The sequence below is a fragment of the Numenius arquata genome, chromosome 12, assembly GCF_964106895.1.
Source record: "Numenius arquata chromosome 12, bNumArq3.hap1.1, whole genome shotgun sequence".
In the NCBI taxonomy this organism is placed as follows: domain Eukaryota; kingdom Metazoa; phylum Chordata; class Aves; order Charadriiformes; family Scolopacidae; genus Numenius; species Numenius arquata.
Window position 1 is genome coordinate 41,677,631 of NC_133587.1, and position 144,179 is coordinate 41,821,809.

At 42.8% G+C, this 144,179-nt stretch overlaps 1 protein-coding gene across 1 annotated transcript; it reads left to right on the forward strand.

Moving 5' to 3' along the window:
• Positions 1-27,237: 27,237 nt before the first annotated feature.
• On the forward strand, positions 27,238-103,801 carry LOC141470754 (vasoactive intestinal polypeptide receptor). Its single transcript, XM_074156983.1, has 12 exons — positions 27,238-29,328; positions 48,752-48,859; positions 63,450-63,553; positions 68,638-68,738; positions 70,672-70,804; positions 86,638-86,791; positions 88,853-88,913; positions 91,629-91,698; positions 94,694-94,785; positions 99,655-99,784; positions 101,189-101,230; positions 102,746-103,801. The coding sequence occupies exons 1-12, from the start codon at positions 29,262-29,264 to the stop codon at positions 102,935-102,937; spliced, it is 1,254 nt and encodes a 417-aa protein (XP_074013084.1). The 5' UTR covers positions 27,238-29,261; the 3' UTR covers positions 102,938-103,801.
• Positions 103,802-144,179: the final 40,378 nt, after the last annotated feature.

Here is a 144,179-nt window from a genome sequence, read left to right on the forward strand (position 1 = left end):
TGGGGGGGGCAATGACATTAAACACGACTGCAGAGCTGTGTGGGTCTCAGCTATGCTGTACACTTAATTCCAGTGCTGCAATGATTCTTTTCAAAGAATTTTCCTGCCCCTTCTGCTTTTCTCTGACTCTTATACAGTTTTCTTTTCGCACAGTTTCTCTGTGCAAAGCTTTTTTTTGCCTTCTGGAGCCGGCACTTTGCAGCTGGGGCATGGGCTGTGCTTTTGGGCGCAGGAATTCATGCTCTTTTATCCTCTCCACCAAATTTCTTTTGCAGCACCGTTTTTGGCAAAATGAACCTTTGTTCCTCCTTGCCCTGCTCTCTCCTCCCTCCCCTGGGAAAGTCATACACGTTTCAGCAAACAGTGTGTTAAGGGTTTGTCTTCAGGCTGTTTGTGTACAACGCAGATGAGGCAAGGTTTGTCAAGAGAAATAACAACTTATATTGGAACAACTGAAATATATATATGTAAAATATAAAACACAAATACTTTTAGGCATGTTAGTGCTTCCTGAGGCCTGAAGGAGAAACAAAACTGAGTAGTAATTGCTCTGGATTTATCCTGAAGATGTTTATGAGGGGGACAACATGAAAGGGAAAGGGTGCTGGTTGGAGAGAGTGGCTTATTGCAAAACCATCGTTATCATCCTTCTGTGTGATAGACCTACAGCATATCTCCGAAAACCAAGACCACAAATTAACCTCCAAGGTTCTGCTGGGCATTAAAAAACTCAGTGGAGACAGTATTTTTATGACATGCTGCAGTTTTCTTCATGTCTCACCACCTGCTAATTTCTTGGTGTCACAGAGGTGATAACTCTTGCCCACCCCTGCAGTCTTATGAGGGTTGATGGTCCTACCAGCTCCTCCCTGGCTAAGTGATTCATCTGCTCTGCAGGTGCTAATTACTTTTTTTTTTTCCCTGTAATTAATTAACTTGACTAAACTCAGAACAGTTATTTCAGACCTATGTGTATCCTGAAGTTTCCTGAGTGTGTTTCAGAGTTAAAGAGCTTCAAAAGCTCTTTTTTTTTTTTCTCTAGTTGTACTAGACAGTCTAATAAAAAAATATTATGTCCCATATATCAGTACTCAATCATGGCTGTAATTGCACTTAATAAAACTGTGGTGTGAGGTGCTACTTTTAGAGATCCATTTGTCTTGGTACTTAGGTCTTTTGGAGACACCAGGTTCAATGTCAGTGGCTGAATTTGTGCTGGAAGTGCTTGTTCTACGCTATAATTAAATTTACACACCATAAGAAAGAGACTTCTAATATTGGTGTGTGTATTTGTGCCTTCCACCTTGGTTGTTGCTTTCATTTGGATCTTATAAACTTGGGAATATAAGGCAGGAACAACCTTTCTGTCTCCTTGAGGTCTCTGCCAACATAGGGCTCCTGTTGTATTCATAGAGTTATTTACCTTCCACTTCTTAAAGTTAACTTTTTTTTGTTGTGCTCCTTTGACTGGGAAGCTGTTCCCAGAGCCAGACAGCTCTGGTAGTTAAACTGTGTTAGCCAAACCCTGACGGGTTTGTAGATGGAAAGGAAATTAAAAATTGGAGCTTGCTGCCTTGGGTCTACTTGACCCGAGCCTCAGAAATGTCTTAAGGGACCAATAAGCATCTGGAAATATTTTTAAACCTAGCTATAAAGCTGAAGCTTTGGTTGTCTGTTCAATTTTTTTTTTTTTTTTTTTCCCTACATATTGTTGTTACAGGGAGATAAAACAAACCCAGGATTTATTGAAGGGGCATCTTCCAGAAACAAAAAATTCAGTTGTGGAAGAATAGCTAAGTAAAGGGCTGAGGTTTTCTGAAAGAAAGGCACCTAATGTTCAACACCACTGTATTTACTCTTTGGAAAAAGAGATGCAGAAGGAAAAAGAGTCCAAGTCGTTGTTACAAGCTGTGATGGAGGCCTCAGAGACTGGCTGGTATCTGTGATCCCAGCCTGTTGTTTGCCTGGGAATATGGTGAGGACCGGGATGAAGGAGAGGAGGAGGCTGTAGCGCTGTGTGGAGCGGCAGATGGGAGCAACGGGCAAGAGAAACATGAAGGAATCAGCTATGAACTCCAGCTGCAAAGAGGTTAGGAGCTTCAGCCTTTAGGTAGATCTGTTGTGGAACAATCCCACATTTGAGCTGAACCTCTTGTGCAGGTTGATCACCAGATCTGCTGATCCCACTTGGATCGCTGCTGTCTAGAAGCATCCCAGAGCCGTAGAACTCCCAGGCACAGCCCATGATGGGAATGCTGAGCAGCCTAAGTGCATTTGTCTCTCCTCTACTGCCTTTTCCCAGTACAGTTTTTCTCTGCATATTGCTCTAATAGTGTATTTCTCCGCCTGTTCCTCTCTCCTGCAGATCTGACAGGGTTTGTTATTGCACAGTTGAAATCATCATCATAATAAAACAGCAACTGTGCCTTTGATTCGGGCTCACTTTCTTCCCCACTACGGGACTGCTGAAAAGTCAAGTCTCTGTTTCTAGAAGGGGTATTAAAATGCTTGGCAGGTTGATGCCCCTCTACTTCATAATTCTTTCTTCTCTGCCAGCTCGCCACTCAAGCTTCCTGGGCTGTCAGCTGTGGAAACAAGTATTAAATATATATTGCAGCCCTGGGAGGAGAGCCCAACCAGTCAGAGTAGAATGCACCTAAAAATAAATGCTTATTTCCCTTGCAGAGTAGCCTGGGGAGAAGTACAGGCAAGGAACAGCATCCACTGGGGCAGCCATGAGTAGAAGGAGATGAACCAATAAATTCAGCTGCAGCTGGAAGGAGGCAACGATTCAGGCACAGGATGCAGCAGAGAAGCTCTTAGGTCAGTTCCAGGCTCCGTACGCGGACGTTCTGCTGGCGGTGGTCTGAATGAGTAAAATCGAATCTGGGAATGAGAAAAATAGACTTTTTTTACTTGCCCTTCACTTATTTCTTTTCACTGTTGTCTGCCTACACCACAAAGACTTCATAGCTAGTGTTTGGCTAGATTTGCCTTGCAAGTCAATGTCACGAGCACAATGTGGTGACCCCCTACGTGTGCACTCGTGATAATGTCAGGGAATGGAAGGGCTAGTGCTGGCGCAGGAGCGTTTGTATCCTCAATGGGATTGAATCATGCTGGGCGTGGGAAGGTTTGTAGCAGTGAGGGGAGTGAGGTGCGAGAACAGCCTGCCAAGAGCATCACTGAGAGCCAGAAAGCCAAGGTTGGAAGAGACCCTTGGGATCATCGAGTCCAACCATCTACCCTACACTACAAAGTTCTTCCCTATATCATATCCCCCAACACCACATCTAAACGTCTTTTAAACACATTCAGGGATGGTGACTCAACCACCTCCCTGGGCACAACTTCTTTTGTGATGGAGGTTGGCCCGTTTCTGAAAGGGATGTGTTGTCTGTCACAGCGACTGCCTTAAAGAAGCCTGCCTATACGACGTGTACGTTACTCAGCTGCTATGCAGGGAGAGCGATTGATGTGATACTGTTCACAATGCAGCGCTTGCCCTCCTGCTTAAGGGAAAACTCAGCAAGGCAAAAGCCCCTTTAGCAGGAGCAAGGCATTATCACAGTATGGATCTAGCCATCAGTGCAGGAATGGGAGGCTGGCCGGGCTTGGAGACACATCCCTGTTTGGCTTTGAGACTGGTGAGTAGAGGAGATGGAAACGGATCATCTTGGAGAGCTACTGGTTTGTTGAGAGATGGGCAGGATCTCTCTAGGGTTTCATATAGTCCCCCCAATATTGCAGCTTTGCCAGTTCTCCAGTGGGAAGGTCCCACCAATGATGTCTCTCTTGGCAATCTTACCTTTGGTCTCTTGTTTCTTGAAGGTATGTGTGAGTGCCTTTGGGCATGTTCCTGTTGCAGGAAACTCAAAGCCAGCCAGAGGGCTTTGCTCTGTGTGTGACAGGTCATTGTTCTCTCCCACTCTTACCCCTTGTTTTGAGGGATCCATCCACAGTGGACTCTGGCCTTCCTGTGCCGGCCAACAGTGTCATGATTGACGCTGTCATGGGCGTCACGGCTGTGAAGGGAAATAAGTGTTTTGTTAGGGAGCAGAGACAGGGAAAGATTTTCTTCAGGATGACCCTGACCATATGCTCAGGGGTTGGGTTGACAGTCCCAGCATGGTGTTCCACAGAGCAGACACTATCTGTTTCTTGTAAATCTTTTGTTTCAGAGGCGAGCGAAAGTGGGGTTAATATTTTTGATGGCTCTCACATGAACAATGGTGAGTTTCAAGATCCTTCACACGATACTAAATTAACAAGAAGTTTAAAAAGTTTAAACCAGAAAAGATGTGGTCAACCATCTCCAACTGCACATGCATGGGGACATGAGCAGGGGGTGAGCAGTTGGGTGAAAGGAAGAGAAGATTAAAATCGGTATTACATACTGACAGTGAGGTCTACAGTGGAGAAACCATTATGCACAGCTCACCCAGTGCCTGCAGCTGACCTCCGAGTGTGGGGTGCATGGTTACTGTGAAATGAGATTTCATTAATCATAAGGTCATGATATAAAAAACTTGACTGATGTCTTCACATTAGACCTTGCTGACTGTTTATCTTCCAAATGTATTTTCTTTAACAAAAACCCTAACTTTCTACTTGAATATTTTCAAGAAGGTGGGATTTTTTTTTGCTTGTAAAATTGCAAGGCATGAGGGAGATATTTATCCTTGAGGATTTTAATTTTTGATTGATGGGGACTGTTTATGGATTGTTTTTAAACTTTCTTTTTCAGGCCGGAAAACGGCCAGAATGTGCCACACCTTTAAACAATGGCACAGACATTTCTGGAAATGAGGGGAATAGCACTTTCCTGATTTGCAGGTTGGAAGGCTGACACACTCGGAGAAGGGATAATGACCTGTATTTTAGATCATAGATCAGATAATGAAAGAGTTTCAGTTTTGAAAGCTGCTTGATCACAACTATTAGTTTGAAGCATATTGAATCTCGGAGTCTGTGGGTTTCTAACTTCAACAGCAGAAGATTTAACTGGGGAGGAAAATTTTCAGGCCTGGAAATAGAACATTGGACTAAGTCTCGAGTTTAAAGGTATTTAACAATCTAAGAAAGTCCTGACCAATGAGATCAGGGTTTTTATTTCTCCTGTGGAGTATAACAGAGGTACCCCCAGGTTATGTTTTCCTGCAAAAGGATGACATTTAAATGGTGTGACTGAAAGCAGCACATCTGGGTGTCAGGAGGGGGAGGGCAGGAGGAGCTGCAGGAGTAAAATTGCATTTTCTTCATTATGTAGGAGACATTTGGAGAACAATGTGTTTGTTCTTGGGTTTGTCTGGGAGATGGTTACTTCAGCCTCTGGAATCCAGCACCTTGTGGCTGCAATGGGCTTACTGGAGCTAAAAACAGAGTAACTTTCCCAATTTAAGTAGTATCTGATCTCCTTTCTGTCTGTAAGGAAAATGCAGCTGAGTTCCTGTGACAGTGCTATTCTGATGGAAGGTCCCATAGGATCGTTGCAAACAGCATGGGTTCAAGACCTCAGCTCTTGCATCTGCCTCAACCTCCCTTTCCCTTGCAGGAGCTGGCACTGAAAACAGAAAGATGAAAGCATGCAGGCACTCGGTCACATATTCATTCAGCCCTAGGAATTTAACTAATAGTTGTGCTTGGGAAAATCCTACCCTGCAGTTACCATCCTCAGCCAGAATAAATCAGCTTAGCTTCGCTGACGTTAACGTTGCTGTGCCGTGCAGTCTGAGGATCTGACTGTGAGTTTAATGCTCGTGAAAATTGCCACGCAAGCAACCCTGGAAGGTTGAAACCCACACGTAGAACAGGCAGCAGCAGTCCTCCCCGTAGCCCCGAGCCTGTGGTATATGAGATGTTCCTCAGGGAACTCCTCAAGGTGGGTGGGTGGCATAGCTTGTGTGACCCAGCCTTGCCCATATCATGACCCATGAATTTTGTTGTCACCATATGAAGAGGCCTCCAGCAAAATAACCTGATTCTGGCAACAAGCCTGGATGGTCGTGCTTGTGGAAAAAAGAGATTCTTAACCATTGGAGTGGGATTCTGGGGTATATCTGCTAGGAATGGGTGAGGTGTGTGGCTTCAGCCTTTGGCCTGAGGGCACTTTCGAGACAGTGTGAAACCTTTTAGTTGTCTGTGAAGTTAAATAACAGCACATCCGAAGAGTTGAAATTAAAAGCGTAGAGATTCTTTGCTTCCACAGGGTAGTGCCAGGAGTCAGCAAATTAAAACAAGAGTGAACTCCAGTAGGTTCCACTAGAGAGGGAGAGCTTTTGTAGATACCTTTTTATAGAGACTCTATATGTCCTATATGAATTTTTCTGGTCCATAAATGGGGTGAGGAGAGCTCATGCGGGGCAGTCTCCAAAGGGTTACAGGTGGTTTAGCAGTGTGAGTTTGCTGCGCAGCCTGGCTGGAGAACGGGGGGACAGGATGCCAGAGTTTTCCACGTTTCTTTTGTAATCAGTTAAGGGTTCTCACTCTGATAAGCAAAGTATGATTTTAATTAAAAAGCCATTCCAGCTGGATTTAATTTTTATGCCATTGAAGAGGCAAATTACTGTGAATATAAAGAGGAAAAAAAATATGATCGTCTTCTTGTTCCAAAGAGTTTTAATCCACAGTGGCTTGGATCCCAGGTCAGGGGTAATTTCCCTACTCTTCAGAAGTGTTGGCATTTTTTTTTCCTCATGTGTCCTTGGCAGAAGAATCAGTAAGATATCCCGGCTTTGACTCCACATTTTAAGGAGTTAATTGTACCATCCCAGGGGGCTGTTGCACTCAGGGAGCCAACCTTGATTTTTGTCGCCTTTTAAACAATGGCTTTTCAGAGAATAGCTGTACGTTTTGATGTACTCTGATACTGAGGAAAGCACTTCCCTCTATTTTCTGTCCGTTTCGTATGCTGCATTTAATTTTGTGGAGTAAAGCCTGGAGCTGGTGCTGGGCTAAATCTAGGGGACACTTAGCCATGTTTATAGAAAATGGGTGTACACTTTGAAGAAAAAAAAGATGTTCTTCTGTTCACTTACATTGTTTGGTCTTATCTGGTCATGCTGTTTAGCTGTGGCATGAGATGCTGCTGTCAAATAACTCTAGTAACAGCCGTCTGATAGCAACTTGCATCACCAAGGATATGAATGACACATATCTTTCCCAAAGACTGATGTACAAAAAGAGCAGCTGGACTAGAAATGCAACAAGGTGAGAAACACCATCCAGAACTCTCAAGGGCCCTGCAGATTTATTTAAGGGTTTTGTTTTTATTATTTCATTTGTTCACCCACAAGAGTATTTCCAGACCATATAATCACAATTACAGTCTGGAGTGTGGCTGTAAATAGATGGGGCAGGATCGTTGAGTTTCATTTTCCTAAAGCACTTTGCAAGGCTTGGTTTTGGCTGGGTAGCTGGACAGGAGTGCTGGGAGCGCACAGCAGTGGATGGCTCCTTGCCCAGGTTGGGAAAGCTGTGGAGGAAGAGTGCTCCCTCCTCGCCTGCGGTCTTGTGAGCATGTAAAGCACATCAGTTACAACTTGACAGTAAATGCAGCTATGATTATTGAAATAATAGGCTTTATATTAAAATACATTACTCGTAATAAGGTACTGAGATTTGATTTAAGGCTTTGTTGCTGCTTCCCTTTCCTCACCCTGTGCCACTGTTGTGTCTTCTAAGTGATTCCCTTGATCCCGAGCGTGGGAACTTAGGAATGAAATGGAAACGCGGCTTTGTCTCTTCATACTTAGGGAAGCCACTTTCTCTCAGAAATACTCATAGCTTGATAAGCCTATGAGGGTTGCAGAAGGCACAGCCGTATCCCGGTGCCAGTTTCGTTGTGATTTAAAAGCATTCCAGCCTCATTGTATGTCAAAGTGCCATAAATTCTCATCTACAAATAGCAGTCCTTGGTAACGTGTACAGGGCTGGGAATGAGATGTTCTGGGCAGGAAGCAACCCCTTGAGGCAGGAAACCCAGTTAAGGGAAGTTAATGGCAAGAACCAGATGACGGTAAACACAATTTTTCATTGCGGTGGGCAGGAACAGGCTGCTGAACAGAATATCCTCATTTTTCACTCGCCTAGTTGGTAGGCTGCGGAGGTGGGAAGAGTTTCTTAAGGACTCCTGTCCTCAAACATAATGCCTGTTGGCAATACCCTGTACTACCTTGTCTGGAAGATCTTCCCTAACTGGAACAACCTCTGCCACGGCAGTATGAGCTTGTGCCACTGAGATGCATTTTCAGCCCTGAGCATAGATGAGCCTCAGGGAAAAGGTCAAACTCTTCACAAGAAGACTAAAGTAATTGGGTTGTCAAATCCCAGCACTGCAGATGTGTTTTGGGTCCGTGTTCCCAGATTAACACCCAGATGAGTCTGATAAGCCACGTACAGTGCAACCTTCCTTTATACGGATGGGGCACCGTAGCAAGTGAGTTGAAACATTGTCCCACGGCACATCTGCAGTCACAGGAATTGCTCAATCCATTTGTTTTCGTTAGGTGAAGTACATCCAAATAGTTTGTAATTGGCAGATGCAGCCAGAGTTCACTGTGCCCCCGGCTCAGTACTGCAAGCCTGGGCTTGTAGGGTCCAGCAAACACACAAGTGATGACATGGATGTTCTTGCTTTGAGGACCAGAAGATAGCAAAGAAAAGTAAGAATGATGTCTCTTCCCTGGAACAGCAGGACAGTTCATTCGTTCAGGATGGATTTCTTTTTCCTATACACTGGAACAGAGGACGATGTTATGCAAAGGACAGATAGACTCCCAGCATCCTTCATTCTTTCTATCCTATCTTTCTTTTCTGTGCAATCAAGATGACCAGAAGCCTGCTGCTACTGCTTGTCCGTTCACTGGTATACGCTAACCGTGCCAGGACAAAGGGAAAATATTTGCAAGTTTCCTGATGAAACTTGGGGATTGACAGCACCCAATGGCTCCAGCAATATCAATATGACTTTGCTTTGCCTCTTCTTGCTTCATGATGTGTATATTCAGACCTTGATCAGGCTTTTTCTACCAAAAAAACGTTAAACACAAGCGCCCCTAAAGTGGAGTTTGTAAGGACTTCTGTGCAGCATTTCCTCCTCTTGAAGTTCAGAACTTTACTGAAATTTCATTATTTGAATGTGTTTTTTTTTCCAAACATTCAGAAGCAAGAGTGAGTAGGCTTCCATGATGAGAGGCCAGGAGCTATTTGAGAAAATCCAAGTGGAATGTAACATCTCAGTGCCTGGGCCAAGATCTGTCATCAGAAACCCAGGAAGTCTGTGCAGTTGTAGCTATATTAAGATTAGAGTAATCCCTGATGAGAATGGTAGATTATTTTATTTGGATAGTTGTTGAAAGCAACTAATTTTCACCAGTTACCTCCAGTAAATTGGGTCCGAAAACCTGTTTCTGATAAAGTATAACTTGCATTTTGTTGAACTCTTATTTTCAGGAGCTGAGATGAACAACTCAGCACATCTATTTCCCCTTGCCCTAGCTATTAATGGGGATACTCTGGAGACAGTTATGAATTTGCATAGGCTTCCACTTTGCGTCCCATGGTGCCTTTGTCTGCTAGATTGACTAGCTTTGCAGTAGAGTACCTCTGAAGACATTCAACACCTGATGGAGTTGCCTAAACGTAAATGCCCGGTGTCTACTGAGATAATGTTATAATAAGGGCATCCAGGTCTTGTTCCAGAAGGATGCAGACCTCCTTTAGTTGCTTTTATGTTTCCTTTCTACACCCTCCCTTGGTCTTTATTGCCCTTTCGAAATGCCTGATGTTAGTGTCACAGCACAGGTCTTCCCAATACCTTAGAGAAAAGGGGTATTCTCTTCTTGCTCTTCCTTGCTGTTCAGTTTATACAGCAAACAGTTGTGTTAGCCTTTTCTCAGCAGCACACACTGTGAGTTCACACTGAATTATTTACCGGTTTTAATCCTCAAATCCTCCACCACATTACCTCTTTTCCAGAATTCAGGCTGCCATACTGGAGGTCTGTGCTGAATCTGTTCTTTCTTGAGTGCAGGTTTTGCACTTGGCTGTATTCAAACAGACCTTCTCAGCCAGCTATTATAAGTGCTCTTAGGTGCAAGTTATCCAGGCCTGCTGATTTTAAATGTTTATCTCTCGTAGATGTTGTTTAACATCTGCCTTTGTTACTAATGGACTGGAAAAAGCTGCTTCATCATCATCATCAGAGGCACGCAGGTTGCCCTGCTGCTTTCCAAATACAGATCAAAATCACACATTGAACTTTCCTCTATTGGACTGTACCATCTGTAAGATTTTGGGTTTTGTAATGCTTTTGTTTTTAAAAAAACAACAACAAAAAATAAAAAACCACCAAAAAAAATCAACCAAAAGACCCAAAAACCCCAACAAAACAAAAGCCCAAACCAACCAACCAAACGAAAAAAAACCTGAAAATAATAACTTCTCATTAATCTCTTATTCTTACCATTTGCAGATTCTTCCTCTTGTCTTGAGGTCCCCATGTAATGCCTCTAAGCTTCATGAGATATCATTCATCTGTATTTCTCTTCTGGTTAGTAAATATTGCTGGGTTTGGGCTGTTGGTTTACTTATTTATTTTCACTTCCGATTCTCCCTTTTAATTCATAGTGGAACTAAGATTAGGTTTTACTCAGAGTTAATAATTTGGAGTGGGAAACCATGCTTGGCTTAGTTTGTTATCTTTTTGGCCACCTTGTCCATCTTTCCAGAAGACCTGTGACCTGTCTCGCAGCACTGTGTGCAAATAGGGCATTCAGGGACAGGTGGTGAAGGAGGTACCTCATCACCAGGCTGGTGCATGGCCATCACAAGGAGACTGTTACGTGTCAAGTAGGACACACAGATCACAAGAAGAGTGAAAACAGCTTTTATCACAGAAGCATAATTTAGGGGACGGTGCAGATATATTAATAGGGTGCCACAATGTACTGGAGTTGCTTTCTGGAAGATGTAGATGAGAAGCTGGAGGTGGGAAAAAGATAACAGTATCTTAATGACATCATTCTGAAAGTGTAGGCATACATTCCCTGAAGAGGTATGAAGGATCAACAGAGAAGAGCACGTAAGTGCAGCGATCAATTTGTTACAACAATTGTTTACTCAAAAATCAACTGTTAGTAAACATTGTAATCAGTGCAGTGAAATTTCCCCCAGTTGACAGAGAGGGTCTGAGAGGGGAACTTCATTCATTTCATTTCACAGGGAGATAGTTTTACATTGTTATGAACAATTTAAGTGCTGTTTCATTAACAATTTTATAGTTAGTACAATTAATAATACCAGAGAAGAACAAGAACCGTGCAAATGGGGATCTCCTGTTTGGTATTATTGTTTCTAGAGATATATCTGTGTTTATAGAATATATTCCTATTCACGTGACTTGGATGGCAAGCTGAAAAACTTGGCTGGGTTTTGTCAGTTAATGTTTTTAGGAAATTCTTGGAATACGTTTGTTGTGTGTCCATGCTTGAATTGTTACTGTGGTGAATGGCTCTGCAGGAAACCTGTGACTTCCAGGAGTTTGTAATGTGACCAAGAAACCTCTGCTCAAGATAAAACTCTGGAGGGAAGAGACCTGTATTTTTTTATTTTTTTTTAATTTTTATTTTCATTTTTTTTAATGATGCACCGTAATTGCTTTAAGATGCCTTGGGTTTTGTGGTCATTTCCCCTAAGGCATTTTGTGCTTAGAAACTTTGACGACAGCTTGAGCTATTGCAGAGGGATTTTTAACAGGGTTTTAAATCTGCTTGTGGTTTTATCTCCACATACATCCAGAGTTTCTTGAAGCCATGAGATTTATCCTCCTTGGATGGATACACTTGGCTGGACCTGTTATTAGAGAAATAAAAAGTGCATATAGATGGCTTAGCAGGTGACATTTCCAGTTGCATTCTGAATTAATACCCTAATGAGACAGTGGTGTTGGCTGGGGTTGCAGGCAAAGGTCTTACACTGGTTGCTGTTAAACTACCAAGCAAGACATCGCTAACATGGGAAGTTGTCGCAGGAAAAAATGTGAAGGAAGAAATTAGGAAGAATTAGGAAGAAATTCTTTCCTGTGAGGGTGGTGAGATACCGGCACAAGTTACCCAGGGAAGTTGTGGATGCCCCATCCCTGGAAGTGTCCAAGGCCAGGCTTTGAGCAACCTGGTCTAGTAGAAGTGTCCCTGGCCTTGGCAATGGGGTTGGAACTTGGTGATCTTTAAGGTCCCTTCCAAACCATTCTATGGTACTTGGTGAGCGTGTATCTTTGAACGAGGAGTGCAATGTCTTGGGGCTGTAGGTGGACCATGGCTGCTCCAAGGAGATCTTGCACAGCTTTGTCTTTCAATGTTCGTTTGAGTTTCCTGATGTTTGAAGGCAATTCAATCCTTATTTATAATAAGGAAAGTTCCAGGTATGCTGTGAAGCCCACCTGCCTGGGGAGCTCTCAGGGAGGTTCATGATTGGAGCTGCTGGGCTTTATAAACGGAGATGAACTAAAATGAGGAAATACTGTGTTCTTTAAGAAACTTTTAAAATCAATTACTGTTTACAGGGTAAAACTGTATTTTTACCTTTCTGCTTCACAGTGAAAGTATATGTCCAGGAGATAGTGGAACCTGTTGTGGCACTTAGGAAGCTTGAAAGTTTCAAGGGGGACACCCTTTTCAGATAGCTTTTCTGCTTCTCCTCCGGGACGATGTTATCGCCTGCAGTTTATTTGACCTGTTCGGCTGTAATTGACTCTGCAACACAAAGTTCATTGGAGTGTGGCATTCACCTGCTGCACTGATATTCCCGGAATTTGCTGAAAGGTGATTTTTTTCCTGAGACTTAGATAAGGGATCTGGAATAGATGCTGTTGGTTCCTGCTCCTGAAGAAACCGCTTGTCCTCCCGTCTTTGTGAGCTTCCCTTCTCTGCCTGCAAAATCAGAATTTCTCAGTCTTTTTTGCCTCTTTTGGGTGGGTTTTTTTCATGTTGAGGGTTCAGAGGAGGGGCTGAACCCACGGGCAACCCCTCTTACCTTTGGCTGCTGATTATGTCAGGCTGCAAGTAACATAAACAATAAACTAGAATGAAATTTTTGTTTGGGTTAAAGGAAGAGAGGCAAGTGATGCCCAATAGACTTTTAACTGGAGCAGATGTGTCTATTTTGGGGTAAAAGCCCTTGAAGAAGCTGGAGAGAGTCCAGGCAGGACCAGAAGAAGGATGAAAGGTCTGAAAAATGCTGTTGAGGAAAAAATTGAAAGAACTAGGGATGTTTATTCTGAAAAAAAAGACCAAAACCAAACCAAAACAAAACCCAAAACACAGAAGGGAGAAATCACAACTTGTATTTAAGTATGTGAAAAGACTACTATAAGTAAGAAGTGGGGGGGGGGAGAAAAACTCTGTTCTCCATAACCAGTCTGCGTAGAACTAGAAATTTGCGCCTTTAAATTTAGTGTTTCACGAAACAGACCGAATCTTTCTGATGGTCAGCAGAGAGAAGCCTATGGATTGATTAGGGACAGTAAATACACTGTGGAGTCTCTGTCACTGGGGACACTTGTGAAAGAATGGGACAAAAACATGTCAGTAACCATTAATGGGACTTCTTACATATCACACAGGGGGAGAATAGTTGGTCCTTTATGGACCTTCCTAATCTTTGTTGGTTTTTCTTTGCCCTCGATCTGTGAATGTGATAGCTAAATTGTTAAAAGAAGAATCCCAGGAAATGCACCTGCTCCCTTTTCTCTTGGCCAGCTTGAAATCATTTTCACACAGAATCACAGGCTGGGTGAGGATGGAAGGGACCTCAAGAGGTTATCTGTTGGTCTGTGTGAAATTTAGTCTGACCACCTGCATAGCCCCAAACATTAGTTTCTGCTTTGGACTGGAATGATTTGAAGAGACTCTTCTGATAAGTCATGTCAGTCAGTGTTAAACCGTTCCCAAGCAGCGCTTAACTTCTAATCCACGTTTCTCTCATTAGAGAATTCAGTCACAGGAATTTGTTAAGCCTTTTTTTTCCCATTATATAGCTATCTTTGGTAGGAAATCTTCTTATGGTTTAGGCACTTGCTAGTCGTGATTGATTAGACTTTTTCTTTTTTTCCCCCCTCTCTCTCTCTCTAAGTTTAGCTGGGATGTTTTATTTTGGCACTAGCAGGTTTTCCAGACCTTTAATCATTCTTTTAATGCCATTCTCAATGTTTGCTGAATCGGTTAGCCAGGGTGTATATTGTGCCAGCTACCTGGAAACTAGGTGAAATCCTGGCTGTTTCCAAGTCAATAGAAATCTCTTTGACTGAAGTTTGTGTCTTACAACTTACTCTGCAAAAAAACTACTGCCTCCTGAGGCAAACTTACTGGTTATTATTTTTAAAGGTGAAAAAGTGGACACCTAACTGTGTAGATGAGCTTTCGCTGTATAAGAGGTGCTGGTATGGCTGTTCTTTGAGCTCAAGTTGCGTTGTCCCCAAGGTTGTATTCAAAAGGTACTTGAAGAGCACTCACAAATAACACAGGTTCTACGAGGGTCTGTGCAGCAACAAAACGGTCACCCAGGATGCTTGGGTAGTGTCCATGCTTGGAGGTTTTTAAGTCTTGGCTAGAGAAATTTGTGGATGAGCGAGAGTAGTGTTGGATTCAAACTGAAGGCTGGACCAGTGTGCTCCAGAGGTCCCTTCCAGCCAACATTTATGTACTTCAGTGGTGTTACACTAGGCACTACCCGATCTCCTGTAGTCACCAGGACACCTCCGCTGCATCCTTGCGTTGAGCAATACTCGCATGTTCCTTTAGCCAAATTTACTACTGAACAAGCTGTTAAAACAATTATAAAAGATAACTCACACCTATGTTACTTTGCTATAATGTTGGATGAACTTCCATCAGTTTACGAGTGGAGAGAATTAGTTAATCAGGCCATGATTATGTTATTAGCTGGAGGCATAATACCAGTGTCACTAATACAGCACTGAGCTTTTTCTGGGACTCAGGCTCTTACATTCAGCTTGCCAGAGCATCTGACTATCTCAAATTTGTTCTGTCAAAACCAGAAATCATTTCTTAGTGCCACTGAGAGAGTAGATTCCCAGGCTATATTAGCAAAAATGACCCCTCTTGTTATTGGCTTTGTGCAGAGCTGTGTTTCCTTATGCGTGCACTGAAGAGCTGAACATCAGTCTGAAATCACCCCACTTCATAAGGTCATTTGAGAACTGAAATCCCAGTGAAATCCAAGGGGCACCTGAAAGCCTCCTCTTCTGTTATCCCATATTGTATTCAGTGTTTGAAAGTCATACAAGACAAGGGAGGAATAACCAACAGGTAGGATTGATTTCTTGACAGTAATTTTCCTTTTCTTTCCCTCCCCTCTTTCACCCCGCTGGAAGTGGATGCAGCAGAAGTAGATGTTCCCTGTGATCCTCACTGACACTCTTGCTGCTCAGCATGCTACTGCTTGTCTCTCAACTAATTCAGTTTACATACTTGAAGGAGTTTTGGGGAGTCAGCAAAATGTTTTTTTGCCTTGGTTTTGTACTTTCTTCCCCAGAACCAAAGTTGGGTTTAGTTGCTATCTTTGTTTTTCTCTCTCTCTCTTTTTTTTTTTTCTTTTCTTTTTTTCCTTCCTCCTGGGTTTCCAGCATTAATGTAGCTAATATACAAGACTATAGTTTCTGGGGCAGCCGTTTGGTATCATTGCTGTCTTTTGATTTGATGTGACCAAGCATTCAGTGTCAAGGGATGCTGGAGAGGAGCCAAGAAAGATCAGGTTCTGGATGAGAAGTTGCAGCTCAGGTGGGGGCTGCTAAGGTATGGAGGAGGTGGCTGTGAAGGGCTAATTAATCTTGATTAATCCAGAGACACCATCATCCTCCTTTAAATTATCCCTTTCTGTCCCTTTTTTAAGGGCCTGTGCCTCCATCTCTAATTGTAGGCGGGTCTGCATTGGCCCATTTGCAGGCATGTGAGAAGACGAGTGCACCCCCCTGCTCACCAAGGAGCATTGCCCTCTATGGGGATGTTCAGAAAATGCCCCAAGAGGGGTTTGCTGGAGACAGAGACCGTGGGGAGAAGAGTATGTTGCCTATAACGTTTTAGTTGGTCGGCTTTGTATGTGGTCCCTCAGTTTCAATCAGCTAACAGGTCCTTCTGCTCTGCCATTTCCAGCAGAGGTTTTAGATTCTCATGGGCCTTTTTGTTGGTAGTTCCCCCTTTCCTCATCTCTTTCTATTACTACCTTTCATTCCATCTTTTATACTATAAAGCCAATAGATCCTTAACTAATATCACTGCAGACCTGCCTGTGGCTCTGTGTTTCTGCTTTCATCCCAGCCGCAGTCTTCACACTTACCCACTTCCTTAGTTTCCTTCCATTTGTGTTAATCTAAGTATCTATCGTTAAGGCAGTCATTTCCTTCTGACCTGCCATCAGACTATTTACTGAAGTTAGGAAAGATTAGATCCTCTGATTTTCCTCTCTCAAAAAAAATACCCAGGAATCTTATCAAAAAAAGCTATCAGTCACATTGACATGATTTACTTCTGATAAACCACATTTTGTATTTTATCCAAATCTCCATTTGCTGCCATGTTTTCAATTACTCTTTCCTTCAAGTGGTGTTAAAAAGTCTTGTGTACTTTTGTGCTCAGATTAACTTGCTGATAGCTGTCTGGATCTTTTTTTCCCCCTCTCCTTGCTACATATAAAAAAGCATTAAATTTGTTGACTTTCAGCCAGATGGTACCACTCCCACCGTCCAATCTGAGCATGTTGTTCTCTTTTGAGTAGCTTTCACCTCATATACAACAGTTTCCTTACCCTTGTTTGCCTTCAGTCAGCCCTGTTCTCAATTATTCAAACTATGCCATTCTCACCATGTGTAACTATTTCACTTTGTATTACTAAAATTATATTTTTACCTCCGATTCCCTGGAGAAGCCAGTGAACAGAAGTGGGGGGGTGGGGCTGCATGTGACTTCTCCTTTTTTGGGGCTATGTTTAGTTTCATCTTGAATTTCAGCACTTTGCATAGCAATCTCACTGTTGGTGGTTTTTCTCCTTTTGTTGTTCTCCTTTTATTCATATCACTGAGAGACTTTTTCTGCCTAGCTCAGTTGGTCTTGACAGTGAAGGCAAGACTTCTAGCAGTGCTCAGAGGTTTGCTGCTCCTCATGCTGCTCTAATCATCATTTTCTTCCCAGAGCCAGTAGCCACTCTGCCCAGGTGTTCTGATCACTCCTAATGTCCAGCTCAGGTTTTATCTTCCTAATTATCTAATTAATTATTTTAGTCATATTGAATATTCCTCAAGTGAGATTTGAAGTCTATCTCTTGTTCCCATGGCCCAAGGGCTGACTCCTTTCCCACTCTTGTTTCCATCTAAATTCTCTGTTTCTCTGTTGCCTCTTTGCTGTCTGACAGCATATTTTGAGGAGAACATTTAAATATTTCATACCAAGGCGGACATCTGTGACAGAGGTGGACATCAGCATACACTGGCATATGGGAAGGTCTCTTAGAGATGTGCAAATGCTGGTAACACACAGTGTGAAGTATGTAGGGGGTTTTGTGTCTGCTTTTGTTTATCTTTGTATAAGGAAGGAGTTTTGGGAGAAAGCCAGACCAACCTGACGTTTTTGTTGTGGGTTTTTTTTTTTTTTTTGTGGGTTGGGGTTTTTTTGGTGGTGTTTTTTGTTTCTTTTTTTTTTTTTCTTTTTAGCTGCTGGTTTGCTGGATAATCTCTATCTTTCTGCCTTGGTTTTTTCATCTGTCAAAAGAGGGTGGAGATATTACCTTCGTAAAACACCTTGAGATCTACAGCCAATGGTAATACTATACCACTAAGACGTGGCTTTGCCATCTCAGCACCTCCATCATTTTCTGTGTCATTTGTGCACTTGTGTATTTTGCCTTTTAAGGACAACATTTGCCCTCTGAGCTTCTTCCCCCATCCATGTTGTTAGCAGGTAAGGAATGACAAAAGAAAATGCTCAGTGCAATAAAGTAGACTTAATTATCTGCTTGTGTAGCTTGTTCATCACAATCTAGTTGCACAGTCAAAAGCACCTGCAAGTTGACTTTGCTTCAGGGACCACTGGGAAGCAAAACCACAGCTAACAGCCAAGCTGGGATGGTGAGGCCATGCAGGAAGCGAGGGTGAGATCCTTGATTGCTTAAAGCCATTGGTAAACTCTTTCCTGGCCAAGCCTTGCCATGTTCAACCCATGAAAATTGCCACTGGGTTGCTTTGATTTGTAATGCAGCTATTTCTAGCATCTGACACTTCGCTTTGTTCACCTGTTTCGCTTGACACTCAGCTGTGTACCGTCACTCAGCAGGAGTGATGGTAGTTGAGGTGCAGCCCTGTCACAGCATCCTTGCATTCTGGGATCTTGAGACTATTCTGAGCGTTATTAAGAGGAAGGTGGTTGGGCCTGCTGTCAGAAATACTAGATGTGACCCTCGGGCTCCCGGGAAAACATCAATGCTCTCTTCAGGTGGAAGTGTTGCATGCATTCTTGGTTTAGACAGCATGTGTGAGTGTGTGTCATGTTGTATTTGTTAAATTTCCGTGTGTGTCTAAGGCTCTTAGGCTCATGTTACAACCTGTTTAACCTGTAGCTTTCAGTCCTCCTTTTCAGCCAGGAAGAGAGGAACCATGTTTTGAATTATTCCCATGTTTTCCTACTGATCCTTCACGCTGACCACTCAAATGCTGCAGGGTGAATGCTGACAGTTCCAACTCTTGTTTACTGTCTCCTCCAGGAATGTAAGTCCCTCCTAAAATCTCCATCTGTAGTTAGCCCACCAAGTCCTGATGAAAGTATGTTCTTCTTTATCGGTTGCTCAAATTATCAATTTACCTGGTTTAGTGGAAGTTGTCCCTTATGGCAGGGGACTTGGAACTAGATGATCTTTAAGGTCCCTTCCATCCTAAACCATTCTATGATTCTACGCTCAGATATGCTATGTTCTACATGTAGACTAGCCAGTGGGCATAGTGAAGGTTATTAAAAACAACATCTGAATCCAAAGCTCCCAAACATAAATGTAATTAGCAGCTTTCCTCTAGGAGAGCTCTGGACAACCAGACAGTAATCTCCAGCATGTTCTGTTCTCAATCAAGGTTGTGTCTGCTTGTGTGTCCATCCTGGGTGCTCTTAGGAAAGGATCTCGTTCTGTTGCTCTCTGCATGGTTTTCTCCATTCTTGCGAATCTTTGTTCTTTATGGCAGCAGTGTTCCCTTGCTGTCTGTCGCACCTTTTAGCAAATGACTTGCCCTTTTGCTTCCTTCCATCCTCAGCCAAAGAAGGGAAGAATGGCCCTGCCCTGATTTTGTTGAAGGTGGCTGCTTTTGTGCTTGGAGTGGCTCCAAATCACTGCAGTAGCCTTGACTCCCTCATTATTAAGAACAATGACTCGATCCTTTGTTCTGAAACACAGCCTAGGATGGGAGCTCATCCCAGGAGGCTCTTCTTCCTAGGAGACATGCCTGGGTGCTTCATACTGTCCATGAAGAATCTTTCTATAGAGAGCTTTGATGCTTTACAAAGGATACTTTGTAAATCCATAAGTAACATCCTCCAACAGAGCCTTGTTGACTGAATCACTTCTGCTTCATTTAAAAGAGGGAAGACTCATTTCTTCCTGGTCTCTGAATGAACAAAACTCATCTCTTGCCAACACCCTTGTATTTTTTGTACGCTGCCTTGTAGGTAATCAATCTTTTGAAGTGAACTCTTTGAAATGAGATGCACTTATAGATTGTTCCAGGCATATACCTGGATTTCAATAGAAAGCTTTGAATAGTGGCACAAACAAGCCCCGTTAGGAGCACTTTTTCAGGATGGGAAGTGATGAATGAATAGTAAAATCATCCTGGAGTTGGTCCTAATTTGATGGAATAAAAGATGTGGAAAGTATTGATAGCCAAGATGGTTAAAACCTTATCACCAACTGTATTATAGAAAGGCATTGTGGTGACTGCTGGAAGACTTACACTGTAGAAAGGATTATAATTTGCATGTCTTGTTTCTTGTACCTTCTATGTTTCTTGTTCCTTTATCTCCTCCTAGTTGCTCTTGGGGAAGTGGTATTGACCTTGACAAACCTGTGCTCTGACCCAGTTTCTTTTTTCTTATGGTTGCTGTGCCACAAGATTGGAAGATCCATGTCCTACAGTCATTTACTGTTTAGGGAGCTCAAGCTCAAAGTTTCAAGCACTGAGTGCTCCAAATGCTGAATGTGTCCAGTTTTTACTGCTCAGCAGGAGACATTAAGGCTGCTATGCTTAAGCAACGAGAAGCCACCCAGTAAATGCCAAACCCCCTATTTTGTCCATGTTGCTATCTGCCACTGAGCTTCAGAATGCCTGCTCTGCCTAGGAAAAGCCATGCCTGGGAAACTGGCTGCTATAACATTGCCACTTTGCTGTTCAGTCCTTCCCTGAGTGTACGAAAAGAAAAAAACGACCACAAAACCCTGAGGTTGCAATGAGAAGCTGGGCACAGGAAACGCTTCCTTTCCAGGGAGCACTAGAGCTCCAGGTGAAGTTGCTGCTTATTGCAGCTGTGAGGGTTTCCAGCATGAATGGTGGGCAAGCTCGTGTCCAGGCTTGTCCGTAACTCCAACCCTTGCTTTACCGATGGTGCAGTAATGCTGGATTAATGCTGTGTTTCTAGACATTCTCAGTTCCCCTAAAAGTTAGAAGGAGCTGCCCACGCCGCTAACCAAAACTATTGTTCCTCAAACCAGACCACTGCAGTGTTTCTGAGAACTAGAGACCATCCAGCTTGCTTTATCCAGCTACCTGGTCATAAATTCTATCCAACAGCCAGCCTTGCAGGAGGATGTTTGGGTCCTCTTTGCCAAAGGTTTTGTGTACACAATGCGTGTATGCAGCATCCCAGGTCTAGGGGATGACTGAGAATGTGAAGTGCAGGGAAGAAACCACAAGGACTTCACTGTGATTTGGGTCTTATTTTGTCACAGCCTCCTGTGACACTGAACTGGCCACTTACGTGCTTTTGGATTCCCCCAGGGCATTGCTAAAACCTCCAGTCTCCGTTGCTCTGGATTTGGGAACCCCTTCTGCTCTACACCCTATTCAAAGCCTTACAACTTTCTGAGAACATCTGAGCAGATCTGAGTTCATCCAAATCTTCTTCAGTGTTGTGGCAGGTGGACCTGGTGGGTAGTAAGATCTGGGTTGGTTTCTGGAGGAAAATAAGACTCTGCTGCCACAGTTGGAGTGAACTGAAGCAACAGGAGAAGCAGTACAGAGTGGGAGGACTGGGTGGGGGCCCCTGTGGTTGTCCAGGACAAGAATCAGAGACGGACGAATGGAGGCTTTGTCACCAGTTAGAATCCTGAAGATGGGATTGAGCACAAACAAGTCGCAGATTTTGCTGAGACATCAACTCAGGGCTTTCTAGTCCCTTCTGAGCCTGCAATTGAATTAGGGATCATTTCTTCTGTGCACAGCAGTCTAGAGGTGGCTACTCAGATGACTCAGTGCTGGATAAGCGGAAATTCAGGACAGTACTAACAGGTTTTCTGCACATTCTCCTAAAGCCAAGTACCTTTTTTGAGCAGCGGCATTTCAAAGTTGATATATCCTGAAAACAACACAACCTGTAAAAAGAATTAGAACACTTGCTAGTCTTTCACTCAACTTCTCTACAGGGCTCCTGCCAGTTACCATCTCACATCTGCTCTTGGAGTATGCTGGGGAAGGATGGGGCTGTCTGTAAGGGAATCGTTCAGTTTAGACACAAGCCTGGGTCTGTGTGGTTTATCTCATTTAACTTTAGATATTTGCAGTGTAGACACCCACCCCTCAGCCAGTTGCTTAAGGTTCCCTGGATGGAGCAGTATAGGGTAAGTTTCTTCTAACCTATTATAGACAGTTCCTTTAGTTTGAAGTGACTCGTGCCCTAAAAGTGCCTACTTCTCTCTTCAGGTGAGGAAGAATGATCAATGTGAAGTAGACAGATGTAGACGTTTACATTATCACATACTTTTTGCCCATGGATCCCCAAATCGTGTTTCTGAGTCCTGGGGTCAAACAGTTCTGGATCTGCATTTCCTTTGTATTTCTGCTGTTCTTGTAATTGGATGAGCAGAAGCTTTGGAGCTGAATTTCCTCCAGAATATTTGAGCAGTTTGGTAGTTCAGATTCTAAAAAAACTTTAAGAAAAGGAACAGAATTTTCTGCAAACCAGCTCTGCTCCTTAGACCCAAAGGTAAAAGGAAATTAAAAGCAGTCAACGACTAACAGTTCAGGGAAAACTGCATGTTACTTTGCTGCCCTTCAACTTCGACAGAAGTCAGGTAATAGAGTCCACTTTCCTTCCTTTGCTGCCCCTGTGTACTCTTGGGATAATCACTATTGTTCCTTGCTTATTTTTACTCAATCATAACAGAGATATTATATCGCTTTGCTCTGAATTGTAGATCTAACCACCACTGATCTCAGTGATGCAGTATTCCTCTATTTCTGCAGTGGCCTGAATTAGAATCATAGAATCATAGAATCATCCAGGTTGGAAGAGACCCTTGGGATCATCGAGTCCAACCATCTACCCTACACTACAAAGTTCTCCCCTATATCATATCCCCCAACACCACATCTAAACGTCTCTTAAACACATCCAGGGATGGTGACTCAACCACCTCCCTGGGCAGCCTATTCCAATGCCCGACCACTCTTTCTGTGAAAAATTCTTTCCTAATGTTCAGTCTAAACCTACCCTGTTGGAGCTTGAAGCCATTCCCTCTTGTTCTGTCAAACTGAAATTTGAATTTCTGTCAAATTGAAATCCTTCATCTGAGCTTCCTGGAAAGGAAATTCATACTTACATACTCCAAGTGATAATTTAAAGTAAGGAGCTAAATGTGCTTACCCAGCCATCAGAGCTCCTATTCAGTGGTGGGAATTTACTTAAGTGCCACCTCTCTTTTAATTGCTATGTGCCAGGGTGACACTTCTTCCTTAAGACCCTAATTCAGCTCTGCTTTCCAAGAGAGGCATACAGAAGCTTGTCACTAAGGAGTTAAGCAACACAGCTGCTTAGCTTCCATTTCCTTCTGCTTCTCCAGGCTCTTTGCAAAACACTCTGCACATGTTTCCTTGATCTTCCAAACCCTCACGCAGAAAGGGGACAATCAGTCTAAATGAAGGCTCCGTGCCTCCAAGCTGCTGGATTGATTTGGCCAAGTTGCCTTTGTTTAGCAGAGCCTGCTTAGATGAGTCGGTAAAAAACATCTGCTTTCCCTGTCAAATGATAGATCTGTTATTGGCATGATTATATTTGGCAGGAGCATAAAATGGAGTAGTTTGAACAGCAAATTGAGAGTCAGGATACTTGGGTATTTGCCTGGACCTCTTTTATTTGGAAAAGTCTCCTAGGGACACATGCTGCTTCCCGTGCTCTGAGAGTCCCTTACACTAGTCTGTCATCAGCTGTCAGTATTTACAACATGTGTAGAGGTCATAGCAGAATATAGCTTTCCTCTGTTTAAAAACATTGGTTTTGCAAATCCTTCTTTATTGATCCTACAAAGGCCACACAGGGTGTTTGGAATGTTTTGAACTAGGTCTTATCTCTCAGTTTACGTCTGTATTACTGGTATCTAACATTTACTTCCCTGTGCTGTCATGACATATTTGTAACGTGGTTTTGGATTCTTAGACAAAGGTTTTTTAGAAGAGCAAATAATTATGATATTCCACAAATACTTTTTTCCCTCCTCAAGACCACCAGAGTTTTTGCAGCTTTTAGGTTTGACAGTGTTATTGTTGGAAATTGTGTTACCCATCAGTACAGATAAAAATCCTGTGTCGGTGTCTTCCTTTGGTCCACTGTCCTTGCTCATTCTTGCACTTGTACACAGTAATTTTAGGAATAGGGTTTTTAGTTTTTTTAGGAATAAGCCTGTATTTTCCTGAGAAAGTTCAAAAGGAAGAAACTAAAAAGAAACTGAAAATCTGGTTTTAAGACCGAAGTCAATGAAGTTAGGAAAGAAATCAAAGCCAAAGTTGTTGCATAAGAATTTCCTTCAGTTGTGTGTTCCTGCAAATAATGAACATAAATGAAAAGCCCCTGGACTGAAATTAATGGTGAACTCTTCTGGCAACTATCCATAAGTATCTCCCTTGGGATGGCTACTGAGTCTTGAAATAAGAGCTACCTGCTAAAATCTTTAATTTCCTTTGTTGTCCACATGAAAAAGAGTTGGGAAAACTTATCTGCACCTACAGCAGTGACTGAAGTTATGTTACAGAAACTGTTGGGAGGCAACTGATGCTCTTATCTTATACTATGACTACCTCCACAGAAGCTATGGGAAGATAGTAATGGTATAAGAGATCTTTGTTCAGATAACTCAGTGTACCCCTGTGTCACTGTTGCGTAGGCTGTGGGAGCTGAACAGAAATGGGTGAGGGATGTGATTTCATCATCTGTAGGCTTTTCAATTCTACACCTTCCTTGTTTGACTCCAAATCCCTCTATCACTGTGGTTACCCTAGTCCCTATCTCCTCTGGAGTCTCCATATGGTGAGCTTCAGGTGAGCCTGGGAACACTCTGGGATCAGGAGAAAGGGAGGTGCTGAGCTTCTTGTGGGCTCATACGCCTGCTTTATTTGTAGCTGTGGCTTCGCTGTGAATCCCACCTACCTTTGAGGAGTTGCCATGTGAGCAAAGGAGCTGGCCCATGGTTAGCCAACAGCATAGATGAGACTAAACCTTTCTGCAGCTCCTTCAGTCTGTGACAATCCCTTGAATTGTATTTAATTAAAGAATGTACACAATGGCTTTCTTTGCAGTAGCAGACTGTGCAGTAATCCTCTAACAATTGTTGGGATCCGGAGGGAAGGAAAACTCTCATTAATAAAGACTTTGGGGATAAATCCACATGAGAGTAGCTGCAGAATTCAGAGCTGCAGAAAGTCACATCCAGAAAAACATTCCTGTCATCTTTCGGCTCAGGGCTTCAGAGTGTGTGCAGGAAAAATGACCTCTGACAAATACACCGCAGTTTGTACATGGTATCTTGGGCATGCCAGGAGGGCTTAGCGAAGCAGAGTTTACCAAATTTCAGCTTCACCCACAATGGATATGCCCAGGAAACTGGATTACTGTTCACTAGCTGATGTTAATGTGAGCCAACCAAAGCTGGTCATGCTTTTCCTTTATCTACATTTTTTGGATGGGAAATGTGAATTAGTGTAGTCCTCAGCCACACGTCTGCCTGTCCAGTTGCCAGCTGCAGTGAAAGACACCAAAGCCCAAAATCTCTGTATTTTCCACAGGAAAAAAGCCAATGAAACAAAGCAAAACAACACGGGGCGGGGGGGGAGAGAACAAACCAAAAAAACCCCCAAAAAACCAGAGCTGGTGAAGAAGTAAAGTGAGTTTGTACCAAGCTGCCTATAAAGTCTACTTCAAGCTTTTCTAGGAGGAAAACAACAAGGAAGGAAAATTATTTAGCCTCTCATCCTAGGGAAGATGTCCCTTGGCAGGCAGGGCTCGCAGCTCTTAAGTGATCTCTTCAGCCACGAGCCTTTTCTCAACTGGGAAGTAAATTAAAGCAGCTGAAACCGTTGCCCTGTTCACCATCATGCCAGCTGACCCGATGACCTATCAACAAAAAAAGACTTTTCTGTCAAAATCACACTCTTCTGTTTCCTAATGATGCCCCAAACTGTGATTTTTTAATTTTTTACTTTTATTCCAGCTGCCGTTGTTAGTCTATAGCAATGACAACTGTGATATGTGAGGGTTATTAGTGTTATCACTAAGGAGGTAGAAGGAGGGTTGCTCTGATTCTTTGGGTTATTTATTTACTTGTTTAGTTAATGTGGAAAATGAGCCATAAACTGGAAGGCCTCCAATGTAAGACTGTTTGTTGACCTTGATGATTCAGTTAAAGGTCTTTAAACATTAAATCACACATCACTGACCTTCTCCAGCTGAATAGTAGGTATTTTAGTATGAACTGGTCCAACTACAGTCAGTGAAGTGGGATGAAAGCCTTCAGGGCTGTTGATCGCTAGGTCTCTGTGGACTAGAAGGAATGGTAAAAGTCAGTTCAGACTAAATATATAGCTTTTACACAGTTAAAACGAACGAAGATGTGTCCCACTGAGAGAGCAGGTGATTTACAACCCACTCTTTGTTTTTTTGTTTGTTTGTTTATAGAATAATAGAATCATTTATGTCAGAAAAGAGCTTTAAGATCGAGTCCAACTGTTAACCTAGCTCCGCCAAAACCACCACTAAACCATGTCCCTCAGCACCACATCTACACATCTTTTAAATACCTCCAGGGATGGTGACTCCACCAATTCCCTGGGAAGCCTGTTCCAATGCTTGACAACTCTTTCATTGTAGGAATTTTTCCTAATATCAATCCTAAACCTCCCTTGGCTCAACTTGAGGCTATTTCCTCTTGTCCTATCCCTTGTCACTTGGGAGTTGACCAACACCCCTGGTCCTTTTCCTCCAGGCAGCTTTCCAACCACTCTTCCCCACGCCTGTAGTGTTGCATAGGTTTGTTGTGACCAAAGCACAGGACCCAGCACTTAGCCTTGTTAAATCTCACACCATTGGCCTTGGCCCATCGATCCAGCCTGTCCGGATCCCTCTATAGAGCCTTCCTGCCCTCAAGTAAATCAACACTCCTGCCCAACTTGGTGTCATCTGCAAACTTACTGTTTGTTTGAAGTATCTAGTACTGTTTTAGAGAGTTTAGTATACATGAGGTTGCTGTTTTGGGGTTGGCCAGTCCAACATACAATTTACACAGGCCCATGCCCCCTGGAGTCAAAGCTGTTGGCCAAGAGGGATACCCCAGGACATCTCAACTGAAGCTAGATAGCTCTATTTGGGAGACTAAATCTGACCTCAGCATCTGACCCTGCTTGAAATCGGTGGGGATCTGGCACATAAATGCTCCTTTAGGCAATGGAGCCACACACCTTGCTTAAAATCTCACCGCAAGTCAGCACCAGCACTACAAAAACCAAGATCACCTGTATTTTGGTGTTTTAGCTATTGGACGCTCTTTTTCCACTAACACAGATGTCTTTCTTCTTGGACTGGATGAAAAAAAATACAAGATTTTTTAAATTACATATATAATCAAGTTTACCTGAATCTATCACGAGCCCACTTTTCAGAATACTAATGATGAATCAGCCTCTTTTCTTTTTTTTTTTTTTTTGAAAGGTGATAAAACATTTACACAAAAGTAAATATTGGGCCATTGAGCTAAATATGCCATCAACCAATTTAGGCATGCATTTTTAGTGAAGGGAAGATGAGGTAGTGAAGTACTTGCTAATGGGCTTGGTAGAAAATTTACTGCATAAAAAAAAAAAATAATTAAAACTTGTTGTAGAAGTACACAGGGCTTTGCCAGCCCTGATCAAAGTCAGAGCTGTATGAATTAATTTATAAAGTGAAAACTTGAGTTATTTATAGATGTGAGATGAATTTGGCAATAATTTAAGTCCAGAGAGTTAAAACTTTCCTTTGAAAAAATCAGAATGTTTTGAAAACATTTCAATCCTTACTTTTACAGCAAGTGCTCTGCAAATTTCTCATGCTTCCCCTCATGCTTTTTTGAGGTTAAAATAAAAACACAAGAAGTACTGTAAATCAAAACAAAAAGAATCTATCGTATTTTAGATGAGCCAAAATAAAATTTCCTGAGATTTGTTTCCCTTTGGGAAAAAGAAACATTTGAGCACCAAGACAACTACAAATAATTCCCCCCCTTTCTCATATTTGGGTTTTTTTTATTTTTAATTTGACTATAAAACCACATAATTAATTGTTTATACACTACTAATCAAGGCCAATTCCCAACGTAAAGGAAATTACCGTCTGAACGAGACATGTGGTGAAACAGGGAAGAGAGCAGGTTGGGTTAATTAGAAATGGTGAGAATAAATTTAATGTGCTAAATTATAAAACAATTTTAATCCAAAGAGCAATTTACATCAAACAATTGTTCCTTCAAAGGATTTCTGGTCCTTCTGTCTTACAGGCTTGTCTAGCAAATATATGGACAGAGAAATAGCTCACACATTTTGAAATGAAACATGAAAAGATTTTTTTTTCCCTTTCTTTCCCTATTTCTGATGAAAATATATGCTTTTTCCAAAATCCATCAAGAGTGAACACTGAATCAGTGACCTCTTACAGGCAGAGGCTCATCCTCTGTCCTCAAAATCTGACCCTGAAGCTCACGCATCTCATGGTTTTTCCTGCATCACTTTTTACAGTGATGGTATGAAGTCAAGCCAAGACTTCCGCTTTCTTCACATCATTCCCCTCTCGCCATCTCTTTGCAGCTGAGTTTCTCCCTGCTGAATGCCATTTCCACTCTCTTCGAAAGAGATGGGGTTTCCTGCAGAGCCATGCGTAATGGGACCTCAATTTATATTTGCGTTTGCCAGATCGTGAAGCAAAGTGTTCCCTCCAAGCTGAGAGCATGTTGTTGACGAGAGGACGCTGTGTTACGTGACCCATTGTCCAGCTCCCAGTTCTTTTTTTGGAGTGAAAATTGTTACTTGCATATTTTATGATTGAAGCAGTTTATGAATTACATGTCGTAAGGAGTCCACGATTAATTACCTGAACATTTATAGCCACTGTTGTGTTGTTACAAACACAATATAATTAGGTCTGACTGAGGAGAAACCACCTGGGGGAAAAGGTCTTGTCATTGGGAATTTCCTGCTTTTTAGCTCCTTGATCTCCTAATCTGCATCAGAGATTTCGTTCTTATTTGATTTGGGGTTTGTTTTGCTTTGAATTAGCATGAGCCAGGAGGCAGGCCATGTGAGAAAGGAGGGAATAAACCATGTAAGCACAGATCCCACTGCTCTTGGCATGAATATTAAAACTGCCATCTTCCTGCCCTAGATAGCTGTTGGTGTTAGGTTAGTCAGGCAGGGTTCCCAGAGCACAAAGAAGCAGAATTGCTCCTGATCATCAGAAAAAAATAGGTTGTTTTGCTGTTTTTTTTTTTAAGGAAGGCATGGAGGAAAATGCTGGGTTTTCAGGCTCTCTGTTACGCTCCCTTCTCTCAAGCAAACATAAAATAAAACTACATGCATATCCCCATTGTGCAGTGGTCCAGGAGCACTTAGGTGGCCATGAATCCCCAGGACAGATGGGGTTTGCTCACTCTCTTCTTCTCTACCCTTTCTGCAGGCATCCAGCACACGTCCAGAGTGCAGCATCATGCAGGAGATTGAAGAGGAGCGCAGCCAGTGCTTGGCAGAACTTGTTGGGGATAACCAGACTTCAGGTATGGGACTGCTCTCTTCCCTCCCTGGCCTGCAAGCCAACATCACCCAGCCTCACACCTGCCTTGCCTGTGCTATCTCTCATCCCTTCTGCTGCAGGACAGTCACGTCAGATGATGTTGAGCTCTTACATTAGGAGGGAGAGAAACATGTACTTCCAAAGTATGATTCAGTCAACCAAGAGTTTGAATAGCTCGCTGGGGATCACTTGCTGCCTCCCAGCTGGGTAAGCATAGCTTAGGTGTCTCGATGTGTTTAATCACAGTCAATCATCCATCTCTGAACTGGAAGTGCCTTAACCAGTTTTTCCCTGGGATCTGAAAGCTTGAAGTTCTCATAAGCCTTGGTTTGCTTCAAAGGAGGTCATGGTGACCTTCTCCTTCTGTTGAACTGACCTCCCATCCCCATGCCAAAATTGCTCCTGTCCTGGTGGCGAAGCAGAGGAAGGAAGGGTGTGCTCCAAGGCTGCAAAGTATCTACGAAGTTGGGCCAGGCAGCTGAGATCCTCTCTTTGTTCATGTGACATGGTTTTTGTCAGTGTTAGGTTGATGGTTGAACTCGATGATCTGAAAGGTCCCTTTCAACCTAGACAATTCTATGATTTTATGATATGGAGCACACACCACGTCAGGCAAGGCTCTCCAGTTCCCTTAACCCACTCCCTGCTTCAGTGAGCAGGAGAAGAGGGACAGGTCAATGATGCTACCTTTGCTCTCCAGCCTCCCCAGGTTTCTCCATTCTCTTCAAGCAACATTCTGATGTAAAACCACACTCAGTCATGTTGCAAATCCTTAATGCCCAAGCTCTAGCAAGTATATAAAAATCCTTTGGAGTTTGTTTTTTATAATGGAATGCTGAAATATTGGGCTGGGATAATGCTGCATTTCCACCAGTCACTACTCATAGTCATTAAATGATTCAGAAATTGCAGGTTTGAGCACTATAAAATGTGTTTTGTCCATGGACCTGCTACTCCTGAGTTAATGTCAGATGTCATTTGTATATCTGCCTGTCCTGTGTAGAAATGGTGATTGATGTCATCAGCGTGGAACAAGTGTGTGTAGGGACACAGCATGCGTACAACCAAATTTTACAGTGCAAACTGTGTGGAAAGCAGTATTTAAGAGCTCAATACCTGACTCTGATCTAGACACTCACGGCTGCCCTTGCAGTCAACAGAAAGAAATAAGTATCTCTAAAGCACTGGCTCTCAAATGGGTGACTGTGGGTGAATCATCTTATGGAGAAGTATGCTTTGAAACTGGTGTGGACAGGTAACTTCAGAGTGCCTAAATGGGATGTGTTTCCCCCTTGGAGTGTTCAGGGTAGAGTGTGTGAGCACAAGTAGGTCGAAAAAGACGTTTTTTGATGTTTTTCTGGAGTCGGGCTCCATAACTCGATACATGTAGCTGAACATAGCTGCAAAATAGAACTTTGAACTTTGACGGTTGGCAGTAAGGGGAGGTTTGTTGGGAAAAAATCTTATGAAAGTGATGATAAGAGATCATATGAAAGTGATGACTGCTTAATCTGAGTGTTGCTGGAAAGGAAAAAAGCCTAGTAAAACTCCCAGGAAAAATGTAATTCTAACACAGTTCAGTCCCCCAGAGGAGAATGGAAAACAGTTGAGATTCCCTGCCATCTAAATGTAATACCTTGATTTGTGACCAGGTAGGCGTGTTGCCTTCTGCACATTCCACACCATTTCAGCAAAAAGAAAATCACTTGAGGTTTAACAACCAATTTTTTATCCTTTCTAATTAAATGAGTGGAAATAAGGAAACACACCATTTCAGTACAGTCTGGAAATAAAGCTTTGTTTAGAAGCCATTATCAATTTTATTGATCGGAGGGGCTTAATTACGGGTGTAATTTGATGTGTCATATAGATTAGTCACTTATTAAGAACACCTGATGGTAGTGCTGAGATTGATCACTGGCTCAGGATAAGCAGGTAGATTTCCACTGATAACAATAACGTCTGTCGTAATGCTATTTTATCTTCGAACACCCATTCCTTATAGTGGGTGTATATGCATGGGTGAGACCGATGTTTCTTTTCAAATGAAACCTCTGTGTTTTCAGTGCAGGTAGTAGGTGCCAATTGCTGTTCCTGGTGTCGGCAATCCTGGGCCACAGGACTGCTGTTTATTATTGGCAGGATGGGAGTCTCTCTATTCCCTATTAGGAGTGTGATTCGGTATCCGTGAAGTTACCCACATTTGGGAAGACTTTAGCAGAGACATAGAAGAGACACAAGGGTCATAATAGCGTGACCACCTCTGATGAGAAGATGTTAACTTTTCAGCACAGGAAGAGCAGCAGAAGATGCACCTGGGAAGAAAACAGCAGGGAAGACAAGTTTTGGCTGGCAGTGTGTACACAGGAGAATAAAACGTCTCTGAGATCAAAGTCTGGACTTTAAAGGAAGTTTGTAACCATCAGAGGATACTGAACAGCCTTTCTGGAGGTCTGCAGGAAGGAGTGTTTTATTGACTTCATGGCAGAGCTTGCCCGGTTTATGAAAGGGTGTGTAGGATGCAGTTGGGTATTGCAGCACAGGATTGATTTCATGAGCAGGGCTACCCTTGCAGTCCTCTGCCCTCTTATCCTTTTACTTCCATGCTGAAATATCTAGTACAGATATAAAGTGACAGTTGTGATTCAATACAGAAGTGGATTATTCACCATTAAAATCAAGACTAAGTAGACTGAGAGCAGTTTGTTTCACACAGGCAAATAGCCACTGTGTGGGACTGGCTTTTGGTGACGGATTTCTTTCACTTGATTTTAGGTAGCTCTAGTGTTTTCTGCCCAAGTGTAGGCATCTCTTTTAGGATGTGATGAATCATGTTCAGATTGTCTTGCTTGTTGATAAGATCTTTGTTTACTATGAGGGGATACGTAGTGAGCAGCTCAGCTGTGTTGGAAATAACCACACTTTGCAGATGATTCCTGTCTTGGTGCTCACTGGCTTAGAGGGGATTTGGCCAAATGAGGTGAAGTCCCAATTCCATCATTAGGAGTGATGAATCTGTTCATTCACATACAGAATTGCATTTCAGGAAGCTAAACTTTCACTTGGGTATTTGCTAGCTGATCTTTCTAGCCCTTTGGCCCCCAAAGAGTGCTCACAATATAATTTGAGGCATTATTAAAAAAACCTTTTCAAAAACCTGTTACTGTGCAAGTGGCAGGATTCTTCCTTGCTCAAGGCAGGAGATGATGTACAAAATGCCTCGTCTCGATCTCAGTGCAGACTCTGTTCCTAAAGGACCTAAAACTCAGTTCAGTGAGATTGGCTGCACCATTTCTCTGAAGTGATACAGCAAACCTTTTTTGCTGGGTTTGGACGTGTTGGAAAAGGAGTTTTGGTTATTCCTCCCCTTATCACACAGCTAAGGAGAAAGTGCTGCTGGACTGCATCAAACACAGACATACCTGGGTATTGGACTAGTGAAATTTATGGTTCTGTGTGAGGTGTCTGGCTTTCCTTGCCAGAAATGGGCCATTCTCACAGCAGGTGCAGCTGGGACACACTACATAAAATACCATGAATGACACAGATGATGTCTGCTTGTAATGACATCACGCAAATGCGAAGCATTAGCTGTGGATGCCTTATTTTCCCACCCTAAACGTGTTTTAATCCCACTCCATGCCAGTCTCACAGTTGGTCTCTCTGCAAACTTTGCCTTACTTGATATCCATAGATTATTGCAACTACAGCAGCACTGTTGCTGCGCTTAAGGTGACTCCTGGGCCTCTTGGCCAGGAGTTTTCCTCCTTTAAAATAGAAATATTAGTATCTTCCTATCTATCAGAGGTTAGGTAAGAACAAAGATATTGAAAAGTGTCCAGCTATTTTACGACTAGGACTTATAAAGGTGCTGTGAGAGAGAGGAATAGAAAATGCAGTATTTTGGCAGCACCCCCAATTTAAATTCACAGGTAGCTACTACGTGTCTGGGGAGAAATAACACCCCAAAAGAGAAAATTTATGTCATCTAGGTTAGATTGCCTCTTCTCTTTCTCCACCTCTCTTCTCCCAAATAAATCTGTACATAGTATCGTACATCAATCTGCGGGTGCAGGGTGTATGCCTGGAGAATCATGGCATAGACAAGTGTACCTTGTTCAATATCTTCATTGATGATCTAGATAAGGGGATTGAGTGCACCCTCAGTAAGTTTGCGGATGACACCAAACTAGGTGGGAGTGTTGATCTGCTTGAGGGTCGGCAGGCTCTACAGAGGGACCTGGACAGGTTGGACCAATGGGCCAAGGCCAATGGGATGAGGTTTAATAAGGCCAAGTGCCGGGTTCTGCATTTCGGCCACAACAACCCCAAGCAACGCTACAGGCTTGGGGAAGAGTGGCTGGAAAGCTGCCCGGCAGAAAAGGACCTGGGAGTGTTAGTGGACAGCCGGCTTAACATGAGCCAGCAGTGTGCCCAGGCAGCCAAGAAGGCCAACGGCATCCTGGCCTGTATCAGGAATAGCGTGGCCAGCAGGAGCAGAGAAGTCATCGTGCCTCTGTACTCGGCACTGGTGAGGCCTCACCTCGAGTACTGTGTTCAGTTTTGGGCCCCTCACTACAGGAAAGACATTGAAGTGCTGGAGCGTGTCCAGAGGAGAGCCACCAAGCTGGTGAGGGGTCTGGAGCACAAGTCCTATGAGGAGAGGCTGAGGGAACTGGGCATGTTTAGTTTGGAGAAGAGGAGGCTGAGGGGAGACCTCATTGCCCTCTACAACTACCTGAAAGGAAACTGTAGAGAGGCGGGGGTTGGCCTCTTCTCCCAAGGGAATAACGACAGGACCAGAGGAAATGGTCTGAAGTTGCGGCAGGGGAGGTTTAGATTAGATATTAGGAAGAATTACTTTACTGAGAGAGTGGTCAAGCACTGGAACAGCCTGCCCAGGGAGGTGGTGGAGTCACCATCCCTGGAGGTATTTAAGAAACGTGTAGACGTGGCTCTTCAGGGCATGCTCTAGTGCCCGGGATTGTTGGTTTGTGGTGGGGTGTTGTGTGTGGGGTTTAGTTGATGGATGCTGCTTTTTTTTTTTTTTTTTTGGGGGGGGGGTGTGTTGTTGTTTGTTTGGTTTTGTGTTGTGTTTTTTTGTTTGTTTGTGTGGTTTTGTTTTTTTTGTTTTTGTTTTTTTTTTTTATTGTGGTTGGACTCGATGATCTCAAAGGTCCCTTCCAACCACTAAGATTCTGTGATTCTGTGATTCTGTTTTTGTGGATGATGTTTTCTCAGCAGCTGCTTAGGGAGTTCCTTGGGAATGCTCAGGTTATATCTAAGATATACAAAGACATATTGCCCTATATGCCCGTGTCAAGAAATGCAGTGCTGTAATGGGTATGCGGAGGCAGGACCTAACGCCCTGACAAGTTGCTCCAGTGTCCAGAAGAGCTGGAACATTTAGCTCAGCAGCATCTTGGTGCAGTTACACCACCAGTGACCCTGCAGTGCTGCTTTCTGCAAGTCCAGTGTGCTGTAAGGTCAGGTCTGGGGGTTGAGTTGCATCGTTCAAAAGGTTCCCAGTTCATCCCAAATTTTCAGCAGCCAGTGGCTGTAGGAGTCTTGCCTGGACAACAGTTTAGCCAAGTCAGTCCCAAGATTTGAATGCCTTCAGTGAGAGCTCTCTCTGCTGCCCTGCTGGGCAAGTGTGATGTGAAGTTCTTGAGAATTGGTTGCGGAAAAGAGTTTACATTCCACCAGCAGCTGCAGCAATACCAGCAGCCTGGGCTGTCTTCTTTCTCTTTCTCTTTGCTCTCTGAGTATACATGGCTGCTTCTCTGGTGGCATGTCCCACCAATGCAATGTAAAAAAAACAAACAAACAAAAAAAAAAAAAAAACAAAAAACCAAGCGTTCAGTTTTGGGCCCCTCACTACAAGAAGGACATTCAGGTACTGGAGTGTGTCCAGACAAGGGCAACAAAGCTGGTTTAGGATGGATATTAGGAAACCTTCTTCACCAAAAGGTTTATCAAACATTGGAACAGGCTGCCCAAGGAAGCAGTTAAGTCGCCATACCTGGAGGTATTTAAAAGACATGTAGATGTGGTGCTGAGCATCATGGTTTGGGGGTGGACTTGGCAGTGCTAGGTTAAGATGATCTTAAAGGTCTCTTCCAACGAAAACAATTCTATGATTCTAATGCACTTCCACAACCTGCGGTTCTCCAAGTAGTTTTAGGAGCTTCTAATAAATAGAGTTCTTCAGTCGTCTGCATTACATTGACAATGCTTACAAACATATTTCAAAAGTGAGGAATGCCATCCCAGCCCCACTGAAAACCAGGCTTTTACTGCAGATACTTTTTCAGCTAGGACATCTGTATACAATACAGTAAATGCTTAGCTGATAATACAGTCAGCAGCAGCAGGGAAGCTCTCCCAAGGGTTAGGAGGAGAGGATGGCTGAAGGGCGTTTTGCTTTCCAGGCGCACAGTTGGTGGCAAGTCTCTCTCCATGTGAAGTGTGGTTGAGCCCCTAAAAGTTTACCGCAAGGCAGGTTTCACCACTGCACTGCTTCTTGCTGACTTTCCCTTGCTTTTTTTTGGTGTGTAATAATCCCTGAGCAAAGAGGGTTCGTTTCTTTTTCCCCTTTCCATGGCTGCAGTTTATAAACCATTCAACTTAACTTGAAGCACTCAAATAAAACTAAAAAAAAAAGTAACCCTCTCTTTTTTGTTGAAAAGCCAAGGAAAGTGATCAGGTCTAGGTCGGTCAGCTCAGCTCATTATCTGTTTACCCCATTATTGCTAAACAATTCCCTCTGCAGTCAGATATTCTTTCGGAAGCAGAGAGTCATTTAGGAATGGCAGTTGAACAAGGTACTGTGACTCACGTTTGGGTGGGATGAGCAGCTCTGGAGCCCATGCCGCTGTGCAGGAAGCATGGCATTGTATGGTAAGTGGAAAGCACTTTGTGGAAAAGCAGTGGGAATATCAGGCAGCACTTGAGCACAGGAATCCTGGCCCAGATTTGGTGATAACTTTAATGGCATGGAAGCTTGGTATGAGGGAAAATATTTAAGAACATACAGGAGGCTTTTAAGCCACAGAAGACTCCCAACACCAGAGCCTGATGACCTGAGCAGATGGGATGTGGTTTTCTGCATTAACATCGTTCCTTGGCTTATTATCATGAAATCACTAAGGTTGGCAGGGACCTCCTGATACCATCTAGTCCAAACCCCCGACTAAAACACAGCCAACCAAATCAGGTTGCTCAGGGACATGTCTAGTCGGGTTTTGAATATCTCCAGGGGTAGAGACTCCACAACCTCTCTAGACAACCTATTCCAGTGTTTAAGTATGTTAATGAGTGAAAAAAATCTTCTGTTTAAATGAAATTTCCTGGGTTTTGGTTTATGTCCATTGTCTTTCTGTTTTCTTTGCTTTCCTCTGATTTCCTTCAGATATTTATACACATTGATAAGATCCCACCTGAGCTTACTCTCCTCTAGACCAAACAGTTCCAGCTCTCTTAGCCTTTCCTCATATGTGAGATGCTCAAGTCCCTTAATCTTCCTTGCAGCCCTTTGCTGGACTCTCTCCAGTATGTCCATGTCTCTTGTGTACTGGGTAGCCCAGACCTGGACCCAGCACCCTAGATGAGTCTCAGCAGCGCTGAGCAGAGGGTAAGGATCACCTCCCTTGACCTACTGGCAACAGTCCTCCTCCTAATTCAGCACAGGATACCATTCGCCTTCTTTGTGGCAAGGTCACGCTGCTGGCTCATGTTCAACTTGGTGTCCACCAGGACAGCCAGGTCCTTCTCTGAAAGCTACTCTCCAGCATGTATGTATGCAGGACATTATTACTTCCCATGTGTAGGACCTTGTATTTCCCTTTGTTGAACTTCTGGCACTATGGTTTTTCAGGACTTTTTTTTTTTTTTTTTCTCCAAAAGGGAAGAATTTTGGCTTGATTTGGATCCTGAATTCTTGCAGAAGTTAAGTGTAAGTGAAACAAGATCAGAACTTCACAGCTGGAGGCTGTCAGCATCTCACAGATTCAGACTAGCATTTAGTCTGTCTCTTCCCCACAGTTCAGTAGCGTGGAGAGAGCTGAGATGATTTTCTAAGCATGAGTGAAAATTGCCAGTAGCCATCAAGGAGCTGCTACAGTTGAGCTGCTTCTGATACCTAAATTACTTCAGCACCGCACTTTATATTTGCAATCTAGACCTGTCTGTCTTGCAAGCAGGATTTGAAAACTGATCAAAAAGTCAGAAAAGTGGAAAACATGAACTGGCACTGGGAGGGGGATTTGCACTATAATTTTTTTTATATCTGCTTAACTTGTACATACATCACATTTCTTGTGGGCAACAGAGCTGTCCTGCAAGCTCATCACCAACATTGTCACATGCAAAGAAATCCAGGTAGGAAATGGCCCATGGTGTTTATTCCCTGTAAACTGCTTTTGCTGTTCCACAGACCTAGAGCGGAGGCTGGCTTGAAAAGCCAAATTTGGAGCTTGGGGTTCTTTGTCAGTCTCCCTTGAAGAAATAAAGGAGTGTTTGATGGGAGAAGAAGCAGTGAACATATGGAAATTAAAAGTCAAGCTGGAAAAACGTTAATGAAGTTTAAATTAGGAGTCTGTTTATTCATCACCATCTGTTTATAGTGCAGTAAGAAAAGAAATAATTAATAGTTCCTTGTTTGCAAAAGTTCAAGTGAATTTTCATCTTCCAGTTGCATAAGACCTCCTGGGACAGACAGATTATGTGTCGGTCAGATTTGTGTTATCAACATCTCTCCAGGTGCTCCATCACTAGAGCAGGCACTATGTGGCTGGTGTGTTTAAGTGCTCAAGGTAGTGCACGCAGCAGGGCGGAGAAGGGGGTGGATTGACCTCTTACCCCAGACTGGGGAGATGCTGTGTTTTCTGGCTGCGTCAGGGTGGTGGTACATCCCTGAGATCTGCCCAAGTGCCCATGTGGGTGTTCCTTGCACCTTCACATACGTGAGGATGGATGGTTTTGTTAGCAAAAAGCTGCTGTTTCAAACTCGGTAGTGGAGGGAGGAGTCAGATGAGACACTGGCAGACATGAAGGGTGGTAGCTTCCAGGGGAAATATACATCTTGGGAGATGTCTGAGGGGGACTCCGGGTAATCATGTAAGGCAGCACTGGTGCTACCAGTTAGGAGAGACCTAACCCTAGGCTGAGAAGGTCAGCAGAGGGCCTTTGCTTGCAGGGGAAGCAGGCAGTTTGTGCCCATGGTTCAAAGCAGTCAAAGAAAAAAGTCAAGAAAAATAGGCAGACCCTTGGGCAGAAGTTGACTCTTGTGAGCCCTTCCTAACAGGTGTTCTTGAATAATCAGTGTGTCCACAAGTTGTTATTTCAAAGTTGTGTAGGGCTCTCATAATTCTTATACCATATTCACCAGCTCCTCCAAAAACCTCATGTATCGTGGGATGTCAGGAATAGTATTAAATGACTACTGCTGGTCAGCTAAATCAATCCTTGAGGATCTAGTCAACATATTTAATGTAGCCTGGAGAACAATTTAGTTCAGTCTGAAACAGATACCTTCACTTTATCTTAATGATCTTTTTAAAGGCAAAGGGACCTGCAGGACTTCTTTCCATTTTGTCTTTCCTTAGTTTTTTGTTTACTGTACTTTATTATTCTGGTCTAGGTGATACAAAGGGTCACAGTCAAGGTGCTTTTTATTTAGCAGAAATATTTCTTCCAGTTATTGGACAGTGGCCATGATACACAGTTAGGACAGGCCACTGCATGGTATCTCCAAATGGTCTTCCTTCATTAACGCTTTCCTCATCTGCTCTGGGACTTTTCCCAGCCACCGACACTTTGTGCTGCAGCTCTTACAGAGGTGGAGCCTGCTCTCTGGAAATTCAAAAGAAAGAAATCTGCCCTGTATTTTTCAGAGGATAATCTTCCCTTGGCTGCACTAGGAACACTGACATCTGAAACGTGAGAAGGAAACCATTTGGAAACCAAAGGAAACGTGTTGCCATAGTGGTAAAACCAGCTTCAACCCTTAGATGTGAGCCCAGATCTCCCTTAGATGAGAGCGCTTCAACCCTTAGATGTGAGCCCACAAAACCCCAGACTTTTGTGTTAGTTGCTCCTATCCACTCTGAAGTTGATGGCCATTCTTCCAGGCCATGAGCGTCTTTCTGTGGAAATAGTACTCAAAGGTGTTTTCCCTACAAAGCTGTTATCTGACTGTCCATCCTTGCTTGGTAATCCACTGCTCAAGGAGGGTGCACCTCTCCACTGAGAACTGCTCATTCCCAGTTGAATAGTGGCACCTCCTCAGTTGCTCGTCGCTGTCTGAGCTCACCCTGTCACCTGAAGTCCAGGCACCTACCAGGCACCTACAGCATGAAATTCAAACACAGACCTACGCAGCACCTCATCGTTCTTCCCTGTAGAGCTAAGGAACTGATTTTTACCTTGACCTCACCTTTCTACAGACACAATCATGAGATAAGATGTTACAACATCTGTTTTCTGCCTTAATATGCTCTAAGGGTGGAGGCTTTGCTTTTGTTTTTCCTGCTGCTGACATGTCCTGGCTGCAAGCTTTCTAACAAACAGCAGTGTCTATTTGACATGGGAACAGCTGTCTTGTGGCTTGTTGGGATTAACCTAAGTCTTGAACTGAAAAAGGCATTTTCGTTTGGTGGATATGTACCATTTTAAAATGCTATCAGATTTTTGGTTACTTTATTTTAGCATAAGAGAATATATAAATGCACACTGCCTTAGTCATGCAAAGGTTATAAAAATAAGGAGAATATGCTATTGCTACAGATCAATGGAAAGCAAATTCAAAGCATTTTCAAAGCTCTGGATAACTACTCAGATGAAATCCATCTATGCAGAGCTTTTGTTTCTGACAACTGCTTATATTTGTCTCCCTCACATCCCATCAGATTTCTGGTTAAGAAATCTCTCCTTCCTCATCTTTTTTATTTTTCTTTTCCCGCTGACTGTATCAGAGCACTTTCATGATCGTGTCCACCCCTTTTTACATAGGATAAGTACACTGGAAAACGTTGCATATGCCATAAATTATGTTGAACTCCCATTATAATATATGGCTGAGATCCAAAACCTGCTGCAGCTGCTGGAGATTTTTCCACGGATTTTACTATGTATCAGACTTTCTGTAACCTAGGTGCCTTTATTTCTTGATACCCAGACCTTTTAACATGGAAAAGTGAAATTATGGAGAACGTGAGAAGCTGAGGTCAGAGGTACCACGCTTTACAATCACCAGGCCTGAGTAGGGTTTCTGTTATGGAAAGCTTTTAAATTATCGGTGTCTCACAAATTTAGCTTTTCTATTTTCTTGCCTTCTAACCATTACATATGCCTCCATGTGAAACCAAAGCTTTCTGGTTCCTCCTGTCCCTTCCTACAGAGCTAAGGTACAGGACTTCTACACAACCTCTCCTGCTTGTGTAGATGTTCCTTTATATTTATGGGTGAGAACCACATTTCTAGCACAAATTCCAGCACATTTAATAAGCAAGAGCCAGATCATGAAGATTTGACATGGTGAAGCTCTCTCCAGCTTTGTGTAAGGGCTGCATTATTGTTCTAGTAGCAGGACAGGCAGTCTTTGACCTAGAGTTTGTAGAGGAAGCTTCCATTTTACCCTTCTTTTTTTCAGTGGGGTGTTATATCTTAGCCTAATACTTACCATGAAGAAGAGCAACACAGTGTTGGCTGAAAATCTTCTCCATTGCAAAGCACAGCATTTGGTCTTGAAGGTACAGGATGATCCTTTAAAGTGGCAAGAGGGTAGGATTCCTCTTAATCATGCTGTAAATGCTCTCCTCTCCACAGCTTATTCCAGATTGGTAAATTGTGAGCTCATTGCCAAAAGGGGCTGTCACTTGCCTCTTTGCCTTCAATGAGCAAGTCAAAGTGAGTTGGTCAATGAGAGGGTTTACACTTAATTAGAATGGCCAGGTCTCCTGAGCTCTCATCTTGATGCTACCATTCAAGTTGCCGTATACATTTAAGCCAGTCAAAGAATTGATGTAGATTGAACTAAATGTTGGGAAGTTGAGGAAAAGACTCCTGACTCTCACAGCTGCCGCACTCGTGTCCTGTCCTTGCTTGGCCTGTTTTATCAGGAAGACCCACAAAATCTCTAATGCTTTCCTCCTTGCAGCAGCCCTGTCTCCTTCTGGTAGGCAAGACAGTGAGGTACGGAGAAGCTACAGCCTGGGTGACCATTTTAGAACTTGTGCTGTCAGGGTAGTCAGTCTTGCCTCCCCAATAGTCAGAAAAGCGTTATTAGAGGTTGAGCCTAGTCATCTTGACCATGAATTGCTGTTTGGAGGTGTGAACATGGGAAAAGCCCTATAGGAAGAGTAAGTACCTAAATTAAAAGTCTGGTTCTTTATAAATCTAGTCGTCTACAACTTCTGGAAGAGCAGGGGAATTTGAGCGAGGAATGAAGAAGCCCTGGAATAATCCTCTAAGCATGCTCCATGCCAGAGCACTAGAGATCTATCTCTTGTTTAGATACTAGTGAGGAGATAAATTATGGTTTTGGCAACCCACTTTGTAAATCTTTGTCATAAATCTTGGATCTTTTGTTTCAGTTTACATGTTCTAGAATTAGGCAGAAGGGCTCAGCTCACAAAATTGATTTGTAAAAAGAGTGATCCAGAGGGATGAAAAAAGTTAAGTATTTAGTTTGTTAGCTAAAGAAAGATTAGAAACTTTTTTTTTTTTTTTTAACTTGTTTCCTAGTAGATGTTGATGATGGAAAAACTCATACAGTTTTTGTGCTTAAAAATAATCTTCCAGAAATAGTCACTGGTGATTTCTTTCACGCTGTTTAGAATGACTCAGTCTGGGGGCTTAAGGTGAGGTTTCCTTCATACATCTTTGAGTTAAATTTCTGCAAACATTTAGGAAGAAAGATATCTTTTAACATTTCCTGTTGAGTGCTTGGACAGCTTCTGCTGGAAGCCACTGCAGAGCACAAACCAGCTTTTATAGCAAGTAACAGAGTTGTTCTGCTCTCCAGCTTGTACACAGAGTGGGAAAAATGAAATTGATACCTCTGTTTTGTGACAGATATTGAGGCAAAGTCCCAGGTAAACTCTTTTCACTTACCCTCAATCTGGGGATCCTTTTTGCTTTCTGTGATTGCCTGAGTCCATTTTCTGCTGAATTGGAACTGCAAATCCCTCACTGAGGGAAGAATAAAGGAGCATCAGTGTGCCACGAAGAGCACATCAGTGGTGGGAAGGAAATGCTACAGTGTCAGGGTTTTGCATGCCCTGGCAGGATTGTGGTTTTCCTTCAGTTAAGTGGTTTCTCTGTCACATCCTGCCTACAGTGCTGGAGTGATAGCAAGCAGCACGATAGGCAAAAAATATCCAAATTAAATGCAAAGCCACGGAAAGTTGAAAGGGGAGCTCTGAGGGGATGGGTTTGCTTCAGAGCAGACTGTCAGCGTTGATAAAAATAAAAAGGTGATGAGATGGAGCTGGGAGAGGAGATATGCCCACAGGTTGCTTGAGTGGGACTTGGGGGAGGAGGGCACAGCAGGGAATACAGAGAGAAAGGATTGAATTTTACAGGGAAATGTGGGAGGATTCATTTAGTGAAACCTTGGAGCCAAGCTAGCCCTGGTCAAACCCAATCTGTCACAGAAGAATAAGGTAAAACCCTATTCTGCAAGTCCAGGGCAGGGCAGGACAGGGTAAAATTAAAAACACAAAAGGTACAAGGGAGAAATAATCAGGAACTGCTTCCTTGCTAGAAGCAACCAACTGGGTTAGGACACTTCAGCTTGAAAGAGAGATGCCTGAGGAGGGATATGAAAGAGGACTTTATGATTTTTCTCCCCAGGGAAAGGGATATTGTGGTTAGGTTATGAATATTTCTGTCTTTTTAAAAGAACTAGGCAATTCCTACTGAATCCAGAAATGAGCAGGTTCAAAGTGAATTCAGAAAAGGATGTATTTTTTTTCTTTCAGTGGACGCTTAAACTGTGCAACTCCTTGGCCCAGGATGTTGTTAATGTTAAAAATTTCCGTATGTTCAGAAGCAAAATCAAATTGCATTTAACTTAAAAGATTTATGGAAGAAAAAGAATCTAAAATATTTTTTATTATTACATGCAACTTTGAAGAGTTAAATAGAAGATTATCCCGGATTCATGAAGTCTCTACTCATTGGAGTCTGGGGAAGTAGTAATAACCCAATGTTCACGATGAGATTTCCTGGCCTTTACTGCAACTGAATTCAAGCTGCCTGTCTGGAACAGAGTCAGTAGATTGTTGCAGGGATCATCTTTTAGGGTTTGTTTTCTTTAGGCAGGCAAAAGCTTAGTGCTCAATCGGGACAAGAAGGTTGATGTAGTGATAATTGGTTGTAATGAGACCAAACTGGGCAAACCACAGGTGAGTACCTGGGCTGCACTTCTGCATGAGCTTGTAAGTGGGGGAATAAATGTCACCCAATAGCTATTTACAGTCCTAACTCCAGAGAGGTTGGAAACCGCCTGCTGATATCAAATTGCAGTGAAAATGAGTTTCCCTTGCAAGCGCACCAGTCTGTGATGGTACCCAGTGGTATCTCAGCCTGGCTTAATCAAGCTACGCCTTTGCCTTCCTGTTTTCTACCTGTGGGTAGTGAGAGGCATGCAGAGATCCCGAGATATGCCAGGCATCGAATGAGCATATTTGCATCTGAACGTGGATTAAAAAAGCATAAGTCTTGTATGTGAACACCCTTCAGAAGAGTCCAGGAGTGACCCCATTCATTAAGGAGAATTTGGTGTGAATGAGAGATGTGCTGAAAGGGCTTTTTTCTGAATTGGGAGTTCACCTGGGTTAAAAGAGTGCCTGACACCAGCCTACTGCCATTCATTTTTCTCCTCAGCCAAACTTAGTTACATCTCAGAGCCCTGCCAGAGCTCTGGAAGTCATGTTTATTCATGAAGGAAAGTTATTCTCTGCTGCTTCCTAGATAAGCTTTGACCGTGTATTTGCTGTAAATGTAGATATGACTCACATAAATGGGTTTTTTGCTCTAGTCTGTCCGTTCTGCAAACCACTGTATACCTGTGCCTCGTAATGATTGACCTGTTTTCTGTTTATTAACCTTTTAAAGGGAGAGAAAATGAGGGTTTGAGCTTTGATTCACATTTAGCAGAGACAGTGGAAAAGGTTATCACCTTCTGCAGCTGTGATGGGGTTTCCTAACTCACTGCAGCTAAGACTGTGTCAGTGGTCTTCAGCCACTTCTGAGTCAGAGCCTCTTTGAGGAGGGCTCTGGAAAGCCCAGCTGAGGCTAGTGCAACCCTTGGCTTGCAGTTGGGGCATTTGGCTTGCAAAGAGGGAGGCTGAGCTGTTGGATGTAAAGATCTGAGCTCCGGCGCATGGCCAACAGTTTCCAACCTGTTCATTGATGGTCCTCCTTGAGTAAGACTTCAGGAGGCTGCTTCATGAGGGATAGAGGTGGCTGCTAGTAATTACACTAATTGTATGCCTTACAGTGCAGTGATGAGTGGTTTGATCTGCTTATCTGAAGCAAGGTTAAAAGGCAGCTTCATTAGAGTTGTGAAGGACTTCTCCCCGCAGCCCTCCAGAAGATGATGTTTGGCTCCAGAAAGCACTTCATGATTGACCAGGCAACAAAGCTGAGTGTCTGGAAGTCACAGTTCAAATAATTGAAAAGGAAAAGGCTTTCTTTTATATATATGTCTATCTATTTATAATGACAAGAGGTTAAAGAGTATACTTGATTACCCAGGGGCATGGTAAATGCTACTGTCTTGAAACAGTCACACGCTTGTTTTAACGCTGCTTCTCCAGACTCACTTGTGATCCTTTCTGAAGCAAAGCACAGCCCTTGGCAGTGTGTATTCCCTGGCTTTTGGTAACAAGGAAATGAGCAGAGGAGTTAGTTCTTTAGACTGAAATGGAGTTGAACAGTAGGTGTATTCATGGCTCATTTCTACCTGCTGCCTTGGGTAGGGTTTAATAAATACCTTTGCATCCTCCCTGCAGATACTGAGTGCAAGGGAGAAGACAACATTTATAATTAATTAATGGAAAAGTACTTAGCAATCACCAAACATGATTTGATCAGGCAAAACAAGTTGTCATCTTTATTATATCCATGAAGGTTAAGCAATGCCACACGGAAGACAGCAATTTCCCTTTTCCAAGGCACGTTTCAGCTGTTTCTGCCCTCAAATAGTTTTCTCAGTTATTCCTCTGTCACAGTGACATGACTCGAGGCTACACCTCAACTGTGTCCAGTTTTGGGCTCCTCACTACAAAAAAAGACATTGAGGTGCTGGAGCGTGTCTAGAGAAGGGCAACAAAGCTGGTGAAGGGTCTAGACACAAGTCTTGTGAGGAGCAGCTGAGGGAACTGGTGTTGTTCAGCCTGGTGAAAAGGAGGCTGAGGGGAGACCTTATCACATACTACAACTACCTGAAGGAGGTTGTAGAGAGGTGAGGATCAGTCTCTTCTCCCAAGTAACAAGTGATAGGACAAGAGGGAATGGCCTCAAGTTGTGTCAGGGGAGGTTTAGGATCGATATTAGGAAAAATTTCTTCACCAAAAGGGTTGTCAAGCATTGCGACAGGCTTCCCAGAGAACTGGTGGAATCGCCATCCCTCAAGGTATTTAAAAGACGGGTAGATGTAGTGCTGAGGGACATGGCTTAGTGGTGGACTTGGCAGTGCTAGGTTAATGGTTGGACTTGATGATCTTAAAGGTCTCTTCCAACCAAAATGATTCTATTATTCTATGACTGGATATTGCTGGCCAACTTCCTGATCTCAGCAGTTTGACAGAGTAAGGTCTATCAGTGTTGGAGAAATAGTCTTCCAGAAAATGGTTTTCTTTGATAAAGGTTGTCTGTGTCCTGGATTTGATGGACAGGCACAAATTTTTGCCTGATGGTGCAATGGGCTGGTGACAGGGTAAGCTGCAAGCGTTGGACTACAAATGTAAACCAGGTGTCAATCTTTGTATTGTTCCAGTTCTTTAAACTTGTGTTGTTCATGCAGGCCCTTTTCTAGTCATTGGAACACCACCATCTCCAAAGAATGATTCATTTGCTGAACTCTAGATAACCATCCTACAGTGACATGAAGTGCCATCCAGGGCTCTGGTTTCCATTGGCATCTTCGGGTTTACACGTCTGACTTTTAGATGCATATATTTAGGGATATGAATCCCACCTTTAAAACCTGAACCCTTCCAGGCAGCTGCACAGCTAGTGTCAGCACATCTAGGGAGATCAGTGAGGAAGGACGATGTTGGAAGAGCTCACAGGCATATATGAGACGTCTTCAAAGAGGCAATAATTTTTAAAGATCTACTTTGTGTGTTTTGCAAGGGCAGTCTTGTGTGTCTTTTTTTTTTTTTTTTTTTAATCAGAAAGAGCTTTTTTACAAAAGTGAACCCCTAATAGCTTTCTTCATGCATCACAGGTTGTCGTGAAAAATTCTAACGGAGGAAAAGATACAGATCACAAAAATTCTCAAAGTGCTTAATTCAGGACATTTAAAAAGCCATCTGATACCATCACCTGGTATTTTATTTTGCATTATAACGTGTCCTGAGGTGATGGGTGCACTGTGCATTGAGGTTGATGGAAGTAAAGATTGTAAAACATGAAAGATCCTGTCATGAAATCATCTATTTTCAATGGGCAGAATATCTAATATCTTAATACTTTTGGAGCTGCTGGCTGTTTGGCAGCAGATAAGTATGATGCTGTGGAAACTGAGCTTTGCTCCTGATATTAGAAACTTGAAAACTGAATTTTAATGAACACTACAGAAGAGCGTGCACGAAGAAGATACCATCAGTTATTCGTTTTTTAAGGCTCCAATAAACTCACCTCAGGACTTCATTTAAGAAGTTCTGTTTGCTGATGAAAGAAGGAAGGAAGGAAAAACCTGTAAAATAATTTTGAAAGGAGCTGAGGGGTTTTTTTTCAGCTTCAAAGCATTTTTGTGTGCTCTCTTTATTGATCTGAGAGAGCATGCTGCCTCAGTCTGAACAGACTGATGATGACACCAGCCTTTTTCTTAGCTCAGGTGGCAAAAGATGATTTGAAGGAGGAATTTCAGATTGGGATATAATTACTGAGAAATGCAGCTTGACAGTGGTTTTCATAGTTCCCTTTGCTTGCATGCAAAGAGTTTTTTCTCAAAGCTTTCTTCTTCATATTCTAGTTTCTCGTGTTACGCTGTTGACCTTAACAGCAACACGTTAGTCACATTTGGGGAAGTGTTGCAATCTAATGGGGCATGACAAATAACCGAGAGCAGAGGTGCTATAAAAAAGTGAGGTCTGTTGACAACCCATCTATCTAATCCAGGCAGCAATTGAAGTGCCTGTCTGTTGGAAATTTAAAGGGAAAAAAAATGTTTTCAAAATTCTAGTAAGAACTGCCATATATATAACATGTCAAGGCAAAAACACATCTGAATTTTTTTAATGCAAGTCTGCCAGCTCCTTTTGGCATAAGTGCTAATGTTACATTATTCAACAGTGCAGCATGTATGCGATATCTTTTGAGAAAGCAGAAATAAAAGGACAAAGTCATGTTATAACTCCATAGGAAGGACACGCCTGACGATTTTTTTTCTCTCAGGAAGTTTTTATGCTGTTCAAAACATCTTCAGAAGTGCTTAATTTTAACAAAATCCTAAGTTTTCTCCCTGAAGTTAGCTCCATTGGTTATACCTTCATTCGTAGCTTGGATAGCTAAGAGTATACCACCTTGCACCACCCTTCCGTAGAGAGCATTTCCTGGAAACAGCACTGCCCCTCCTCAGTCTCCAGGAGTGGTTTGTACCTTCTCCCTTTTTAAGGAGAAAAACTGCTTCTTGAGAAGGGATTTGGCTTCTGATCTCTTGATTGTCATCAGTGTCCCCTTCCTGCTGAGCACATCCCCTGCACGGTGATGTCATTTCAAGGGGAAGAAAAAGCTGGTGACAGAAGTTTGGGGGAAGCAGAGAAAGGAGGGCAATGTTTCAGCTCAGATCAGGTGTTTTAATGCAAGAGGGAGAGATAAGGGCAAGGAAGAGAGATATTTAATTAGGTATTTCTGACTTTTTCATCTCAAAAAGGGCATTGTTCTCTGTTAACTCTGATTTGCCTGGTTCTTGCACAGATCTGCTGTTCTTTCTGTGCTGACTTCTGGAAAATTACAGACACAACCAGTGCTGAATTTCAGGGACTGGGGAAGCTGAAAGCTAAATGTTTAAAGAAAATATTTCCGTGCCTTTCTTTCCAAAAGGTGCCTCCACCATGGTGGTAGGCTCCACATGCTTTTGCACAACTGCTGTGCTCTACCCTGGTTCCTCTCCTCTCTCCAGCGGATACCACTCATGTTTGTTCTACCATCTGTTTTTCTCTTCTCCCCAGGCTGCAGCAGGCAATGGGACAACATCACATGCTGGCCTGAAGCGGAGGTGGGAGAAGTTGTGGTACGGCCGTGCCCAAAGTACTTCAGATTCCTCACCACTTTTCTCGGTAAGCCAAACCAGACACCTCATCTCAGTGAAATGGTTTTGTGGCTTCACTGCATGTGGGGTTCCACATCACATCCCAGGGGAAGCTTCTTGGTATAATCAGAGGAAGATACAAGCCCTTTGCACAAGGTAAAGGAGGTTTCCAAGCTATACATGACTGTCCAAACCATTAGAGCATCCTCCCTATCCTTCTTGCAGCACCATGGGCTACGTTGGATCACAGGGAAGCAAAAGTGTCTGTTGGTGCAATCCAATAATATGGATGTTGTGCAGGGAAAATTGCATCAACCTGTGTAATAGTATGTTTGTTGTACAAAATGAACGGTTTAACACTGTAATTAATTAAGTCTCTGACATGAGATAACCAACCTGAAACTGTGTGCAATAAAGTAATGTTTTTCTGCTGAAATGATGAATTTGGCCACAGGCCAGGAAATTAACCTGGCAAATAACGGGCAGGGTAGGTTAATGGAGAAAGTAGCTTAACTCACTGTTTGGCATGTTCTGGGAAGCTTTAATTTAAAACTCAGGTCTCAAGGGCTGTGCAGCAACAGGACTTTCTGTCTTCTGGTAGTTCATAGTCATTGTTTACTATCTTTATTATAGTAGCCCTGCAGACCTTCACAGAGAAATAAGCTCTTTTGCACTGCAGATTATGCACCAAGCTGATAAGTCTCCACTTCTGCAGCCTTACAGTCCAAACACATCATAGATTATGAATGGAAGGTAGGATACAATATCATCCCTGTTTAACAGACCAGGACACTACACTGATTAACCAACACATGCTGATTACATGATTTGCCCAAGGCCCCACCAAAAGTCTTTGCAGACCCAGAAGGGAAATTCAAAATCCCCAAAGCCCTACTTATGTAGCAGCATAACCTCCCTGTTTCCAAAGCTTCCCAGTAGTTCATCGCTGCTGCATCAACACCCAGGGAAAGCAGGCAGAAGCTGCTGTAATATCACAGCTTGCAGGACGGGACCCCTGTGCATTGGTCCAGCCATGCGGAATAATTGCCTGCTGTTGATGCTTCGTGTCCTCTCCTCTCCTGAGTACAACATTCACTCACTTGGTTTTAGAGACCCAGAAGAGCTAGTTAAACAGGAAGAAAAAAACCAAACAACTCCCTAAGAAGATTTTCTCATACTTTATCCCACCAGAGCAGAGCAATGACAAAATTAAAATATATATATTATAGTCTGTATACAAATATGATCATATATTTATCTCGTCGTGAACTTAAGCTAGTGAAAGTGGGATGCCTTTAATTTTGCTCTAAGATAGACTTATGAGACTCAATGAAGTTGCCCACTCAGAGGCATATACTGCTCTCTTAGATGTCTTAGGACATCTCAGGTAGTCTCCAGGTTCCCCTACAGAAAGATGCAGTTCTCCTACAATGCACATGTTGTGGGATGTCTCAGGTACTTAAGGGTATCTCAGAAAACCTATGCTTAGGCAAGTGAATGGTTCCTATTCTGGAAGAAATCCAAACTCCACCAAGAACAATCAGGGCATCCCTTGTGCTCTCTGTGCACTTGTCTCAATGTACTATGGCAAGAAAGAGCCTCAGACACAAGGCAACCCATGACCCTTCCCTGCATAAGCGTGTTGTAGTGTGGCTGCTGGCATTTGTGGTGTTCTGTGAGCAGTGAGCCCAGAAAATGTCACCTAGCCTTGCAGCTGGCAACGTTAGCAGCCTTCCAGGGGGATTTCACATTGTTTCCTCTGGTTAAGTGTCATTTTCTTCATCTGACTGTCATCCAGGGTTTCCAGTCACTGGAGAGTTGGCTGGTTTGGTCAGTGGTGGCTAGGGCACGGGTTCAGCTCATCATAGATTAGTCGCTTAAAGAGATCAGATGAGCAGCACCATGAAAATATGCATTTCTCCTATTTTAGTATGGTAAAGCACAGAATGACTTTCTTTGTTGGAGAAAGTGGATTCAGCACTCTTAATTTCTGCCGTTTCTAATGCACATGTTTCTGTAGGAGACAGGTGTCTGGGATTCCACTAGCATTAACAGTAATCTAGACAGTGCAGTCAACAGATAACTACATGTAGGAACCTGAGCAGCTCTTTAGATACCATTTGTTGGATTGATAAATTTTCTCTTGAGTGTAGTAGAAGTGCAGACACTAAGCTCACAGGTAGACATCTGGACTGTAGACACTGAGGGTTCCATTCAGCTTCTTAAACAAACAACTGGTGCCATTTGAGACACCCTGGAGGTTCTGAGAAATCTATGAGGATGCCTCAACTGCTGCTAAGATACTTGTATTTATGGAACTGATTTCTAACCTGGAATGACATCCGTGTCAACTGATGTTAGAGTTTTCTGTATGTAAACCTATCTCTGAGCTTGTTTTACAGTCAGTGGTGAGAAACAGACTCTTCAGAGGTGCAGTTCAGCTGACTTTCAGACTTCAGTTTCAGGATGAGTTAAACAAAATCTATAAACCACATATTTCTCACCATTTACAATCAAATGGTTGTAGAATGGTTCTGGCAGATGTGAATGTCTTAAAATACAGGTGAATCCCACCTCTGCAGAGCATACGTGCTAACATCTCCTTCTATAAACAAAAAAAAAAAACCAAAAAACCTGATGCCATTTCCAAAGCAGAAACAACAGCTTTGATTTTCTTTGAGCTATGCACTTTGTACAATCATATACAAATGTGGAAAGCAGATACGGCCTTAAATAAAGGGAGGGTAAGATTGACTCTTGTTTCATAGGATCTGTTGCAAAATTAATGCCATTAAAGTTTGTGAAGCAGGTCTTCCTTTGTAGTAGTGAGTATCATTGAATAGCTTTCAAGGAAATCAATCATCTGCTTAATGTTTATATCCTACTCTTTGATCCCTTTGCAGGAACATGAAAGCTTATACCAAAGTTGTAAGCAAGAGAAAATCTTCTTTATACTTATAGCAGGAAAAGGATGAAATACTGGGAAGCAAAGAGTTAATGTGATTTTCCTGCCTAATGGAGAATATGCTCTTCAAATGACTAATATCCTATCTCATGGTAAATAAAGGATAAAATATCTCGTGGCATTTAGAAACCTTAAAATGCCTAGTATAGTCCTGATGTCATTTGACATTAAATTTTTATGCCATTCACAAATTCAGAAGATTTTCATTATTTCATGACATTTGTCAGTATCATATGAGGGAGATGGATGAAATTATTTTTGGCACCTTTTGTGCATTGCTTGCTATCCCTTGACCAGAGCATTCCAGAAGATGACATTTATAACAGGGTTTTGTTCCCCACAGTTTCTCCAAAAGCAAATTGTCCATCGTGCACAAGTCAAACAGTAAAAATTATCACTAACAGATTTTAAGCTTCGACTATGAAATTCCTATTTTCAAACCATCTAGAACAGAGCTGTCCGGATTCTGCAGGCAGGTAGTGCCACTTCCAGGGACACCCAGGCATTATGTCTTCCCTGTGTGGAGCTGAGATCCCCAACATACGCGTGTTTGCATAGTTCAACTCAGAATCCTTCAGTGTTGGTCAAGTGCATCGAAACAAATCCAGTATTTTTCTCACTGCAGCTTCAGCCATATCTGCATTCTCCTGCTCCACGAGTTCCTGATTTACCCCCATTCTCCAATACATAACGTTCTCATCCCCTTACTTGTTTTGTCTTCGTCATTTTTGCATCAAACACCAACTCTTTCCTGGTGTTAGAAATTCACTCATACACAGTGCTTGGTAGTGTTAGGGGAAACAGAACTTGTCTACATTGATGGGTCCCACACCATGAATTTATACTTGTGCTGCAATAGTGGAGGGTGCACAATCTCACAGGTGTAGCCAAACTGTGACAGTGCTGTCTGGAACAGGCATTGTCATCAGTTCATTTTTATGTGGGTAGGAAGCCATCAGAGAGCCTCGTTGGCGTTGCCAGCCAGCACTGGTTCATGCCCTGCCATCCTCCTATTGCATTTAGATATAACCTGCTGCAACAGATTGAAATTCTAAAACCATATCATGAGAAGACAATATAAATTCTCAGAGAACTATTGTGACATTTGTGCATAAAGAAATAAAAAGAGATAATGCAAGGAAGCAGTCAGGAACCAGATAACGGAAATTTGCCCAATATATCATAGATCACAGAAGATGAAAATACCACTCTGATTGACCACCTGAAGCATTTATTAAGTTTCCTCATGTCCTCTTGAATACTGGACATCATCATTCCTCATTCCTTGGGCAGGGTTAGTACTTGGAAGGCTCTTGAGATACACTGTGAGCCACTGGAGTAGCGTGGCTACTTCAAGGCTACTCTTGTTCCTCCAGAGTACAGGAGGGTAGGAGATGATTTTCCTCAGCCTACAGTGGTTTCCAAAAATACTGCCACTGCTTTTTAGTCTTGTGTAAATGACATGTAAATGACATGAGAGATGCATGTAAATGACAAAGAGAAACTGAAGCTGTGGAAGATAGATATTCTGGTAAATAAAAAGCCCATTATTCTAGAAGAGATGGGAAAACTGGCTTACTGACACTTGCTTCATTTATGAAAACAAAAGGTGAGAGTCCCCTTTGCAAGAGTGAAATCAAGGAAGGGAAAGAGCAGTTTAAGCCAAAATCCCACAAAAGTAGAATATGCAAACTGCCATGAATAGAGTCACAGTAGAAAGTGGAGGAAGGTTCCAGTGGGGATTTATGTAGGAAGTAAAGACTAACTCTGGAGATAGCTTTGATGAGCTTTTAAAGTGATTAGATGATGTTAAGGATCCAGGACATCTCCAGGGCTGCTTCTGCGTGTTTTTCTGATGCACCCACACCGTTTCATATGCAGTGAGCCAAAGATACAGAGAGGGAAAAAGACCGGACTGTGTCACTCACTGAGGGTGAGGGACTCAGTTCTGCACCTGTTCACTGAATATTCAGATACGATTTGTGCATTATGTGCTATAAAGGCAAGCTAAGACTGTAAGTATCGGTCTTAGGTGAATCCTCGGTTTTGTCAGCAAAATTATCTCCCCTCCTTTGAATGCCATTGCTAAGAATGCTGTCCATCTGGCTCAGGACATTTCCTGGCTTCAAGCTGCTGCTTGTTGTCCTGTGCAGCAATCCCAAATCCTACATGCTGAGAAGCAAATCCTCCAAGTCATATCTGGCTTTGGGTCTCCATAGAAGCAATGCTTTTACTGGCTACCTGGAGTCTTAGAATGAGCATGAAGATGTCTGTGCTTATTGTTGAGAGCTTTTAGGTGCACTCACAGTTTGTTAGGCTGGTGCTCATTTAGAAGGTTTCGTGCAGTTCTTCAGGCAAGAACTAGGGTGGGATGACAGTCACGTAACCAGACTGCCGTGGCTAACACCAGCTACAAAAGTTGGCAGTTGTATTGTGTGTCACTTCTAATGTACATGTTTGTGCAGAGCAACACTAAGTGTTTAAGTTTGCAATCTTTTCTCTTAAATAAGAATTTTGAAATGACACGGATATATATCAGCATTGGTTCCTGAAAACAGCAAGCTTTTCTTCTTCTACATGGAGATTGGGATCTAAGAGGTCTAAGCTGCATGAGAAAGATTATTTTTATTTATTTATTTGGTTTACATCCTCATCATTTTGAACTTGCACATTCATACATTTCTGTCAGATAGCTTTTTCAATTGAATTTAAAAGATATCTTTTTCTCTATAGTACGTTTCAATTCAACAAATATGAATCAAGAACTTTTTTGTCTTTTGTCTTTGTTGTCTTTTTTTCATTCTCTTTTTTGATATCATGCCCAAAGTTATTTTAACTACCATTTGATCCTATGTACATCTCAGTTATTATGATCACTTGTAAACAAAACATGGTTGGTATCATTCCTGGCGTCTGACTGATGGTCTTTTGGCAAACTTGGTACGATGGACAGCAAAGGTCTAATTCTGTCATCTCTTGGTTTTTTCCTGATCCATCAATAGAGAGCTTTGGAAATGACACCTTCTCTCCATACCTTCACTTTGGACGACATTGACTAATCCTTTGTAGCATTATCTGACTTCATTAGGACAGAGGCAATTGAGTCAACTTCATTGGATGTATGTCATTTACTGTTAATATACTGGTCCTAATGGTTCAGACTGAAGCCATACCCAGCAATTACTGCTGCCCAGCCCTTCCAGTTCTGGTACACACACACAACTCTACACAACTGCACAGAGCAAAGGGAAGACCTCTCTGTGAAATAACATAAGAACGAGCCCCTCTTTGAAGCAACTGGTTAAATAGGCTACTACAGGTAGCTCCACTGATGCTACCTGCAAGCTTGCAGAGTCCTCACGTGCTCTGTATAGAGCCCTCCAAACATACTTGAGGGGCTTTGAGCAACCTGCTCTAGTGGAGGTGTCCCTGCCCGTGGCAGGGGGGTTGGAACTCGATGATCTTTAAGGTCCCTTCCAACTCTAACCATTCTATGATTCTGTGAGTCCATGTTGGCTCAGAGTGAGTCTTGGGGCAGAGTGTATCCATGTCCTGGGACAGTTGAATGAAATTTGTAAGTAGGATGTGGATAGGGACTTCAGGGAGCTGGTGTTCTGCAGCCTATCTTTTTGATTAATTAAACATACAGATGACGTTCTTTCCACTGAACTGTGGGCACCTAACATTAAGCATCTAATCTAAAATCCTTGTCTAATTTCTCCCTCCAGCACTTTCAGGACATGGGTTATCCCATGACATTTCTGAGGAAGGGATGAGATCACCTTTGGATGTCTGATATGGCCTCTACAGGGAACCTGATAGTCTACTTTAGACTAGGCTCCCTACGTTTGCATGGAAAAAGATAGGTGAGACAAATCCCAACCTTTTGCTTATGCAAAGGAAAGCTATAATGAGTAGACAAAAACAACCAAAAATGCAGAATCACATTCATTCTGCATCTTCCAAAAATTATTCTCATTTATTTTAAAAACATCTTAATCTCTCTCAAGGCAGCATTCTTTTCTTCAATTTCTTTTCTCCTTTTTTCTATGTTGATTTTGAAACTGGAACAAAAAGAGAATAAAATTAGAAAAGGAATGAGCAGATGGCAGCAGATAAGCAGAAGACATTATCACTGCTATCAAGAACCCCAAAATGAACAAGACCTGCTATTTATTGACTACAATGCTCATTTAAAAGGAAACAAGCAGTTGAGCGCATCTGCTATGGAGGTTTGTTCACTGAGGGCCCTTGACCTGCTCTCATGCTCAGTGCAAATGTGCCTTTTTATCACAAAGGCAGAATTTCTAGGAAACCTTCTCATTTACGTGGAATTGTGCCAATTATTTGCCCAGCCCACCCTGAAGTCAGAGAAAAGGGGAGAGGTTGGCCAACGATTCTGCTCCCTGTGCCCATCAAGGCAGCCTCCAGCACTTGTTTGATGTTCATTTTTCTCATTTGTCTTGGACACCAGAAGGTCCAAGGCAGAAACCAGCACTAGTTTATCCCATTTCCACTGATCAGTGTTGATTTTACATTCTCATTTAAGAGTGAACCCTTCCTGTTAGCCAGCTCTGGGAATGTGCAGGGATATAATTGACTGAAGAAACAGGTGGCTTTCTGGATATATGGCTTGTTTACAGCTCAGTTTTTCTTTAGACTGTTGAGATTTGATTGTGGCTGAGGTGTCACGATATGTTTGCCCTGCTGTTCTGAAGATTGGTGCTGAGAGGTTTTCTAAGCAGTGTCTGAACCTCCCCACCGCACTGTGGGACAACCCAAGTCATGTATGTCCAGTGATAGCGGTGCACACTCTGTTGAGGTCCTTATATTGAAAGCCCACTGCCAGACCATGGCTTGTGGAGTTGCTCTATCCCCACCTACCCAGAAATGTGCATCTTTTTCTTGCAAATATTTCCTAGTATACTGTGATTGCAATATCAAAAACTCTATTGAGAAATTTGTCCTAGAGTTTGATAGCTCTGCTTTCAGTGTGAGAAAACAAACAGACTTTACAAAAGGTGCCTAATTAAGGGGAGCATGTGATGTTACGAAGGGAGGAATCATCTGTATTTATTAAGGATCGGGATCTTCACACTTAGAAATGTGATGTGCAGGAAGGGGAAAGGAAGAGAAGGGAAAATGGAGGATTTCCCAAAATCCAGGGTGCAGTAAACTTCAGGGGAGCAGAGACATGGCAGAAATAACTACAGGCCAAGTGATGTGAAAAAGAACAAATGAAGAAACTGAAGGCTCTGTCTGTCGTGTGATATGCTGACACCACGCCACAGGTTTTACTATATCATGAAATTATGACATACTGAAAATATGAAATAGCATGAAACACAAGGCAGAAATTGTACTGAATGAATAATCTTGTGAGGTCATGACTGAGGCAGATGAAGCAAGTTTGGAAACTATCTTGCCATGACTTACCCCACAAGTTTCTCCTAGATCTAACCACTTCAGCATCCAGTTTAGTGCAAACAATAGCTATCTGAAAGTCTCAGGTGTTTCCATGTAACAGTAGGATAGATCAATAATAAAAACGGAACTAGAGATGTTCCAGTGGGCTCAGCAGCATCTCAAGGAGAGTAAATGATAAGAACTGCTATTGCTTTAATAGCTTCTGCTTGAAAAAATCGATTTCTGACCATGGAATATGATGATAGAGAAGCAGGACAGATTGTTACTCAAAGACCTTCCCCTCTCCTTTAGAAGCTATTAGAGGGAAGAGCTAGAGAAGCACGAGGGAGACAATAACAAACACCCCTTAGAAATTACTGACCTTATATCTCTTTGTATGAATTCAGGCACCTGTAAAAAGCCAATAAGAGGTTTTCTTCTGCTAAGATCAAAGAGCTAAAACCTCACCTATGACACAAACTTTCAAATGTATTTCTGAGTCTGAAGTGTGCATTTGAAACAGATGAGAGGCAAAAAGAAATTAAGAAAGAGAAAAATCTCATGAGAGCTAGATATAGGCAACAAATTTCTTGGAATACAGTTATCTCTCTGCATTTATTCAGTTCACCCATTTAGTGTTTAACTCCTACCCAGATCAAACACCCTTTATAAAGAAAATGCTCTGGTTTTATCTTGGTTCCACTAACACTTCACTTCCCTTCCTCTATGCCATGAATAATTCATGTCATTCCTCAAGCAGACCCTTGACTGGTTGGTATAAAGCAATCTGCAAAGTTGTTTTGATTTACAGTCTCTTCCACGTCATTCCCAAATACTTTTATAAATCAGGAAATTTAATTAGAAGTTTTGCGTGTGTTTGTTCCTGTTCCAGAAGGTCTATCCCAATTAATAAATTGTGTGTGCAGTGTTCTGCTGTAGAAGAATGTCTGTCCATTTTCCCCAAGGACCAGCGATGAACATAAATATTCACTGCAGAGCAGAGTTAGACCCCTTGTACAGGGCTATGAGGATCCTGGAGGCAGAGGAAGAAGACTTGGAGTGATACCTCTGGAATGTTTGTGTGGGCAGTAGAGGGACCAAGTTCAAAGCCAGAAAATCTTACGGAAGGTGGAGCTGATGGTAGCAGGACGTTCATGTCCAAAGGAGAATAGGTCCACCATCATTGGAACAATGTATGAATAAAGGTATGGACAGACACTGGACAAGCAGAGTAGCTAGATTAATGCTCTTCTGTCTGGAAAAATGTGGATTGAAAGGGTGTAAGTCAGAGGTAAATATAATCATGAATGTTGTGGGGAAAGTAGGTGGGGATGATTGTTCCATTGTGTATGAGAGAAGGGGTTCTTAATGAAATTGTCCATCAGCAGGTCTAAAATGAGGATATGGGGGTACGTTTTCACACAACATATAGAGAAATGGTAGGGGTGATAGACCTGGAAGATACAAGCGAAAGCCAAAAGTATGAAAAGCTATCAGAATTATTAGAAAGAGGTAAGAAAAATAAAGGATATAGGAGTAAAATAAATTCAGTGGTTAAGTATGTGCAACACTGGCTCATATGTACCCTCCATTTGAGGGAGATGAGAAGATATTTCCACCATCACCAGGATATGCAAGATGCAATGCCATAAAGTCATTTAGCTGCTTAACCTGCTCTGCTTCCTAGGAAGCTACAACAGCTCTTCAACCTTCACCTAATTGGGGGGAGAAGGGGAGGAGGGAGGCAGGGATTAAAGACAAAAAAGTCCTCCTTGTCTCCTGATCAGTATCAGTACTGTCAATTCATTGTTATTTGTCAAACCAACTAAAAAAGATAAGAGTGGTGTGGGAGAAGAAAAGAGGAGAATGCTTCTTTCATATGAAATTGAATTGAAACAATTAGAAAATTCTGAATATCCAAAAACTGTATTAAAAAATGAATACTTGGACATTTCCATCATGAGTTTATAGGTTTTGGTTTGTTTGTGGGTTTTGTGTTGTGATTTTTTTTATTATATTTACTGGTTCTTTTAATGGTAAAAAGAAATGGGGGGGTGGGGTGGGGGGGTGTCTTAACCAAAAATTATCTTAGAATTTAGCCATTCCTACTTGGTTTTGTTGAGAGAGATTTCCTTCCCTCTGTCTTTTCTACCCAGAGCAGAGAGTTTCTGAATCACCCTGCAAGCAAGAAAAAACCGCTTGGGACAGTTGTGAGCCATGTACCAGATTTTGTGCAACTACTCGAGCTAATCAGAAAGAAAGATGGGAGCATTCAGCTAATTGCTTACAACTATCAATTCCATTTTCATAATAGGCATGCCATCAAACCATGCAGATTAGGAAATTAGAGAGGGCTTTGTGAACTCTAAAGAAGCATTTACTTAAACCGGGAGCAGCTGCTGGGACAGATGGCGAAGTCCTGTCCTACAGCAGACATGATACTGGAAAGATGCAAAAGCGTGCAGAGGAAATGCGGTCTCTCCTCCTGCTTTGTATGGATAATCATTAATCGCCATGGACACTGCAAGCAGATTTTCAAGGAATACAGGCAGAGGTAGTGCATGAGGAAAAGCCATGCTTGATTATACATACATATATTGGCCTCTTCTCCCAAGTAACAAGCGATAGGACAAGAGGAAACGGCCTCAAGTTGTGCCAGGGGAGGTTTAGGATGGATATTATGAAACATTTCTTCACCAAAAGGGTTACCAGACATTGGAACAGGCTTCCCAGGGAAGTGGTGGAGTCAACATCCCTGGGGGTATTTAAAAGACACGTAGATGTGGCGCTGAGGGATGTGGTTAGTGGTGGTTTTGGTAGTGGTATGTTAATGGTTGGACTCAATGATCTTAAAGGTCCCTTCCAACCTAGACGATTCTATGATTTTATGATTCTATATATTATATATACAGCGGTTTGCATTGACTTGGATGGCTCATCCTGTCTGCTTAACTTTGCAGTTGGGTAGCGTTTAGCGTGCTGCAGACCAGCTGGTGCTGAGCTCGGGAGAGCCCCTGCTGGTCTCGCTGGGGCTTGACCTGAAGCTACTAACACATTTGCACTTCTATGGTCAGTACATCTGCAAAGAGGCAGAGCTCATATTTCCGGCTGGACCAAGAAATGTGGGGATTTGATTAAATGATTATGACCTGTCATGCTACGCAGAACCTTTAAGACACCATTGCAGTAAAACTTACCAAAAACTGGTTATTCAGGCCTGCCGCTTCACACCTTGCCTTTCAGTAGTGTTTTATGCCTACACTGTCATAAACACTGATATAAAAGAGCCAAAGGTCTAGCCTCGTATTTAAACTTGTAATTCCCTTCTGTAAGCAGTGGCTTTTGTACCACAGCATACTTTTGGAAAGCTGACTGCTTAATTTCCCATCCTGGTTCTCCAACAGTAGCTACAGTTTCTTTAGCTTGACTAAGAATTACCTCTGAATATTATATTTGCCATCTCTAGAGAACTAACTTCTTTTTTTTTCTTTCATTTCTGCACTGTTATTTTGCTCCCTTTGTACATCCATCCCCTCCTACCTGGCAGGGAGCCTTATGAAAAGGTCATCACTTTGTTCCCTTTAAAACCTCATCTTTAAACTCCTTTGTCATGACATCTGCAAAGAGAGAAGACAGCAGTGAAAGATCTCTGGGGTGCTGAGATCCCTGTAATTGTCTCCCTGTGATGCTTTGCTCAGGACTCAGATACATAATCGAGTTACCGCACCTTAGCAATTATTGTGTGTCTGTCGAGACAGAACAGCTCCCAACATGCAGGATTTACACCTTTGGCAGCCGTAGAGAGATTTCACTTAATTTACACTACAGTGAAAACAGTTTAGCTTAGTTGCCTTACCTCCTCTTTGACACAGGCAGAGTCGCTGTGGATGAGCTGGAGACCGGTATATCGCTGCAGCATCAGTGGCAGCATCTCATAAACGATATCCCATCCTCCTTGTACTTTTTGCACCCCCCAGGCATCTAGTAAAGAACATGACCGTTATTAGAAAGGTTTGTTCACCATGTGTGTGAAATTGCGCATCACAAAGTGACATGAGCAGCAAAGGGTGGTAGAAAAACCTCTCCGGGAAGTGAGTTTCCCTAAAATCAGGGATTTTTTTAATTATTCTTTTTTTAAATCTCAGTGATGCTGCATCATTGTGTTTCCCTCTACCTGAGTTTCCACATCTGTTAAAGCATTCACGCTACTTGAAAAGTATTCTTGAGAGCAGTGAGGAGAGGAATTACAAAAAAAAAAATCAAACAACAGCAGGGAAGTGCACTTAAAAAGATTAAATAAGAGAAATATGAGGAAACTAAGCTGAAACAAGCAGCCCTTATTCACTGAGAAGAAGCAAAGAATCAAAACCACTGTGAAAGCTAAAGGCGTCCCCAAACAGAGGGGAGGAGTCTCGAGCAGGAAGAGGAAGCAGAAAAGTGCAGATAATGGGATCCATTGTAATGAAGAAGAAATAACAGAAATTACATAACACCTCAAAAAAAAAAAAAAAAAACAAATTCTGAACAGTCATGTCCTTGATTTGTTTGCACAAGATCTCTTATGATCCTGATATGAACCCTGGTAAAGAGAAATGCAAGCAACGAAAAAAGAAAAAGCCTGGGGAACAGGAACCCACCGAACTGTGCTAAACTTAATTACTTTTGGAGCAGCCGTTAAAATGAAGAAAAGCTCCAGAAGTTTAGATCTGTTGTAAAGACAAATGACAGGGGCAAGTTTTAGTGTCAAAACCTACCTGTCACAGGAATTCGGGAAGTGAATTAATCCAGAGGACGGGCTGCTGATGATTTCAGTACAAGACATGTCTATGGCTAGAAAGATGTTCGGATGACTCAATTGTCAGACATTCCTGGAGGTGATGCGTGAATATTTTCATGTTTCGTAGCTGCATAATTGATTTGCTCCTGTTTGCAGAAGTTTTATTGTTCCTGTGTGCAAAGATGCCCATTGTTGGAAATGTTTGCAAAGCTCTTGGGTTTCACTGATGTGATTCTTAATCTAAGAAGTGAGTTTTGACTACTGTTTGTTCGTTCTGGTCTATTGTAGCAGTTTTCCAGTAGGAGATGACAGGTGGTTTTGTGTGACAAATGGCACCAAAGGAATGCCACAGTGATGTGATTTGCATGAGATGGACAGGGTAGGAACTGGTGAGGGGTCAGAGCAGGTGCTGGGGGAATTTGCAATGTAGTGTTGGATGTATTGCTTCTTTATTTTTTCTGTCTGAAAAACATCTATCTGGGCCTTTTAGACTAGGAACCGTTTAGGGTAAGGCCTGTCCTGCTCAGATTGTTGGTCTCCTTCTTTTGCTTGATTAATGCCTGTACAGCCCCCAGCCAATGTGTGGGTTTGGGGTCCAGGAGGCAGAGATGTCTTACAAAGTGAGAAATGCTTTGTGCTGGACAACCCCTTACAATCCCAGATGGGCCAGGAAGTGCAGAGTACCAGAGAGGGATGTGAACTTCATAGCTTTGTCAGTTTTCGCTGACGGAGAGAGACATCCTTATGTTAATTAAGGCTCTTGTTAGCTGGTTGGAGGCCCTAGGTACTCAATTTGCTTAAGAGTCCAGGAAATCTTCCTGCCTTTGAGTATACATGTTAAAACAGGCAACGCAGGTTGTCAATATCTGGTTTTTCTCCCCTCATAGCCAAATTTTGAAGTGCTTTGTTCTCAAACAAGAGTGCAGTTGATTTCCCAGGAATCACATTTGATCAGGGCTCATCTTGCAGTCAAGGTCTGGGTTTTGAGGGCTGCATTCGGTTCCCAGACCTCTGACCTTACCTGCATAATGTGAAATGAGCACTTTACCTAGCCCTGTCTTGGCTTCTTGTGAGCAAAGTGGAAGATGTAAATACTTCACCACTCTGTTTAGATGAAAAATTTTCCAGGAACAAAGGCAATATGACAACAACGGTCTCAAACAACATTGGTGCAGTGCCAGCAACCAAAGGTCTGGGTACAACTGGCATTATAGTACCATTAGAAGAGATGTTTTGTGGGCACCTCAGTATTAAAATGTACTTGGTTTTGTGGTCTGAACTTTACAACCCAGTGGGTCCCTGCCATTTATGTGTTCTGTGTAATATGAACACTTGGTAGCAGAGAAGTATGAGAATTTTGCTCTAATTGTTACCAGAAATGTGCTCCGGCATTTGAATCAAAAAAGGCAGACACTTGTTTAACAGCAAGCTGAACGTTTCTTTTTAAATCATCTTTCTCTTTTCTTCCAGGGAATGTGACCAGGAATTGTACGAGTCAGGGCTGGACGGATGTGTACCCTGCACCTTATGCTGTAGCTTGTGGATATGATTCCAACAGCACTCCAGGGGAAGAGGTTTGTACACCTGTATGGGTAGAGATCAAGATTTATCAGGGATTGATATCAGAATCACATGATCTTCCCATGCCAATTTTTTTTTTTCATTCCTACTCTGGTTCCTCAAGAAGGAAGGGTCCTCCTGAGGATCCATTGAAGCAGAGATCAAATGTGTCATCAAAGAGACATTTTTCCCTTTAATTTCCAGGGGAGTGGCAGGAAATCAGCACCTGAGAAGATCAGGCCAGTGCCTCTGTGGTGCCCACGCTTCAGGTGCTTGATTTTCCATGTTCAACTTCGAAACAAGCCCTCCACGTTTATATTTATCCTTAAGTAGATATGCTGATTCCAGTATTTGTAGGCCAACACAAGCATCAAAAGATCAAAAGGGATAAAAGGATATAACTCACTTGCATCAGTGCTGCTCTGATCTCATCCAGCTAAAGATCTAGAAAACTGTAGGGAACACACAAATTTTCATGCAGTGTTACTGAATTCAGTAAGGAAATCTGCAAGCCCTCTGTGATACTGCCTGTATGTAAATTAGTAATCACTGACCTAGGTATAATTAGCTATACCGAGTATTGTCATTACACAAGAAGGAGTCGGTTATTGGTTTTCTACAGGCTGAGTCATGAAGGGTAAAGTTGAAAGAGGATAACAAATGTTTTTAGAAGCACGATTCACCTCAGCTAACTAAAAGTGCAACATCTAATCTAAACTAATCACTTATACCTGTCCCACGGCCTACAAGAAAAAGCTTATGCTAGAAAAGAATTATATTTCACTGCAACCATCTGTTTATATTAAACCTACGCCCATGCTTTTTTTCTGTTGTATGACATATGTCAGTGTTCGTGAATGTTGGACATAGGAGTCTCAATAATGAATGAATATTTACAGTGAGAGGTCTTTGAGTGTGGTCACACATTACCAAGGCACTCACAGAGTTAATGGAGAATCTGAAGAGAACTGAGCCAGTTTTAATAGTGGAAGAAACCAGAAAATAGCAAAGGGAAAGTTGCACAAAGAATGTCAGGGCTCTACTGAAGTGAGCCTTAGTTTGCCCTCAGGTCAGCCACCACTTCACAACCTCAAGTGTCCTGTTTCTCAGATCGAGCTGTGTGGCACCAGTTGCGCATTGCAAAAGCCATTGTTATGGGAATGCTCTGGGAAGGTCCTTCATCAAGAGCTCTGGTTCATGTTCCAGCTGCCAAGGGGATTTGGGAATTCCTGGGACATGCTTTGGCGACCCAATGGATTGCAGCGTTGCCAGAGTGCTGCGTTACCAAGAGAGCACGTATTGTGTTCTTTTAATTCTTTCTTAATTATTTTCTCTCTATTTCCGCAGTTTTGTCATGCTGTTTAAGTCTAATTTGTGTGAAAGGTGGCTGAGGGGGGTGAACATGCAGTACTAGCCTGTGAAGAAGAATGGATTTTTGTTGTTGTTGAGCTGGCTGTCAATTTGGGGAGGAAGAAGTAAAGGGAATAGAAAAAAAGAACAGCAGGCTGTATGGGACATGAGGTCCAGAACAGACTGATAACCTTCCATGCTTAAAACACTTCATGCACTTTTAACACCTACTGGTCTCAAGTCAGAAACACAAAAAATATGGAAAGTAACTAAGGGCTGTGTGTAAGATTTTAGTTGTGAATTCTGGCAGTCCCTAAGAAGCAGATTATGTGCAAAGTAGTGTACTTATGATCTTTGCAGTGATGATTCCTTCTCCAACCTGACCATTAAAAACCATGTATTAGCAAATGGGGGGCAGGGAGGTTTTTTTGTTGTCCCGTTTTCAGGTGTGATGCACAGATTCTTCCTTGAGTGCCTCCATCAGAGGCCTTATGTGTCTCTGTCAGAGAGGGGCCACCCTAGGTGTCCCCATAGGTTCTATCTGAACATGGTGAAGAAAATAGACACCTCCAGAGGTCAATTCACCTCACATTTCTCTCTAAAGAGACTTCTGTGCTTTACTCTAGAGGCAGCCCAGAGGACTTTAGGCTTGGTGACATGAACCCAAAACATGAAAGACTTGATAGCACTATTTCTGTTCTTTTTCTCTTACAAACAGATTTTACATTCTAATCTCAGTTACCAAGGGGCAAATGCAGAAGTTGCTGAACCAAAACCAAGGAAGCTAATTCTCAGTTAATCTCAGTTTAGCATCTACCTTAACTAATTGTTTTTATCCTGCTCCTGTGAAATTAAGCAGAAACTTTTAGAAGTTAGAGAGAAAATTATGAAATTTAGTATTCATTCTGTAAATCAGTCTAGGTCTACAGCTAGAACCCAGGCATCCTGGCATGCATTTTCTTCATTTCTCTAAATCCCTGTTTTTTCTAATAAGAATATTTTAGTAAACCAAGCACTGAGTGAAATTCCAATTTCATTGATGATCTTGGGTCAAATTCTCTGCTTTGATGTCTGTAAAATAGGAAGTGGTTATCATTAGCAAGTGCAAATGAAGAGTGGGAAGTCATTATGTGCTGCTTCCAGAACAGAGATGTCCCCAGATGCTACATTAAAGCTGAGTGCAGACCCATCTCTCTGTACATAAGAAGGACTGGTCATCGTAAAATATAAGGGCAGGGAATTGCTTGTTGAATAACACCAAGATCTTTCTGTGAATAACTTACTCCTGTGAAAAACTCTAAGAAGAAAAAGGCCTATACCTGTATTCACACTGGAGAGTTTCCATCCATCACCCCACTACTGACATCTCCTATGATAGCTCTTAATTTCCTTTTGTCCATTTCTCTGGTCTCCTAAATAGAATGTGGAACATCCTCTTGCTCAAACTCAGCCCCCTACCACAACCTCCTCCTTTCTGCTGGCTGGTCTTTCTTAGAACACTTCTGCTCTGGTGCCTTCAAGAAGGAAACTAGATAATGAGAGAAGGACAAAATCAACATGAGGGAACTTTTCCAAACTGCTTTTGTTGGAAAAGTCTCAGCTGCCTTTGGGAGTCCAAATTCAAACAAGACTGGAAACAAGACTACATTTAGTTGCCTTTGGGTGGAATCTGCAAGACAGTGGGGTAAATAGGTGGAACCTCCGCTGCAATAAAAGTCGCTCCATGCGGTGCAGACAAGCAAGGCTGAGGTGTGACCATACCATACTGGGTGACTTCATCACCACAGCAGCCTCCTGGCATCATATGGGCAAGACCACATAGATAGATTGACCTGAAATCCTTGCTATGAATTATGTATTCAGAGTTGCTGACCCCAAGCAATGTGGATTCGTTGAATGGGGCTGTAAAGACACCGTGCTTTTAGCCATCTCTGAGATCTGTGGTCTAAGAAGCAATATAGATATGACCAACGTAACCTTTGCACTCTCTGAAAGTTGTCTTAACACCCCTCCAAGCTGGCTTGTGCAAATGCTAGAGGATTACTACTCATCTCAGCCTCACTGGTTCTGTAAAGTACCTAGTACTTGTCAAGGTCTATGAAAATAGCATATAAAAATGTCAACCCTCACTGTTATTAAAGAATGTTTTCCCAAACAAGGTTGGATTTAGATTTTCTGTTTAAACTGCTCTTTGTGGGTTTGTTTTGCTTTTTTTATGGAAAATGGTGGCAAGGAGGGCAGAGGAGGGTCAGTCAAGGGCTGGAAAAATAAGATTTTTCACAAACTGAGATTCTCACAAAAACGTGTATTTTTCAGTGATAAAACAAATGCCCAAATACCAACTGATCTTTTGTCCTTTTTTTAAGCTGAAAATCAAAATATATTGATTTAGAGTGCTGCTGGAGAGCCTTAGGAGAGCTAGAGTTTTGTTGCCTTACTTCCCCATTTTATTTAGACCAGGATTCCCTGCTGGATTTAAGTCCCGTGGTGCCCCATGCTCAGAGATTCCCTCTGTGTGCTGTCGAAGAGAAAAGCCACGAAATAATTTTCAACTTAACATCTATTTCTGAATTAACACATCTGTGATTCCAGTGAGAACATTTTAAGTTTTTACTTGCTGAAACACAATATCTAGCTTCCACAAAATCAACCCAATTTCCAGAGCAGTTCTGTCCTCAAATTTCCTTAATAAGATGAAGCTCATCATACTCACCACCTCACAGCCGATGTGTCAGTGCGCTGTTTAACTGAACATTAGTCATTCTTGTTCCACAAGATTATAACCATGTAGCTGTCTCTGCAAGTGTCAAATCAGACTCCTTCCTGCATGAACTTATCACTTGTGTAACTGTAACCTGGTTTTGGAGTGATCCAAGCTCTACTGCAACCGGACACATTCTTGTTATTCACTCCAGTGGTATTTGAGTCATGTACTCTACTGAATGTGATTTTTAGGGGTGAAGGAGTTGGAGATCTTTTAAGAGAATCATAGAATCAATAGAATCATAGAATAGCTTGAGTTGGAAGGAACCTTAAAGATCATCTAGTTCCAACTGCCCTGCCATGGGCAGGAACACCTTCCACTAGACTAGGTTGCTCAAAGCCCTGTCCAACCTGAACACCTGGGATGGGGCATCCCCAGCTTCCATTGGTAATGCGCTCCCATGCCTCACCACCCTCAAGGTAAAGAAATCCTTCCTAATATCTAATCCAAATCTACCATTTTTCAATTTAAAACCATTACCCCTCATCCTGTTACTACACTCCCTGATGAAGAGTCCCTCCCCATCTCTCCTGTAGCCCCCTTTAGGTACTGGAAGGCTGCTATAAGATCTCCTCGAAGCCTTCTCTTCTCCAGGATTAACAACCCCAACTACCTCAGCCTGTCCTCATAGCAGAGGCTTTTTATGCCTGTGATCATCTTTATGGCCTCCTCTGGACCCACTCCAACAAGTCCATGTCCTTCTTATACTGGGGGCTCCAGAGCTGGATGCAGTACTCCAGGTGGTGTCTCACCAGAGCAGAGTAGCGTAGAATCACCTCCCTTGGCCTGCTGGCCAGGCTTCTTTTGATGTGTGGATGGAGTAGGATGATTTCCTTGATGATGTTTTTTTTTGATGCATGTAATGGAGTAGGATGATTTCCTTGTCTCACCAAGAAAGTCAGTAAAAGCTCAGTCATGGTGTTTTAAGGAATGCACATTTGCAGCTCTTTGACAGACTTGTTTTGTTTCTTTCCTTCACATTAGCAAACAGCGTTCTATGGCACAGTCAAGACCGGCTACACCATTGGACATACCTTGTCACTCATTGCTCTCACGGCTGCTATGATCATTTTATGCCTTTTCAGGTAAGACCATATAAGGAAAAAAGGTATAGGTAGGGAGATGACTCAAAGGACGGAGTGGTTGTTTAAGTTATAGGCTATGAGTGTTACAGATGTATGCAAAAGACTTCTGTCAGGTCTCAACTGGACAGGGGAGGAAAGTTCCTCCATATTTCGGTATCACTGTTTTCTGGCATGTGATTTGTGGCTTTGTGTGAGAGTTATAACCCCAATCCAGTTACTGAAGTGGGATTCATCTCATTAAATGTAGGTTGTTAACTGATGGATCTCTGTATTAGAGGCCATTATCCCATAATGTTATTACAGTCCACAGCAACCTTATCAGTATGGTATGTATAGATACTATGGAATGATGCATTTCCCTTAAAGTAGGTATTAAAAATTGGGCAGGTGAATCACACCCCAAAACTTCCTCCCAAAATCTGTTTCAGAAGAGCTTACTGCTATAGCTCTGTGGCAAGATGTAGACACCCAGAGCCATTTTAGACATGCTGGAGCCTCTGAGATGTGCACCCAGGTAGCAGATACAATGAAGGACCTTCAGGAGACCCATGCCCTCGTGGATTGATGGGCAGATAGATACTCTATAGCATATCAAATGGCATTAGATGCCTAGATTGCAGCAAATTAATTAATCCTCAGTCTCTATTGTTTATAATAAATTCAGGCAACTAAATTTGGGTGACTCCAGTGAAGAAGTCTGCATATAAGGTAATCTGTTGTAAAGTTGTTTATGTGTAGGGAGAAGAGCAAAAAGCAGACCTGTATGAGATGGAAGAACCTTCTAGATGTGACTCCCTCTCCTCATGCCACTCTCCAGTAACTTCCCTGAAATGCGTTATATGGTTGTCCAATTTATGACGGTCTGGTCTGAACATCACCCACAAAGAAAGCTGTAGGAAACGGCATATGTTCTAGGGTAATTCTCACACTTATACCAAGACCAACCTCACCCTTCAAGGCCTTTGCACTTCTCAGTGCACACTCTCTCTCCACTCCTTTCACAAGGGAAGAGTGAATCAGACACCCATGTAAATTATCTCATCCCCAGAAGGTACAAGATGCCAGCCAAGCTGGTGAAACTGCCAGGGTTCACGCTCCTCATTTGTGGGAAACAGCGGAATTTGATTTGCCTTCACCTGCAAGTAGAGAGGACTCAGCTCGGTCACACTATCTTGCCATCGTCAGAGATTAAGCGCATAAACTCTGCCAATGCACAGTCACTCATTAAGAGGTGGTAATTTGATGATGTTGCTGAGTGAGGCTTGTTGTGGTTCTCATGACTGTACAAAGTACCCATTTCCAGAGTATTAGGCCTTTCACTTTAGCTGATGTGAAGTCTCACTTGAAAAAAAAGACCTACTTGATCAAAATTCACCTTCAAAATATTAGAGGGCAAAGAACAGAAAAACCCGGTGGTGTTCTCAATATCATAATTAACTAGTCATTTTTAAGTGAGAATATAGGTTGTATTGCTCCAAAAAGTCTGTAATATGTGTTAATTTTGGCAGCAGCTGCTAAGAATTTCTTTCTCTTCCTGAAGAAATATTTCACTTTGAAAAGAATTATTGCAGTACAAACATTCTGCAGAAAAGAGACCTTTATTGTGAGCACAGTTTTCTCAGTCAGAAGCATTATCTTTTCCAGTGGAGAGCAGTGTGATGGACCTGTTTTCTGTCATTCTGTATTTTGACACTTTTTTCTGAGAATTGGAAACACAGCAACATTATTGCAGATGTATGGACTGCCCCATCTTTGGTGGCTTTAAAAAGGCTTAAGTGGATTTGCAGTGATTTACATCAGAACATAGTCCGTCTCAAGGTTTCTAATGTTTAATTGTAAGTCTGTATCCTGGCAGAAGAAACATGTAAATAGATAAATAATGCTTTTGAGAAGCCTTGCTATTCAGAAATGTTATTTCATCTCTTTCCAACAGAAAACTACACTGTACTCGAAATTATATTCATATGCATCTCTTCATGTCCTTCATAATGAGAGCCATCGCAGTCTTCATAAAAGATGTCATCCTATTTGAAAGCGGAGAATCTGAACACTGCTTTGTGAGTTCAGTAAGTAGCCATCCGCATTGAAGTTTCCACCTTATTCTGTTGCCCCTCTTAATGCACCAAAAATTACCTTGAAAGTGCATGTGAGACAGTACTTTGGGAAGATTTCATTTTTTTTTTCCTCATTTGAAAGAAACAAGAACATGGTTGCAGTTTAATTTGTATTCAAAAGACATAAAGTAAACTAGCAGGGTTAAAAGTTTATAGGCGTATAGTCCCTTGTGAGGGCCTCTACAAGATTTTGAGGCTCTTGACAATCCTGTCTCCATCTCCCAGTCCTGTGCTAATTTCTTGGTTATCCTGGTTGAAGGAGACTTGCAGTCCTGTATTTAGAGATTCAATTAAACCTTTTCCGTCATGAAGGTGGGAGTCAGATCCAGATTCAGACAACTTTAGGTATAGTACGTATACATGAGCTACAGGTATAAAGTCCAACCAGAGTAAGTCAAGCTCTAATTAATATACTCACTGGAGACTGGAGAGCTTTTCACCTTGCTTTGAAGAAAGTGCCTGCATTTGGATGGCTCTCTGATCTCCACTGATTATAACGATCAGATCTCTGCAGGACTCTTGGCAGGAAATCCATGTGTAGACATCATTGTCTATTTTTCATCTGGATCTGTACCCCACGCTAAGCTGTCTGCAACTGTGAGATTTCCCCACTAGGATGACAAATGAAGGGAATAAAGGAGTTGGGATATTTTTTTCACTTTCAAACTCAGTGTTATCATCTAGAGCAAACATTAAGGAGGGAGAAGAGCTGTTTATCTAAAGGCCATATTGACGTAAGAAGACACTAGTCATGAATAAATTTAGGCAGGAAATTGAAATCACCAAAATAAAGTGATGTAATCAGAAGTCATCCAAAAAAAAGAAAAGGAACCCTCCAAAATAAATTCATAACATTAGATGAGCTGCTTACTGGTAATAGCAGGGGACTGGGCACAGTACTCCATTAGATCCCTTCTGGATCTGGGGCTTTTTATGTCATGCAGCACCAGAAAAAAGATTCTCCTTTCTCTTCCATCCACCCAACTTCTTCCTTGCCTTCTGAGTTTTCTGAATCCTTACCCTGAGCCCTGTCACTGCTATTATAATGACCTTTCTCCTTGAGCACCTCCCAGTTGATACCAAAGAGCAACCTGCTCCCATCTTTTCCCTGAGGACTGTCTGCAGCACAGTGCATTCCCATTGCACTGACCCTCTGTGGGTTTTTTTCCCCTCTATAGCTCACTGGGATCGGTATTCTTTAGCAATGGGGTTTTATTGTGAAGGTCCATGAATGGTTAGAATGACATATAAATTGGGATAAAGAATTGCCTGGTGTCTGCTGCCGCAGATAACTGCCAGTGTTAATTGGCAGAGGAGCCAAGAACCCAATGAGCCATGAAGTTTGAACTAACCTCTCACCCCTGCGGGAGTTTGCACTGGGATGTGACTGAGGCACGACTGCAGAAAGCTGTGTGAGAAGTGTTCGCTTCAGCCGTCCATCCAGAAACACTTCTGAGTATAAATGCAGGACTTTGTCCTGCAGAATCCGCAGCTCCAGGAAGCCAGTCTGCTTTCAGGCAGACCCATGGCTACCACCATTGTGTGTGTTTCTCCCCATCAGAGGATTTTCATGTGAAATGTCAGCTCAGGGAGAATAGCTGGATGATACACAAGGCTTATAAAAGTATGTGGAACAAATCAGTCTCTGCCACGCTAGGCTGAGCAAACACCTGGCAAAATCTGCACCCATTTTGACCCAACATTTTGGACAACATTTTAGGTCATAGGGAAAAAATACCTACATGAAATCCAGTCAAAATGGCTCTCCTAGTAGTCATCTGTTTGCAGAAATAGTTATAAAATCTATTGTGTTTGTGTGGGTTTGGTTTGGTTAGGCTGGCTGGAGTTAGGTTAAATAATTGGTCTGTTTGTGCTTTGAACTTGCAGGATACAGTTTTGACTTGGGAGACCTGGGTACTAGTTCCTACACCCAGGGCCTAATACACAATTTACTGAAGGTTTTGTGCATAATAGCTAGATATGGCCTTGAGCTCATTCAGTCTGAGGAGAGACTTGAACAAACAGTTCAATTTACTGAATGCTCTCACTACTGTGCTGTTTTAGAAGAGGGAAAAACCACAGCAATAACAGGAAAAACCACAGCAATAACAGTGTCTTATAAGAGAAAGTTCTGCACTTAGTTCCTTGAAGGAAAAAGGGATAAAGGCATCCCCCTTCCAGAACAGATTCAGGGCTATAAAATCCAAATGAACAGAGACCTCTCCCAGAATTTCTGATGAAGGAACCAGATTCCTGAATTTGCCATTACCTGTTGCAGTAAGAAGACTTAAAATTATGTTTTATGCACCAACCACACAAAAATATTTTAAGGTCTCCACCAACAAATGTGTCAATGCTCCAATCAGGTAGGAACTACACTACGTGTAGGTGTATATGTAGTCAAAAAAACTTGTTTGTAGGCTTTTCTGCAAAAGCATTTTTACGTCATTTTACCCAGTGTGGGAAAACTCGGTTACAGTATTATCTCTATGCCATTTTAAACTCAAATAGTTTTGGATTGGTATTAAGTTCAACATGTACACTCTGAAAAATTAAGTTTGTTGGGAATGTCTATGGTCCACAGAGCCTGAGAATATGGCAGTAACCATTTCAGGGCCAATGCAGCCAAAATACACGTGATGAGCATCACTGAGCCACCACATGAGCCACAACATGCGCCACACACTGGGGATGTTTACAGAGGGATGTTGTCACACCTCCTTGAATTCCTTGGTCTTTCTTTCTTGATAAACCCACTTCTGGGGGAAAGAAAAGTCTTGTTGCTTGGGAGAAAAACTCAGCCTGTTTTCAAGGGGCAGAAACCCTGAGTGGGCAAACAAGGTTTGTTTTCATCAGTAAATGTATCAGGCTTAAATGATCATTGATCCCAGGACCAGCGCAAAGTGGCCTGGGCCCTTTGTCCCACACCAAGGAAACTCAGCAGCAATAGTTTTACAAATGTCCCTCCTGCCTTCTCCTCCCCTCAGCTGCCCAAGTCAATTAAGCTCATTCTTAGGCACAACGGGGATCCCTTGGCTCATGCAGAAGCATGTTGACCGACCTCCAGAGAGGGTGAGCCCTCCACAAGCCCACTGTGGGATTTTCCAGTGGGAAACAAAGAACTGTAAGGACCTCAATTTTTCTAGAAGGGTAGAAACAGCAGAGTCTGAAGGCCACATATCCACACAGCATATTGCTCAAGGTGCCAACAGGCACTAGCAGACCAAAACCACTTTCTCTCTCTCTGTCATGCCTTCAGTCATAAAGTATGGCTGTAATTATGCGTGAACTGTTTGCTTAAATTGCTTAAAAATAGGCATATACTCAAGTGTATTAGTCAATCTGGGGTTTAGGCACTCAGATGTAGCAACAATCAGGCGGGGAGGGCTCTGTGAAATCACCCACTCTGATTTTTTCAATAACTAGTTGTTTTGATTCAGTCAGAATATGTTCTGTCTCAATAATCGGCCATTTCTGATAGAAAACTTGCCACACGTGGTTTCATTGCATCCAACGATTACTCACACAGCATGAAAAATTGTGCCACTTTCCAGCCTGTATATGCTTGCATTCTTCTGGGTTTTATTCACTGCCAGACTCAAGAGGCCTCCTTACTAGTTTTAGTTTCTCACATCAGTTTTCTTGGGCCTGGTGACCTTCCGTCTTGCCATTCCCACGCTTTGTCTTCCCCTTTCCTTCTCTCCCTGGAGAACACCCCATGAAACACAAAGCAGAAAACCTGGTAGAAAGATTGAACTGAACACTTCGATTGTCATTTCATTTGATTTTTTATGTGTTTTTATGGATAGGTTTTGATACAGTTTCATTACTGTAATATCTAGATAGCATAATGATGAACCGCTTACATTTCCAGACTGGTTGAAGACAAAGAAGCCGACAGTTTGATATAAAGAAAGATCAGGTTCTACAGATTGAATTCAGGCTGACTTTTTCTGTGCTCTGCAAATTTGCCTTTGCTGAGGATTCAGCCAAGGGAAACTAGATCATTTATCTTTTTCATTTTGCGATCCAGTAAGACAATCAAATTCCAACAATAAAATCTTCTTTGCAAAGGTGGGTGGGACTTTTAGCAATTGTGAACATATACACATATCTCATATTTCCAGTGTGAAAAATTGGGGGTTTCGCACGAACTTGCTGAGGTCAAATTGATAACAGCTACAGGCCCCTACATGGGTTTTATATAGAGAAATTGAAGACAGACACATTTTCTTTTCTAACTTACCACCTTCTGAGGCTACTCAGATCCGTATTCTCTGCCTCATGTGAGAGTGCCCCAATATGCAGGCTGTTGGAGAGATAGAAGAGTATAAACCTTTTTATTCACTTGTATAAAAATGAAACGAATACTAGACACTTAGCCCTTTCATTGTGTTACGTCCTCTGGGAAAGATGTCTATTCCCACCTACACAGAGGAGAGTGAACTCTTTTTAGCAGCACAGACAGGCATCTGCTGAACTTTGGCTGACTGGTTTGGGGGGAGAGCCTGGCAGAACTCTGTCTGAAGACAATGTGAATCTTTTCCTTGACTTTAATTGGAGTTGAGTCTGACGATATCTGCTGATATCTCTGTATCTGTTGATCCCTGCTACAATCTTAAGTTTTGCAGCAAAAAAAAAAAATGGCAGAGTGGAAGGGAAAAAAAAACCACTCTAGAGAAAGCTCCTATAAATGATACAGAGAAGTAAAAAACAATAGAAAGAAAGCAAGGGGAAGGTACTGAGGCATTGTATGTTTGCCAATTATCTTTCAAGTCTCACACCAGCACTTTAAATTTCACTTCGGCAAAGGTATTAAGACACTTCTAGAAAGGACCATAAAATGGAGATGAGAGAAGAGATGAAGAGACTAGAGCTACATTCCTTAATTAGCAGAGGCCCTAATGGTGAAAATATTAACTAAAAGTAAAAAATAAAATTGAAAGATACTTCAAATGTGTTTTCAAAAATCAGTTCCAGGGTTAAATTAAGATTATAGCAACAAGTTCAGTGAAAGAAGGGTGTGTGAAGCAATGAGAAGCTATAAGTAAGGGTGTTAACCATCCATGGCCAGTAGCAGCCATGAACACGGGAGATGGACTAACCATCCACCTAGGCTGTTTTAATGTTCTTGTTTGGATTTTGAAATGTCCAGAGATACCCCATCCAGGAACGTGTTATCTTTTCATCTCTTCTAGAACAGAAGAGGTCTCACCTGTCTAATCCCTCAGTGACAGTTATAAAGGAGGTTACTAAGTGATCTCATACATGCCATAGGGAGAGGGCCTGAACACTGGTAATTGTTATGGAGCTGATGGCAAACAGTAACTTCCCTCTGTGTTGATGAGACAGCAATTTATGGCTGCCACACTTGAAGCCTTGCTGGCTGCTTCACGGGGATTCAACCACAGGGCTGGCAGTGGCAAGTAAAGAATAAAAGAGGTTGGGAAGAAGGGTTGTGGTGCTGAGAGCTGAAGCTCTGCTAAAAGGTTGCAGCAGAAGAATGAAAGCCCTGCTTCAGCTCTGAGTTTGGGAAGAAAGGAACGTGCAGTGATGGAGAGTGAAGGGAACCTTGAGTGTCAGAGACACTAAAGGTGAAACCTCGTCATTTTGAGACAGGGAGGCAATGAATGGCAGTGGAGGATGAAGCTAGACACGTGGCGTCTGGTGCTGGTGTCATGCCAGGCTAGCAAGTGAGAAAGGCCCATGCCATGGGCTTGGGATTCTGTTTTAGAGAGATGGGGTTTGCAGTAGAAAGAGGAGCAGTGGGAAGAGGCTGAATTTCAGCTATACGTTGCCCAACATGGACATCCCTCCACAGAAGAAAAACAAGATATTCACCAACTAGTCCCACAACAGAATTGATGGGAGTGAAAGAGGGACAGCTTGATGGGAGCTCTTGCTGGTCTCCTTCCCTGAGAGTTGGCCACAGGCCCACAGAAGATGGATAAAGTGACCCATTTCTCCAAGGAGAAAGTATCAGATTCTGGGTTATGCCTCTTCTGCTCCTTGGACTGTTTACATTAAGCAGCCTTTGAGAGGGTCTGGACCGTGGATAACAAGCTCTAACATGATTTTACACAGTTTTGCTTGGATGAGTTACCCTCTTGTCTTCTCCTTTTCTCCTGGAAATAACCCAGGAGTAAAGGCAGAAAGTTAGAGTATGGAAGAGCTGTGGAGCAGGAACTTTCGTTGCATAAGTGACCCTATTGTGCCTGACACAACAGTGTCCCAGTCTTGGGCTGACACCTTAAAGCAACACAGTATTGCCAATAAGGAGAGAAAATGGGACAAGTGCACAGAAGGGCATTATTAAAACTCTGATCACCTTCTCCCTTTAGTTGCTGTCTTCTGGTTGACTTGCCTTATTACTGAAGATGTGTTCAGAAGTGCCATTACTCTGCAATTGATGAGCACGAAATAAGGACAGTTACCCCATTTACCAAGATAATTCTATTTTTACGTCTAAACCCAACTCTGAATCATCTGACGCAGAGGCTAGACCAGCAAGAGCTAATCACCGTCTTAGAAATACTCACAAGACTGCCCCCAAAAATCAAACGACTATTCCAAAGAGACAAAATAGAACGGCCGAGTCCCTCAAAGACTGACAGTTACATAACCCCTGTTAAAATCAGCGGAAGAAAAATGCTTAAATCGCCTTGAGGATCACAGTCACGGGGCTTAAACTTGCTTCTTCTGTGAGGAAAAGCAGACATTAGAGCTTCCTACTGAACTCAACAGTGTTGTATTTGAGGAAGCCTGCGTGGGAAGTGGGCAAGGCATAAAGTGCAGTCATGTGGACTGCATTTTTTGTTGATGCAAACTGGTACAGCTCTGTTTATTTTACTTGAGTTCGCAAGGTTTCTGCAAGTGCAGGATCTGACCCTGCCATGCTTTGCTGTGTTGCAAGCACATAAAACAGGGGTTGTATTATGTAACTTCCATATTAGCAGAGAGAGACTTTTAAATGTCTTGCCATTTTCAACTGGCTTTCAGCTGGAATTAGAGAGGTGAAAGCACAAAGAAAGGCCAAGGTTATCTCATGGGGCTTTTGGGTCCATACGGGTTGCGTTATTGCTGGAGAAATGATACTCTAACAATTGAAATAATACTCCATTATTGATACTCTTAATTACTCTTATTAATATTGTTTTCTCTATCCTAGAAAAGGAGGCTGAGGGGAGACCTTATTGCTCTCTACAATTACCTGAAAGGAGGGTGTAGAGAGGTGGGGGTCAGTCTCTTCTCCCAAGTAACAAGCAATAGGAAAAGAGGAAATGGCCTCAGGTTGCACCAGAGGAGGTTTAGATTGGATACTAGGGAAAATTTCTTCACTGAAGGGGTTGTCAAGCGTTGGAACAGGCTGCCCAGGGAAGTGGTGGAGTCACCATCCCTGGACACATTTAAAAGATGTGTAGATGTGGTGCTGAGGGACATAGTTTAGTGGTAACTTAGTGCTAGGTTGATGGTTGGACTTGATGATCTTAAAGGTCTCTTCCAACGAACAATTCTATGATTCTATCTAGGTTTGGTAGTGGCCCAACCTTGGTGTAAGTGGAAGTGGTGGCACAGGAAAAAGACATGGAGATTGAGCCCAATAGGTTCTTCCTAATGACTCCATCCTTCCGCAGTCTTGATGGAAGCAGGCCAGACTTAGCTTGCTGAGGTAGTGTGTGTGTGCATGTATATATGGCTGTACAGCACAGCTCATCAGGCCAGAAATAGCATTTCTGCTTTATGAAAGCAGTAACAAATCAACAAGCTCAGACACAAATCCAGGTTATAATGGCTTAATAAATTGCCTAGTGACAGCTGACATGGAGTAAGTATTCCAGTGTGTGCTCTTAGGCAATGATGGGGGCATGAAAATGTAATGCATTGTGACCTAGAGGAAAGCGGGTTAAGATAAATTGAATTAATTTGCTATTGCCAAGGCTTAAGAGCACTCTTGCATAATGTTTCTGGGGCATCATTGATGCAGAGCAGGATGTTAACAGGAAAAATGCGTGTTTGAGGTCTCTTATCCCTCTGCCTGAGATAGATGGTGACCATGAATTCAGTTATGTTGATCCATCTGCCAGGACTGACTTACAGCTGAAGCCACTAAGGGCAGTGGGAGCTGAAGGGTCCATCACCAAGACATAAGGTTATTATTCCCATGAAGGTCTTTAAAGACTTTTTTTTTCTTTCTTATAATTCCTATATAATTCTTATAATTCCTTATAATTTCTTTCTTATAATTCCTGCTTTAACCGAGGCTTTGAACTTGACAACTTAGGCCCTCACAAACTGAAGGTTACGTGCCTCAATCAGAAGCCACTTTGTTTCTATCAAGATGGCATTTTAAGGATTCCTTTAGTCAAATTTCTTTATGCATAGATAGCGTTAAATCCTCACCCCAAATTTCCATACATCTCCCAGGAAAATTTGAAGAATTATAGAAGCGCTAAGCACCAGTGTGGCAATTTATCATTTAAAATTTCTTGCTTGCCAGACTCCATGATAGAGAAGGAAGGAAGGAAGGAAGGAGTCAAAGGCACCCGATTGTTTTAGGAGGTGATTTCTTGTTTGAACAGACTTTGATTCCTTTTCATGGTAGAACATAAACCTTGTGGGTCTTTTTTCTTGCTAACTTGTTTGAATCTAGTCTACAACTGCAATTAAAATGAGGGAAGAAATAAAAGTGATGGCTTTTTGCCAGGCAGTCTTGTTTGTTTGTTTTTAATTTGTTTTCTCTGTTGTTACACAAAAGGTTGAGTGTGCCAAGGGTAAGTTAACACTTTTTCTTTTTCTTTTCCTTTTTTTGTTGTGGGTTTTTTTGGGTTTTTTTTGTGGCTCAGCAAATTGGTTTGACCTAAGGGCTCATTTTTGGAAGAACAGAATCGCCCAGTAAGAAGCTGTTTTATTTCTGTCAACAATTCCATTGACATCATGCTGAATTTCTGCAAATTAGGCCTCCAGCATGAAGCCCTGTTGAAGTCAGCAGGGGCTTTGCCGTTGGCTTCTGTAGGGTCAAACCATTACCCTGTGGAGCCAGATTGTCTCTGCAGAAGATGAGGTACAGTAGCAGAAAACTGAAATAAAAATTAATATTCACATTTTCAGTTTGCCAAGTCCACTTCTGGAAATGTCTTCTCTACTGCAGTTTCTCTTGCAGGAGCGTGGCATTCTTTTCCACTCTCCTGTCAAAGCCAACTAAGTAGTGAAAAGATAATATGTAAAAGTCAATACCCTTGAGCATGGGAATGAGACAAGAAATAGACTGGAGCTATACAATATTGCATCTCAGCCACCTCCTCAGGAAAGGTCCAAGCCAGGTTCGACAGCCACTACTGAAAAACCACCTCTGATCTCTCTGGGAAGGTGACTTGTAAAAGAAGTTGCTCTGTACTCCACAGGGAAGAAAAAATCCCACCTAAGTGGGCAAGAGAAGTTTTCTTTTTGTTTCCAGTAAACAATACTGGCTTGGGCAACATTATCCTAGGCAAAATTCACCCTTCCTTTCTTAACAGAGGCAGAAATATCTAGGCCAGTATAGTATATCCACTCCTCACATAATTTTTTTATTCTTTTTTTTCAGAAAGTAACCAATCTTATAACATAAAAGTGAAGCTAAAAGCAGAGAGAAGTACCTCATGAAAAACAAAAATGTATTTGGAAACTAAGTCTACCCTGACATAGAGTCATAGAGTGGTTTAGGTGGGAAGGGACCTTAAAGATCATCTAGTTTCAACACCCCTGCCAGGGGCAGGGACACCTCCCGCTAGACCGGGTCTCTATCCAACATAACCAGAAATTAATGGACAATGCAGAGCTATGGACGGTGCTGTACAATATTTAGATTATAAAATGATAGGGAATTTGTCAGTTGTATGAATTCTAGTGCCAACATAGTGAGATGGGGAATTAATCATCTGATCTTAAAAGCAGAGCAGTTATTTGGTTATTGCATCCTCATTGCAGATTACATCATATCTTGGCTGAGGTGGACATCTCAACAGAAAAAGAGCTGGGATGGGATTCAATCTGATTTAGATGTATGGGGTGGGAATCAGCTCAAGACAGAGACTCCTGAATTTAGTTATGAGATCAGGGTCTAAATTGTCACTATAGTTATGGAGGTGTAGGGTTAGGCCCATCCCGGTGCCTGAAGACCCTAATTTCAGCATTTCCAAAGCAGGTGGTACTTGCTCCGTGCTACCCTGTCTTCCAAGTACAGGATCATGAGTGGGTTCTATAAAAAGCTTTTAAATAAGATAGAGGAAGCCTACTTGACCAGGCTGGGGAGAAGAGCAGCTGTCGCTGTGGGCAAATTCAGCATGAGTCACTCAGCAGCTAGCCCTTCAGATAGGTCATGTCTTAAGGGCAACATAAAAGAAAAGTGCTGGATAAATCTGTCACTGAGAAAATGAGTTTTCATCTGTCTTCTGATGAAGAGACCTGCAGAAATCTCTCTGTAAATCATTTCCTCCTGCATCAGTAGTGGATAGCCCAGGTAAAAGGACCTAAGTACTTTGAGGGGGATTTTGAGGCCTACAGGTTTCATGATTGATTGAGGTGAATCTGAGCCCACTCTTTTGCCTAAGGCACTGGAGACTGAACTGAAGGCGCTGTTCCAACTTCATAAATAATGCCAGGAGCTGCAGCGTTGCCCAGGATTACACATGATGTCTTAAATATATCTTTTAAATTACTTAAATATGTCTTGGTGTCCTGCCACAAACCTTCCACGCAGCAGGAAGCCACAGAGTTTAAGGGTATGAGGGGGCAACAAAGGGTCTGCACAGGGGTCTCATCCATGTACAGGAGAGAGAGGGACAGGTCAGGTCTTCTGATGGGGATTCCTACGACTGGGATGATGAGACTCAAGCAGACCATTTGCATCACGATGTATTCCCAGGCCAGCTGTGGTGGGTCAGGTGGGAGTATGATCAATCACTCAAGTGTCCCTTCATATTTCTTTGATCTAAAATCTTCCTTTGACCCAAGTCCTAAAGCTGTAACACACCATTTCCCCAATAAAGAAGACAAGGGAGACTTGTGTTGGTGCAGTGATACTCTGTGATGCACTGCACCATTTCTGTGGAGTTGATTGACCTTTTTTGTAGAGTTTTGATGCATGCACATGTGTTGGTTTTGTGTGTGTACCTTCCCCTCAAAACCTCAGTCCAATTCCTGTTGAACTAAGCTGCTTATATTGAGCTAGAGAAATTCAGCGGCTGGTCAAGCCTGGCAACCCTTAGCGGTTATTAATGAGCAGGGATACCTCGAGCAGAGTTGTTATCACTGAGGAGTATGACATATGTGTATTTAATGCAATGACAGATTGGGCTCTGAGTTAATTACTGCCTCCAGCATCTGAATTGCATTTTTCTAGATGGGTCAGCTGATCACTACATCAGTTTTACAAGAAAGATGTTTTTCTCAGGGCTGATGTTATTTGAAAGTATAAAGTGGTACTAGGCACAGGGCAGAAACCCGGTAGGGTCATTGCTCAGTCTTGTTTTTCCCACCCTTATATCCCTTCTTTTTGCCTCTTTCTCAGAAAGTCTGGCTGCATCCCGAGTGCATTCTTCCTATGATCTGATAAGATGGCCTGTGTTTTTCACAGCAGCCATAGCACGTGTGTGCCTGTGCTTCGTGCTGGCTAGGGGCAGCTCTGTTGTTTTTCCCACCGTTCCATAAAGCTTTGAACTTGACCCACTACTGTGAGAAACCAACAACTACTGACACCCTAAATTTTTTTGCCCAGCTTCTCAACTAAGCACATTTCAACATCACACCAGCTTTCTAACCAGTTGTGTGCTTCGTCCCTGCTCACCCATCTCCTATTTTAAAGAACATCATACATTGCTAAGTATCAAAAGTTCATTAAATATTTGCCCTAAAATGACTGCAAGAAGTCCCCTTCTCTTTCAAAAGAAATGGGGTGTCTTCTGCCTTCTCTATTGCCTTGTTAGGCAATAAATAGGTGTATGTTCAGGGCAGCTCTGCCTCAGAGGTCAATAAATGCCCCTCATTTTGAAATTAAATCATTTCTTTGAGAGTCATAGTCCTGGTTCCTACCCAGAAGGTAGACATTCACACCTGTGTTCAGGGAATTCTAAACACTCCACAAGAAGCAAGACAGTATTTTGCATCCACTTCATACGGGTGTGAATATCCATCTAAAGTACAAAATAATAGAAATTATTTCAAAGATTTGTCTACACTTGAGGAAACCAGCCTTTCAGGACAGTAGTAAAGTGCAATATGTCCATTTTTTTCCCTGTCTTGCTAGCTCAGCAAGGATTCTCCATAAAGGGCAGCCTTCTGCCATGTAACCATGGACATCTCATACCCCTTAAAATGCCTGTGAATATCCCAAAGGTCTGCACAGGAAATCTCCATCCTTCTGCAGCAATGGGTGGAAGCTCAGACAATACCTGACAGTGACTAAAATGACACTATCAGTCTACTTTTAAGCAACAGAATCTTGTGTAGTGTCTTCTTTTGAGATTAAACAGTCCTAAATATAGATGCTTACAGCATGGATGGTGGGCACACTGAGGCAAAGGAGGGTTGGCCTATACAGTAGGTATGTACATGCGTCATCTCATCCTCAAGTAAACTTCTACAATAATCAAGATTTGATTTTCTTATTGACTATGAGAAATTTAAAGAGAAGCAAAAAAAAATGCTTCTTTGGGTCAAAGAGGTTTCCATCCCTCATTTGCTAGAGGCAGAATCCATCTCAGCAGTTAGTCACTGGCAGAGCGTGTGGAAAGGGAGAGGACTTTGATGGGAAAAACAAATGGCCCATATCCAATGCAGTCCCAAAGAGGGGAAGCAGAGAGGTGCCACTTGGGTAGATGTGCCATCCACAAAGCCAAGGAAGACCATTGCACTGCAACATCTCATGCAAACATGAGCAGGCCGATTTCCCTGAAGAAAGACAGGGAAGTAGGCTGTTGTAAATGAGATAGTGGAAAGGGAGAGAGTAGAAAATGCTGTGCTGTAATGCCGTTTTTCCTGCTGAAAATGTCTTTTCTAAACATAGCCTGTATTAGTCTTTCAACACTGACACATCATGAGGTCTGCTCTTTATGAAAAAAAGTCTTCTGTGAGATGTAATAGCTCCTCTCTGCCTAGCGTCTGTCATCTAAAGGGTAAAGCAACTTATATAAATGTGGATTTTGTTTCTCAGCATTATAACAGCCGTTCTGAGGTGGAAGCCAATCGATCAGGAAGGTAGAGACCCAATACCAAGTGCTGCATGTAATAAGGTCTCTCAAAAGCCAGGAAGGGTTGTTTTCCAAATGTGTCACTGAGTTGGCTGTCAAAGAGGATTCAGTGGAAGAACGACACTGCAGTCAACAGTGAAACTGCAGTTCTCTTAGAAATATCTGGTCTGGTTTAAACTTACCCACCTCGGGCAACAGTAGCAAGAAGTCCAGGCAGCAAGAAAATACCATGATTTAATTTGTGAGTCAGGACAGAGCATCCAAATATGTTACAGCACAGGACATCCCTGTGTCACAGGGGATTCCTGGCTGCAATACATTATTGCCTTATGCTCAAAATGATGTGTAAAAATCCTTTACTCCAGGTAAGACAAAAAATGCCCGGGGTAGTAGCAGTTGCTCAAATAGCCAAATATCCCTCAGCACAGAGCAAAGAATTGATCTGCTACAGTTCCCTTAGAGAAGAAGTTGCAAAAACTCGGCTGCTGCCCATGTGCTTGATCCACCTCAGGGCTGTAACAAGCCACCACGACGTTAGGGAAAGAGGTCGGGCCAGAGACTACCACAAAAGTTGCCACTACTGGGAGGAAAGATGATGGACCCAGACCTGTGCTTCTGCTGCCACAGCCTTAGCTCAGCACAGCTTCCTCTCTGTGGCAGCAGTAACTCTGCAAACTCAGGTTGGGGATTCCTGCCTGAGACTCTCTGTTGGGCAGAAATCACGCTCATTTTTTGTGAGCAGCCTTTCCTGCTCCTGTGAAGTATTGCAGTTCCTTGTGACATGCTCCAGCCTCATACCTCTGCCGTAGCTTCGACGTAACCATTCAGAAAGGATTCCCCAATGTTCAGTCCCCAAAGCAAATCCATGTGGTTGAGATGCGTCAAAACTGCTTCCTTAAACCTTGCGTCTCACCTGCAAGCTGCTGAATTAGGGCCAAATACCGATAGAGTGAAACCATAAAAGAATTCAGTAGCCCCAAGAGGGCTGAGAACTCTCACACCAGCGAATCCCCACTGGCTGCAGACACACCAAGCAAGCACTCAGGCTTTGGGCAACAGAAATGAGGTGTGTCGATGTCACACAGCCATATGCACACAACAGCAGGGAGAAACAAAGAGCATAGAGATGCCATAGGAAGGACGCTGCCGCATCCCCAGCCCTTGTCAGCTCAGTCTGTGTCACCTTCCCTCCCTGGGAGTTAACTGCCTGCTCTGCCTCTTCCTTCCCCCATCACCACCCTGCGGCAAGTCTCCGCTTATGCCATCTGCCTCACAGGAGGGAGCTGATGTGCATATAAATTGATCAGCAGGAGCCCATGAGGGTCCCCAGTGTGACATACTGGCAGGTGCTAGGGGAGGATTGAATTAATTTTGAGCTATCAGTGGGGACAAGTCCCTCTCCAAAACATGTGGCATCAAGAAAACACTTTCCACACTTCCTTTTTTAACCAGTGTGTTTCATAACAAATGTTTTCAGCAGGAGAGGGGAGCAGGGGGGAGCGTGAGCTTGTCACTGGTGCAAATCAATTATTGCTCTAAATTCAACATATTGCATGTGCAGAGCACCAGGAAAGAACAACTAACCAAAGCGTGCTAGAAGCCAGATTCTTGTGCCCTTGCCCCAATAAGTGTGGGGTATTATCCAAGCAAAATCACTGAAGGCAATGAGTCTATTGCTGAGCCAGCCTCTCAAGGATGCTTAGACAGTGTGGATGTGTGTAATGATGCCACCAACCATCTCCTGTAAAGCTTCAGCTGGATCTGCTACATCCCGTGCTGGGGCAATGGCCAGGGCTGACATACTTCTCCAGGGATCTGATTTCTACCTTCAGGTGGTTTGCAGTGGGCTTGGCCCCTGAGACTGAGAGAGAAATTTCCCCTATTTTTTTTTCCTTTTGTAAGTTGACTGTTCCCAGTCAACTGTGCTGCAGTCAAATCTTCCCACAGCAAGTTACAGTGTTTAATTATTAATTTCCTGAAGAAAAACAATCCTCCTTTCCTTTTCAAATATCTCCTCTTCCAATGTAATCGAATCTGTTCATGCTCATTAGTGTTTACCCTGCTTATCCTCCTTACCCTTCTCTTTATTTTAAAAATATATAACCCAGTCCTTCTTTTCCTAACTGAGTATTCATAATTAGTTGTAGATTTTGATTTCTTCAAACCCCTGTCTCAAGCCCTTTTAGTTTTTGCAGTATCTGCCAGGCCATGGAGTGATTACAATTTGACTTTTCCTTCAAGGGCTAATTCACACAGATTTTTATTTATTTATTTATTTATTTTAGCATCCTCTCTACCATTAAGCCAACCTCCTACAGGTGTACATCCAAAACCCACAGACAGCAGCCCCATGCAGCAGTTAACACATGCCAAGAGTGTCTACCCAGATCAAGTTTGGTAGGGCTTTTGGCTTTTTACCATGGAATTTATTCCATAAGGGCTTCAGGTGCTTCAAAAAACAATCCCAAAGCTACACACAGAACAAGGCTGACTGGTAATTCAGTGTGTTTACTATTGGAACATGCTGCACTTCACCACTGTTCGTTTCTTCTCTTCCAGGTAGGCTGCAAAGCCATGATGGTTTTCTTCCAGTACTGCGTCATGGCCAACTTCTTCTGGCTCCTGGTGGAAGGGTTGTATCTTCATACTCTGTTGGTCATCTCTTTCTTTTCAGAGAGGAAATACTTTTGGTGGTACATCTTGATTGGCTGGGGTACGCATCTTCTCAAATCTGAATCCCAAGAGGTGATAATGGCAGGCATTTTAAACTGCAATTTAATCCACAAACTGGGGGGCTCAGACAGGACAGAGATGTAGTATCCACGTTACCTTGCTGCCAAGAATTGTGCAACCAGGAGCAAGATCAAGTGATGGCCAGAGGAGTTTAAGAGCATTAGCCTAAATCTCCAAAGATATTTAAGAACTTAGCTTGTGCTGGGTTCATTGATAGTTGAGCACCTCAGTGTCTTTAAGGACTGTGGTCCTGAAACTCCTCATCACCTTTGTAGTCATTTAGTCCTTTGATCCTGATTGGGATCCCAAAGTTGACATCATGCATTGACCCTACATTGTAAGGATGGATCCCAGCAAAGCAGGACTCCTGGACTGAACGAGCCACTGTAGTCCATCACCCTCTCCTTGTCTTGCTAAATTCAGGCCAGCTAACTATCCTAAGATCCCATTGCCTGTGTGTTAATGCTGATAACCTCCTGCTTACTGCATTTGTGATTTCTCCAGCTTTAATGTAAATCTAGTCTCAAACACAAATAAAATAAAATAAAATAAAATAAAATAAAATAAAATAAAATAAAATAAAATAAGAAAATGTCAAGGAAGACAGAATTAAACTCTCCACAAAGTAACTCAGAGCTGAATTGCTAACTTATGCAAATTAATCCTATCAGATCAACTTCTTTCTCCAAAGAAGGAACAGAGAAATCTTTTCTCATTTAAGCCATTTAGCTGGAAATTTACATATAAGTAAGCAAAATGGCTTTTTATGCCTGCTCCCCATAGCTGAAACTGAGAAGTAATTAGATCAGGGAAGAATCTTGAAAAGAAAAAGTAAAATAGTGTCATGTAGAAGGGTATGCCCAGGCTCAGGATTTGACCAGTTAACCATAGAGTAACTTCCATCGAAAGTGACAGGAGTTACGCTTGGGTTCACATTGCAGAAGAGAGATGATTCTCTGTGCTATAAGCATAAGAAGAAATGTTGTTAACAGGCCTTGTTTCAGATGCAGTTAATCACGTCAGACCCTCTTTAAACTTACCTCGTGTATAGATACCCTTTCCTTCAGCTGGCAGATTTTAAAGAAAAATGTATGAAGCTAGTGATTTTAAATCAAAGGAAATCCTTTGCACTGGTAATGTATTCTGCAGTTCTTGGGTGAGGAAGGGCAATTCAAGAAAATGACAGGTGCTTGAAGGATCTTTTGGCCTTTCAGTCATCCGTCATTTGCAAGATCATCAGTGGTGGATGTGAAATGGATCATGCAGGAATTAATAATTTGGACACACTCATTGCAGTTCTGACAGTTTGTATTACCATTGCACTCGGAAATCACTGGTAATAAACAATATGCAATACTATGACTAATCCAGAACAAAGTGACATGTCCTTCCTGCAGTATTTTCAATCTAAATCTAATCAAAGGCATAAGACAGAGAAAAGAGGCACTACAAGGATGGAACAAGACCACTCTAGTCAGGCAGAAGATCGTGGAGTGAGGAGCAGAGGCAGATTCATCTGGCCAGCAAAAGACATCTACGTGTGAACTTGTTGCTCCAGGCTCCCTTTATAGTCAGGGGAGGTCCAGGCAATAAAGTCAAGGCAGTCCAAGGGCATATTTCTTGTCCTAAAGCAAACATCTAACTTAACTCAGATGAACTTTCTGTTCGAAGTACACATTTCTCCCCATTGATGCTGAAGAGTGCCTGTAATGATTGGCTTAGATATGTGTGTCCACACTGTAGATGTTTAAAGTGTTTCCTATTCCTTGCATTTCACCATCGGAAATTTTCCTGTGGGCACTGCAACAGGAGGAAAAATCTGCCAGGGAGCAGTTACAGGAAACTCATCTTACAAGGCCAGTGGGAGAGAAAGGCAACATGTTGCTTGTTTGACATGTGAGCATTGAAAACGTGAAGCATTTGCCCACTCTTGAGGGAAGGCATCACCTCAGTCACTCAGGAGGGATGGAGAGTGGGGCAGAACAGGCCTGAAAGCTTTGATAATGATTTCTGACGGTAACACCATCTCTTCTCTTGTCAGGTGCCCCCACCTTGTTCATCACTGCTTGGACTATTGTCAGGATTTACTTTTTCGATGTTGGGTAAGCCTATGGATTCAATTCTCTTTCCTTTCTAATTCTTCCTTCCTTTATCTCCAAGGAAGGCCAAGGAAAGCAGTTTTAGTAACCCACCGATCCTGCCTTAACCCCAGTGGCAGTCAGAACAGAGCAGAAGCTTTCCCCTTCTGCCATGGACCGGGAAACGCTGCAAGGTGTCCCTGAAGACACACAGTTTACATCAGCTTAGGCCAGTCACTCACCCTCTTTGTTTCCCAACCCCTTGGTCAGGATATTTGCAGGAAATTTGTGAACGGACCCTGATGAAGTTTGGCCCTGTGATCCTGTGTATAACAAAGACACCAACTGAGCAGCTCGGGCTCCTATGCTTAGAGCAGAACTTTGCATCCTGCAGAACTGACCCTAAATATGCTGGTGCAACAGATATCAATAAACATACCCATTAGCCTTCCCACAGGAAAACTCTAAAAACTCTTTCTTTTTTTTCCCCAGGCAGATTTTAGGATCTGTTTTTCATCCTCTTTAACCTAACAGCTGCCTTTGATACTTTACATAAGCAGCAGATAGAATGCAGCTAAGTAAATGAGGCAGATACTAGAGCTATCCAAGGATATACGTGAGTAAATAGGATCTGATCCCGCAATGCTCCTTCATGCTTTTACTCAAGCAGTCAAACTATAGTAATTGGAAAACCTTTTATGAGAAAACACTCCAGAGAGTTACAGAATCAGGTGCTGATCATGTACTCACTGTGCGTGCCCTCACTTCTTGCATTTACAGCATATGGTTAACTCCCTTTTCTCCCGTGCATTCTCTCTTTCCAAATGTGTCCTGGTTTGTCCTTATTTCAGTAAGAGAAGGAGCTCAGGTTTCTCATAGCGTTTTTGATTTATAGTCATGCTAACACATTTCTGGAGGGCTACTGACTTCTTTTATGGTTTTACTCTACCTACATAAAACTGACCTTATTTACTCTGTTAATAAATAGCATTTACAATGAGATAGAGACCAAAGGATTTAACCAGTCTGGATACCAGTTCTTCTTATTATATATTCCCACACAGCTCCAGCAATTCTTAATAAAAATACAGACTTTTTTGCATTTTCTGGAGGCTTTAAAGCTCTACATTTTTGTGCCAAGTAAAACAGAGTACAAATTTAAAAGATATGTAATACCTAACAGATTTTTTTTTTGCATACTAAAATTACCTACAGAGAAAAATTACAGGAAATTAATCCAGATTAAATAAAACCTAATTATGTAAGATTGGTTAAACAACATTAAGCCTCTATTTAAACATTCTAACTCCAAATTAAAGTGACCTTCATTCAGACTGCCTGAATTTATTTTAAAAATGAAGTGCACTAGACATAATTAGGGCCACTTTAATTCTAACTGAAAGGGCAGTGTGCACCTGACTAAGTATAAGTATCTGTATCTGAGCAATTCACTCTAGTCTCCTTTTATAGCTAGTGGAGGTTTAATCAGTGTAGCTCATGGAGTACAACTCTTTTCATCCTAAAGTCAATGCCTAAAATAGGTCTCAGGAACTGTGCCTTAAAAGTGCCTCTCTTCAGCTACCATTACTTGTGCTGTCAACATTTTGAATTAGATGAGCAGTATCTGGGTGAAATTGTCTACGATGGCTTCCGCTAATCTATTTCAAACATGAATGCAGACTAATTTTCATTAATGTTCTCCTAAAAATGCGCCTTCGATCATGTGACTGTTATGAGGTCGGCAGATAAATGTGTCCCAAGCAATATTAGTCTTTTCCACGTCATTCTTATTCTGTCATTTCGTTATGACTGCAGTGAGTGGTGTGGTTTGGAGACAGTTCTGACTTCAGGATGACATAAATCACACCCTGGACCCTATGGACTTGTCTCACTAGATTTATAGCTCAGATGCAGCTAGCTAGATTTGGTTGGAGTAATCCCACCATCGGCTGTCCATCATCTTTTTCAGAAGGGAATGTGCATTTTTTTTCTGAAGGTGCCAATTGTTCATTAGCAAAACCCCCATCCATGATGGTGGATAGCATTGCAGACCTCATGGATTCATGATTTTTATAGCGTTTCCTTGTAGCTGACCTCAGTGTAGTAGAAATTAAGCAAATCACCATCCTTCCCCACATTCACCCTGACATAACAACCTCCAGCCGATTCCATAACCAATGGGAAAAGAGCTCACAGCATTATATAGAATCATAGAATCATAGAATCATCTCAGTTGGAAGGGACCTTTCACATCATTGAGTCCAACCATTAACCCAACACTGCCAAAACCACCACTAAACCATGTCTCTCAGCACCATGTCTGCCCAGCTTTTAAATACTCCCAGGGATGGTGACTCCACCACTTCCCTGGGCAGCCTGTTCCAATGCTTAATAACCCTTTCAGTGTAAAAATTTTTCCTAATATCCATCCTAAACCTCCTCTGGTGCAACTTGAGGCCTTTTCCTCTTGTCCTATCACCTGTTACTTGGGAGAAGAGACCAACCCCCACCTCTCTATAACCTTTTTACATATCTGAGGTAACTGGTACCTACCAGTGCTTAAAGCCACTGCAAAGCAAGTCTTTAGCCCTCCCCAGTTCATGGACACCAGGTTTAGTCCTCTTCACATAACCTAGCATAGCTATCTCTAGCATTTAGGGAAACCAAGTATCTGAGAAGGTTACACAGGTGCTTGCTTGCTTTGCTTGATGTTTTAAGTCTGGTTTTGTTTCTTTTTAGGTGCTGGGAGGAAGTAGTGGAATCCCCATTCTGGTGGATCATTAAAACTCCTATTTTGGTGTCTATTTTGGTAAAGTATCAGCACATTCTGCTGGCTGCAAAGCCATCTTTGATAATAAGTGTGGGGGGTGAAGGGGTGTTGAGAAGTGTTCTGTAAATGTCCATGGAAAAAAGCATTGACAGATAAAACCCCTGTATCCCCAACCCCAAACTGTATATTGAATGTCTGTCTTAGGATAAGGAAGTTCACGCTCCAGATGAGCATTTAGCATAAACATTTAAACATTAACCATGGGAAGAGTTTGAGTGACTAGGCAGCCAAGGTGGAGCTCATTTGATTTAACTTTGGCCACCTCCATCTCCTGTAGTCACCCTGGGCACTCTAGTGCAATAGCCATGGCTGCGTGTAGCCAGAGAAGGTTAAGGACCGTGGTTAGAGATCCAGGAAAGGCTCATCTTGTCTAATGAATCAGTAGGTGTCTAAATTAAATCAGATGAATTGTGTCTTGAATGTTTTTGTTTCTCTGAGCTGTCCATATGCAGAGCCCAGGGTGACTTCTTCAGTTGTAGATGTCAACACTATAAAGTAAAATGCAATGAGTCCTACCATAAATGTCTACCTACATAAAAAGACATTAGATTAATTCCCCCAGATATTTGTCTCTTGTTATAGCATCCAGTACAAAATTGGAGCCCAGCTATGTGGTTTTTAAGTAAGTTCTTGAGAAGCTTATTCCAGATAAATCAACAGAAGTGCTTGACTTCATACCTCTGGATATGATCCATTCTGACCACAGAAACCATGACACTTCTGAGGAACTCTGAGTCCTTCCATCCTTGTTGAATATTACATGTTTCCTCTGTCAGGTATCAAGCCAAAACTTAAAATCAAATGAACTTGAGTCAAACTTAGCTTTGACTTTTTTTAAATGAAGGCAAGTATGTGGGACAGGAAGAAAAAGAATGCAAAAGAAATCAAACCAAATATATCTCTTTTAAATAGAAATCTTTTCTTAGACATACATGCTTCTTATTCCACTTACATTATGACCTTTACAAGAAGACTTCTTTTCTGTAGCACTTGTCATACAGGGATTCCAAATTGAAACAGTCTGGCTATTTACATCTTACTCTGTTCACCTCACTGAAAAGAAATACAATACTTAGACGGCACATCTCACAATATTTATATCACCATAGAAAGCTATAGATATTCCCGAGATAACGTTTTGGTCAAGAGATACATCCTATTCTCCGTGGATTAATGAGTCTGTATTTTCTTTTGGCCAATAAATGATCTCCTCATTGCCAACTGAAATTTACCCAGCAATTTCTGATTTTCCTTCTGCAGATATCACATAAACCTGTCACAAAGGAAGGGCGTGATAACTGCTCCCTGATGAACAGCAGGTTCCTTCAGGGAGGAATGCAACATTATCTCCACATCCACAGGAATAAAGCATAGATCTCAATGGAAGGAAGAAATACGTTTATCTGATATATATAAGATATATAAGATACATAAGTTATTAAGCACTGGGAACAGATCAAGTGGCTTTGATTACACTCTAGGTTGAAAAATAGACTGAACAACTTCTCCAGCAGCTCCCAGTAGCTGTATCTTCTACCACGCAATGCTGAGGCTGTACTAAGCCTATAAGCCACATTCCACCTGACTCCCCACTGCCCTGTGTCCATGGTTGCTCTTGACCACCACAAGCCAACACAGTCAGTATTTAACTGCCTCAATTCTACCTTCAGTGCTGCAGCTTGTGTGCTATCAATGCTCATTAGAGTAATTGAGCTAGATAATACTGGTTTGAACTGATAAATTTTACTTGCCACCAAGACAGGCAAAAGCCATTTTTATAAGCAAATAAATATGAACAGAAACTATGATAAATGGCATGGGATAGATAAAAAGTGATTAAGCAATGCATCATAACCAAGAAATACAATTCATTTCCAATCACTCACAGCCTTTGAAAAAAGAGTGAGCATCTAAATGAGAGATGTGCTTCAGTCTACTTTATTCACCTGTCGTTGAGATAAATGTAAGAATTGCTGGAGGAAATTTTACAATCTGTTTTTGCAGGAAATCAGATCAGCTGGTTAACACAATCCCTTCCGGCCTCTAAGCCTCTAAAAATCAGAATCATTTGTGCATTCTTTGACCATGAGAGGATAAAGAGATTGTGTGCCAAATTAAAACTAAACTTGGTCCACAGAAATCTGTCCTCACTTTTCTATTGTATATGTTGCAAGAAGAACAGTGTGATTCAATGGATAGGACTTTAAAAGCAAGTAAATTTGCATTCAATTCATGCCATCTACTACGTGTCGTTAGGAAACTGCCATTCCTAGCTCTGCGCCTTTGCTATTAAATAAGGTTAACATTGCTTGAGTATGTTGGTGGAGCACTTTGAGATTTTTTGAGTGAAAAGCACCATCTAAACTCTCGGTATTAGCCAGAGTTATCTGGTCTAACCTTGTAGGAGAGAATGTTTTCCACCATGTCAGTGAGGTCTATCTCTTGCTATACAAGGTCTCCAGCTTTTCTCCAGAGAAGACATGCCCCATAGCACTAAGTAGAGGCCCTGATGAAGTGGATACTGCTTTATGTTTTGGTTTGGTTTCCTCGGCTCACCACCTCAGTCTTTGACATGCTCAGCAGCCGGTCCCATGTCACCGTCTCCTGAGGGCTTTGACGTCCATCGCTCTGCTAACTCCCAAGGCTCTTTTCCCACCCTGTCGTCGGCGCTCCCCCGCGCAGCAGGACGTCGTGCATAGCTGTGCTCTATGGGTTTGACATCATCATACTTGGGATGTATGACACAAAGTCCCAAGCAGGCTGATGTCAGGCCCAAGATGGCTGCCATCCTGTGTCGGTTTACTATGTGCTCCCAGAGTGGGGTTCTCTGCTCATGGCTTGTTAACAACAGCTTGCTCCATGGCAAAAAAAATTGCAGTGAAAGGAATCGCCCTCTAATGATTGGCTCTTTTAACTGGACAAAATTACTAATTTTTTATTTCTCTCTCTGTTTCCTTTCTCACCCTCCTGACAGGTGAACTTCATTCTCTTCATTTGCATCATCCGTATCTTAGTCCAGAAGCTGCATTCCCCAGACGTTGGACACAATGAAACCAGCCAATATTCGTAAGTCCTCAACTTTTTCAACCATACTGTATGGGTTTTGGGAAACCTTCTTGGCTGGTAGCTCAGTGTTGCATCTGTCGGCACTGATCAGAATCAAGGATTTGTTAATTGATTAAAGCTGATCAGGAAATGAGGCATTTTCTAAAATTGCTGGGCATATTGTATGTCAGTTTGGACAGACAGGTGAGAAGATTTTCCTTGGGATTAACAATGAAGAAATGAGAGCAACAGTAATGATCATGAAACAAAATAGGCTTTTTCTCTCTATATTGAATATTTATTGGATTCTGAAGGCAGAAGGACCCTGATAGAGAACAAAGAGCAGCTGTCCACAGTATATGGGCTGTTTTTTCTGAACTAGTTACCCTCAGCTCCCTTGTTCAAAGAAGAAATATCTAGAAAATTAGTACATTCAGTAGAATATACGGCAAATTTTTCTTATCCTAAAGCAGACCCCAAAACTAGATTGGATTAATTTAACACATTTTTCTTCACTGTTGAGAAGTAACACTGTCTCAGAAGTTTTACTTGACATAATGCTTGTATTCCAGGGATATAAGGTAGACCTTAATGAGGCTTTTTATAATGAACAACATGCAAGTGAGATCAGCATCTCTCTCAGTGGCCAAGACTGGTCTTAGTTGTAGTATTTTAAGAGTGCAAGAAATCTGTCTCTCTATCTGCATGGATTTATTCTAGCTTCAATGCAAATAAAATAAAAGCTCAAACCATCTTGTTTTTTTAATTTTGCCACTGTCCTGGCTCAGCATTACAACTGTGCTGGTATTTATTAAATGATTCCTAGAAAAGAACTGGAAAGGAAAGAGTCCAGTGTCTACATGGTCACTGCTCATAAATCTTCTTCGTCTTTGGAGGGAACTGTGCACTTAGGTACCCTGGAGAATCTGACCTCAGTTCATCTTTCTGCGAGATGGAAGAGAATATCAATGTAGTCCTTAAATACTGACCAGCCATGACACTGAGTCTTTCTGTCTTGTGACAGTAAATTATGCATTTCATCTGCTTTGAGAGATTCTCAAATTTATGGAAGGAAATTCCAGTATTTGACCTTAAGTTCTCCCTGCAGCATCCAAAGGCAATTAACTCTTTTTCTGTCATCTTAACACGCCAACATTACCAGACCCTGTGTTTTCTACCACCTCCCTTTATGTATTTCCAATTGGGCATTGCACCTTTGTACCCCCGGGTTTGCAACAGCTTTGGCCAGGTACGTAGATTAAATCAGCATATTGAAATATGTTCTAGTACTAAGCAGCAGCCTGGAGCAGTTGGCTCCTATTCATCTCAGCAGAAGTGCTGCCAACACACGTCGGAAGGGTTATGCCCAGATTACCTTGGAGGTCATGCTGAGCTTTGGGTTCAGGGCTTTTTTTACTTCACATTTTCCAGTGAAGTGGGAGCTGCCAGGAAAACTCTCTTTGCCTTGTAAACAAACGTAGCGTGGCAGGGCAGTAAGTAACACAGACTTCCCCACACTGGCCTGCCAAACAAGAGGTGCTGCTAAAGTACAAATGATCTTCACATCTACAGTTCCTCACCTTCCTTGTCCACCTGGAAAAACATCTCAGTTCCATTAGGGCATGAATCAGTTGCTCACTTAGAGGTGTCCAATCCATATGAGAAGTTGTAGAACATTTGAGATACTTGCCTGGACCTGGCATATACGACCCAGGAGCTATGGGAGACTTGTACCCTTATACAGTAGCAGCTGGCCACTAACAAGACTCTCTGGGGCATCTGGAAGTCTCTGTTGACTGTACTGACTGTAGTGGGACATGAGACACCACAGTTTCCTATGGAAATGAATATAAGTGTCCCAACCTGAAGGCTCAATCCCACCAAGGAGAGTTTTCGGTGTGGTCCTAAGTTTTTAATGTTTAGACAGCTATCTGTAGAGACATCTGGGGTCCAGACCCTTTTATAAATGCCATTAGGCATGTGATCTGCAATTTTAGGTACCTAGATCCTTTTACATGTCATGCCCTAATTACCTGAAATGCTGCTGCTGGCTTCAGGGGTTTGGCCTGCAGGATCCAAGAGATCTTAGCAAAAAACTTCTACTAATGATATATGTGGGTTCCTCCTGCCAGTTCTGAGATAAGCGTGTGTTAAACTAACAACATCAGAGTGATCTCATTTGCATTTCTCCCTCCTTCTCTTGTTTATTTTATATTGTTTACTTTATAAAAATAAAATAGCATGTTGACAAGTTGACAGTATTGTTCAATTCCAAATGGTTTCAGTTTAGCTGCAGGCTGGAAGTTCAGGTGCGCTGGTGACTCATTAATGCTATAGACAGTGAACTGGGCTTTAATGTATTGGAAACTGTGAAAACAAGTCTCCCAAAGCAGTTTTCTGGAAATGACAGAGACGTGCAAGAGTGGGACAGCAATATTTCAGGCAAATAGAAGTTGTTTTCTGCAACGGAAATCTTGAGCAAAATCCAACTCTTTCTATTCTGTACATGTTCATAGATCAATATTATCATCAAAATTTTCTGCGTAACTTTTCCATTATGCATTCAAGGAGAATGACTCAAATGTTGGTTCACTCTTATCCACTCCCAAAGAGAGGAGTAGGTTCAATGCATGCTAGTGGAGACATGTTTTCCCTAAATTACCTGTCACCATGTATATCTGTCAGAGAGGATAGTTCTAAGCAGCGCACCCTGTGCTGGGAGTGGAATTAATGAGTTTTTTGAGAAGCCGTGGCTTTCCAGCAGGTAGGTTTAACCAGCTTTGGACAATCTCCCAAACATTTCTGCCTCCTGCACAGCCAGGCTTTAGCCTCCTGGGAGAAATTAGATCATGACTGGGGAAAACGATTTTCCTCGTAGCAGCTTTCAGGGTAAAAGTCTTTTAAATATCACAGGGCTAGACCATGTCTTGAAGCCAAACTGAGATCTGAAACACCACTCAATATTCTGGGGAAGATCAGTGCTTGGAACAAAAGACTGGTTTGGAGTGTTATACAAACTGGAGGAGGGGGTTTCTAAGGCTTGCCATTTGTGCCCTGTTCAGTGCCACAGTCCATTCAGGAGGGAAAAAAGCTATAACTGAGGGGAGGTTGTCTGCAAGGATAAAATAAAATTTTCTAATCCATTGGAGGTTGCAAACAGTGTCTCTATGAATACAGTATGTGAAGGTATCATCACATCAAATTCTTCTGGGTTGACTGTTCCTGAAAGACTGGGGAGAGAGAAATCTCTGTAAAGCCAATATTGATATTCACTGAACTGTGGTCTGCTTAGAAAATGAGTTGCTTTCTCATATGTCTGAAGCTGGGGAATTAGGGCTGGGTCATACCAGTGTGGGTGACACCAGCCAGAGCTCCTGCTGACAGGGAGGAGCATGGTACCCTGATGGTCACCAATGACAGTGACACTCCTCTGGCAGAAGAAAACATCTAAGAGGACTCAGATTTTTGATCTATTCACTATGAGCAGGGATGTGCCTGCTAGCAAGGGATTTGATGGGGAAGGCAAATTCCTGGAAAGTTCCTTGGCTTCCTACTCTTTTTGCCTGGAATGAGTTGCAATCAGCTGCTTTTCAGCCACCAGGTATTCCCTGAGGGAACCACAGCTGCCAACCACAGCCTTAATGTCAAGCTGTCTTTGGGCCAGGCCCAGAGAAAGCTGGAAAAGTCTGCTGGGAGATACAGCATCATCTGCATAAAACTGGCACATCACCCTTCCCAGGGGGCTTATGCAGATGGCAAATAAATGAAGATGGTCTGATGGGACTGAGCCTGATGAGACTTTGGAAGTGAAGGGTTTACAGATGGAAGAGTAAGCATTTCCCACATCCCAAACATAGCTTCTGTTCCTCCAGAAGCCTCTGGGAGAGGGAGACATAGGAGTATGTGGGTGACCAAGGGAGCCAAAACCCTCATAAGCATCCTTAAGGCCTTGATTTCATTTTCTTTCCATCAGCTATATTTTAATAATGATTATATTTAATAAATTATCATCTCTTCCTAATTAGACCTCTGATTACCCAGCCTGACGCCATTAAGCACTAATACTGTTCATCTCCCTCCTTTGGAGACATTCATTGTGCGATAGCCTGTCATTATTCTGAGCTAAACATACTATTTCTCTCCCAGAAGCTGCAATTTTCAGAAATCCCTAGCAAACAAAGATAATGCTAGATGATGATTTAGCTTGTAGAGATGAAAAAAGATCTCCTGTGGGAGGGGAAGAAGAAAGAAGGGGGAAAGAAATACCTCCATTGAAGTTGCTGGGAATAAAGATGTGACATTTTATGTTGTCACCACACCTGAAATCACCAGCCATCCACAGTCTGTGGGCCAAGGAGACATAATTTAGGGCTGATTGCTCCACCTCAGCTGGAGGCACGTATATATTTATATGAGAGCTGTTAACAAGGAGGAAAGCAAGCCTGTGGAAATGTTCCTAGCATGGTCCTTGGTTAGCGTGAATCGACTGTGCCCAGCCAAGGGTCTGGCTCCACATGTCATCACAGCCCAGCCCAGGTCATCAGAGGGATCCAGAGACTGTGAGGAGATGTCTTAATTCCCTCCCTTTCCCTGCACCCCAGACACATCTTCCCTCTCAGCAAAGACAGCCTCCTGAGGCTGCTGTTGAAAGGCTGGATGTTCCCAGGACCTCAGGGTAAGTGGCCCCTATCACATCTCCTAAGGGCAAACAAAGGCACTTAACATGCATGATACAGGTTACACCATCATGATCCAGGTAATCGGCAAATACGTACTGCAGCAAATTAAAGTCTCCGGGTTGGACAGGGCTCAGCTGCAGGATTTCTCATCAGCTTACCCTTTAGCTCCTCTTCCCTCTCCCCTTCTGACTCATGTTTGTCTTTCCGACAGGAGGCTGGCCAAGTCCACCTTGCTGCTGATCCCTCTCTTTGGCATTCACTACATCATGTTTGCTTTCTTCCCTGACAATTTCAAAGCAGAAGTTAAGCTGGTCTTTGAGCTCGTGGTTGGGTCGTTCCAGGTAAGCCACCCTTGGGGCCACCAGTCAGTCGCCAGGTCTGTCGTCAGGAAGGAGTGTAACAAGCTTGACAAGAGAATAAGCAAATGTGAGCTGTGTTTTTTTCCTGAATATGCCCAATATTGCTCTTATACCTTTGGGGAAAAAGCTACTCACTCCAGCTTGGCCAGGATGGAAGATAATTTTATACTTTGCCTCCTGGAAATCCAGAAAGAGATTCCCTCTCCTCATTTTAGGCACCTGAAAAGACAATGTGCCTCTATAAGTTAGTCACCTTGAGGTTTTTTGTGCTTAAGGGATAAAAACGAGCACCTCAGTTCAGTTTATATTTATTGACATGGTGTAAGATGAGATAAATCACCTTTGGGAGGAGTGCCTTTCTGGCCATTAACAGGATCTTAGTCTGTCTTCAATCAGTTGACTTGCATGAACTTTCTCCTCTGTTAATAAGCCAAGTTCTGCCTGTAGAACCCGCTCAAGCAGGATTCCAGTTCATTGGCGTAGGAGGCACATTCCCAATGAGGGTGGATAACGGGGCTGTCCTCCGCATTAATCTTTAGGAAGCCCTGATGAAGTTTGCTTCTTACACATACTTCACTTCAGTCATTTCCCATGTTGCGCTGTTAACCTTGGCCCTGCTGTCACATGAAAAGAAGTGCTTATTTATGTATTTCATCCCATTGCATTAACCCATTAATCAGGTCTAGCCACTTTGTCTTCTTTCAGCCTGCAAGCAGGATCTGTCTGTCCCTGTGTACTATAGACGTGTCAGTGGCATTCTTTGTTCAGTGGTGAATGAGTTAACTTCCCTGTCTACATCATCATCACTTCACATCTGGCATCTCTCCTTCGAGAGATAAATGGATCTACACTCACTCCTTGTCTTTAGTGTCCGCCACCATAAGGGCTAGAGATAAGTTTGGTTTATTTTTTCCAGCGAAAGCCAAGATTCTCAAAAGTGATGTGTCACTGCAGGGGAAATGGGAAAGGAACAGTTTATCCATGTGCCATGTCTAAGATCATTGACCTTGATGATGTACTAGTGAGCATGTTTAGATCTCCCCAGTTTCAGCTGACAAGACCAAGCAGGAGAGTTGGATCTAGTATCCCATCCAGTTACCTCTAATTCCCCAGTTTGAATGACCAAGTGCCCCTCTTAGAGCTGAGCTGACTGCTGATGGCTTTAAACACCAGTCTGGAGCAATCTTTGAACTCACACCCATACACCTGCTGCAAGGTACCTTAATCAATTTTCTTCTGCTCCTTTCATAGGGAAAAGGCAATCAAGTTTTTTCTAAGGGACCCCCAGGAGCTTGCCCTTTCTCCAAGGCTGCAGTGAGCCTGGATTGTGGTTTAGGGGAATATCAACTATGAGGTGCTAAAAGCCTGTTCTCTCCTTTTCCCTAGGGATTTGTGGTGGCTGTTCTGTACTGCTTTCTCAATGGGGAGGTAAGATCCACAATGTTGTTTGGTTAAAGTTTGGAGCACAGGCAAATTGAATGCTTGTGGGGAGTGGATTGGGAAGTGTCCCATTCCTGATGTTACCGTATTGGGGAGAGGCTTCCAAATCAAATCACTCACTCTAGAATAACAACTTCTGACAGTTTCCAGCACAATTCATAAGCATATTAGGAATTTTGTGTGCACTGTAGTGTTACTGCTGCTGAGTCTGTCCTTTACTCATGAGACACCATTGGGAGAACTCCTGTATGACCTTGCATAAACTCTAATCCGAAAGGACCACCTTCAGCAGGGAAGGACAAAGCCCATCTTCTACGCCCTACTCATGCTTAGTGTCTCAATGAATCCTCCACGGAATCAGGCCCACTGCCAAGATGGAGGCTTGTTACTGCGGTGATATTTTTGTACCATGCTCCATCTGCCTGCAAGAAATTCAGCAGAGACTGATTAAACCCATATCACGAAGGCTACCAAGTAGGTGTGAGCAGCTAAAAACTTGGAGCTGCTGTCAGCTGGAGCACTTTCAGCTCGATAAACTGAGCACGGGCAAGAAAGAGGCAGCTGTGATCTGGGTTTGTGTTCCAGCTTCCTAGGGAGAGGAAGAGTGTCCAGAATCAAAATTTCCTCTCTTACAGCTCTGATGCTGCTTTCAGCCAGGCTGATGCCATGTGTACATCACGCAGTGGCATGCAGGGCAGATAGCCCAGCTCCAGCAGAGACCTTTGTCAGTAAGCCTGTGCAGAGCAAGGTAGAACCACACAAATTTATTAATGATCCAAAACTGATACAGGCATTGACATGACTTGTCAGGCACAGACCAGTGCCAGGTAAACATGTTTCTGCCCCACAGGCATTGAACTTGCCTTTCCCACGTTTCCAGCTCTGGGGTTTACATCCTGGTTTTGTACTGTCCCTGTGCTTGCTGATCCCAGAGACCCGCAGACACACTGTTTTATCTAATTCAGAGCTAAAATTTCACGGTGGAACGCTGCAGGAGGGGACAGGAACGGTGGCCAGATCTGTTCAGGATTTGAATCTGGACAGTGTAAACCAGATGATGTCTGTAAACTCCCTGAGCAGGAACAAGTAGCTTCTATCAAAAAAGCACAGCTGCATTGACAGCTATGCAAATAAGCTATAGTTAAATTATTTGTATTTGGACAAAAACAGGGCAGTGAAAAAAAATATCTCAATTACACTCACAAAGCGTAGAATATGTTGCCATCAAAGTTAAGTAGTCTGGCACCTTCACTGCATCAGATAAGTAATTCCCTGTGCTCACCTTTCTGCTGAAGCTCAGGGATTTCTGCTCTAGTAGTTTACTGACTGGAGTGTGACCTTTCTTCTGTGTGGTTAAAAGTCCTGACCAGGTTGAGTTTAGTGACCTTTATAAAATAATTCTTTGCCTCTTGATAAGTGGGTCACCCATTGCTGCTGACACAATCAAGTCAGAGAACAGAAAATGCTCCGCTCTGCTGATTTGCTTGTCTTTCCACTGTCTAGGTCCAAGCTGAGCTCAAGCGAAAGTGGCGGAGGTGGCATCTGGAGCGGTTCCTGGGCTCGGACATGAAGTATCACCACCCTTCCTTAGGCAGCAACGGCACCAACTTCAGCACCCAGATCTCCATGCTGACCAAGTGCTCACCAAAGACACGCCGGTGTTCTGGCTTCCAGGCTGAATTCTCTCTAGTGTGATGGGGAGAGGCTCTCCAAGCACTGAGCATCCAAGGGAAAAGCTGAGAGCCAGAAGGATCCCCAGGAATCAGCGATACGATGACAAATACTTGTGAAATGACATGCTCCGCATGAGCCAACAGAGGACACAAAACTGGAAAAGCTGCTGGCATCCAGAACAAGATCAGACAAGCCAAGAGGCAGAGAAATGTTTTTCCTCTGCCTCTTTTCAGATCTTTCACTCTTAAGTTTCAAGCCCTTGGGGGTTGATAACTATGGGTGAAGGTCCCAGTCACTTGAGGAGAGCATGGGAGATCCTGATGTGTCATAAATAATGAAGTACGGGGGGGTAAGGGAAGGGAGATCCCGAGTCCTTGGTGGCTTTACCAGAACCGGCATCTCTGAAACATAAATTGCACTTTCTAAAAAATGAGCCAGTAAAAGAGAGAAGGAGGCAAGAAGCAGGAAAAAAAATGCCAAACATGAATGTGCCAAAAGTCCCGTTGATAAGAGGTGGTGATAAGGCACCGGAGACAGTGGGAGACATGGGGAGAAGGGACAGGATGGACATGAGCAGGGAGAAGCCAGTGCACGGCCCCTGCCTCTGCCTTTTACACATGTGAAGACAAAGCTGCAGCACCAGGAAAGCCACTCAGAGGATGCCCCAGCACTGCAGCGTGTTCTGCTAATTGCCCATCATACTTGTTAGCAGAAGCTTTCCAAGCACCCTTGGGTGCCCTCTGGAAAAGCAGGTCGCTGAGAAGGAACAGCGTGAATGCCCTTCTCTGCGCTATGTTCATGACATCGTGTTTTGTTTGGTTGTTTTCCATGAACAGGAAACTCGATTTGCATGTATAAAAACCGGGTACAGATGCCAAAAGCGGCGCATGGCTGTGGTTTTCATTCTTTTTAAGTTCGCCCATAGATCTTGGTGCATTAACGAACCCAGGATCATTAGGGATCAGGGGAAAACAATTGGTCTGTAATTGGTTTGCACTTGCTTAGCACACACTGCCAGGAAAGGGAGATGTAGAACCTGTAATCCTTAATTGAATCAGACCTGCCATAAGGAGCCACTCTCCAGATGAAAAAATTAGCGTCACAGCAGCAAGGAAAATTGCTTTCATCAGAACAAGGTTGTCTCAGCACGTAACTGGCACTCCAGGAGTCAGGAAGGAGTGAAGGAGCTATTAAATTGATTTCTTCTTCAGCTTTTGCTGGGAGCTTTCATCCTATGATGAAGGCATTGTTAGATCTTTAAGATGTGCTGTGTATTTTACCTCTTTTCTGAAGGCCTATTAGCTTCCATATAGGGGCAATCCCTATGTGAGGAACACACAAAGATCCTGTGAAAACCAAGGAAATAGTTATTTTTCTCTTTTTTTTTTCTCAGTGGAGGGGCAAAGGAGGGGGGTGAAACCAAATCCTGCTCAGACATGCCAGGCTGGCAGCTCGCAGGGCATCACAAGCAGCTCACACACCCAGGCACTGCATGTGAGACAACCCCCACAATCTCAAACTCAGTCAGGAAACAGACAACACAACGATACAGATGCCTGCATTTGTGTCCCACCCAATTGCATCGAATGAGGTTGCACCAGATTTACACTGGGCGTGGGAAAACCCTGCCCAGCTCAGGTGTGCTCTTAGTAATTGGACTGCCATCATCATAACCTGTCGTAGCAGTGTCCTCCTGAAGGACAGTCTGGGTCACCAATGCATGTACATGGAAGGGAAGGTGGGCTCCTCTTTTGGAATTCAGAGATATCAATTTATCCACCAGTTACTAACAGCACCTAGACTTGTTTTTCTTCAGAATGAAATGTAGTCCACTGAAGGGAAGCATCTTTAACGTAGTGGGTTTGGGGGTTGTTTTGCTTGTCTTGTTTCTTGCTTTAAGCATCTGTGATTCACTGCCAACAAACCACACTGAGCCCAGGAGGAGAGTTGCAGATCTGGACATCCAGTTCCTTTCTCGATTCTGAGAGGGCAGTTGTTCCATGCCATAACCCTCCCAGGAGCTATACCTGTTATCATCTGAGCTTGATGTTTCCAAAGTATTTCACCACATGTGGGACTGAGAACAGCATACAGGGTTGAAGTCAGTAAGGGGCATGAGATACTCTGATATATCTGCCCTGAAGGGTAGACATGCGGTCATGGGTTTTCAGTGAGTTGGCTTAGATGCTGTCACAGTGTAGCCATGGCTACCCAGCCTGCAAAACCTAAGAGGATAGGTAGATGTTGTGAAGGTAGTCATAATGAGCTCCATGGTCCTGGAATTGAAGGGCTGACGAGACCCCGGGTGAGCCAGGTGCAAGCCATCTTTGTTATGGCTACATTGCACTGAAACCGTATCATTAGCACTCCGAATACAGCACTGATGTGCCATAAGATTGTCTAAATCCTCTCTTAGCAGCTCTCTAATTCCCAAAATCCAGAGAAAGCAAGAAGATGCTTAAAATTTCCACGTTTCTTGCACCAAAGCCCTTATGCCCTGACACCCCAGGAACAAGGTCCCCATTGAAATCTCCATGAAGTTTTCAGAGGCAAGGACCTTCTCTGGTGCTGGTGCTGCTCTGGTGAGTGCTTTCACACCTGGATTAGGACTTACACAGAAGATGCTGTAGAATTCTCACAGTACCACCAATTCTTCTCCTGTGCCTGGTTCAAAGCAAGGATTTGACTTAGCTCTGCATTTCGCCAGGTGAATGGATAACTAGCAAGGAGGTCCAGAATAAGCAAGGGAAAGCTGTCTCACCTTCCAAGTTTTTCCACTTGGTGTAAAATGCTTCCTTTCACTGATTCAGAGTTTGGAAGCAACGTCAGTCTGGAAAAGATGTGATTCATCAGGCTGCAAAGTCATTCATGCTCTTTATCTGTCATGGTAGCTATTTGTGCCCAACAAAATTGGTGGGTTTCCGAGGAACACCACACAATCTTAATGCATCCACTGAGGTGCCTATGGTGTGAACTTGAATCTGAGGTCCCAGACAAGCAGAGGAGATGTTTGAGCACAGAGCTGTTGAGCGTAAATGACACACCATTACCAGCAGCCTCCGTTGTGAGATGTGAGGCAAACCCTTCCCATCCATCTGTTTTAGGCAGCCTTGCTGGGGTAGAAGTTCCATGTCCATGAGCCATGAACAATGAGACACATTGTGCATTTTCCCTGTGTTCTTCACCTTCCTTTTCATCTCCCTGTGCTTCTAACCCATTTGCAGGAGGACCTTCAGCTTTGTACTTACAGCTTGTTTTCTGTTTCTGCCCTGTGCTAACCTGTGCCAACTTCAACCATATGCCAAAGGCAGCGAGAATGGGCTTGCCTTTGAGAGACACAGCAGGGAAAAATTCAGCTAGTTATTTACCCATGCCACAGGGCCCTCTGCACCCCACAAGATTCACCACCAGGCTATTCTGCATGAGAGCCTGAAGATGGGATGTGACCTAAGCCGAGAGGCTCCTTCAAAATTAGCATGCCAGGAACAGTGCCCCAGGCATCCCACTTGCAATTATTTCATCACAGAACACCCAGCCACATTGCCATTATGCTGTCAAGGGTGTTTGAGGGATTAAATGAATGTGCTGAATATACCTGCTGTGACAGGCATGGCGATATTAGTGATGGAGGCAGCGCAGAGCTGCCAGCCCAGCTGTCTTGGCCTCATATTTCAGGAGAATAGAAGATTCAGTGGTGAAATCAGAGCTTTTCACTCTGGGGATATGAGCAGTCAAGTGAACAATGACATTCAGATCAGGCCCTTGTTTAAGTGGCTTAGTGCAGGAATTTAGTCCGATAACTTGACCTCCTCTACTCTGTTTTTCATCCAATTCCTCAATAAAATGGAGTTCAAGGACCTCACTGCAACCCCAAATGACAAGCCAAACCCATGCAGAGCACACGAGGCAGTCCAGCGCCAGTCTGATCCCCGTAACTCTGGTGTAAGACAAGAATGGCTCCAATGAAGGCACCTGCATTAATTTGCTGCAAAATGAGATACCTGGATGTGACAGGCCTTTAGATGTGTCAGAGGATCAAGAATTTGGACTCCAAAACTCTAGAAATCAGGCTAAATTCTGATCCCACTTGCACCCATTGGTTCACGTCAGTGGTTCCTGAATTACACCAGCGTTAAACTGGACTTTGCCTTTAGAATAATTCCTTTATCTTCAGCCTGGAACTGTTTACTCCCTTTTTATACCAGTGAGAGATCAAACTCCTCCTGTTAATGAGTCACTATATTTCAGTGATTAAACTATTAAAAAAATGTGTGGAACAATTAAAATATAAAAATTAAATTAATGTGTCAAGGTCTAGAGGTACAAGGTTCAATGCTAACATTACACTGTAGACATTTCTATTCAGCTGGGACCTATATTGCTCTGTGGCCCTCTCATAAGCAGCAAGAAATGAGAATATGACATGTTTAGGGCTTAAAAAAGAGCAGGAAAGAAATTTTAGGCTGTTGCAGAATTCCAGGGCATTACCTTGAAACTAGTTTTTAAAATCAGAGGGATATATGCAGCAGCATCAGTAGTGCAGTTATGGAAGGAAAAAGGGATCCCAAGAAAGCCCAGGAGACAAAACACCGGAATGTGTTGTTTTGTTTTGTTTTGTTTTGTTTTATTTTATTTTATTTTATTTTATTTTGTTGCCTATTAAGCAGTTATATTTTTTTCAAGGAAGGTGCTACTGGAGAAATGTTTTGTACATTAACTAATCAGCAGATTTACTTCTTTCTCAGTGTCCCACCTGGTTCGCGTTCAATTCAGAAGCCATGAGGCAGGGTGGTGTCTGTCACAGGGCTACACGAGAGAAGGGATTAAACACAAATCTCTGCTCCAATTTGATGGAAATACTTTCAGAGAGAGATGCACCTGCTGATTAACAGAAGACTGCCAGTGGTTTTTAAAAAGCACAGTGAAGTTCCAAAGAAAGCTCAGGAGTGAACATCACTTGGCTCCATGGCAGGGATTAAAGGGGTTTGGTGGGATTATTTTTAGTCCATTCCTTCCACTTTCATCACGGTATTTAAAGAAGGCAAAACCCAGTGGGTGTCTGCAGGAAATATGAAATATTTTCAGATGAAAAGGGAACCTCTCAAACTTGGAAATGCCAATATGTGTCTTTGTGACGCTTATTTTCTTCTCTTCGCACAAATTCAGCGTGGTTTGATAAACAGTCTGAGGAAATCCATGTGGTATCAGAAGCAAGGAGACCAAGAAGCAATGTTTCTTCTCTGGAAGATGAATCTGGGTTTGACACCAAAGCCCCTGTAAAACATGCTTCCTCCCCGCGGTGTCCCTGCTTTGGATTAGGGTGTCTAGCTGAAGAAAGGATCTCGACCAGGGTGGTGGCACAGCCCTGTGCCTCCTCCCAAGGCATCTCTGCACCAGTGAATGTGCCAAACTCTCGGAGACATGGACCACGGTCCTGAGCTCCCTGACTCTCAATGCAGCTTTGCACTTTTCACACCCCAATGCTTATGGTGGCAAGGACCATAATGCTCCTTGATTGTAGATGACCCTCAAAGAGCAGGAGGCCGAGCTCTTGGCCTCATATATACTCATATCAATCTGAAACGACTCTGCTGGTATCATTCTGGAAATAAACTGGTGTAATGGGGAAAAGAATTAACTCCCAGATTGGCGCATGGAGTCAGATGTCCCAAAATCCAGAACAGCATGGATTTCAATCTATTTTCTTTCAGTCAGTCAACTTTTCACCCCGTCTCCAAACCCAGTATTTACATACCAGTCTGATGAGGTATAATTACAATGACTGATCTTGTTATTTCCCCTGGAGATCTGTACAGTTATAAACTATGGCTTTTAGCAATTAGGAGTTTCCTGGGCCCATGGACCATCTCTTCTACCTCCTACTGTCTGAATGTCCTAACTCATTGTTTGCTTGCGTGGTGTTACGCCGTATACTGAATAGCCCCGGGTTTCAAACCCTGGTTATTTCTAGCATACTGTGAAATCATAGGGAAGAAGACAAACGTTGGGACTGGAAACTCCATAACAGGTCTGAAAGGGAAATAATGCCCATTTGGGTTCTGAGAGCCAGGCCCTTAGGACATGCAAATTGGCATCAGCAGAACACTAATATTTTATTCCCCAGTTTTGTGGATATTGTAAACTTGTACATAGAGGAAATCTGAATAGCACATTTAAAAAACAAAAACAAACCACACTTTTGATACTCTGATGATGAAAAATTAAGTTCAAAAAGGCACTTTTGAATTCAAAAGTGCATTTTTCAGACTTTATGTCAAACACCTCAAGCTGTTGTTCAGTACCTGGTGCCAACTGACTCTTTTCTTCTCACTCAGACTGTAAGCACCTCTGCTCTGCCCTCCTGTAAATAGGCTCTGACAGTAAAGAGTGACAAAAACTGGCTGTGAACAGAGAATCGCCGTCTCTGTGGACTTTTATGTACCTAGGTGCTTGTGATGTATTCTTCATGCCAGTGAGAACAGACCTGCTTGCTCAGCACAGGTGAAATCTCCGCCTTGTTTCATGGCCTTTTGCCCAATGTTATTTATTTTGTTCTGACTCTGTACATATGCAAATGAATTGGCTATTTTTTTCCTTTGTATTTGGTTCTTCTCCTTGCTTCAGAGGAGGTTCTTCTCTGTGGTTGACACTGCTAAAAACAAGCAATAAAACCATCGTGAAGACATTGTGTCTAAGATGTTCCACCTGATATTTTATGTATATCGCTCAGCCCTGAAGAAGACACAGACAGAAGAAGAAAGGCTAAGAAGGAGGCAGTGAGGTGGTAAGATGGTTTCCTAGGGTTAAGCATAATGATCTCGTACTTTGTAAGGTTTGCCAGATAGACCAAGTCACTCTCAAAACAGGAGACCTTCTTTGAGGACATCTGTGCCAGCAGAAGAATCAATATCAGCCCGAGCATGAGTGATCCCCAAAACCACCACAAGAAAAGCAACACCACTGCATGAGCTAGGTGGCTGGATGCAATGTCTTTTGGAGGTGGGACTCAGCATGGAGGTAATAATCATGTAATTACAAACACGCTATGGTCTTCTGCCATGATCAAGAGATCTTAAATGGTTCCTGTACTTGTACGTACATACACCCATGCACATGTGTAAGTAGTTACAAGTGTAGGGTTGGCTGCTGAAATATCCTCCAACTGTCTCACTATACTGTGTCATTCAAATTCATCCCCATGAGAGACCCCCCAGTACCCTGGATGGACAGACCAAAGCTAAGGTCTGTCTTTTACATCACAGACTGTCACAGTTCATAGCCACCCTCCAAGAATAGGAAACCCCCAAAATATGTGAAGAAACATTTGTTTTCTCATTCCCTTCAGGACTGAACACACTCAGACTGCCATGTGGTAGGAGAACCTGTGAGCAGCTCTTTGAAAGCAGACGTGATGGGTCCATTTTACCTGCAGAAATCCCACACTGCTGTGAGAAATCAAAACGCTTCACCCATGAGACGCATGAGAGAGCTGCCATCCACTGCCCTCTGCAATATTTGGCATATATTTGAGCAACCTGGTCTAGTGGAAGGTGTCCCTACCCATGGCAGGGGGGTTGAAACTTGATGATCTGTAAGGTCCCTTCCAACCCAAACCATTCTATGATTCTATACAAAGGCCAAAGGCATCTTACAATGCAGTTTCCACTAAAGGCAGTGGTTTGACTTGGGCTTGTCACAACCATACGATTCTACAGCAACGATAATGTAAATTCATAATCTGAGCATCATGAGAGCATCCTGCCTGCAGCTCTTATGAGACTTTTCGACCCGTCCACCACCACCACCACTGTATGTGCATATGCAAACACAATACATCTGAGTGTAGCAATAATTATATGAGTGAGTAATTAATGACTTGCAGGTGTAAAAGGAAGCGCAACAGCTGGGTCTGGGGTTAAGCATCCTGCTGCTTGGTTGTTACTGTAGTTTGCCTTTGGGACATAGATTAAGATAGCCCTCTGAATGCATTGTTTATCCACCTCAAAAGGAATGCTTTGATTTTTGGACATGCAGAGTTCATTGGACCTTTTCAATGTGGAATACAAATTTGTCTACCTAAATCCCTTTACATACTCTCTGGGCTGAAAGTAGCTCTCTCTATGGAAAGAAAAGGACTGGTGTTTGAACATGGATTTTGCAAAGTCTCCAAAGTTCTGGTATTTCATTCCAAATCATTACCAAGACATTTAAATTAACACTTCTTTCAGGCAGAGAATTGCCCAGTAGGGTTAATGACACTTAAAACTCTTCCTTTCCATTTCCACTGCCCCTGCATGGAGCTGGTGGTACTGCAAAACTCGGGTCTGTCTCTGCCTCTTCCACACACTGTGCGTGTCAAATGCTGGCACTTTGTACACTGGTCTCTGGAGCAGCAGACACAGCAGCAGTGCTCAGCCTGTGGGGACCATGTGCTCATCCCTGGCAGCTTTCCCACCCTGCCAGGTGAACAGATACCTCCTGAGCATCGTGTGGTGACCTTAGCTTTGCAGCTTCCCCTCCAGCTTTCCCAAGAGTGCTGCATCTGCCCCTGCATCACGTCTGTGTTTCATCCTTGCTGTGTGCCCAGTTCAGTAGCGCTGTCTTTTCTGCTCAGAACAAAGCATGAGCCTTCCTCTGTGTTGGAGAAATGCCTAGCAGGCAACTACAAGTGAACAGTAATTATTCATAGAAAAGACACGTTATTTAATGCACATGAATATAAGGCAGTGAAAATGGATCTCAGCGAGAGGTCAAAGAGCTTTTCCTTGTCTATATGGCCGGTTCCACAGCTCACCCCCTTTTTAAGTTGATTTACACCCACTGTTCACACTGCTAATAAAGGCCAAATCTACAACTAGGAATGACAAGTCTTCACTATATGTGTCCCTCCTTTCTGCGTGGATTAACCATTTTCATTTAAAAGCAAAAGGTCTAATGCTCTGGGCCATTCTGAGAAGTAAAGCTGTTGCCAACTGACTTTCACTGGATCCCTTTGTGGATTAAATCAGAAATCAGAAAAACATGTTACAAGGGCTGGGGAAAGGGAAGGTAAGCCAATTGCATTTATTCTGTGTCTACAGAGGTGAGGATAATCATATACTGCTAAAAAATGTCTTCCATATGATGAAGTCCAATCACTGCCCAGAAATTAATTAGCGTAAGTGGCTTTGATGAAGGTCATCTAAGAAGTCTCAGGCAAAATTCAACCCAACCATTTTTGACTCCTTCTGTGTGTCCTCTGTGCAAGAGCCATCCTTGCTGGTTCACAATGAGCATAGCATTGCTTTCCTTAGACATGCACAATTATTCTGAATTTGATAGAACATGCAATCACATAGATCCGGAAATTTTTGAGCTTGGCTTTTAGAGCTTCTTTGTGTAAGTTCAGTGGTGAAGTGTCTGTTCATGACTGCAAAAACATCATTCTCTATAAGAAAGATCCATGATTAAAAATGGCCAATAGAGTCCTTTTCCTTTGATCCCCTGCGGTTTCCATGGCAAAATGCCAGAATGAAGACTTTTGTGATCTCCATGACACTAAAGCAATTTCCCGTGCAGTGAATCAATTTTAGCGGTTAAATTATCTTCACTCCACATGCAGCCAGTTGCATTCCCTCCCTCCCACTGGGGATATAAAGTTTGAACTGTGACTCAATGCAATCCACAGAAAGAGTCCGGCTGCCCTCAGACAAGTTCAGAAAGACTCTGGATTGTCCAGGGATCACAAGGGAGTGTGGCACAAAGAGCTAGCCGCTGCGTCACTGCTGCAATACCATACGCTTTGAAAGCCTCAAAACTCTTCTGATGCTGACAGAGGAATCATTCCTACTGGTATAACTCCCTATGCATTTAACGTTTTGTTGAATCATATGAACAAAGCCTGGTAAGTCAAAATGTCGTCTCAAAATAGCCATTTCCCACATAGTGCTATTCTCAGAACTAAATTGGCCTTACAGCCAAAGACCAGAGAAGGCAAATGTTTTGTGTATGTGGCATCAGGTTCCCCCTTACGGTGCTCAGTGACGAACCTTCTCCTAGAGTCCATCTCTACTCCATCACACTACTGGAAATATCTATCTATTCTACTACTCGGAAATATCTCCACTGTGAGCTGCAAGCATATTGCCAGCCCATGTTGAGCTTCTCATTAACCAACACCCCAGTCCTCCTCAGGGCTGCCCTCAATCCATTCTCTGCCCAGTCCGTATTTGTGCATGGTATTTCTCTGACCTACGTGCAGGACCTTGTACATGGCCTTGTTGAACTTCATGAGGTTCACACAGGCCCATCTCTCAAGCCTGTTCAGGTCCCTCCGGATAGCATCCCTTCTCTCCAGTGTGTTGACCACTCCATACAGCTTGGTGTCATTGGCAAACTTGTTGAGGGTGCACTCGATCCCACTGTCACATCTTGCTCTTGGATTTCAGAGCAACTCTACATAATTATTGCAACATTGACTCCGACAGAGGGAGGGAAAGAAAGTAAAACAACATCTGACTTGTAAGCCTGAGGGTCAGTGTGCTTGTTGGGGAACCAAGACCAAGACACTCTAAAGCGCACTTTGTTGTCCAAACATTAGAGGGTAATTACTTCAACTCAAAACTTCAATACCTTGATAGTTAGATGTCCTGGGAGACAAACAGGAGTCTTGTCACTTAATATCAGCTCCAAATCAAGGAAAAAGAGATTCGAAGCAGGGTGTCTAGCCAAGACATCACGAGTGAGTACTCCAAGCACACCACTAGCTCTGGAGAGTCCTCCACTTTTCCAGCAGGTGACACAAAAGTCCTCAGAAACTAAGAGGTGTGGGTGGGAGCTGGGCAGTGTCTTTTAAAGCACAGTGATGTCAATGTGATGTGAAGAAAACTAAGGTAGATCTGTGTCATACCAACACCCACATGTTTGTCTTCTGGTAGGTCCTGACAACTTCTTGCACCCTTTTATCACTATTTACCTGAATCCACACGTGAATATTATTTTACCAAGGAAGGAAAATACTGGCAGCAAGACACCAGTACTGAGTTGGCCATTGTTGCCAAGAATCTGCCTCCCTCAACCCTTACAGATTTATTTCACTGGGATGCCTTAATCAATGACCATTTCTTATCAACCACTTAACTCTGAGCTCTTTGGCATAAAGCAGTTAGAAGCCATAATATTTCATTACATCCTATACGCTCCCAGCTGAAAAATATGGGGATCTGATAGAAACATGGCTTCAATCTGCAGTGATAAAGAAATTTATTACATGTAATAAATTCATGCAGGTAACGTGATTTCTGGTTTGGACTGGGTGCAGCTTTTTATTGCATCTCATCGTGTATTCCCCACCAAGTCAGTGCCTGCGTGATCTAGTTCTCTGATAAACTCCAGCCCTCTCTCCTTTTGTCCCATTTAGTTCATAGATAAGAGTCTAAACAGAGGGCTCCTCGGGAGCTATTCCAGGGAGGTTCTTTGGCTTTTGAGAAAACGCCAAATGTTGGTCTACGATGAGGGAATATCCACATACATCTCGCAGCTCGTAGAGCTCTCCCTGAGACAACTGTAAGCATGAGTGTAAGTTACTCAGCCTGATCCTCCCACTTCCAAAGCCTGCCTGGCCTTGTCCTCTTGGCTGAGCCTGAACTCACCCCTTTCTTGGTTCATAACGGCCATGTTTCCAAGAATCTGTTTGTAAATTAGAAGGTTATTTATAATCACAGTCATTTATCTGATCTGGGGAAGAAGACTGGATGGTTTTTTCCTTTCCTGCTTCCATTATTGGCCAGGCACCAGCCGTTTCCGAGAGGATTACTGTCATTGTGGCCAGAGCTGGACAAGGACAAGGCTTAAAATCAAAATTATAGAGTACGCCTCACTTCTGGGCTCTCATCAGCTCCCCCATCTCAATGGAAAGCTTTGGCTTTCATCAGCTGGATTGCTTATTACCAGTTGTGTGAATAACTAATTACATTTTTTGGCTGCCAAGGAGCGAAGGGAAGGAAAAAAAGTAATCTATGGTTTATTTTGGAAAAAAAAAAAATCACAACAAAATCCTATGGTTTATTTTGAACAAAATGTTAAAACAGACATATTATGGGTTTTTTCACCTGAAAGGAGAAACATAAAAATACCATTTAAAAAAAATAAACTGTGATATGGAATGGAACATTTCACTTCTGCCATTTGAAATTATTAAAAAAAAAAAAAAGTCAAGATAAACTCAAATGCACTGACAAGAGAAGACAAGAAAGCACCGCCTCTTTTCCACTAATTCACCTTACAGCCAGAGCAGCTGGGTAGGATAAGAGCAACAACTTGGATCTTCAAGATGGAATCCTTTTACAATGTGTATAGTTGAGTGAGATTAATTTATTTACATATTAAATAGAAGGATTTTATATCCCTCAACTCTTTCCAGTTGCACTGTTATGATTTTCTTGAACTGGAAGAAACCGGGGCTCACATGCTTGTGCTCTCCTATCCATTTCCCAGCCTGGTCAATTGTAAACATCAGCCTGGGGACCTGTGCTCTGTTGCAGTAGATTTTGCAAATGGCACATCTTTTAGATGCACAGTCTTCTTTCCTTGTGTAGGGACATTACAGGTTTGTCTAGTTCTCAACTGAAATTAGACATCTATTCAAGCTAGGAAAGATTTAAGATATGGAAACAAAACATAACATTATACAAAAAAGGACAACCTGAAGAGCTGGAGACTGGGCCACCCTCTCAGAACGCGCGAGGTTAGTAACCTCTGCTGTCTAAGGTGGCAACTTGCAAGTAAAATTAAACTTATTGGAAGGCTTAGCTGAGTTAGTTTATCTACGTGGGTAATGTTTCCAAAATGGTAATCAAAATTAATTCTGGTTGCTGCAATATCCTACCACATCAGCTCACTTCTATGCACATGATGAATAATTTGTATATAGTTTATAATACACAGATTAGAAGCACAAGGGTTGCATCTGTGGAGCTAAGCAATGATATGAGTTAATGGGCACCTTTCCTAACGTCAACAAAAGATATATATAATTCAGCAACTCTCTTTATTCAAATGCCAATCTAATTACACTGCAGAATGTAAATTAATGGAACATTCTTTTGAGAGCTGTTCAGATCCATAGTAATATTCCAGTTCTGGAAGTTGCCCAAGCCTTGAACAAGAGTGAGATTCTTCAGATGCAATATTACCTGAAGTGCTACATCCTGTTTTCAGGTGTTATTAAGTCAAAGAGCAAAGTAGTAATTACTCCAGCAAGGGAGAAATTTCTAGGGAGCATTTGAGACAAGTTCTGAGTGGATCACACACACTCAGCCGGAACATATGTCTTGTCAGGAGAAAAACAAATACTTGAAAAAGCAAAGGATTTGCAAAGTGCTGGTGAAGTGTAGAATGACACACAGGTATGAAGCACTTCAGTGCTGAAGATAAATGACAGTCCTCACTATCGTGCAGAGAATCGGTCTGCAGAAACTCATTACCAAAGTTTTTTTCTTAGCATGAACAAAAACAAAAGCAAATTAAAAATAATATCATGCAACTTGGTGAGGTGGGAGACGCAGATTCCCATTATTCTGAACTCCCGCTTAAGCCTGTTGTGACCTCCTCAGATGTGAGCACTTCAGTTAAACAGGTTTCCTTTCTTCATATAATCTTAGCAGGGCAGGTACAAATTCCTCCCATCAGCCAGGAGAATGCATCTGATTGATAGACCCCATTCAACTGCAGGTTGAATTTAGCCACTGAATGTGGAAAAACCTCCCACCCAACATCTCTCTCCATAAAGCTGTTGTCTCTCCACAAGAAGATGAAAAACTGCATTGCATTGCACACAGAGGATCACTGTTTTCTCTCTGCTAAGTGGGCCAGAGTGTGAAAAGCTATTGTCAGCTTTGTAAACAGAAAGCAAAGAGCAATTGTTACCATAGTATTGACTTTCTGGGTGAAATTCCTCTCACCTCGTTTTACGTATCTATTATGCAGTTGTTAATGTCAGAGCCACTCATTTGAACTTCTTTCTAGGGAGCTCTTGTCAGTGTAGTTAGTTCATTTTAGGGGGAAATTCATCTTTCCAGGTGCAGCAGATGAATTGAGGTAACTGAGAGACATAAGTGCCAGGTCCTGCACTTGGGCCACAACAACCCCATGCACCAGTACAGGCTTGGGGAAGTGTGGCTGGAAAGCTGCCTGGCGGAAAAGGACTTGGGTGTTCCAATTGACAAGCAGCTGAATATGAGCCGACAGTGTGCCCAGGTGGCCAAGAAAGCCAATGGCATCCTGGCTTGTATTAGAAATAGCGTGAGCAGCAGAAGTAGGGAGGTGATTGTGCCCCTGTACTCAGCAATGGTGAGGCCACACCTGGAGTATTGTGTCCAGTTTTGGGCACCTCAACACAAGAGAGATGTTGAGGTACTGGAGCGAGTGCAGAGGAGGGCAACGAAGCTGGTGAAGGGCCTGGAAAACAAATCATATGAAGAGCGGTTGAAGGAGCTGGGACTGTTTAGTCTGAGGAAGAGAAGACTGAGGGGAGACCTCATCACTCTATAACTACTTGAAAGGACATTGTAGAGAGGTTGGTGTCGGTCTCTTCTCACAAGCAAATAGCGATAGAAAAAGAGGGAATGGCTTCAACCTTGCAACAGGGTAGGTTTAGACTAGACATTAGGAAGAAGTTCTCCACAGTAAGAGTGATCAGACACTGGAACGGGCTTCTCAAGGAGGTGGTTGAGTCACCATCCTTGGATGAGTTTAAGAGTCATTTAGATGTGGTGTTGGGGGATATGGTGTAGGGAAAAACTTTGTAGAGTAGTGTAGATGGTTGGACTCGATGATCCCAAGGGTCTTTTCCAACCTGAATGATTCTATGATTCTATGATAATACACTCGAATAACCCCAGATTGTCTGATTTGGGACTTTGGAAATGAAAACAGCAGACACTGAAATTATTGATTCTCCTGGTTGAAAGGGGTAAAATGTCCACCAAGCAAAGACTTCCTCTCCCAGAATGTAAAGAATGGCTTTAGAGATGCCCAATGGATGAGAACTGCTCTGCAAAGATCTAAAGTGATGACTACAGAGGTGTCACTAAGGGGAACCTGGACGTTCAATGAATGGATAGATCACCAGCAACCAAAGCTGTCCTTTACCTTCTGAGACACAGCTACTCTGGTTCCTGTCAAATCCACGAACACAAAACTTAGTAACAAGCTCTTCTGAAGAAAAATGTGTATTGTAGGAGGAAACACCAATAAAAAGACATGATGAAGAAGAAGAAGATGCTACACAAACTCATTTCGGTTCAAAGCCGGAGGAAGAAAGTGGCAACAATTGTAGTTTTGCTTGAAACACACCCCATAGTAGATCCAATATTCTTTCCTTAAAAAAACATATATAATTGTTGTTTTTTTCTGTTCTATATTAATATTGAATACAAATACATATAACTGGAATCTTTTAGTGACCACTGTGTATGGAAACCTGGAGTATTATAATATAAAAATATACTTATGACCAGAAAGGACATTGCTGTTGTTAAGAACATAATTACCCCCACTACATTAGCACTTAGCGAAGGTTACCATTTGTAAGTAAAATATAAATCCAGAGTTTTTCAAAAAAGTAGAGAAAACATTTGTTACCATCAGTAATGTACTTAAAGCATCTGACCTTGGCTCATTGACGGTACTCATTAGAACAATTTTTTGGCCAACATGGGTTCAGCTGAGAGAGAATTTGACTATGGTTCCAGTAAAGAGATATTAGCTGCGATCACCAGATGATCATTAACACGATAATTTTCCTTGTAGGTCATAAAAAGTTCTTTCTCTCCCCAAAGATCAAATGAGAACAAACCTGCACTTAGATATATTAATTTTCTTTTCTAATGGAGTATTAATTTTTGTTTTTCACACAACTGGTCAAGAGATTTTGGTTTAATATATTGACATTGCAGCTGCATATATTTAAATTATTTATGCACTCAGACATGTAGACTGTGATTAAGTTTCTTATTTGGTTGTAACACAAGGTTCATTTCTTTTGCTGGTTGATTTAGCGTGAAGAAACCTTCCCTGCAGGTCTGCTTCACAATAAATTGCTATTGGCAGATAGAAATGTCAGGTTTACCCTCCAGATGGGAGCAACAACAAATCAGACCTTTGCTTGCTCCATTTTTCCTTCTGCACATGTGACAAGAGATGTGTGTTTGTCTCTGCTTACTCTCAAATGTAGAGTAATATTGGGGCACTTTTTCACGTGTGAATTTCATGACCACCAAAAACTGAAGTAATGTAGCTCAGAGTTTGTGAAACTGGCTAAGAATGACAAACTTCCTAGGCAAAATTTCAACTTTACTATTAATCTATAGAAGATGAAATAATGTTGGTTCAGTTTCCTGGACTGCATTTTTGTCGTGAAGCTCTACAGTCACTGGAGATCTGGTCAATACAAGCACTGCACCAGTTATAGTAATTTCATCTCAAGTAGACAGCTAAATTACATCAGATTAATTGCATATTAGTAGGGCTTCATTGTGCCTAATGTCACAGAAGACCCCCAAGGTTTTGTAGATGTCTACATGGGAACAGATGTAACACAGGACTTACAACAAATATGCATCACTTTGTAAGGACAATTACACTCCTGGAAGAAAATCCCACGGCATCTACAATGACTCTTCAAACCTGTGTTTAGGCAGCTGAAAATCGCACCCAAAGTGCTTATTTCTTGCCTTGAACACAAAGGGTTTACTGGGACTATTTCAGATGGAGATACCAGCAGTGGCAATGTCTAACATTAGGCCAGGGCAATTCACCTGCTGTTGCATATCTTGATTTATTGCAACTGTAAGCGCTCTGTAACAAAGAGTCTTTTTTTCTGTGGGTACAGAATATATTGATCTGAATCATAATTTACTGGTAGTGACAAGGGACAAGCCACTACAGTCCAAGGGCAACACTATGGTTCCTAAGGTCCCAAACAGAAAAACCTTACCTCAAACTCCGGATAAAGATGGCACTGTGGGATAAACAGGACCATAGCTGAAGATATAGCCAAGCTATATGGCTTTTAGGATGTTCACACCTGATTTCTTCCACCTTCTCCGCTGCCTCCATCTTCCTGGACACAAAGGTACTGCCTTTAGCTTCTTCACTAAGGCTCAAACTGTTTGCTCCTGCACTTTCTGAATGACTGTCTGGAAAAGGCAACTCATAACAAGTGCTCCTTGCTCCTGATGGGACAGGGAATGGTTAGCTACTACCACCTGCATTTTCAACATGGTTCTCAGAGCCCATCTTTTCCCCTCAGTTCAAGTTAAACTGCAGCTGGTCAGTAACCTGTGAATATATTAATTTTATTTCCTTGCTTACTGCTATCAAAGAACTTCAGTGACAGTGCTAGAATTGCATTTTTTCCCATGTTTTATTTTCAGTAGACTGTTACTCTTAAGGAGATGTAAACAGTCTTGCACATTACGTCACTGCCCATAACCGCAAGAGACGGCGCGAGGGGGAGGGAAGTGGCTGCTCTCAGAGATGATGACCTTGCACAGTTGAGTCATTGCACTCAAAACTCCGAAGCCAGATGAGGACTTCATTCAACAGAAGGATTTGTTGCTGGGAGTTTTTCCTCCCAGCTTAGTTCCTCATACTATCTAGGAACATAGTATGCAAAAAGGTCAGCCACCTTAAGTAGCAGATGTCTTTAGATAGCAAAAATGGCCGTAGTCCTTCTTTGTCTTTTCCTACTGGCCTTTCTCCTCACAGCAGCCCAGGTCAGGGCTGATGATGCTTCTCCAAACCAACCCTGGACTCCAAAAACACATCACAGGGTGTCCACAAAGCTATGAGAGGGAAGCACAGGCAGGGAAAGATGTTCCTGCTGAGGAAGAAGCTGACTGTGTAGCTTCACCAGTGTCCTTCACTACTGGACAAACCAAACATTTTGGGCCATGTTCCAGCATTTAATGGTGACAGCAAAAAGCAGCACGTCTTCTCCTATGACTTTGGACTACATCCTCAACCAGCTCAGGAGGAAAAGCTTGTCCTGCCTTAGAAAGCTTCCCCTTGTGACAGGCCAGAGGTCACTGTCACAGATGAGTCTGCGGCTGCGACTAATGCTCATTTAGTGCTTTGTGGTTAAATCAATGGACTTCTGAGGTGATCTGTTGAAGGAAGGATTTGCCAGCACTACAGGAACAGATGGAAGAATTCATGAAGATCTTTCTCCTTTTGTGCCACGCTGGTATGAGCGTTGTCACAATTTGTGTCAGGCTTCACCTCATCCAGCTTTCTACATCCTGAGGTCAAAACAAGTCTTTCCATTTATTTCCCTAGATATTGGATTAAGCTCTTACGGTGCTAACACAAGCTTTAAGGTAAGTATATGGAAGAAGTGTAGTCTCATAAAAAACATTGTCTAGAGTTATAAATAACTAGATGGTGCCATTTTAATGCTACTTCATTATTGATTAGCACCTAATCCACCTGAAAATCTTATCAACAGATCCATTCACAAGGCACAGCAGTATTTAGCAGGAAGTGAGACAGTCAAGCCTGACTGTTTTTTAAAGCACAGGAGAAAAGAAGCCTTTCCAGTCTCTTTCCCCGGCCACCCAATATGCCACATTCACCATCATGGTGTGTTATCCCATTCTCCATCCCAGCCAAAAAACATTTTGCAGGTAGGTCTACAAGTTCAGGTCATAATCAAATTATCTTGATTCTTCTACAACCACTCCAAGTCTTTTTCCCCCCCTCTCCTTGGCCAGGAAAGTCAGGCTGAGAGCAGAGAAGAGTCAGAGATACTAAATTATTCCTGTTCTGAACCACTATCTGGGCATGACTCTCTCTCCTCTGAATACAGATGGAGCTAAGAAACTCTTCTCTTAACATAGTCACCTCTAAAAGTTGCCTAAATTTAAACCTACAAATATGCCCCCAATCTTTTAATAAAAATACAACAGGTATCACTACTCAACACTGTGCTCACCTCGTTTTCCTCTTTTGCTCATAAATTTGACAGTTTGGGCTTGACTTTATTTTCAATCCTAGTATTCCTCTTGAGACTAATGTTTTTAGAGGGAACGTGTTTCTAAACGGTTGGGCAAGTTCCAAGAGTGAGGGCAGCTTTTTCTTCCTTAATCTTGCAATCTGTTTCTTTGAGGGATTCCTAACCCTGCTGCCGAAAAGGGATTAGAGGCTGAAGGGTGATTGATGCCATGGGATGGTTGTGTTTTTTCCATGTCCTTCTTTTTACAGGCTACAATATTACCCACTGAAATGATTGCATTTCAAACCCACTTTTCAGGCTGTAAACCTGCAAAAGTTAGGCAATGCCAGAATATGAAGGAAACCTGCCTGTGTTGGGTCAATGTGCAATAAATCAGACCAGGGGCTGCACGTTTGCATGTGTGAAAAGGAGACAGGAGGCATCACCAGGAGCGATGTCGGCAGCACAGCATCCATGCACTAAACCAGGCAGGTGAAAGGAGAGGAGAAACCAGAGTTCAGAAGTGTTAAGGCCAGTAATTCCAAACTCAAGGGCCTTAAATGAGTTACCCTAAAAGATATTACTTAGAGGACATCTCTCTCTTCCAGCCTGTTTTGCTGAAATTAACCCTGAGCTAAAAAAAATAGGAGTTTGACAATCCCAAGAAGGAGGATGAGGAACAAATGCTCCCACATCTGACTGCTCATGCTGCCTCCAAGGTGAAAGCCAAATAAACAAACTACAAACCAGACCAATTCATTTACATGCTTTTTCTGCCCTGAAGAGAGCCTGAAAGAAAGGAGGCGTTGCAGAAGACTGGGATGAGTCACTGCATTGCTTGCAAGGCTGAAAAAAGCTGGAATGACTGGATCTGTGAACTATTTGCTGCTGAAAGAATATAAATATAAATATAAATATAAATATAAATATAAATATAAATAGGCTGCCCAGGGAAGTGGTTGAATCACCATCCCTGGAGGTATTTAAAATACGAGTAGACGTGGTGCTGAGGGACATGGTTTAGTGGTGATTTGGGCAGTGCTATACCAACAGTTGGACTCAACGATCTCAAAGGTCTCTTTCAATTTAGACGATTTTATGATCCTATATAAATATAAAATAAGCATAAATAAAATATAAATAAATATGTGTATGAGTATATGAATATACTTAAATAATATAAATATATATATAATCCGAAGCTGTACCAGGAGGAGACCCAGGACTCAGTTCATCACTTACATGTACAAATACATGAAGTTTGACCCTGTCCTTTTCTGAAAAGTTTGGGTAGAGAATAAAAACATCTTAATCCACAGATAGTAGGGGGTACTTCGTGCAAGGGTAGGCTTCTTCATCATGACTTATTCTGGTGGCACTGCAGATACCATAAGGACAGCTCAGGGATGCCATTCATGTGATCCAGCTGCCTGCATACCCTTATGTCCTGTGGTGTCTGACAGCGCAAAGGGGGCCCAGAAAGCACTTGGAATAAACAATAAGGCAACAGTTATGGTAATAAGTGAAATGGGTTCAGGATCCTTCTCTGGTACTGAGGCCAGCTGGCTTGGAATGGCCCACTGCTGTTTTATTAAACTCTCTTAGTTTCCAGAATATGAGGCTCCATCCAAACTATTTGTCAGGAATAAACCACACTAGCTCCCCCCAGAGACATCCCCAGGAATTCTTTGGGAAAATGCTATTTAGCCCATGCACAAGGCACACCAAGCAGTATCACAATTTCACAATATAAACGATCAATTCCCAGTGCCAAGGAATGTTCCCTGGCACTTAGTAGACATCACCTCAAACGTTAGCAGGACTATGTAGGTGGTTAAGTCCTATCTGCAAACCTGGTTTTACGGTAGCAGGGTCACAGTTCAATGTACCAATGTTGTTTTGGTCTTTGCAGTGTAAATATGCCTGGATAAAAGGAGACAAAAGTCCAGAAAAATGTCCTTGGACAAAAAGAGAGCCCCTTTGCCAGAGTGGCAGGGTGTGCTGTGGAGAAGGAGCTGCAGGGCTTTGGTGAAAGTCCTCAATTCACACACTTTTTCTTCTCTACCGATGCTGAGATGCTCAGCGGGTTTAATGCAGAGATGCAACACAGATCTTCCAAGCCAGAAAGCTCAAAATGCTTTTTGAGGGCAGTCAAGACTATAGCCCTGCCTTTTACATATAGGGAAACTGAGACTTGTCCAGAGACATGGAAAAAGGTCGTCTGACAAATGGATGAAGGAACAAGATAGGAGCCCCCTCAGGTCATCTGACCCATGTCCAAACCTGCTCATCATGTTGCGTCTTCATCGTCGCTTAGCAAAGCACCAAGTGAAAGAGCAATTCCTACACTTATGAAATGCTGCTTGCTGTATAGGTCATGGAGGGTAAAAGAAGCTTTTTCTTCATTCTGCGATGCTGTGGAAATAGAGAAGGAGAGAAAGACAATGAATTAATATGCTTTGATCTCTTTTTCCAAGTGCCTCTAACAGCTGCCAGGCCGTCCTCCTCATTGTGGGCTCTCAGCCAACACACTGCACCTCTTCAGCAAGGAGAGAGCAGCCTCTTTGCATATTAATGTCTTACGGCCTCTAGATGAGCCAGGCTGTGGTGAGGAGATGCCTCTCGTAATGTGCTTTTAATTTCTGTTATGCAGAAAGGGAGATCTGCCATGTCGTCCACCGGGAGATCACCTCGGTGGATGCCCCCCCCCAAGCACAAAGGCTCAAATACAGCTTTGGCTCTGCAGAAAAGTGTGCGGAACTGCAGCATGCACCAAAGCCAGTGGACGCATTTGCTGCTTCTACTTGGCAAAAAAAACCCAAAAATTTTCCAGGTGCTGCATTTGAAGGCGCAAACCAAAAAATAGCCCATGAGAACAACGGAAGAACCCAGCGCCGACCTCCTCCTCACCTACATCACAAATCTGGAATTCAGTATCTGAGCTACCACTGAAATACTCCAGGTCATTGCATTTGGTAAGGAAGCACTTTTGGTTAAAGGAAAAAACTGTCCTAGATTATATACTAAATCAGTGGTAGATCTAGGGACCCCTGGCTTATTTCCACCACTTGGGATTTAGCTCCTGGTCTGATTCCTACTGAGAAGTCTACTTTTCAGAAAAGTCACGGGCAAATTGACTCTGCAGCCTGTCCTCATGCTAGACAAGATCGATCTGGCTTCAAGCAAAGAGCAGAATATCTTCTGTACCAGATTTTAATTCTTTTTTTAGGATTGAAGAACTCCCTTCACTCCCAAGGCACACACAGAAAGATTATGGAGCAACACCAGCATCTCAAAATCCCACCTGACCATCCTGCAGGACATGTCCCAGCTCTGACACACGTGCTTTGCTTATGATAAGGACGACCACAAACAGAGATTTGTTCATTCATTTCTTCCCCGCTATTGCTGAGCACATTAAAAAGCCACTGTCGACTTTTTTCTGCGCTGTTGATAAAATTTAGAGGCAGCTGCAGCTTCACCACTCGTTCACAGGCAGACCTGACGCTGAGGTGATTGTGCTTTTACTGCTGAGTTTGGAAACCTTCTTTGCTTCCATCTGAGCGGCGGAAATGGTTATTGCTCCTTCAGCCGGTCACATCCGTCGCAAGGCATGGGGGTTGCCTGAAGGGCAGGAATGTAAACGAGATTATCCACAGGGCAGCTTTTACAGACAATGGGAAATCAAATGGGCTCTCTCCCAAGGGAGAGCAGGTGGTTTTTTGGGCACAGGCCTGGTCCTGTGTGGAGCCGAGACCTCACAAACCCCTTCAGTGCTTCAGTAAAATGCTTTGACATCAGTAACTGTATTAAAACTCTTTCTTCAGCTGCTGTGCTAGTAAATTTATGCAATAACTCCAAGTCTACCAGTGCCAAAAGTGGTGACAGCCTGTTCAGACCCTCGTCTCTGGACCAGGCACTGGGAAGCCAGTGCCTGGGGAGCCAGTTGAGCTCATCGACTGGTGGGCCTCCATCCTCCAAGTGGTGCAACCATGTCCCAGACCTCTTCTAGCAGACTCAGTGGAAAGCAAAGCCTGTTTTGCTGCTGAAGTGACCTACCTTGCTACTGCATTTAGCTGGTTAGCTCTAAATCCATGACAGCTCCAGGGACAAGCAAAGAGGAGGTAAGAAGTCCAGCTCAAGATGCTGAGCTCCTGAAACCTGGGATTCATCTCATCTGCACTGATCTAAAGACAGACATGAAGTCTACCAACTTCACAGGCCACCTCGCAACCAGAGGAGAGAGCTGCCTACCTGCCAACCCACAATAAACTCTACCAGGTCTCAGCTGGGGTGGCTGAGCAGTTCTCCAGAGGCATCTGCCTCCCTTTATTGACTCTAGCAAGAGTTCTGAGCTCTAGTGAATTAGGTTGGGCTGGACAACAAGGTCATCGAAGAGATATAGATGAATCCCACCACAAATCATCAACCTGTTCCTCTTTCTCCATCCAGTCCTGGAATGCACTAGTTTATTTGCATCCCAGACTGAGGATTCAGCCTTGTGGGGCACCAAAGTTCAGGAAACCAATGACGGTTTTATGAGCTGTTTCGCAGGCTCCTGCACCTGAGTTTTGCAGCAAGGTTTTGGGAAGTGAAGCCCAGGTTTCCTGAGAAGGATCTTTAATTGAGTGCTATTAAAATGTTTCTTGCATTTTTTTTTCTGCTTGTTACTGCTGTCTATATAAAACTGTGGTTATAAAAGTAAAATAAGTTAGCCATAAACATCTGATCAGTTAAAGAAATTGCTGTCATGGCTAAACAGCTGAAACAAAGCCGCAGGCAGGTCAAGAAAAGTTCAGACAGAACAAGCATGACAAGCCTTACTCCTGAGATCTTGCAAATTCAGTGCAAAGCTTATTGCCTTTTAGTAGCAACAGCAATACTGCATTACAGGGCTACATGGTTACATATTGGGCATCTTTTTTCCTGTAATTTTCCTATTGTAAGCCTTCCAGATCACTTCTTTTTGATGATTTTTAATCAAAACAGACAGTTCATGGAGGTCAGCTGCAGGCATGGTGCTAATTGGAGCTCTGGCTGAACTTGACAATGATGGTACTGGCACCTCAAAAGAACATTTTTGGCCAAGTGGAAGCTTAAAAGCTCTCAGTAGACTGCTCGTGTTTTGTTTTGATCCAAGCATGGTCATGACAAGGAACACTGTCACACGACATTAAACACAAATCTATCTGGATAGACAGATCACACCAGGCAGATAGACCTATCTGGTGTGACTCACTTAATGAGATGTAGAGCCCTCCATCCGAGTCCAAGTCCCTCCTCTCAAACATCCTATGTTAACCAAGAACGAGTCTTTGTGGCCGTCAGTGCGATTCAGCCTGCCCTGGTCAATCTACATGGTGCTGCAATGTCCTCTGTGGGCTTCCTGGCTTGGACACATTCCTCATTCCAATATCTCTTCATGAACTCTGTCTTGTGGTGTTGCACCTGAATCTTTCTCATCCTCTTGAATGGGCAACAGAGAATGCTAGATCTGCTGCTGTCCTCAGAGAGCAAGAACGCTCATCTATCTCAATTAGTGCAAGTCATGCTTTGGAAGATAATATAGATATTAAATTTAACACTGACATTTCCTCCTCTATTTACGATTTCATTCACTGAATTAATGGCACTCACTTTTTCCTTGGGTGATTAGTGAGCTCTCAGCAAGAGATAGCAAATAAAAGCGCTCACTCAAAAAATAAATTAAAAGAAAAAAAGCCTAAAACCTCCCTTGATATTTTTTACGCCAATATTTATAATAATGAATCAACTTCCATCCGATTGTCAAGCATCCAGCTGCAAACCTCGGAGCTATGGTACGTGAGGGCATTCAGGTTGCTGCCCTGTGGATTTTAGACTGGGATCAAGTTTTTGGCCTCATAAAGCTTAAGAGAGGGCTTTACCCACAGGGACGCTCCCCAGGCTCTTTCCTGCGTCTATTTTTATGTGAAACCCAAGCCAGCGGATGGTTTCCCAGCATGCCAAATTAATCAGGATGTGCAAAAATGGGAGATAACTGAAAACCTACTTATCAAATCCAGAAGGGCTATGTTGGCTTGTGAGGTTGTACGTGTTGTCATCAGCAGAAGAACAAGTGCTTGTACAAAGACTTTCTTCACAGAATTTGGAGAAAATTTCTATAGCAAAATACTGTGTTCTGCAGGTAATAAAAACTAATTTTTGAATGAGGCAGCTAAAGGCCCTCTGCCTAGAATGGCTTTGGGTTTTATCCGCATCTGACTATATCCACCAGGGAATAAGCTGAGCATTAATTTTGATGATCTCAGTTTAAGGATAAGTTAACCAACCTGATCTGTTGGAAACCCACCCTGAATCACTTTTCAAGGAACCATTTAACATTTCCCTCCTTTATCAGATATAGGGAAGTTGAAGTCAAAAAGGAGCAGCACAATTAGTTAAAGGTTACCCAGTGGTCAAAGGTAGAAAGAAAAACTGCACCTTCTGTACCCTAGTCCAACCATTGTAGCCACCAGGCAGTAGACTTTCCTGTTAGAAGGCAGAAATGGTCTAGAAGGAATGCCTGATGAGTGTCTCCATTGGCCTCATTAGGATTTGGAACAAATATAGAGGCTAATCTTTCTATGTTCCCCTATGGAGCTATGCTCTTAAATGATTCATGTAAATGAGGTGCATACATTAAATTTGCAATGCTGTAGGCATCAATATGCAAGTGTTAGAAACAGCTCTTTATTCAAGCAACCTGGGCAAAACCCTGATTCTCCTTTGAAAAAAAAAAAAAAAAAAAGGAATGCTAAAGGAGCTGGGATAAAGATGATTCTTTTAAGTACACATCTAAAGAAAGGCAGAATAATTTTGAATGTATTGGTGCTGTCTATTATTCACTGGAAAAGGTCTCATCTTTTGTGCATTTGTAAATATACTTGAGTCCATGATTATGCATTGTCATGACTATTTTGTGATGAAATCATCAATCTGAGCTGCTCTGGAATTAAGCTGAATTTTGCAAGTGACTTCCTTGTCAGAAAAAAAGCTGTAGAGCAATCTCTTGCTTCTTGTATTCAGGGAATCAGCCATATTTAAAAAAAAAAAAAAAAAAAAATCCACTGAGATAATCCACTGATGATTTGACAGCTCAGCCTTCCAAGCCTTGCAAAGTCTTAAAGTATCTTATTTCATACCTGAATCTCACCTGTAGGCAGCATCGTTACGGATATGATCACGGCTTTTGAGAAACAGTTCAGCTGTCCATGCAGCAGTGTCTAGTGCCATTTTAGATGCTTCAAGGTATCTCACCAGGCTTGCTCCAAATATTGAAGGACACAGGTCTCTCCTTGCATCTGCATCATACCTTCCATCCTCTTAACGGATGTCTCAGATATTTGTTCTGAAGGTCTCAAAGAAGATGAGAACACAAAACTATTATTCTCATAGTTTACAGAAGAGGGAATGACTAATGATGTAATTTGGCAATTACATTAAATGTTGGCTCTGAAAGAGGTAAGTATTAACACCTTATCTCTCCAGATCATGTTCTGGGCTGTTACTAAAAGCAAATCTTTCTTTCCTCGCAAGCTACAAAGACAAACCCTCCAGAGTAGGCTGGTGGGCTGGTGAAGTCTGACCTGAGAAAAAACAGGAGAAACGCTCCATCAACATCTTTATGAGCAACCAAACACTTGCGCAGGCTCACCCATATACTGCTGAACCCTTAGAAAGTGTCTTGTTACAGTTTTGGCCAGGGCAACTTTCCAGCCAGCACTTTCCCAGCCATTGTCCAGGCACAGTTAGGAGTCACCATGGGTCAGGGACCATTTGCTGTGTCACTAAGAGACGCCCCTTGTGCCCATCTGGAAAATGAACATATTCAGTTGCGTGCACAAGGGCTATATCCATGTTGGCATCATGGATAAAAACCCATTCCAGACCCAATTATAAATACAACCAGTTACGTCAGCAAAATTACACTTTAAGGTCTGGAGTCCCTTCAGTCTGGAGACTCCAGGGATTAAAAAACCTCTGAAAAGGGTTTGCATATATCTCTGGCAAGCCAAGTGGACCTGCCTGGACAGGCAAAAACCCCACAGATTTATTTTTTTTTTCCAACAAGTTTCAACAGCAGGAAAAATCAAGTTTATAGTTGCATCTGTCAATAGATGTATCTAGCACCTAAAGCAAAATATGCCACTTTCTCATATAAATGCAGTAGCACAAGTCAAAGAGGGAAAAAAATACTTATATTTCATAAACATACAGAATAATATGAAGTTCTGCTTATACAGTAGCTTTTTTGTCCACAGCTTCTCATAACACTTTTTTAATAGAGCTCCAAGAGTATTGCTTTCTCAGCTTGCATGTAACTCGGACAGAAAAAAACCCACCACATTTCAGCATAAACCAAATTTCATTCTTTTTAAAAAAAATAAAGGTAATCAACGGTTCAAAAGCATTGTTTGAAGGTAAATAACACTTTTAGTCTCAGCTTCAAGTGTTTTCTTTAAGGGATTCTTTAGGCTTTCTGCTTAAATGGCACTGTTGAAATTCAAAATTCCATTCAAATAAAAAAGCTGAAAGTTCTAATTCTGAAAAGCAGGAAAAGGGACAATTTAAATGCTTTTCAGAATTGCTGTTTGCCTGAGTTCGACGCAAATAAATTGACAAGACCAGCAATTAGCATTCTGGTGCCTCTAAATCTGAACACCTCCCCTGGAAAAAAAGTTTTAACCATAAGATGTTGCCCGGTTTTTCACTACACTGTTCCCTGCCCAAGAATATTTTCAGAGAAGACACTGTTTGCTAATGATACGGCACCCAGAGCTACAGGAGAACAGCTTTTCTGAGCAAACAGGATGATTCAGAACTGGAAATGGAGCACAAATATACTTCAGAGAGAAATTTATCACTAAAATCTTGACATTTCCAAAATAAGGTGTTTGCAATATTGTCTCTATTAGCAGAGAGAATTTCAAAACTGCAGTAAATGTTACAGCAGCCAGAAGTCCATGTCAAGATTCTAGTGGTCCTTAGTGTAATTATCTGAGTGAGAGCTCAGCCAAATGGCCATTATCCTTCTGAGAGGTGGCTTTTTTATTTTAATGGCCATTAGACATCAAAGCTTTGGACTGGTGTTTGGTCTGAGAGGCAGCACTTCTCCTAGCCTGTTGAGTCTTTTTTGATCACTCCAGAAAGGCCATCTACTAATTAACATGTCCCCTGTAAATACAGGCCTACCAGCTCCTCCATCGTGGGTCACCCATGGACCCAAGCTGAACAGAAATCCTAGATAAATGGCCCTTTAGCACATGTATGTTGTGTCTATAACATATGCATGTTAAGTCCCATGTGTTCTGGACATGTTGGAGTCGTCCATCCAGTGTATGGTCCACCTGACATAGGGACCAAGTCTGGTCCTCCAAGGCATGCTGCATTTGCTGGGCAAATTAATTTTGTACTATAGAGTCAAGGGGGTTGATATATAGTCCATTACCCCTCCTGTTTTCAGAGCTGCCCACACAGCAGATCTACAATTGCTATTTTACGGTGCCTCCCTGGTCCCAGGGATTCATCAGGATTAAGACTCCTTTGGTCAGCAGGAGTTTGAGTACAAAGTGTGTCCATATCCTCCAAATCCTCCAGCTGAACCAGCTGTGCAAGCCATTGACACGGAAATGATGGGAAGTCCCAGATGTTGGCTCTTTCCAGAACTGGTTTCTCAAGCCTGGGGTTAAAAGTCATTCCCTCACTAGTGCAGATCAGTTAGGCAGTGGAGATTTCCACCACTGTCACTTTTCTGGTCTAGAAAAGGTTAAATAGCTCTCTTCCCTGACAGTAAGAGCAGCTTGGTCTATTATGCTACAGATTGATTGTTTCTTTAATTATATGCTGTCACTCCAAACCTCACAGATTTTCCAGACATATTTCTTTCTTGTTATACGCACACACGTGTGTAGATAAATATATAGATAGATAGATAGATGCATTTTTTTTTAAATTAAGCATCAAACTGTGGGCAGAAATGACCCTAAGTCACACTTAAAATTAAAACTACTGCAAGATCCTGAAATACTTTCTTCAACATATCCCCCTCTTCCCACCTCCTTCTCATCCCCCTCCCAAGTAAGTTACAAAGGAAATACTAATTAGCTTCCAGCATCAGGCACGTCTGTATTATATGCTGCTCTCAACTGACAGATACTGTACAGTAATTGGGTCAAACGCACAGATGCTCAGAATAACCAAAGCATTGTGGTTTTGCCTGCAGCTCTGTTGGAGAAAGAACGGAGAATTTCACAGTAAAGGAGGACCAAACACAGTTACTTGCAGCTCGACTGCTTTAAGGATGCTTGACTAGAGCTCTTTACTAGCATCAAAGATTTATGAGGATTTTTGCAAAAGCTTCCAATACCTGACCAATGGAAAAATAATTTTGCCCTTATAGAAAAACCATCAGACTAAAGGGTCACAAATATGTTATTAACTTCATACAAGTAGCATACCGTTCCTCTGCCACATGCACCCTCTCTTCACACCCTTCATCTCCTCCAAAACTGAAACTGGAGCATCTCCTTTAGTGAACATATGGTGGCATTATTAATATCTTCACATTTCTGCAGTAACGTATTTGCAGTCTTGCCTCTATTTAGCACAGAGACCATCAAAATAACCACAGTAAACCTAACGAGTGCTGGCAGTTCATGGGGACAAGCTGCTGGGCTGCAGTGTGAGCACTTACATGGTCTGCAGGTTGGGAATCCTCTCACCTGCTAGGAGCTGTGGTTGAGCCCTGCAACTGGTTAATTAAGCCGTGGCAAAGCTGGGAAGGGTACAGCAGCATGAAAGGCCAGGTCCTGAGATAATACAGCTCTGCACACACCAGTGTCCCAGTGGTATATGTCTGAGCAGCTAGATGGAAGTCACCTTGGCTCTTCACTGGTGTAAATGGACGTATTTCCTCTGCAAGTAAATAGCCTAATTAGTGAAAATCAGCTGCAGCTGGTGTTGCCCTCCCTAAGCCTGTAGAGCTGTGCTAGTTTATGTCTGCAGGAGTTTGGACCTGGATTTTCAGAGTTGGAGCATTTTCAGATTGGGACAATGGACATTTCTGTTGGCCATGCTTGAAAACACGGTTAGTCACACAATGCTGACACTTTTCCTTGTTTCCAGATACAAAGGATCCATGAGAACTCAGATAAAAATCCTACACAGTGCTGCCCTGCTAACTTTCTTTGCTGCAGTATTACTACAGGATGGGTTGATGGGTTGGGTGAGTTCAGCAAGGAGAAGATGGTCTGTACAATCATGAATGAATAAAGGGTTTCCATTAGATGCTTTTTCTTAAGCCAGATCCAGCTGTGGAGAAAAAAACGAGTGAGTGTTAAAAGGGCTCCAGAAAACCAGACATCTTCTGAAAGGAGATGCAGAGAAGCAGATGGCATCTGCTCCTGGTAATAGCTCTGCAGAACCTTAAAACCTTTCAGTTGGGAAGTTTGGCCGTTTATCCCATCCCAGAAAGACATCAAAGGACCTCATGCAAAAAGACATTAATGGGGTTCTCCCTTTTATCCTTCCAAGATAATACTTCTGGTCACACAAGAGTGTGACCTAAATAATAATAATAGTCAGCCCCACTTTGCTCTTCATTTTGTGGATTTCTCTTGTCCAAGCTGTTCAGCAGAATTGTTGCAGTCTTTATTGTTTCCAGTCTAAGAGGGATGCAGCTTCGTGCCTGGCATATAATTTAATGGAGGCAGAGGAGCTCTTGATCCCAAAGCAAGGATCTTCAGTGCTACAGTGTCTTGACACACCAGGCATATGGATCCCAACTTCAAAGAGCAACTCATCATTATCTGCACAGCAGTTGGGGCTAGTGCAGCTTTTGAAGATGCCCACCAAAGACATTCTAGCCCTAACCCAAAATGAAATAAATAAAAACCCTCCTGAGATGACTACTCTCTGCTGCTCAAAGTCAGAGTGAGTGCTGGGTGTATTTGGGAAAATCCCAGAACCGGGTTTGTTTTTAAGAAAGCAAAGGATCCACTGGGACTTTACCCGTAGCTCTGCACAAAGGCAGGGTCCCCTCCAGGGGAACCAACCTTCCCTGGATTGGCGAGTGAAAAGGAGTGTTGGGTCAGGACTGCAAAGTCCTTCTATAAAGGGACCTCCTAGAGGCACACAGAGCCTAAAGAACCACAGAAATAGTTTGGGAGTTCCAGGTTGGTTATTTTCCTAATCACAGACCACCAGGCAACCCAGACAGACCTGGTTTCTCAGCAATGAAGGACACTGAAACCCTCCAGACTTCTCACATCGCTTTTGACCTCAGATGTGAAGATCCCCACACCACAACTGTAATGGGGTCTATCTTTCAAGTGGTCTGTTTGAGAAGAAACAGAGGGAGAGATGCTGGTGCCCCTATGGCCTGATAGGAGCTGTGCTATGCCACAGCTTCAGTCCTGCCTTCTCGAGCCCCTTGTCCCCCCCAGCACTGCTGGCAGCAGATGTAGTTCAACTGCCTATGGCTTGGCCAAGGACCCAAGCAAGGGGCCACCACTGCACAGAGTGAAGCACCATCCACATCGTGGGTCAATGTAGAGTCATCTCACATTCAACATGTGAGACTTGATAGGCCTGCAAGGATCAGCACAAATCAGCGTTGGGCATTGGAGAGCTTTGTTAGCACTGCTGGCTGGAGCAGAAGGGACCAGAAAGTTTTGTCCTTCAGGAGAAAAGAGGGACAACCTAGGATTAGATATACCAGCCCTCAGGAGAGCCATTCCCAGCTCTCAGGACAGATTTCTTCTGCTGGACCAGCACCCTGGAGCTCATGGCCAGGGCCGTGGTGACCCTCCCTGTCTGCTTTGCAGCAGCAATGGTCAAAGCTGATGTTATCAGGTCAGTAAGAAGGTTTGATATCTGGTTGTACCCATCCCATCTGGACTCCTTGGAGCTACCATCTCCTCTCCACTGACCCTGCAACACTAACCTACAGCCTAGCAACTGCTACAGGCTGACGGGACCTGCCATGAATTTGGCACCTTCCCCAGTGAGTCACCTTGAGCAGAAACCTCTTATTCATGCCACACATCTGCAAAGACAGCAAGGATCCTCACTAGCACTGTTGCTAGTCAATCCCATCTCACCTGGGTATAAACAGGGTTGAGATGAGGCACAGCAAACTACTGCCCCTCTCTTGTCCAGGTTTTTTCTGATGCTGCTAAAAACTAGGGCAGCTACAGGCACGTTATCTGTGTGCGTAACTTCTGCTGTCAGTCTGCAAAGAAATACCAAAAAGGCGGTTCCTGGTGCTGCTGATTTCCCAGGAAAATGAGATGGAGCTATTTCTCTCGTATGGCTGTGGGTTTGTAGGCAGCGCCTGTACCCAAGGACACCGGCTGCCCCATGTGCCACCAGACCATGCTGCTCTTGCCCATACAAGCTGGGCGCATGGAGCTACCCACTGCAGTCACGTGCAGTTTGCTGGGTTTTGAGAACACGACTCCAGAGAAAAAAGCATGAGCTGTTACTTTCTGCATATTAATAAGCACAATACATATGCATATAATATGCATATAATTCTGTGTATTGGACATGCAACAGTCTCTAAGAAACTGAAGCATTTTGAATATAAAGCTGTGATTTCTTACATACTTCAGCATTTATTACCTAACACATCCAGGGCAGCAGCCCTGCTTTTATAAGGAACAGGTACAAGGCAAGACTGCGTTTATAATTGCTTTTAAAAAATGTTCTTAAATCCCAAGGTGCCCCAGGGCACCTCCCAGTGTCATTTCTGCACTGATTCTGCCAATTGCTCACTTGATTAAAGGTAGGGGAGTATCCCATTAGACATAAAATCAAAGATCACGTGCAGTATGGCAGCACGTGCTCATGCATTGGGGAAGAAAAGGGATCTGTGACAAAATGAGTTTGCTTATTTTTTTCTTTTCTTCCTTTTTCATTTGTGCGTGTATGCATTTATTTGTTTCTTTAGGGTCATGATAACTATCAGAAAATGAGGTAAAAAAGTCTATTTATTTCTTAAAAAGAAAATGTCTTGATAGTATCTCCCAACTAAACCCTTTTGGAAATCTACATCATTTTTTGCTGTGGGGAAGGCTGTTACAAGCCTGGCAATCCCTGACAAAACAGAGAAATGGAAATGCTCCAAGTGCCGTATAGCCTGTGATTAATCTGAAAGAACATCAATAAAACATGATCTGCTTCCCTTTAGCTGATAGAGACTCATAAATAATAAAGCTATAAGATGTGGAGTCCAAAGTGAAAAGACTTTTTCACTGTCAGAAACAGTGGAAGAAAGATCTCTGAAAATGATGTGGGAGAAGTTAATTTAGAAGCTGCTGTTGTTTGGTCACTGCTCTGCTTCCCTTCATGCCCTTCCCACCACAGCACAGAGCCCTAACCACCCAGCCTTTAGTATCACCTGAGAGACCAGTAACCCCCTGGGAAGAAGAGGTGACCTAAATTACGTCTATAGGCTTTTCCCAGCTAGACTGACCAGCTGCTACGCAAACCCAGGTGTAGGTGTCCTTGTCACTTGTGTACTTGGAATGTCCTCCAAAGTCTGTGCTAGTTCATATTGTGTATCGCTAAACAAATGCCATGTTGTTAGAATGATGTCAAAACAAAGCAATTTGTTATACATAGGTTGAAAAGTATAGGTGTGGGAGAAATCTCCAGAAGTCCCCACCGCATCTGGTAATCCATGGATATAAGCAATGTATAGACCTCTGAGGTCTTCAGCCTCTGTCCCTAGCCATAACACCCAACTTCTTCCAGCATGGTCTCTTCCTACAAACCAACTGGATTCTGATTTTCCTCACTGCAACGAAGGGCAAAAATTCACCTGGAGAAATAAAGCTTGGCTTCAAGCTGCCCGGGGAGGAGGACATCTCAGGGCTATGCTCTCCTCCACAACCAGCATGGAGTACGTTAGTATTGGTAGTACGTTTATTAGTACAGCCCAGCTTCAGATAGCAACATATACAGTGACCTAGAAGAACAGGAATAAACATCAGAGATAACAGACCCACACACCCCCGACTCTAATCATCCCGGCAGAAAATGGGCTTCAAGGGGTAAAAGGTTCAGGAGTGAAAATGCAGGCAGGGACTTTCCTTGATCATAGATCAGAAAGCAGAGTCAAATAAATGATTAACAGCTTGACTTACACAAAATGAGATAATTTGGTGCTGTAACGAGTTCTGTGGATGTACTTTACAGAGGTGAAGGTTACTTAGTAACATCCAATTGTCTTCAGTAGATTAACGTTTTGTATGTGTGGTAATAAAAGAGGTGCCATCACTGGAGCATGGAGCCTGGGTCCATGCTCAAGTTCCTACCTGGAAAGGCCCCAGCTCTTTGGAAACTTAGTCTCTACATCTGAGTAAATTCAGGAAGATCTCTCCTCTGCTGGCTCTAAATGATCTTCAAAGAAAGATTTAAATCTAAATCTCCTTTTTTAATCTAAAGCTTTATTTCCTTTGGCATCTATTTGCATCTATTTGGTGATTTTTTCTTCTCTCTTACCCCACATAGAAATTTCACAAGAGGCATATTACTGCTGTGTAGGAATTCTTCATGCCTTATTTGAATTACACTTTATTTACTGATTAGGGTATGTTTAACATTTTAAGCAAACATTCCTATTAGTTTGAGAGACTGTTTTCTCTGAGGGGGTTGCTTGAACTCTCTGTGTTGCTGTATTGAGTCGGGGGTACAGCAAGACCCAGAAGCCTTCAAAATCCACCACTGTGTCTGCGGCTTCCCTGGTGTTTTCGACAGCGATGGTCGGATTAGGGCTGAAGTTTCACTGTCTCTTCAAGCACGTTATAGCACAATCTGCAATCAGCCACTTAGATCAGCTCAGAGCAACCGAGAAGCCACCACCTTAGACTACCTCACGGTGGACCCTGGAGAGCTGTAAGTTCTGTGGTCAGCTGCGCAGTTATATTGCTCCAACATGCTGGAAGCAAGTGGAAATGAAGAAAAATGTTAATGTGCCACAGGCCAACACAACACAAAATGGCTGTGTGTACATTGTCCCAGGAGAGGGGGGTGAGCTCTCAGCTCTGCTGCCTGTGGTCTTCTCCTTCACCTCAGGTGGCTGGTCACTGCTGTCTGGCCCAGCACGATCTACTCTTGCTGCTGCAAAACATCTATCCTCCACCAGCTGGAGGAATACCTAATGGGAAAATAGCTAATATGGTGTTATTTTCTTGAACAGACAACTTCCAGGGAGGTGGACAGGACAGCAGGTTGCCTTTCTGGTGTCACCCAACACATTCAGTTTTCATGACTACTTTCATTCATCAGCCCCTCCCAAAATCACAGGTGAAATGGGGCTGAGGTTTTGATTTTTAATCACTGTTGGAAATGTGTGCAGACTTGGAGGGACTCCAGGGTTGCTCACCTGAACAAAATGAGGTGGTTGATACAGAAAAATATTAGCAAAGCCAAAGACATGAAATTGGAAGCATATTCTGTCTGTGCTGGGAAATCCTTTCTGGACCTGGCCCTCAGCAACAAATGGGAAAGAGAATAAACCAATGCACTCATCCATCAGCATGACAGGATCTATACAGACAGCACTTCTCCTCTGAGGAAGCTTTATGCATTTATCATAGTAACTGTCCCCAGAATTTGCAGTACGCTTCTCAGCCTGGTATCTACTCATCACCCTCAACCCCCTCTTGGTGAGAAATAGAGATAAATGTACTGTTCAAAGGAAGCTGGAGTGCTGGACGGTGAGGGGGGCAGAAAACAGCTATTCAAACAGCAAATCAGCCCTGGAATTAAAATACGTGCAAATGTAGTGGGCCAAAAGGGTGAAAATCAGCCACTTCCATCATTCATGGTGCTGGACCCACGAGCAGGAGGGAGGAATGATGTACCGAAGGACGGCACCACTCCTTCCTCCATGATGGGAGGCTCTTCAGGAGCCTTTGTGCCCTTCCAAATGACAGCCACCAGCCTGCACTCGCAGCAAGGAGTTCATCTCTTGACAGAGACATGGCACCTCCCAAAGCTACCATGTAGCTGCTGAGCAGCAAGGACTCTCCATGAGCATGCCATGGCAGAAGTATTTCTCTAATATTTGTCTATATAGTCTAATTTGACTCCTGTTAGCCATCAGTAAAATGTGTTGAACCCATCCCAAACCACAATGTGTGGACCTCTCCCAGTGTTTATGAACAGGTACTCATCAAATACTCAGCAACTTCTACGCCGGGGCAACCGAAAGAATCTGAATTTGTGACTCCTGTACCACGGGAGCCTGAAATACCCTCACAGAGACTGAAAGGGGTCCTCCCCATCCAGGACCCCATCTCCTTGTCCCTTACCAGGAGAGGAAGAGCAGACACCTCCATCTGTTTATGGGGAAACGTTTCCCTCTGTGGCTGCTTGAGGGAGGGAGTGCAACTACAGGCAGGACAGCCTTTGTCAAGTCGAGACTATAGTAAGGGAGAAGGGGGTATTTGGGGTTTCTCTTCCACTTCAAGCAAACTGAGGAGAAGAATTCAGCCTCGTCTGCTTGCTCAGGAATAAGCTGAAAGGAAGAAGAGGAGTACCACCGCCTGTTAAGGCTAGGCCCAGCTGACTTGGCCAGTACTGCTGTACAAGTTTTAGAGTTTGATCAGAGTTTGAAATGTAGTTTCAAAACAGACCTCGAGCAGAGTTCTCCAGCTACAAAGAGTGGAGGGCAGGAACCTATTGCCAGAGGATGGTCTGGAGTTGCCATCCAGGGTCACCAGTGCTGGGGCCTCAAAACTTTGAACAGCTTTTGAAACAACTCCCGTGTAGCTCCAGGCCGGGCTATCATGGTTTCCTCTCTCAGATGTGCCCATGTTCAGCAAAGAGGATGCCTTCTCCTCCTTTTCTTCCATCCTCTGAGGCAGAACACTGATGTCCTTGCCTCTCCCAATCTGCCCCACTATACACCTCCTGGTTCTTTCTGCTTTTCATCTTCAGTCTCAAAAACCTCCTGAAACTCCCCCAGAAGCAGTGGATAGCCAGTTTTTCAGTATCTTTCCATCGCTGGATGTCTTTTGGAACCAGCAAGATTGCTATCAGTCAGATGCTTTTTTAGTGAAGAGCTGATAGCCAGACTTGCACTCTTTTTCCCAGAAAGCACATCACGAGGCATTCCTCTGCTTGGTCTCAGTCTCCACGGTGGCCTACAGGAGCTTGTTATTTTTCTCTTAGTGGTGCTCAAACAGCTGCTATAAACAGATGCCCTACTAGAAGGAAGTCTCATTTTCTCTGTGTAATTTCAGCTCCAATATCGTAACATCTGAATAATGTATCAGAGCTGTGATGTCTACCATCCCTTCAGCTCCCTATTTGCCCCGAGTTCCCTGTCATCTCGGCCTGATGCAATCAAAGAAATAGCACAGGATGCTTTCCTAGCTCCTGGGTACCACTGCTGAAAAGTCTCTGATCACTGTTAATAACGTTGGTTCAGCAAGGCCCAAATTCTAATGCAATTAACAGGGGAGTAACTGAATCAGCTTTATTGTGTCTCCACTGGGGACACACAAAAATGCCTCAAGGCCTGTTGAGACCATGTGTAATTCCACAGGCTTAAACTCTCTTCCACATACCCCCGTATCAAAACCTGCCAGAAGTTTAATCACGCTTTTCTTCCCAAATTGCAGCTTCAAGGCGACTTGGTGACCCATGGCTGGAAATCTTTTTTACAAAGGCTCTTCATTTATTTTGATTAAGATGAATAAGCCCATCTTGTATTCCCAGCAGAGAATGGCATTTTAGGATTGATATGCATCACTGTTAGATGTGCCTCCGGTGGTATAATCACAATTTCCACCATGTAGCCAAATGTACTTTGAACAGAGACAAGCAGCAGGCAAGGAGAGGACTGGATGGAGGCTACTTAAACCCTTTTTCAATTACAGGTCTCAGGAAGGAACTGGTTGCTCCTTATTCAATATTTTGGATGTTTGATTTCCTCTGTCCGGTGTTCACTTTTTCCTTTCCCAGTTTTATCAACACAAATGGGAAAATAAAGAAAAAAGGAGGACAGAGCAGAAAGGATACGAACCCTGAACCTCCACCCCAGGATGGGTAGGCAATCTTCATTGTTGCATTCATTAGGTTTTGGTTGTCTGACCTTTATGTTTTGTGGATGTTGAATGCATATGTATGCAATCAGCGATGAAGAATAGTGAGTGAGCAAGACAGACTCTCTCTCTTTCACAGGAACCACTTATCATCATTCGTGGAAGACTGTATCTTGCGTTTATCAAGACAAACATGAAAGTTCAAAAAGCTACCCTTCTCCTGTGCCTGGATAATAATCCAGGCTGAGTAAAGTGACACATTTAAAGAGACACAGTAAGAACGAGACCCTTCTTTGTCCAAAATTGTGCTCCAAAGTGCCTCATATAATCTAACAAAGCTTTTGCAGTTTTGCTGGTGTAAACCCATACAATATATTGAGCTTTGGCAATAGGCAGTGTAAGTTCTAAAAGGAATTGATTTATGTAAGGACACAGCTGAAATACAAGATTAATTCAAAGAAATACTTATTGGGTCTAGAGGGAATGTGCTCTTCTTGACCAGTAAGCTATGGCCCATATTAGCAGGGGTGCTACAGAGATCGTTTGCTTAAAATAGGCACTACGGATGTGATCACTAAAATTCAGAGTTCACAGGTGAGAGGAGGGAAAGCAACCTTCCACCACAAGATAAAGTCTTCCTCACTGTTATTGAGGTAATTTTCAGTGTTTCAGATGATCAGCCAGGAGGCTGATCTTCTCAGCATAAGCCGACCTGCAATCTGATTGACCCAAGGAAGGTAGTACTTCATAACTACCAATCCAGAGGGTGACAGCTACAGGCTCTGTGATGACATTGTGGTTATGACACTTGACCTAATAAAGCAGAAGAGGCAGGTGGAAGATTTCCAAGGCACATCTATGAGCTCCAGGTCTCACTTAGGAAGTCAGCACCAGGTGATTTTTCTCCCCAAAGTGGGAAATGCTCAGATGTCTTCTCAGCTGGACTCACCCACACCTTGCTCCTTACCACTTACATACTAAAATTCAGTTAATGGGCCATATTATCCTCTCCTGAGTCACTGACTGTCTTTCCCATTCTCTGAATGGAGCCTTAAGACAGTTTATTAACCTTTCAGAAGTGGCTATTCATCCAGTTAGATTTTCAGTCCATTCCCATGAGTGATCTATCTTTGGTTGAGTTCAGGTTCTCGTACTCAGAATTCAGGATTCCATACAGATTTGGTTAAAAAAATCTTCCATCTGCTATATCCAGTAGCATCTTGGTAAAATCACTGGAAAATTCATTTCTGTTCCATCTAACATCTGCAAAATTAAAAGTCACAAAGATGTCTCTTCATAATATCTTTACTCCTTTAGTACTATCACATAGATCTTTTTTCCATATTCAAGCCTGAACTGATAAAAGTTTTGCTCATGACTTCTGGGCATGCCAAACTCCTGCAGATAAAATGGTAATAGAGATCATCAGTGAGTATGTCCAGAGCAGCCTTAACGTCACCTCTAGAACAAACACAGAGGGATCATCTCCAGCTTCTGCCACCTCTCTGTATGCCAATCCAGCTTGCACTAATTGTGGTTTTATCCATAAATATCCATTTTAGCATATTCCTACAAGAGAGAGATTAGGAGTTATGCTGGTGTTTAACACCTTTTCATCAACATAGATCTACCTTGTTAGAAACTGTCTTGATTTGTTTAGATGTGTACAAGCATACAGCATCAAAAGGCCTAAAGATACCATGGATATTTTGGAATCCTGTGATGTGGCTATGGGTCAGATTGTCTGCAACTGTCACTCTCCTGAAGACCTGGGGGAGGTGCAGCTCTGACAGCAGTGGGGAAGATGAGGGTGGGAACCTCCTTCTAGGTCTGACATATCTAAAATGCAGATATTTCATAGAATCATAGAATGGTTAGAGTTGGAAGGGACATTAAAGATCATCTAGTTCAACCTCTCTGCCCTGGGCAGGGACACGTCCCACTAGAGCAGGTTGCTCCAAGCTCCATCCAAACTGGCTTGAACACCTCCAGGGATGGGTCACCTACAACTTCTCTGGGCAACCTGTTTCAGTGTCTCACCCCAGTCTCCTTCTACAGTCAATAGAGAGAAATGGGCACATTCAGAGGACAGTTTACCTCACCCTAAAATAAGAGCCTAAGGTCAGTCTGAACAAGACCTTTTGGAAGGGCTTACTTACAGCTATGAGTTATAGGGAGACTCCAGCATGAGGAGCTCAGATGTAGTCATCTCACTTGCAGATGCCTAAAATGAAAAGGTACAATTCTCACTTTGAATCACCTCCCTGTCCCTCCCCACCACATCACATGAAGGGATCAGACCCTCCTCTTCCATGTGGCTGTGTCCCCACACCACAGGGCTGGGTGGAGAGGTACCATTCTTCTTCATCTCTGAAGGGAACACCAGACTCTTTCCCACTCCCTGTACTTGGAGCTAAGGAAGCAACACATGTCTCTGTTGATGATGGGTGGGTGCTCAGCTAGAGCAAGAGAAGTACAAACTGAAGGTTAGTGGAAAGCAAATGACCTTCCTGGCAAATCTGAGCCTGATTATCCCACTGGATCACTCTACTAAAACAACTAGGACTTCACAAGTTAAGGCCACGTGTTTAGGTTACCTGGAGAGCCCTCACATGCAGAATGGATGATGAAATTTAGTGTTTCCTAGAGAGTTGAGGGGTGTTTCTTTCTACCTTCCCTCGGGAATAAGTTTATAAGATCATCTCAATTGCATGAGAAGCTGATCTTGGCCGAATCACACCCCAACGCAGAGTTGTTTCCTACTGCACGATTACAGCAGTGGCAAGTCTGAACCCCTCTCCATGCAGTGAGATGATTTCAGCCTGAGCTGGACTCATTACAGAATCAGAGCGACTCCTGCGCTCTGCATTCATTTATGCTCAGAGGCATTCACTAAAAGTTCATCTCTTTTCCCAGTACCTGGAAAATCACTTCACTTCTCAGCGAGACAGAGCCTTTTTGATCAACCTGAGACAGGGTGTCTGACAGTAAATACCTTGCTGCCTGCAGCAAGGTGCAATCTGCACTATTTTCCAGGCTTGATTCCCTTTGTTTTCCACCCTCAGGTTCCTTCTTTCAAAAAGCAGCACTGCAGACTGGGACAATTCACACTGCTGGAGCCCATTATATAGGTTTTCAGCCCCTGTGAGTCTTGCCACATTTTTTTTTTTTTTTAATCTTCAGAAAAGAATGAGAGCCTAAGAGAACAACC

Coding starts and splice junctions, on each gene's coding strand:
- LOC141470754 (XM_074156983.1), top strand. CDS start 29,262: ATGCAGGAGATTGAAGAGGAGCGCAGCCAGTGCTTGGCAGAACTTGTT. Junction 70,805..86,637: donor AACACTGCTTTGTGAGTTCA/GTAAGTAGCCAT, acceptor CTTCTCTTCCAG/GTAGGCTGCAAAGCCATGAT. Junction 91,699..94,693: donor CTATTTTGGTGTCTATTTTG/GTAAAGTATCAG, acceptor CCCTCCTGACAG/GTGAACTTCATTCTCTTCAT.